The sequence below is a fragment of the Haematobia irritans genome, chromosome 5 (assembly GCF_050003625.1).
Source record: "Haematobia irritans isolate KBUSLIRL chromosome 5, ASM5000362v1, whole genome shotgun sequence".
NCBI lineage: Eukaryota > Metazoa > Arthropoda > Insecta > Diptera > Muscidae > Haematobia > Haematobia irritans.
Window position 1 is genome coordinate 61,808,143 of NC_134401.1, and position 112,153 is coordinate 61,920,295.

At 33.1% G+C, this 112,153-nt stretch overlaps 6 protein-coding genes and 3 long non-coding RNA genes across 10 annotated transcripts; 6 read left to right on the forward strand and 3 right to left on the reverse strand.

Moving 5' to 3' along the window:
- The first annotated feature begins 260 nt into the window (after positions 1–260).
- Lis-1 (LisH and WD40 domain-containing Lis-1) lies at positions 261–13,375 on the forward strand. Of its 2 annotated transcripts, none has more exons than XM_075313098.1 (9): positions 261–410; positions 8,079–8,243; positions 8,300–8,600; positions 8,658–8,814; positions 8,881–9,058; positions 9,120–9,255; positions 9,320–9,475; positions 11,902–12,097; positions 12,185–13,375. In XM_075313098.1, exons 2-9 carry the CDS (start codon positions 8,206–8,208, stop codon positions 12,256–12,258), a joined length of 1,236 nt encoding a protein of 411 aa, XP_075169213.1. In that variant the 5' UTR covers positions 261–410; positions 8,079–8,205; the 3' UTR covers positions 12,259–13,375. The 2 variants fall into 2 exon arrangements, with proteins under 2 accessions (XP_075169213.1, XP_075169214.1); XM_075313099.1 differs by lacking the exon at positions 261–410 and adding an exon at positions 2,886–2,992.
- Positions 13,376–15,852: 2,477 nt separating this feature from the next.
- On the reverse strand, positions 15,853–17,766 carry LOC142241342 (PRKR-interacting protein 1 homolog). Its single transcript, XM_075313100.1, has 2 exons — positions 17,524–17,766; positions 15,853–17,250 (listed from the first exon to the last, which is right to left on the reverse strand). The coding sequence occupies exons 1-2, from the start codon at positions 17,659–17,661 to the stop codon at positions 16,735–16,737; spliced, it is 654 nt and encodes a 217-aa protein (XP_075169215.1). The 5' UTR covers positions 17,662–17,766; the 3' UTR covers positions 15,853–16,734.
- Positions 17,767–31,147: 13,381 nt separating this feature from the next.
- LOC142241390 (uncharacterized) lies at positions 31,148–31,673 on the forward strand. The gene is made up of 2 exons (XR_012723609.1): positions 31,148–31,403; positions 31,471–31,673. It is a non-coding gene; the product is annotated as an uncharacterized LOC142241390 (long non-coding RNA).
- Positions 31,674–37,821: 6,148 nt separating this feature from the next.
- LOC142237417 (uncharacterized) lies at positions 37,822–38,312 on the forward strand. The gene is made up of 2 exons (XR_012722482.1): positions 37,822–38,060; positions 38,129–38,312. It is a non-coding gene; the product is annotated as an uncharacterized LOC142237417 (long non-coding RNA).
- A 1,928-nt stretch (positions 38,313–40,240) lies between these two features.
- On the forward strand, positions 40,241–40,576 carry LOC142239738 (uncharacterized). Its single transcript, XM_075311517.1, has one exon. It carries the CDS (start codon positions 40,241–40,243, stop codon positions 40,574–40,576), a length of 336 nt encoding a protein of 111 aa, XP_075167632.1.
- Positions 40,577–42,995: 2,419 nt separating this feature from the next.
- LOC142241791 (uncharacterized) lies at positions 42,996–43,471 on the reverse strand. The gene is made up of 2 exons (XR_012723810.1): positions 43,267–43,471; positions 42,996–43,209 (listed from the first exon to the last, which is right to left on the reverse strand). It is a non-coding gene; the product is annotated as an uncharacterized LOC142241791 (long non-coding RNA).
- A 531-nt stretch (positions 43,472–44,002) lies between these two features.
- On the forward strand, positions 44,003–65,410 carry clu (clustered mitochondria protein homolog). The gene is made up of 7 exons (XM_075313161.1): positions 44,003–44,428; positions 60,121–61,222; positions 61,276–63,529; positions 63,593–63,718; positions 63,789–64,004; positions 64,068–64,279; positions 64,355–65,410. The coding sequence occupies exons 1-7, from the start codon at positions 44,302–44,304 to the stop codon at positions 64,548–64,550; spliced, it is 4,233 nt and encodes a 1,410-aa protein (XP_075169276.1). The 5' UTR covers positions 44,003–44,301; the 3' UTR covers positions 64,551–65,410.
- Positions 65,411–70,487: 5,077 nt separating this feature from the next.
- On the forward strand, positions 70,488–76,789 carry LOC142241164 (uncharacterized). Its single transcript, XM_075312913.1, has 4 exons — positions 70,488–70,647; positions 73,439–73,795; positions 73,858–74,021; positions 76,452–76,789. Exons 1-4 carry the CDS (start codon positions 70,576–70,578, stop codon positions 76,657–76,659), a joined length of 801 nt encoding a protein of 266 aa, XP_075169028.1. The 5' UTR covers positions 70,488–70,575; the 3' UTR covers positions 76,660–76,789.
- A 7,638-nt stretch (positions 76,790–84,427) lies between these two features.
- LOC142241064 (uncharacterized) lies at positions 84,428–89,324 on the reverse strand. The gene is made up of 4 exons (XM_075312804.1): positions 89,165–89,324; positions 87,262–87,618; positions 87,035–87,198; positions 84,428–84,770 (listed from the first exon to the last, which is right to left on the reverse strand). Exons 1-4 carry the CDS (start codon positions 89,234–89,236, stop codon positions 84,563–84,565), a joined length of 801 nt encoding a protein of 266 aa, XP_075168919.1. The 5' UTR covers positions 89,237–89,324; the 3' UTR covers positions 84,428–84,562.
- Positions 89,325–112,153: the final 22,829 nt, after the last annotated feature.

Here is a 112,153-nt window from a genome sequence, read left to right on the forward strand (position 1 = left end):
TTCGTCAACTTTATGCGTCATATGCATACGTTACTTTTGTCGTGTGACTCAAACAATTGTAGTTATAACATTTTAACTTTTTTGACAAAAGCATATAACGTACGCACGCATGACCGCATGGTATGTAATTCCACCTTAACTCAACCTTAACTGATAATATGTAAGGCGCATTAAAACGATATTTTTAATTAATTGGCTGCTAAATATTGATTCTACCTTTTATGTGTACCCTGGAATATTAGTTAGGGATGTTTTCGGTGCGCTTTTGAATATGGTTTATTTTCTGTAGACATAAGATAGTACGAAATTATACAACCGTGTATAACTGGTAGGTCTGTGAAAAAATCAATTGAGAAAATTTGCGTAGTTTTAAAAACTCGATTTTATCACAAGTATTCTTTCAAAATCATGTAAGTATATGTTATATGGAGAATATACGTGATAAGTATCTGTGCTTCACAAAATATATAAAAGAAAATCATCTTTAACGCTAGAAAGTATCAAAAATTATGACAGTGTATATGTGTGTGTGTGTATTCAAAGTTAAACATCTAGAGCCTCAAGGAAATCGAAAAAAATATATATTTGCTCGTTTACTCGAAAGTGTTTGCGAAAACTAATCTCAATACCAAGGGTATTACACATAAACTATTATTCTGTTAAAGACTGTCCCCAATATATTTTGTTTTGTGAATTTAACCCTGCACTGGTGCAAGTTTTGGCCATCATTTGATTATTAGTTTTTGTGTTGCGTTTTTCTCGTTTATTCTTCCAAGATGGCCGTTCGTAACAGTTCAGTTTTTGTGTCTCCTATGTGTGTTTGAATAGTGGTGGTGTTGTTATGATTTCTTCAACGATTCCCCAACTGAGCTTAGAGTTCTCCGGAAAAATTTTGTAGAATGATAAGCCATGAGTGACACAGTCATACATTAAGTATGGCATATTGACATCAAATCAATGTCCAAGAAGTTATTTTATTTTGTTATTGTTCCTCCCTCATTCATATCGGATTTTGGGATTTCGATTTCTTGTTTGCTTTTTTTCTGTCGTAACGATGACACATCGCTCACGTCAAGTATTGTATACTCCTCTCTATCATATAATACTTTTTGCTATGTATGTATATATGTGTATAGTTCGTCCGTACGTTTGTGTATACCCTGAAATGGGAGATTATTTACTGAAAGGTACTACCATTTAGCCATCAATTTAACAAATATAAACAATCCTCAGCTTGCAACTATTTAGAAAAGATTTTTAACTTGTTTGCCTCCCAAACTGGTATTGCGCCCCAATCCGTTACAATTGTGTATTGCTTTTATTTTCATCTTAACTGTTATCGATTTTCCAAGTTTTTGTGTTTATGTTTATACACAATAATTCTCCGCTCTTATGTCGTTACGATGAATCTCTTCTGTATGATATTCCAATCGGCATTTGTGACAAACAAAAGCATTTTGTTAAATATTCCTGGTTGGAATTTAATTTAAAGATTTTATTCGAGTAAAGTAGTTTTGAGATTTTTTTATTGATTTGTAAAGCACATCTAAAGGATGCGAAGTGGCCGATAGAGTTCGACCCAAGAATCGGCTATACGTCCAAAAATAGATAAGTGGTCTTCAGCGTCAAGAGACCTATTAACCAAAGACGAAGCTTTTGAAAGTACAAAAAAAAAAACAATTAGCTTTAAATCCTCCATATTGGAAAACCTTGGCCCTTTAAAGGCTTTGAATTGATTAAATAAAATAAAAACATGACTCAATGTCCAACAAAATGGAGAAGAGTGAAAAAATAAAAATTTAATATTGGAAGAGTTCTCCTTTTCAACATTTAAGATCATCGGCAACTAAATATTAAATCTAGCCAGCAAACAATTGGTCAGTACAGTAATATCAAAGTACTGAATTTTTAATACATACTAAAAAGTTCTAAAAGAATATTATACGATATGGACTCAATACCTTTTATTGTTGTTTTTTGTCTTTGTTCAATAAAATATGCTAATATTGATCTAATGCACTCCAAACTTTTTAATTACGCATGTAAGGTGGTTGCATTGTATGCTGTTTCAAGGCACCGTTTACTATGAGCAATCTAAAAAATCATATACCCCTTATTTTGCTCCAGAATACCCATGTTTAAAAATTGGACTAACCAATTTTAAGTCTTTGTCATATTAGTTTTCACCTTTCAATATGACATTATCTTAGAAGAAAACCAGGAGAACAGACATTAAATACCATTTGAATAAACTATCGTCAGAATGCAAATTAATTGGCATCTATCGAATTGGACAGGCTCTGTATGGGCGAACTTAAATGCATAAACACCACTCTTGGTTTGTACCTGATGGGACCCAGTCTCTTGGTACGTTCTTTATCTATGATCACTTTTGAGTTTTCTGTTTTTCATAGTACCCAATTTTAAGAGTTCAATGCGCAATGAGCCATAAGGATAGTAAGCGTTCTTTTTTTGGGATAAATAATCTTTCGCAAAAAATTTTAATTTATCGATTAATTTAGAACGTGTTGTTTTATATGCATATAACTAAAAATATATTTTTTCTAAATTGAATTGTCCTACAACAATAAAGTAATAAAAAAATCATAAAAAACTTCGACTTGGGCTAATCGGTCTCATCACGCCAAGGGCCGATTATCAATTTTTTCAATGCCGAAATTGGTTTATTACATTTTGGTAATGGGTTACTGTAATATCTCTCATGTATTGAGTAGCGTATTCAGTAAACGGCGCAGCCCTAACGATATGCTACATATGCAGAGACATACGTCCGCAATGCAAAATTTGTTTTATGCTTTACTTCTCACTCTCTTTTGAACTCTTGGGCTTCAGTTATCGTTAAAACACAGTAGTCGTTGGTAGTATTTTACACGCATACCGTATACTCTCAATTTTCGATGTTTTTCATCACATGCAATTCATCTATTATTCGCGAAAATATGTAAAAAAATATTTGTGAAAAGTTTTCTAGGTACAAAAAATTTAAAAGAAATATGTGGCATAATAATTATGTGAATATTTTCGATGGAATTATGCAGAACTAGATATCATTCATATGCTATGTTACAACTATAACAGCAAACCATCATGTAAAACAATTAACACTCCCACCCCATTTTATTCCGTTGGTGTGTTTGACTGTAATCAAAGTGTTTTTCTAATATTCAATACAACTAAAACAAGTCCTAATCTTATCATTGTCTATTCCTAGACGTAGATATAAAATTCGGTTTGTTTAATTTCCATTTGTTTATGTGTTTGTCAAGCGTTTTACTAAAAATCTTACGTACAGGGGTAATAGCCGAATTGTTATTATTGGTGATTAAATGGCATGTACATTCTTCAAGAAATATTACTATCGCAGGCCATATGTTTTATGAATACGCTACCATGATGGCACACTTCTAGACCAACGGCATTTTGTCGATTTGTAGTTATGACTCATTCATTAATAGTCAACTGACTCTGACATTAATTCGCCTGTAAAGACATTGCAATAATCAAACACATACCTTTATGCATTTTCGAATGATTGTGCCAATGTTCATGCTTCCCTGCGTCAGCGTTTGTTTTTTTTTTTTTTTCAAAACGGTTGACTGTTTTTGTATTTTTGGTGATTTATTTTAAAAATTACCAATGTTTTCTATTAATATTGTCTTATATTAAATATGTGTAGCTGACATCACCTGGTTAATAGTTTGATTCACCGCTTAGCAAGTTTCGTCAATCAAATATTAAAATCTTAAATAAAAACAAAAGACTAAACAAGTAATTAAAATTTACAAAAACAAAGTCTAAATAATGTGTTCATCGTTATTGATATGTTTTTGTTCAATGTCGTATTGTTGAAAGTTATCGTTTCTTTCGAATGTGAATTAAAACAATTGTTTACAAAATTTGTTTTTAATATTTGAATTAGTATTCTGCGCACAGTTCTTCGTCTGTTTGCAAAGGAATTTAATTTTTTCAAATTATTCAGTATTCTCTTAACTTTAACTACTTAAATTTAAAAGAAAATTTTCAAATTGGAAGTGAAGTTATATTAAAAATTAACCTAAACTACTCTAAGTAAACATGAACGTGTATATTTCTAAATTGAAAAATATTCTTCTAAATCAAATTCATCCTATTCAAAGTAATATTCCATATTCTCCTAACTATTTAAATTAAAAAAAAAGAATTCAAATTGAAAGTGAAGTTATATTAAAAATTAACCTCTACTACTCTGTGTAAACAGGAACGTGTATGTTCCTAAATTGAAAAATATTCTAAATCAATTTCATCCTATTCAAAGGTAAACGCATTAGCAAAAATGTTGCGATTTGGGGTTTTGGCGTATTTCGGCCATCCGAATACGCAAAATTTTGTCGAATTGAAATCGCTCGTGTTTGAGCTTGCGAATTCAATATTTTGTCCAAAAGTAAAGTTATATAATACACAATACGCTTAAGAGTTGATTTGTACCAATCAAACCCACATCCGAAGTTTATTTCTTGGTAAAATTAATCATTTTCTAATACTATGTCAAGATTGATTCAACCCACTACAATAATTACGCCTTTGGCAATCCCTAAAACTACCCTATCAGAGAGAATAAAAACACAAGAGAACGAAACTGTGAAGCTTCAGTAGGTGGCAGTCATTACGAAAATTTCTCTAATATCATGCAGTTTTTGTCGACGCTTCTCTCAAATATCATACAGTTTACGTCGGCGTCACCCTGTTCAGTTCACTGCCGACGTTACAAAACGTAAAGAAAATAGGATTTAAAACCTACTTTGTAATGACAAATGTTCTTTTTTATACCCTGCGCCACACTGTGGAACGGGGTATTATAAGTTAGGTGTCTTTAACAAAAATGCTCAGGGTGGGCTGCTGAGTCGATATAGCCATGTTCGTCTGTCTGTGAACACATTTTTGTGATCAAAGTCTAGGTGGCAGTTTTAGTCCAATCGACTTCAAATTTGGCACAAGTATATGTTTTAGCTCGGAATAGAACACTATTGATCGGTTCAGATTTAGATATAGCTCCCATATACATCTTTCACCCGATATGGACTTATATGGCCCCAGAAGCCAGAGTTTTACCCTAATTTGCTTAAAATTTTGCTCTAGGAGTACAATTAGTAGTGTAGTCAAGTGTGCCAAATTTTATTGAAATCGGTTCAGATTTAGATATAGCTCCCATATATATCGTTAGCCCGATTTACACTCATATGACCACAGTGGCCAATCTTTTACTCCGATTTAGTTGAAATTTTGCATAGGGAGTAGAATTAGCTATGCGTGCCACATATCGTTGAAATCGGTTCAGATTTAGATATAGCTCCCATATATATTTTTTCCTGATTTCGTCAAAAATGGTCAAAATACAAACAATTTCCTCGTAAAATCGCCACTGCTTAGTCGAAAATTGAAAAATTATTCTAATTTTTAATTAATAAACTTTAGCGAAGTTTCCTTAAAATTGCTTTAGATTTAAATGTTTCCCATATTTTTTACTAAGGGCGTTTTCCTTTCGCAAAAAATATGTTGCCCTGGTGTTACACTACTTTTTCCCTCATTGTATTTTCGCTCAAATAATAGTGTCATTACAAAGTTATTGTTAATTCATAATATTGTGAGGGATACAGGATCCAAAATCTATGGCAGTGTCCTTTATATTTGGCAATCAATTTCGAGAATGTTGCACCTTTTTTCCCAATCGAAATAGCCATAACATTGTGTTCCACCCTAGTGCATTAGCCGACAGATTTTGTAGAAGTCTATCAAATTATGTACAGATCGAGTGATGTTTAAATGTATGTATTTGGGACAAACCTTTATATATAGCACCCAACACATTTGACAGATGTGATATGATATCGAAAATTTAGATCTACCAAGTGGTGCAGGGTATAATATAGTCGGCCCCTCCCGACTTTAGACTTTCCTTACTAGTTATAAATGTTTTGGCAGACAATATGACATAACTGCCGATGCCTTTATAAACAATTTACCAAAACAGCGCTTCGACCGCAACGTCGGTATTACCAAAGCTGCAGGCATTGTGCGACTTCTATACGGTTGACTTCAGAGAACTGCATCCGGTGGCTTTTTTTGTATTGCAATCTTACCCTCAAAATGTCGGTGGCAGTGAGTAAGACACCAATTACCATGCGATCTTTTACATTGATACAAATGTGAGAATAAAAACACCATTAGTATATAACAATTTTCGTATGCAGTGTCTTGCAATCTTAAACCAATCGACATCGTAACAACGCTCGGTAAACAAAAAACGCGTGTGGCACTTAAGTGTGATTGAACTCAACAATTACCAGCAGTTGGCATTAGCTCAAGAGTGTTTTCGAGAGATTAACACTCATACTAACAAACACCGACAGTCATCGGTTGCATTGGATATTGGTGGTTGAAATTTTTTTTACCAATTGGTGTTTGAAGATTGCAAATATTGGTGTTTACTAAATACACTGGTCGGTTGCGGTAGATCGCAGCCGTTCTCTGGTTAACATTTGTTGTTTTTGTAGAATAGAAATGTTCGTCCCCTTGTGTTTTTCTTCTCTCTTACTCTGTATGCAAAATAAACCCAACACCTGCCATACTGTGAATATAATGTTCATTTGAAATCTTGCGAATATGTGAACACACAAATCTAATACACACGATCATTTCAATTACGCGACAATATGTCAAAACAAGAACAGGACTGATAATATCACCAACACTGTAAAATATTCAGGCCTGTTCTGGCAAACGCATTCGCAAAAATTTTGCGAATTGGCTTTTTGGGGTGTTTAGGCCATCCGTATACGCTAAAGATTGCCAAATTGAAATCGCTCTTGTTTGAGCTTGCTGATTCAATATTTTACGGACTTTTTCATGCGACCAACCAACCAAAAGCATATAATAAACAATACGCTTAGGAGTTGTTTTGTACTAATCAAGCCCACATCCAAAGTTTTTTCTTGGTAAAATTAATGATTTTATTATAATATTATGTTAAGATTGATTCTACCCACTAAAGTAATGAAGCGCTTGAAATCCAGAACAGGCCTGAACATATCCTCAATGAGCCCTTATATCGTTACAAAACCTACATTTTAATACACCTTAATATTACTTAAAAAAATAATAATTATTAGCAACTACTAAATGTAAATAATAAAAAAATAATAAAATAATAAAAAAACAATGAATATTTTGATTAAGACACCAAAACTAAAAAAATAACAAACCATCTACTAAAATAAATAAAGAAATAACAAAGCAAATAAAAAATAATACATGAATGAGTGAAAACTAAATTAATAATATTACTATAAAAACTACAATTTTAAAATAGAAACTTATCATGTGGAATTATGAGTTAAAATGCTTATTGAAAAATTTAAACAAAAATATTCCCACGGTAATTCAAAAAGGGATTCAGTTATTTGGTATTATAATCAGAACTTGACATTTCGATTTTTGGACATTGTTTTTTTACAAATTTGGAAAAGTTGATCTTAAGTCTTTTCAACCATTTTTAATTAAGAAAAAGAGCACTTTCGACTTATTTCCGTATTTTGTCGTCGCCACTGTCGATCTTTTGAATATTTTTCAGCGTAAAACAAGCTATTTTTTTGCTAACTACTTTGACCATTTTGAAGTTTTTGAACATGCGCTATAAATTTTCCTCCATTAATAAAACTATAGTTTTTCTTGCTTTTCCAATACATTTTCTATTCGAAAATGCGTAAGGAAAAAAATTAAGCAATTTATAATAACGCAAATCACTATGCTGCATGCATCGCATTATCTAAGTTGAACAAATTCTTCAGATATATTAGATTTTAATGAATTTATCCGTATGTTTGAACATACCAGCAAAACTCTCATTACCAATAACCTTGGAGTTAGATTAGATCAAAATTGGCCACCAATTACTCTTAAATAGAAATCTTGTTTACTTTTTCAAGGAAATGTCCTATGAGGAAAATAACTGCAGTATTACGTTATCTAAGCTTCATCATTAAAATCAAATATAAAATTTATCGTTTTATTCTCTTTTTCAGATTTCTTAGCAGTGCTGTGCACTAAGGAATATAATTTAAGGGATTATTGGAATTATTTTAGCTATCAGCACAAATTTAACATTTATCTGTGAAGTATAACACAAAGCCGGTCCCAATTGAGAACAGCATGAAAATGGTGTTGTCGCAACGGCAGCGCGAGGAGCTGTAAGTGTTTTAAATTAATAATATTTATATTCGATATCAAATCAATTATTTTTCAGTAACCAAGCGATTGCCGACTATTTGGGCAGTAACGGATATTCAGAATCATTGGAAGCATTTCGTAAGGAAGCCGATCTCAATGGAGAAACAGAAAAGAAATTCGGAGGTCTACTTGAAAAGAAATGGACGTCCGTTATTCGTCTACAAAAAAAAGTTATGGAACTAGAGGCTAAATTATCGGAAGCTGAAAAGGAAGTTATTGAAGGTGCTCCATCAAAAGCTAAACGCAGTCCCGGTGAATGGATACCAAGGCCACCTGAGAAATTTTCACTGACTGGCCATAGAGCTAGCATAACGAGAGTAAGTTTACAATACATTTTCCAAATGATAGAGTTTAACTTTTGTTTCGTTGCGTAGGTTATATTTCATCCTATATTCAGTCTAATGGTGTCTGCTTCCGAAGACGCGGTCATCAAAATCTGGGATTTTGAAACTGGGGAGTACGAACGAAGTCTTAAAGGTCACACAAATTCCGTGCAAGACATAGCTTTTGATGCTCAAGGCAAACTATTAGGTTCGTAAAATACGAGAACCCACTTTTGCGATAATACCTAAAATATAATTATATCATCCTTTCCAGCATCGTGCAGTGCTGACTTGTCTATAAAACTATGGGATTTCCAGCAGAGTTACGAATGTGTTAAAACAATGCACGGACATGATCACAATGTGTCGTCCGTAGCTTTTGTGCCAGCTGGTGATTACGTGCTTTCAGCATCACGTGACAAAACCATTAAAATGTGGGAAGTAGCCACAGGGTAAGAAAGTGAATTTCAAAGTTCGTTAAGCATTTATTTAGTTTTACCGTTAACTTTTTAGATATTGCGTCAAAACATTCGTTGGTCATAGGGAATGGGTACGTATGGTACGTGTACACACAGAAGGAAATATTTTTGCATCATGCTCAATTGATCACTCAGTACGGGTTTGGTCTATAAATTCAAAAGACTGCAAAGTGAGTTTCTTAAGAGAACAAGAAAGAGAACTTTCAGATGTTATTGGCATTTTCTTTAACACAGGTTGAATTGCGCGACCATGATCACACAGTTGAATGCATTGCCTGGGCACCAGAAGCTGCATCTTCTGCTATAAATGAAGCAGCTGGGGCAGATAACAAAAAGGGCCACCATCAAGGTCCATTCTTAGCTTCTGGGTCAAGAGATAAAACCATTCGTGTAAGTATGAAAATTGCTTCCATAGGCACATATTGGGTTTATAACTTTTTTAAGTGGATACGTTTTTCAATTTTTTACAATCATACATACACTAGGTATTGTAATCAGTATCAAAAAGTTTACTTTTCGACTTTTTAAACATATGGAAAAGTTTTCGAATTGTTAGTAACACGAATAATTAAAAAAAAATTATATCTACAGATACACTCCTAAGAGTTACCATAAATAATTTGCATCATATTCCCCATTTGATCCAATGTACTCTTTTCAACTCTTTCGGTAAAAGTCGATTTTCAAAAATATCAAATGTCGATTAGTCGAATTTTAACATTTTAAAAGTTCAAAAGTCGAGTTTTTTTACTTTTTCAACATATGAGAAAAGTCGATTTTGCAATGTTTTCGATTTTTTGAAAACGTTAAGCTGCTGGTAACCCAATTAAAAGAAGTTATATCGTCTACAGATACACATCTGAAAGTTAAGATATACATATTTTCATCATATCATTCCCCATTTGATCCGACTCTATCGGAAAGAGACGATTTTCAAAAATATCAAATGTCGATTAGTCGAATTTAAAAATTATAAATATTCAAAAGTCGATTTTCGTCTTTATCCCATGCATGCACATATATATTGTGTTCCTTGTCTTCGCTGAAAGTATGGTTTTCTAATACAAAAAAAGGAACAGTCCGAGGACACTTACAATAAGAAGATATTTTCATTCGAAAGCTCTCGCATGTACTAAAGATTGACACCTACAGTGGAATTCTCTATTCGTTCAAATGCTTTAATACCGGCAAAGCATTAAATGTTATCAAAGGATGTAGATTTAGCCTATTTTACAGGCCTCGTATTTTCCGTATTTTCAGATGGTTAAAAAAGTAAAATCATGGTTTGGCCAAGGGTATTGAGTTAAAAGGAGCTATTTTCATTGTTCCAAAATATTTATTCTTGTTTTGTTATAACGGGTCGCTGCCTGATAGGCGAATTTGCAAAAACTATAGGTGCGAAGTATAATGACTATTGTATAAGCTGTCATGATGTGGAGGAAAAGGAATCAATTAAACACCTCTTGTGTGAGTGTCCTGCTTTTTGTGTAAGGCGTAAGCGAATTTTAGGAGCATATAGCTTTAGATTACAGGCTGACCTGGAAAACGTTAACTTAAGCAGTTTGTTAATGTTTTTGGAGCAATCTGGTTGGTTCCACAAAAGTAAATAATAAAGAAAGTTCATTGGTTAAGACTAGAAGTGCACATATGTAATAGATACTTTTAGTTAAATGTGGTATCACAATGGACTGAATAGTCTAAGTGAGCCTGAAATTTAATCGGGCTGCCACTTTAACCTAACCTAACCTAACCTAACCTTTGTAGTCAATGCAATAATCGGAAGATATGTTGATATTTCGATATACATAGTCGGAGAAGATGCCACGTTCTTTTAGTTCATTGCTATACTATACTTCAGTTATTGTATTAACTTCTTATTTATTATTCCTAAAGCTAATGCTTAGTACTAAGTACGTTTCTGCGAAAAACGAATATCTTCATCTACCTCTGTAAATAGGGTCTCAAACCCAGGGATGTTAACTTATTAATGCGAAATAATATGCCTATCTATTTTTTCGTGCGAAAAATCCAGGGTTGTGTCTGAAAATACTCAAAACAAAGATTTCGCATTTATTCCGCGCTAAAATTTTTTATATGGAGTTGGTTAGGTTAGGTCAGGTTCACTTAGGCTATTCAGTCCATTGTGATACCACATTGGTGAACTTCTCTCTTATCACTGAGTGCTGCCCGATTCCATGTTAAGCTCAATGACAAGGGACCTCCTTTTTATAGCCGAGTCCGAACGGCGTTCCACATTGCAGTGAAACCACTTGGAGAAGCTTTGAAAACCCTCAGAAATGTCACCAGCATTACTGAGATGGGATAATCCACCGCTGAAAAACTTTTTTGGTGTTCGGTCGAAGCAGGAATCGAACCCATGACCTTGTGTATGCAAGACGGTCATGCTAACATTGCACCACGGTGGCTCCCTTATATGGAGTATAACAGTTTTGCGAAAACGTGATCTTAGTACTAGGCTTAAAGAAAAACTAACCCGTATTTCTTACGGTACGGTCACACTAGGAAAATATTTGACACAAATCAAAATTAATTCGTAGGCACAGTCAAATCAACAACCATTTCCAGCTCATTTTAGATATATAAGATTATGGTAGGAGTATTTACTGAAAGCGATTTATTCCGAAAATGTTTCTGACACTCAGTTTGGTCCAGGGTGACTTTACTCACTCTTAGTTATGTACCCAATAGATATTTTGTTTTATAAAATGCATTTATCATTCTTTTTAGTTTTAATTTTGTTTTATGAAATCGGAAATTAATAAAAAAATAAATAAATTAATAATGAAAATTTTAAGGTATGGGACGTAAGTGTTGGTATTTGTTTGTTCGTCCTTGCTGGCCATGACAACTGGGTACGCGAATTGGCTTTCCATCCTGGAGGTAAATACTTGATATCAGCCAGTGACGACAAGACCATAAGGGTTTGGGATTTACGTAACAAACGATGCATGAAGACGCTTTATGCCCATCAACATTTCTGCACTTCAATTGGTATGTAATCTGAAAAGTATTTATTTATATTTTATTTTATTAATATTTACATTTACCAATTGTATACTACTACTTGTATTTTTCCAGATTTCCACAAAACACATCCATATGTCATTTCGGGTAGCGTAGATACAACGGTTAAGGTATGGGAGTGTCGTTAAGCCAATAGTAATTATATAAAGTGGGGAGGCGATACATATTGCATTGGTCGATTTGTTGGCTCCCTCGTCAGGAGATAAAAATAAAATAATATATTGTTTAAGAGCTACAATTTACTTCAATTAATGCATATAAAATACACACACACAACATATACATAAATATATATTTATTGATTATAATTTAATTTGATAAATCAAACCAACAATCTAAGAATCTTGTGATTCAACTCTAATATAAATTACATAAAAAATTAAGCTTAAAAGAAAAATGGCAAATGGCTATTGCTAGAAAGTGCAAGAATTCTCAAATTTTTTCCTTTAGGCGTAATGAAGTTCGTGAGTCGTTGTAAAAGAGAAAGGGGAGTTTGCTTTTAATGCCACGAGAAAAATATCGCAAAATATTATTTATCAGCAAACTTTTCATTTTTTCTATTCTCTTATTTTTTAAGTATTGAGTAGAACTCAAATCGAATGTTATATGTACGCCTTATATTAATTGTAAACATTTTTTAAGTTCTTTCGCTTGCTGGATTTTTTATTGTTTCTATACATATATCATTATTAGAAATAATTATGATTTTATACGAAACAAAAAGAAAAAAACCTATGAAACCGTGACCCTTTAATTTCAAGTTCAAGTAGAAAATTTAAGTTAATTTTAATTCATACTGTAGGGCTTTTTAAGGCGAGATATAATTACACTAAAATAATGCTAAAAAAATATGAAAACCATTAATAATAAACCGCAACAGGCAACATTATTGTATGCATACATATAAGTAAAGGATAGAAGGAGATACAGTTACTGTAATATCAGCCTAAAATATTCTTGAATACAATTAAATGCATCTTAAAATTGTCAACGTCCATCCCGTCAACAGTACACAAACAAAAGCTGTATTATTTAACAAAATATTTTTATTGAAAATGCAATAGCGAAATTTCTCCACAAAACAAAATAAAAAATAATAAAACGTATATACATACATGTATTTCTCTTGGAGTATTGTAAAACTAAATGTCGTATTTAGAAGTTAAAGAATACAAACCAAATTAATTTTGATTGGAACAGTATCATAATTGTGAAAATACAAACACAAATGGCTAAAAACAAGAAGCAAGTTTGTTTTATTGACGATTCCATATATACTATCTCCGATACAAATGATTTTAGGCATTCATTGAATCTTGTAAATTCAAATTGTAACCATGTAGGCTGATTACAAGAAGCCCTACCCAAAAAGACGCTTTTCTTTAGTTGCTTAGATCTGTTATTGTTATAATTAAAAAATGCATATATATATATAAATAAAAGCAGCACATACATTTTAGAAAAAGCTTAAGAAACATTTATTACATCTTAATTAAAGTAAACGACGTTAATATCCATTAATTCCGAAATATCACTTAAAAATTTAAATAGTACACCCGTCGAATAAAAGGAAAATGATGAAACATATTTTTCCCCGGGAATGCTACCTAACTATGACAAAATTATCTTAACTGTATATTAATTTCTCGAAATCTATGTAACGATTATGTACGAATAAATATATTTTCCCATTCTAAAAGAATTTACAACCAAACCAAAACAATGTTTAAATTCCGATTCAAAGGTCCATAATAAACATTTAAAGACGGCTAAAGCAACATCATATATCTACTCTCACAATGTGTAATAATGTTTGTATTATTAATAAACACACATCAAAGCATACATACATAAACACAATTATAATTGTTTCAATTCAAAAATAATTGACGTAATAAAATATAAAAAACTAAGCGGATTGTCGCGCATATTTAGTGTTAAATGTGTGTGTGTGATCAGACGGAGCTGGGCCATTAAGCTTCCATGTATTTCTTATGGGAAATAACATTTCTTAGCAAACAAACAAAACGTTTGGTCACGGAAAAATTTTATAGGTTCCAGTAGGTTGGAAAATACCATTATCGTTCTGAGATAACCTAGAACAGACATATATGTTCTAGGTCTGGCCGCAATATAGACCACACAATACACATCTCCAAAACTTAGTTTTTCCGACTCGCATGAAAAAAATTAACTCTTTTTTGTAGGCAGTTGATACTATAAGGAAGAGGGCATTTTATTTTATTTCTCAAACGCATGTTTTGATTTTGGTTTTCGAAGTCAAATTTACAAATAAAGAAATAATTGTCGTGCAATTTCTTTATTTGTTTTGACGATGCGAAAGGTTTTTTTTTTTTATTTTGTTACACATTTTTTATAGCCGGACATTCAATAATATTTAGGTATAAAGGTGGGTATTTAGTTAGAATTTAAGCGCTAAAATAAAAAAAAAACAGCAACAGAATGAAATTATAATTTTTTTGTAAATTTTATTTTAACTTGATAGAGTGTTTTATTTATTTATTTAATCAACCAACGCCCTTCTGGACAACATGTTGATCAAATTCAATCAATAGATCTCTAGTATTCCAAATAAAAACTTAACATTATTCAATCCTAATTCACGATTTTTTTATTTTTATTATACCTTGATCCAAAGCAACGCTTGGAAAAGTTATTTTCTTTAAAATTAATTATTAAAGGAAAGTAACCTAAAAATTACTATTATAGCGCGATAAAGTGTGTATTAAGTTCGAGTTTAATACCGGCCTATAATGCGAGCTTAATACCGGCCTTAATGATCAAAATGTAATAATAATATTGCAAACAATTTTTGATAGCGACGGTCCACTTGCATAGAAGGATATTGGCGGCGTTAGATTTATTCATTACAAAACTTTGCAGAAGTGAAGATGCCATGTTTTTCATTCAATACGTCTTGTAAAATTCACTTATTAGCCAATTGATTTTGTAGAAGTGATAGATGAAGTACACTCTATTTTCAATAAGAACTAGGATTTGTTGGAGAAAGCGGACAGTTTTTACAAAAATCAATAGCAAGCACAACTCTTATGAATTTGCATGCCGTGCGTGAGCGTTAGTGAAATTCAAATCGGTTCGTGTGTATATGTTAGAGATGGGCATGGCATGGGCTCATGGCAACGGCGTGAGTGTGCGTGATTAACAAACCCAAATGTCGTGCGTGAGTCACGAAAATAATATCTTCGTGAGTGTGCGTGAGTAAAGATTTACGCTCACGAAAAAATTCAACTCACCAACATAAAACGCTTAAGAGTTAAATTCATTTGCAATTTTAGTGACACCTTGGATGTGAAGAGTGTAATAACGCTCTCGATTTTAATAATGCTCATGTTTTCAGACATGTCGCCAAGGCAAATTACTCCAAAAATTGTTCGTGAGCACGATATTTTTCGTGAGTCATGGACATTTTCGTGCGTGAGTGTGCGCGAGTACAAATTTTCGTTTCGTGAGTGTGCGTGAGTCCGACCAAACAATATCGTGCGTGTGTGTCCGTAACATTTTTCCGTCGTGAGTGTGCGTGTATAAATTATTACTCACGTGCATGTCCTCAGTCGCGACAATTATTTGGAATCGTTAGTGAAGCTGAGTCTTTAAAAGTAGGTCGTGCCTGATTACGGCTTTTCAATTCGTGAATGTGCGTGAGTATGAGTCCCTACTACACATAGCATTCGGAAAAATAATTTTGGCGCAAAAAACGATTTATTGAAACATAACATAAACAAAATAAACTTTTCATCGCAATGGTACTTTTTATCAAAGATTATAGAAGAGGAAGATGGGAGATGGGAGATTGGCTACTGAGCACATCAAACCATTTACCACATTAGTTTAATACTCGAACCAAACGCGTATACGACAATTATTGACATAGCATTAAAATGCAAATAAAAAGAAATTAAGTGCACGAAATAAATTTCCATAAAGGGGAAAATGTAATTTATTTTGTTGTTGGCTAAAATTTAGCATTGTTTCATTAAGAAAATTAAATTTTTCATTTAAAAAATAAAAACGAAAAACAACTAAAAGATTACAAACATGTATTGAACTAACATGGTAAATGCAACATTTGGTATGACGCATGCCAATTTCATATCTTCCTCAAGTTTATTGTCTTTGCTTTTTATTTCGTTAGGAACAAATCTACTTTAGCACAAGTTGTTAAAAATAAACCAAATTTTGTTTGAGTGTAGGAGAAGGAATTTCAAATCGAATATGTCAATTAAAAAATTCGGCGGAAAAGCCTAGTTTTCGGATATCGACATCTGAAAATCGGTATTTTCCTTTATATTTTTCTTAATTCTGACAGCAATTTTTCATGAAATGAATAAAATTCCGTTTTTTTTTGCGTATTTGGTAAAAATAGTACATTTTAAGCAGAAAATATTAAGAAAAATTTTGTCGGAAGAGCGTAGTTTTCGAGATACCGGCCCTTAAAAATTAATATAGGTCTTTCCGCCAAAAAGTGGTATATAACATTTTGTGTTTAGAATCGAAAAGTATACACGCTGGCCAAAAATTGGAGCAATCGGACCACTTGTACTAAAGTAGATTTAAGCCTTTCGTTAATCTGATTTCACATCTTCCTCCTTTGTATTATCTGTATTATTTGATTCTGTGGTGTCAGATTCCTTAGGTGATTCCACTTGTTGATTTAAATCAGGTACGATGTCTGTTGAATCAGTTTTTGATGTAGTCGATATTATTTCATCTTCGCACTCACTGGACGATTCATCATCATTATTGACCTCTTTGATTTCCTCTGATAGTTTTCGTTGTTTAGGTTGTTTTGCTTTTAGTTTCTTTTTTAGTCGCTTTGCTCTCTTTTTTGCTGTTTTTTCTTCAGCTTGTCTTCGATTTTCTTCCAATTTCAGTTGGTACTCTTCATCGAGTTGTTCTTGTACGCTTTTGTTTTGTATCATTTTTTGTCTGGCATATTCCTTACGACGTAGGTGCCTATAAACGTGAAATTCTCCAGAACCCGCCCCGGCACTTGAACCCATTACATTTCGTACAAACGATGGGACACTTTGCATGTAATCCTTTTCTTTCCGTTGATCTGGTATGATTATAGGTTTTTCCTAGAAAAGGAGGGAAGGATATTTGCTAAGCAATATTCTATCACATAATTAGAATTATTTTATAAAATATTGTAAATGCCAATGAACCCTGAAACAAAAATCAATTTTGAAATTTTGCTAGCTCTAGTTTTCTTCGCTTCGATGGTATTAGCTCATGTCAGTACTTGTACTTTATTTATTGTGCTCGGAAGCTGTTAACAATCCAGAGTTTCAGATACTAGTTGAGAAACAACCTAAAGCAAAATCGGGTTTGTACATTTAATCATTACTTACAGGATTCTTCATAAGCTTTTCTAGTTTCAACCTTTGCAAATCTATTGCAGATTTTACTATTGGTCTTGGCTTTTCTCCACTTTTGTCTTCGCTGTCCTTTTTTTCAGGCTCTTTAACCAAATTTTTGATGAGAGACATTTCCCAGTAGTATTTGTTGTTACCCAGTTACTTCCGTAAAAGAATTGCTTGTATTTTTAAATTTGTATCTGCTTGGTATTTTCTTTATTTGTTTATTTTCCTTAGGGAGAGTGTTGCCATATCGGGATTTCCCTAAATCCAGGGATTTTTCATTGACATGGAGAATTTTTAAGGTTAAACTCTACCCAACCCAATAAACACAAACGTTTGAAAAATGCTAAATTTCAACAATTTTTCAAACTTTTTTTCAAAGGATTACGGTAATATTCAAGTTGAGAAATCGTTGAGAAAATCGCGTTCTCAACAAAAAACAGACATTACCCTCAACAGTGAAATTCAACACATTAGCAATTATATCAAGTGTTATCCTCAAATTGAAATGCATCGCTACTCAATAATTTGTCAAACAATTTTCGATGCGAGTTCAAATTCAAAATTAACATCGTTGCAAATACTTTTCAACCTAAATTTGTATGAATGATATCCCCACTTCAAATAGAAAGTCAAAGCCAAAATTCTATGAATTTTGTATAATTTATTCATTTTCATCAAAATAAAATATATAATAATACACTACACTACATAATACACTACAATACCAATTGATAAATAATAATCTTATTAAACATATCAACAAATAAGAACAAAAAAAAAACAAACAAACAACAAAACTTTAAATATCTTAAACATTATTAGTAAACACTTTTGCATTGATAATTCGATTTCCTTCCTTTTGGTTCCTTCCTTTTATTAACATGCGAGCAATTTGAAATTAGGAACGTACTGGACCGCGTGTGAGAATTGATTTTCAGCAGAAGGAATTCACAAACTATCCATTTTAAACTGATAATAGCATATGAATTAAACTGACGATGTGATGCACATTTTCATCCAGAAGTTGTTGATTTCAACAATTTGTTGTTTTTAACCATTTTAATTGGTTGCACTTGTAATGTTTCTGGGAACTTTTTCTTGTCGATAAGCCACTCAATTTTCATTGGTCAGCTTCTTATTGTTTGCAAGAATGTAGCATCCAAAGATTTTAGTTTTCTGCAAAGAGATTTAAATTTAGTGACTTCTTTAAAGTGTTGATTTAATTTTTCGTATTGACGTACCAATTATTATAAACTATTTGAAGCAGTTCCAGTTAATTGTCCACCATTTTTTCATTGGTCAGCTTTTTAATGTTTTCAAGAACGTAGAATCCATAATTTTAGTTTTCTGCAAAGAGATATACATTTAGTGACTTCCTTAAAGTTTTATTTCATTTTTTATTTTCACTTACCTATTTTTATAAACTATTTGGTTATTTGTCTAAAATTTTCCATTTTTTTATTTCTTGCAATTGACCACGAACTTCGTTGCACAAATAAGTATTGAAAACCACATGGGTTTTTCGTTGCATTTTAGGGTAGTGTTTTGTCAAAGTTTTCTCATATCATCTTCAACACCTTTTCAAAGATTTCGTCAACATTTTGGCAAATTGGAAGTAATTCGCAAACAATTTGAAGATGTATTGAAGATGAGCTATTTCAAGTCAAGTTGAATTTATGTTGAAAATTATATTTACCCTCAAACTGAAAAGTTGTTGCATTTGAAAAACGCTCATTCTGTGTTTATTGGGAATAAACACAGGGTGAGCGTTTTTCAAATGGAATAACTTTTCAGTTTGAGGGTAAATGTAATTTTCAATATAAATTCAACTTGACTTGAAACAGCTCATCTTCAATACATCTTCAAATTGGTTGCGAATTACATTCAATTTGCCAAAATGTTGACGAAATCATTGAAAAGGCGTTGAAGATAATATGAGAAAACTTTGACAAAACACTACCCTAAAAATGCAACGCAAAACCATGTGGTTTTTAATACTTCTTTGTGCAACGGAGTTCGTGGTCAAGTGGAAGAAATAAAAAAAAAAGAAAATTTTAGACAAATAACTTAATTTGCTCCAAGTAGTTTATAATAATAGGTAAGTGAAAATAAAAAATGAAATAAAATTTTAAGGAAGTTACTAAATGTATATCTCTTTGCCGAAAACTAAAATAATGGATTCTACGTTCTTGAAAACATTAAAAAGCTGACCGATGAAAAAATGTTGGACAATTAACTGGAACTGTTTCAAATAGTTTATAATAATTGGTAAGTCAATATGAAAAATTAAATCAACATTTTAGTGAAGTCAATAATTTAAATATTTTTGCAGAAAACTAAAATCTTTGGATGCTACATTCTTGCAAACATTATGAAGCTGGCTGATGAAAAATGAATGGCTTATCAGAAAAAGTTTCCAGAAAGATTTCAAAGTGCAACCAATTAAAATTGTTAAAAACTTGATATTATTCCATATCATTAACTTCTGGATGAAAATGTGCATCACATCGTCAGTTTAATTTGCATCCTATTATCAGCTTATAATGGATATTATGTGAATTCCTTCTGCTGGAAGTTTATGCTAACATGCGGTCCATCACGTTCCTAATTTCAAATTGCCCGCATATTAATTAATTTCAATGCAGTTTTATGACACAAATCGAATCATCTATGCAAAAGTGTTCACAAATAATGTTTAAGATATTTAAAGTTTTGTTCTTATTTGTTGATATGTTTAATAATATATTTATTTTTCAATTAGTTTTAGGGCTGTTTTCTTTTAGCACTGGATATCCTAAGCAGTCACGGACTAAAAGAAAACACAGTACACGTTTATCCAGGACATCTCGAATAATATGCAACACTGTCATCAGCTGTTTAAAAACAATCACAGAAAATAAGTGAAATGTTGCGTTTTTAATGTATGAAATGCTTTAAGGCCGGTACTATGTTCATTCTTGCGAAAAATTTTTATGGAAACCATTTTTTCGCACATAGAAAGCGGCGTTTTTTTAGGTAGCTTGGAGCGCTATTTTACAGGGAGCGATATTGGATTAAGTTGGTGGTTGTTGCTTGTTTTTACAAAATAACATTTTATTTTTCCTTGGGCAATTGATCTGCTATTCCTTTGATCCTTTGTATAGTTTCGGAACAAAAATATGGTCCGCGTTTGATTTATAAACACGCACAAATAGTTTTTAATAAATAAATTATTTCTTAATTCACATTGCAAATGGCGCCGTGCTATAAACGTCAGTTTTTCAACACGAAAAAACAAAGTATCACAAATGGAAAAAATTTCGCAAATTTTTCGCATTTTTTGATTTTGTATGGAGTTTCAACGCGAAAACCGAACAGAGTACCGGCCTTTAGTAATAAATATTTACTGCTGCGATTATTTATGCCACTGTATCATTTAAAATTGTTATTTTTCGATAAATTAGTCACAATAAAGTGCTATTGTGAATCGAAGAAGCGTCACTTTATCAAAATACAATCTGGCAACATCGGCGCGACTTGCACTGATGAGATGTTCTCGATAGAACTCCAGTGCAACGATGTTCTGGATAGCCCATACAAATGTTGCATCCAGTGCTAAAAGAAAACAGCCCTATTGTAGTGCATTGTGTAGTGTAGTGTATTATAATATATTTTATTTTGACGAAAATGAGTAAATTATACAAAGTTCATAGAATTTTGGCTTTGACTTTCAATTAGAAGTGGCGATATCATTTATACAAATTTTGGTTGAAAAGTATTTGGAACAATGTTAATTTTTAATTTGACTCGCATCGAAAATTGTTTGAGAAATTGTTGAGTAGCGATGCATTTCAATTTGAGGATAACACTTGAGAAATTATTGCTATTGTATCGAATTTTACTGTTGATGGTAATGTCTGTTTTTTGTTGAGAACACGATTTTCTCAACAATTTCTCAACTTGAATATTACCGTAATCCTTTGAAAAAATGGTTGAAAAATTGTTGAAATTTAGCATTTTTCAAACGTTTGTGTTTATTGGGTATTTAATGCGCTTTACAGACTATCAGTTCAGCGTTGCCATAACGAAAATTTATTTTGGACCAAATTTTTTCCAAAATCTGACCAAAATTTTCTCCAGCGGAACAAATTTCCAATTTCGAAGAAAATACTTTAAAAAGTATTATATTATTGTACATAGTGCTTTTATTAAAAAAGTTAAGTAAACCAGAAAGGAATGATATAGTTTAGCGGTTGTTATAGGCATAAGCGTAGGAAGGCTTCTGGGGAGGGGGCTTAGACCCCCCCCCCAGAAAAATTTTAGCCCCCCCCAGAATTTGAAAACATATTTACGATTTTACATTTTTCTAAAAATTAAACAAGTAAATACAACCGCACAAAGTTCCGCTAAAGACTTTCATGCACAATCGAATTACTTTGGTTGTGGTAGAAGTTGCCGATGGCAATGTTTGAAATCTGATATTTATAAAATAAATCTGTGGTTGAACTTTTGATTTAGTTGAATAACTAAAGCTCCTTTATTATTTTGTTTAGTCTGGTTTACTCAATTTAATTAAAAAAATAGTAAATCATAAATTAATATCTTAATAATGCTGCAAAAAAGCGTAGTCAAAAAAGAAGTGAAAATGTTCTTTTTGGGTCCGGAAGTGGTGCAAAATTGGCGGAGAAGCGATGAATGTAATATGAAATTGTCATAGAACGAATGTCCACCGTTTCAACAGCCGTTGCAATGAATTTGCATCACTTCTTAATGTGTTATCCGAATTCAGTGTTTTGAATGTGAATTAAAAAATTTTGTTATATTTTCCCAAATAATTCATTTTTACATTTTTTATGATTTTTAATGCATTCTAACGCTTGTTTGAAACGTTTTCCCTCGAATATTTTCAAAAATTCTATAAAAATTTCTATAATGAATTTAGCATTTTTGTGGCAAAATTTGAATAATTTGTTATCCGAATTCAGTGTTTTGAATGTGAATTAAAAAATTTTGTTATATTTTTCCAAATAATTCATTTTTATATTTTTTATGGTTTTTAATGCATTCTAACGCTTGTTTGAAACGTTTTCCCTCGAATATTTTCAAAAATTCAAAAAAAAAAATCTATAATGAATTTAGCATTTTTGTGGCAAAATTTGAATAATTTGTACCATTTTATTTATTCTTACTTTTTTTTAAAGAGAACAAAAAATTACGCATTAAAATATGAAAAAAATGAAGTAAAAAACTTCCTGTGTAGTTAAAATAATTAACTTCTTTGTGAGGACATTTTTGGAAGAGCTTTTAAAGTTGTGCCTTTAGAACAACTCCCAATTTTTTTGCTGGGAAAAGTGTGGAACTACTTTTGGTTGTTTTATTATAAATTAATTGTCGAGTTATTTTGATGCCTATATTGTTATTCATTTTTATGAAATAAAACATTAATTGAACCTATAAGTTCAGTCTATAAATTTTCAGCTAGGGGGCTATAGCCCCCCCTAGGAAAATTGTCTAGCTACGCTAATGGTTATAGGAATCATGGTTGTCGAAATTCAATATTACAAAAAGTTGACTTAAACTTTTGACTTAAGCGGACCTTAGACGGTCGGATAAACACTCCGACAGAGGTTCGTCTATTTGTTGTGTGTTCGTTCAAGTTTTGCCCTTACACTGCACGAACAAATGTTATGACAACATGAAAAAATAAGAAGAAGCATAAACAAACAATGAAGTTGTACGAAGATTTATGGGTGAAACCATTTTTTACTGAAAAAATGGAAGAAAATAATAAAAAAAATCCTGGTATATGTGTCAAAACAATGATTCCTGAAGTAATCCACATTTAATATATTACTAAATTACTTGATGAATTTCAAAATACTTGTCGCCTGGTTTCCCATTGATTGGAAGTGGAATTTTTCCACGTTTTTGCCACAATACTGGTTTATATTTATATATTTCTTTAATTTTCAACCAGAATTGGCGATCCATCATTAATTTCATTTCAGAAATGCCTGTTTTTAATGTAAAAATAAATTTGTCTTTGATAATGTTTGTCGAATATCCCCTTACACTCAATGATTTGTACCACCCAACCAGAAAAAATCAAAGTTGTTTTGATTTTATGCCAACACGTTCCCGCGACAGCCGAACACGACCTTATACTATCGGATTTGTCGCCGCAACATGTTGTGTCGCAGGGTTTATCCGACCGTATAAGGTGCCCTTTAGAGATGGTTAAAGACAACAACAGTCACGATTTTACTTCTAGGGAGATTATAATAGTTTTCCGAATTTTCATCCAATTTGCTGTTGTGTTTGCATCCATAATTTCATGCGGTCCATATTCTCATATAAAGGGTGATTTGTTAAGAGCTTGATAACTTTTTTAAAAAAAAAACGCATAAAATTTGCAAAATCTCATCGGTTCTTTATTTGAAACGTTAGATTGGCCCATGACATTTACTTTTTGAAGATAATTTCATTTAAATGTTGACCGCGGCTGCGTCTTAGGTGGTCCATTCGGAAAGTCCAATTTTGGGCAACTTTTTCGAGCATTTCGGCCGGAATAGCCCGAATTTCTTCGGAAATGTTGTCTTCCAAAGCTGGAATAGTTGCTGGCTTATTTCTGTAGACTTTAGACTTGACGTAGCCCCACAAAAAATAGTCTAAAGGCGTCAAATCGCATGATCTTGGTGGCCAACTTACCGGTCCATTTCTTGAGATGAATTGTTCTCCGAAGTTGTCCCTCAAAATGGCCATAGAATCGCGAGCTGTGTGGCATGTAGCGCCATCTTGTTGAAACCACATGTCAACCAAGTTCAGTTCTTCCATTTTTGGCAACAAAAAGTTTGTTAGCATCGAACGATAGCGATCGCCATTCACCGTAACGTTGCGTCCAACAGCATCTTTAAAAAAATACGGTCCAATGATTCCACCAGCGTACAAACCACACCAAACAGTGCATTTTTCGGGATGCATGGGCAGTTCTTGAACGGCTTCTGGTTGCTCTTCACTCCAAATGCGGCAATTTTGCTTATTTACGTAGCCATTCAACCAGAAATGAGCCTCATCGCTGAACAAAATTTGTCGATAAAAAAGCGGATTTTCTGCCAACTTTTCTAGGGCCCATTCACTGAAAATTCGACGTTGTGGCTCGTTAGTAAGTCTATTCATGATGAAATGTCAAAGCATACTGAGCATCTTTCTCTTTGACACCATGTCTGAAATCCCACGTGATCTGTCAAATACTAATGCATGAAAATCCTAACCTCAAAAGAATCACCCTTTAGCTCAATCGTACTATTCTTTTTTTTTGCGCACATTCGAGTATAGGGCTAAAATTGTCCAAAAAGATGTAAAACCTGTCCCAAGACCTAAAACACGAAATTTTCATTCGATTTTCTGTGATTGAAATAGTATCTAATCGCACACTGAAAAAAACATTGATGATTGGTTCCAAAGATTTTGTCTGTACTATAATGATTTTAGTATTGATTATCAGCCAAAGAAGCGGAGAATTGAAGTAACATAAGGACACATTTACGTTACAATACACTTGTAAATTTGAGATTTGCGTACTTGATTCTAGGAAACAAATTTTATTAATTATTCCAGCTGTTTGCTTCATGTGCTATTATGTCTATTAAAAACGTCTGAACCACTACTTAAATTTTCAAATTAAGACTCGACTACAAGTGAAAATTGTTTTATGTTTCAAGTAAGAAACGACTTAAATTAAAGTGTTAAAAATATCTCCGACTTTTGGACTAGGAAACAAACTTTATATCAGAAAAATGAGTCTTCAGCCGCACGTCAATATTTTTTTCAGTGCATAGATACTATAGGCTACGTGACAAAAATTTTAAATACTTCAAAAAATTTATAAATTTGACCAAATGAAAATGGGCTAAATTCCGTTTGGCCCGACCATCGGACCAAATCTAAAAATTAGAAATCTTTTGGACCAATTTTGGTCTGATCGGCCCAAAATGGCAACGCTGTATCAGTTATTCCGGACGGAATGTCGGTGTTTGTAAAGAATCTTACAGTGTGTCGGGTCGATACGACTTGTCGGCGATGACTAAATAATCGGTAAATGTGTTATCGATCCCATAAACATGTAGCAGTATCGATTATGCCTTCGGACTTAACTTATAATGTGCACAGTATAGATATGTTCGACACGAGCACTGTCGTCCGGAATAACTGATAATCTGTAAGGGCCATTTTCATGTAGCTCCGTTAGGCTTTAACTGCCAGTTAACAGAAAGTAAATTGCAAATATTTTCTCTCCGATTAACTTTAACTGAAAAATTTTCGTCAGTTAAGTTCCTAACTGGCCTATGGAATATAAAGGCAAGATGACAGCTTCGTCTATAATACGGTTTAAAAGTTGGTTAGTTCAAGCAACACTAACGGAGCTTTATGAAAATGGGGGTAAAGCGCATAAGTTAACGTTTTCCAGGTCCGCCAGTAATCTAAAGGTTGAATTAAGGTGGAATTACATACCATGCGATCATGCGTGCGTACGTTGTACTCGAATGCGTTGACGAATACGATTCTTCAATTGAATTACACAGCATGCGTCGGAATACCAATGAATTTGCTGATTACATTCCTTGCCTCTGCGCTTCTTGTTATGTTTTTGGATTCCACACACTTTTTAATGTATAGGACTTTATGTATTTTAAATTCAATCAATAATTTTTAGTCAATATTTTAAATTGTTTTTCGTTTCTTGATTTGTTTACATGTTGTTTAATGTTGTCAGCGCACCCGACGCATTGAAAAGTTAAAAGTTCGTCAACTTTATGCGTCATATGCATACGTTACTTTTGTCGTGTGACTCAAACAATTGTAGTTATAACATTTTAACTTTTTTTGACAAAAGCATATAACGTACGCACGCATGACCGCATGGTATGTAATTCCACCTTTACACACCATGCGTCAATCCGTGCGTTGATGGAAGGGTTGATATTTTCTGTTTGTGGCAGACTATTCGAGCTTTTGATTTCAAAGAGAAATTTCAACTCTTCAATCATCGGACGAATTTAACGCATTGAACGAATGGTATGTCATTTTACCTTAAAGCTATGTGCTCCTAAAATTCGCTTACGCCTTAAGGCCGGTACTCTGTTCGGTTTTCGCGTTGAAACTCCATACAAAACCAAAAAATGCGAAAAACTAGCGAAATTTTTTCCATTTGTGGTACTTTGTTTTTTCGAGTTGAAAAAATGAAGTTTATAGCATGGCGCCATTTGCAATGTGAATTAAGAAATAATTTATTTATTAAAACTATTTGTGTTTGTTTATAACGCAAACACGGATCATATTTTTGTTCCGAAAATATACAAAGGATCAAAGGAGTAGCAGATCAATTGCCCAAGGAAAAATAAAATGTTTATTTTTTAATAGCAAGCAGCAACCACCAACATAATTGAATATCGCTTCCTGTTAAAAAGCGCTCCCTGCTACCTAAATAAACACCGCTTTCTATGTGCGAAATAATGGTTTCTATAATTTTTTTTCGCAAGAATGAACATAAAAAGCAGGACACTCACACAAGAGGTGTTTATTGATTCCTGTTCCTCCACATCATGACAGCTTATACAATAGTCATTATACTTCGCACCTATAGTTTTTGCAAATTCTCCTATCAGGCAGCGACCCGTTATAGCAGATATCAGGAGTGCTATCTGACGCCTTGAGAACACTATCATATCTAGTGTACGGTTTAAGTTTAAATGGGGCCATATTTGCTTGGTGTCGTTACAACCCTTGCAATTCTCCCATGGAATATTGGCCATCATAACAGCCTTCTCACGCAGTAAGAGCTTGCAGGTCGCCAGAGGCATATCAACAGATTCTAGTTCCCCTGGAATATGTAAGGTAGTTCCTAGCCTTGCTAACTCATCTGCTTTGCAGTTCCCCGGTATGTTCCTATGGCCAGGCAGCCATATTAGGTGAATATTCTACTGCTCAGCCATCTCATTGAGAGATTAGAGTTTCAAACTTTTTGTCGAAAAGTGGTTTTGCCAGGATGTAATCCACTACGTTAGGCACATCTGGCATTACTTTGAAGACCGAAATGTGACCGTACATTTTTTCCGACCACAGCGATATCTCGCGCAACCGCACAGCCGTTGTTGCAGCTGACTGTTTGGCCAAAATGTCTAAAGGCAATAGATGCAGCATGACATTAAGGGAGTCTGTTCCTGTCTTACTAAATGCGCCATACGCTGAACTTAATCTAAAAAAGTCGGTTTCTGAAGTGCCGGCCACCAGACTACTACACCATATAGCATTATAGGTCTAACTACTGCCGTGTATAGCCAATGCACAATTTTTGGTTTTAGTCCCCACTTTTCCCCTATTGCCTTTTTGCACGAGTACAAAGCTACCGTGGCTTTTCTCGCCCTTTCTTCAATATTAAGCCTAAAATGGAGCTTCCTGTCCAAAATAACGCCAAGGTATTTTGCACACTCCCAAAGGGAATTTCAATACCCCCTAAGGAAATGGGCTTAACCGTGGGAGTTTTGCGATCTTTGCAGTACATGACTAGTTCTGTCTTTGCATGATTTACCCCAAGACCATTATCTTTCGCCCATTTCTCAGTCATCCGAACAGCTCTCTGTATAATATCTCTGATTGTGGATGGGAATTTCCCCTGACTGCTAGCGCCACATCATCTGCGTATGTCACCACTTGTATCCTTTCTTTTTCTAGGGAAACCAGAAGGTTGTTTATAGCAAAATTCCAAAGAAGAGGTGATAGAACTCCTCCTTGGGGAGTGCCTCTGTTCACATACATTTGTATGTTTGCTTGTCCTAGTGTGACTGAAATACGTCTCTTCATTAGAAGTTCGTCTAATGCGCTTTACAGATTATCAGTTATTCCGGACGGAATGTCGGTGTTTGTAAAGAATCTTACAGTGTGTCGGATCGATACGACTTGTCGGCGATTACTAAATAATCGGTAAATGTGTTATCGATCCCATAAACATGCAGCGGTATCGATTATGCCTTCGGACTTAACTTATAATGTGCACAATATATGCGATATGTTCGACACGAGCACTGTCGTCCGGAATAACTGATAGTCTGTAAAGCGCATAACAGCCTAAGTCTACATGGATCAAAATTCAGAGTTGTCAGTCCATTTAATATCGAGCTCGGGTGGACATTATTGAACGCCCCTTCGATGTCTAGAAACGCCACGATTGTGTATTCTTTGACAGATAGTGAGCTTTCAATAAAGCTCACTAGTTCATGTAGTGCGGTCTCAGTAGACCTGCCCTTCGAGTATGCATGCTGTCATTTCAAGAACAAACTAGAATCGATGCTAGTTCTAAGATAAATATCTATCATCCTCTCCAGAGTCTTAAGTAGGAATTATGATAAGCTGATTGGTCGGAAATCCTTCGCATTCGAGTGAGAGGCTTTTCCCGCTTTAAGGCCGGTACTATGTTCATTCTTGCGAAAAAATTTTATGGAAACCATTATTTCGCACATAGAAAGCGGTGTTTTTTTAGGTAGCTTGGAGCGCTATTTTACAGGGAGCGATATTGGATTAAGTTGGTGGTTGTTGCTTGTTTTTACAAAATAACATTTTATTTTTCCTTGGGCAATTGATCTGCTATTCCTTTGATCCTTTGTATAGTTTCGGAACAAAAATATGGTCCGCGTTTGATTTATAAACCCGCACAAATAGTTTTTAATAAATAAATTATTTCTTAATTCACATTGCAAATGGCGCCGTGCTATAAACGTCAGTTTTTCAACACGAAAAAACAAAGTATTACAAATGGAAAAAATTTCGCAAATTTTTCGCATTTTTTGATTTTGTATGGAGTTTCAACGCGAAAACCGAACAGAGTACCGGCCTTTAGGTATGAAAACGACTTTTGATTCCCTCCACTTTCGTGGAATATATGCTAAGTTGATACATCCTATATATATCGCCGACAACCAGGGGATAATTCTTTCAGCCACTGCTTGTAATTCCATCAGGTCCGGGGGATTTGAATGGTCCAAAGCTATTTAAAGCCCATTTTATTCTAGATTCCGATACAATTGCCTCGATAGGAAACGACCGCTGAGCCACTGTGGCATCGCCAGAACCTGGTTCAACCGTCTGATTTCCAGGAAAATGTGTGTCCAATGTTTTAATGAAACCTGGAGCGGAGTTGGTGGATGCTAGCACCTTCCGTAGTATGGAAGCCTCCGACGTATTCTCAATACTGCTACAGTAATCATCCCAAGAGTTTTGTTGAGACCTTCTCAGTTCTCGTTTATATGCTCTCAGATTCATCTTGTATGTGTCCCAATCCTCCGGAGCTCTTGTGGACTTTGCTTTGTTAAAGAGCTTCATGCAGGATTTCCCCATATTACTTAACTCCTTGGCTTTCCTCTAGGGCAAGCAACTTTCATTTCCGGGATCATCAAATTGAACGATTCCCTATACCTATTCCAATCAACTTTCCTAACATTTGGCAGAAATATGGTCTTTGAAGTACGAACAGCCAATCTGAAACTGATGTAGCGATGATCTGAGAAGCTATGTTCCCTCAAAACTTGCCACTCATTCAGTTCCGGAGAGGTCAACATGACGTCCAAAACCTCTTGCCTGTTTCTGGTGACGAAGGTTGGTGCATCTCCCTTATTGCAAACTACCAGGTTAGTACGCAAAATAAACTATATTAGCGACTCTCCCCTTGCATTAGTATCACTACTTCCCCAAATACTATGATTTGCATCGCATCCCATAATGGGTTTTGTCTTTGTTTTTAGTAACTCCTCAACTAAGGTCTTAACGGCACAGGGTGGCATCTCCCTGTGCCGTAGCCAGTCTAGAGATATCCATGCATTTGGATATCTCTAGACTGGCTACGACAGTGTCTGCAATGCTCAATGAAGGAAGCAGAAACAAGTTTAGTTCGTTTTTAGCAAATATACATGCTCGATTTATATCGTTACCGGTATTATGCAAAAGTTTGAAACCCGGAGTGCTTAATTCACAGGTCTTGTTTTTATATATGTATGGTTCTTGAATAATGCGCTTTACAGACTATCAGTTATTCCGGACGACAGTGCTCGTGTCGAACATATCCCATATGTTGTGCACATCATAAGTTAAGTCCGAAGGCATAATCGATACTGCTGCATGTTTATGGGATCGACAACACATTTACCGATTATTTAGTCATCGCCGACAAGTCGCATCGAGCCGACACACTGCAAGATTCCTTACAAACACCGACATTCCGTCCGTAATAACTGATAGTCTGTAAAGCGCATAAGAACTATATCTATGTCTCCTTTCATCAGGATAACTTTTAAGGCAGCACAAGTGGCCTTACAATGGTGAAGATTTATCTGGAGGAACCGTAGAACCATCCAAATTTTCAATCACCGTCACATCAGCCGCTTCAATTGAGTCATCAAGGGCTTCCTCTTCACAGATCTCATAAGATTTTCGCTATAGTCTGCAGTTTTTATGTCTCCTTCGGCTTCGCTAGGATATTTTTTCACTGCTGACTCTACCGGAGGCTTGTCCGTTTCGGAATCCTTTGGCTGATCGCTTTTGTATACCTTCATATGGATATCATGAAAGTCATAACATACCCTGCCAGCATTTCAAAGTTCCATTTCATCCTCATCGCTACCACAGACTCGTAAATGTCACCACAACCATCGCGAACTGTGATGGGGGAAGCATATCAAAAAGTACAAAATGTACATGAAAGTATTTTGCCATCACTACTTTTACAAAAGCCATTTTATTTTTTGTGAAACGCCAAGCGCAACCAGCTTGTTATACTTTATTTAAATAAAAACGAAAATAAAGTTCTGAAAACATAGATTTTATGCTTAAAATTGTGAAAGGTATATTGGTGAACAATTTTTGATTTTCCAAATGGAATAAAGTGATTGTTTTTCAAATATTTTACAGACACGCTGCCTCCATCGAATAAAAACACTGGCTGATAGACGCTGCAACATGTAACTCGCTACTTGTAACTCTACATCATCATTAATGCAAAAAATTATGTTAAATGTGATGTGATAGTGGTATAAATGTTATATTTTTAAGAATTTGTAAATGATTAATCAAATTAATAAATATCTAAACAAACGTGTTTTACTCGACCACAATGATTCTTTTACCACTATCTTAAAATGTGCTTTTTCTGATTGTTTGGAGGGTCTCTTATTGGCGTCGTTCTAAATTGATCTATAAAGGCACCTAATAAGTGCACTCATGCGAAACCTTTTTGTAGTAACTCGGCGTGGTACAACTTCTCAATAGTGACGGCGCTTTTCCGACGAGTTTTTGATATCGTATATGATTGTTCTCGACGTACTGGGGATTCTCAGAAGCGCCCCCAAATTCAAAAAATGTTGGCAGGGTACACGTCCTTGGGTCTGGCCTAGATGTGGCAACGATTCTATGTTTAATATAAACACCGCATGTCGGCGCTTGGAAGATCTGGGTTACATTCTTTTATTCTCTCAAGTATTGACACAGGATCATGAGGGTTTGCCGGTATCCATGCATGTGCTCTAGGTTTAGCCGGTATGTCTTTTTTATCGACTAAAGGCCTGGTTATGCATCCAAAAACGGAACGTAAGCGTAGCGTGGCGTGTCAGCGGTTTGTTTTTGCTATTATTGTACGACACCCGTACAAACGATTACCCAACTTTTCCACAACGTAGACGTGTCGTATGATTCAGAAAAAACAAAAGTTGGCGTGTCGTTGTCATATCAGCTGATCGAAAAAAAACTAGCGTCATCAATTGAAAGAAGAGGGAAAAAGTTATTTAGTGAAAATAAAGTTAATTAAAACATAAAACTGGGCTGTGTTCGTTTAAAATGGATGAAGAGAAGTAATATTATGCGTGCAATCGCATGAATGTATTTATAATAAATTCTGTGCAGAATACCGACTTCCCGAAAAAAAGCAACTGCCTGGAAAAGAATTGCGGAAGACATGCAACTTCCTGGTAAGAATTTTTTTCATTTGCACCATTTGTCTTTAAGCTATGGTATGTGTTGCAGAGGACGTTTGCATAAAGAGGTGGACAAGCCTTCCAGGGAAAAGCGCCAATCGAATATTCCATCTGGCAGTGGCGCCGTTCGAAAAACACAGTGGCATTTAATGGATGCCATGGAATTTATTGGACCCCATATTGCACCACGACCGTAAGTATATGTAATTTTTAAGAAACCGTACACTATAAGGTGTATTTTTGTTTTTTATTATGCAGGATACGTTACTCCAGCAACATTTGTCGAACTCCTAACTAACTAATATCATTTTTCATACTTTAAAGTATGTTTCGTTATGTGATTTAGTTTTGTGAATCCAATGTACAAAGTAGTATAAAGCTATGTTCGCTTTATTAAGTCTGAAATCTTCAGTGATATTTTTTTTCAATTTCTTACTTATATCTACATGTATAGACAAATAAGAATGAATTAACGCAATAAAAAGAATAAACCATTTGTTTCCAATAAAATTGTATCAATCAAATTACTTTTTTTGAAAAACAGGTATCTAACCTTTTGCGCCTCTTTTTGATAGTTTGTTTATAAGCTATCTGATCAATAGCTACGTTTTTTCAATTAGGCTAATGGCCAAAAAATCATACGTTGCCGTTACGCTACGGCTACGCTACATTTTTAGATGCATAACCAGGCCTTAACTCCAAAGCGGCTCATTCCCAAACTTCACCAATTAGCACCAATGCAGCTTTAAAGCAATCCATAGACCTCTGGTCTGCAAAAGCTATTAACTTATATCGTCCTTGATACCATCCAGCATCTTGCCGTCGAGGACTTGGTCCGGGAAACTTTTTTCGCACCTCTGAGTAGACACCAGACATCGCGTTCTCAACTTCCCCCCCCATTTTTGCCTTGGAATCATACCGTCCAATGCTCCTTTATTAATGATAGCCATCACAAAGCTGTCTTTTGCAACTGATGCGATTTACAGACTATCAGTTATTCCGGACGACAGAGCTCGTGTCGAACATATCCCATATATTGTGCACATTATAAGTTAAGTCCGAAGGCATAATCGATACTGTTGCATGTTTATGGGATCGATAACACATTTACCGATTATTTAGTCATCGCCGACAAGTCGTATCGATCCGACACACTGTAAGATTCTTTACAAACACCGACATTCCGTCCGGAATAACTGATAGTCTGTAAAGCGCATGAGGGAAACGATCTTTGATCCCGTTTAGAGGATGGCAGCTCACCTGGTGATCGTTCCCTTTTTCCATCTTCAAGAATTCCTTGAGCCCATTTTAAGGAATCGATTTTCTTAGTCGACAACGTGCTTGGGTCGACTGATCCTAATTTCTTTAGGATAAACAAAGCATTTTTTCGTTCCTTGAATCTCTTTCGAGAGGGATTGCCTCCTTTTGGCAAAATTTATAAGTTCAGTCGTTACCCGTCCACTGGGCCCTGAAGTTAGCAACCCAGTGGATGACTTTGAATTTCGCTGCATGGTGGTTTATTATTTCCACCACACGTGAAATTCGTAATAAGTTCTTATTACGATGAAATACTCCTCTACTAGAAAACACGTCCATTCAGTTCGACGGTTGAATAATAACATTTTGTTTTGATGCCCAGTACAAATGAAACAATTGTAAAATATAATTCACCAAATAAAGCTTTTAGTTTGTTAACATTTGTTCAGTTTTCGAGCTGAAAACCAGCTTGTTTTCACGGTTATTTTTTTATTTAATTAATTTAGAAATATAAAATTATTTGCAATCAATTCCTCGGATCTTTTCCATCCATTATTTGGCAAGACTTGATCAAAATATAATCATCTTCATAAATATATTTGTACTTTTAATTTAGAGTTTTTTGTGAAAAACCCGAGCATAGTACACACCTTTATTTATGTTCTACAATATAGTAGCGAGCGGCTAGATGTTGGTTGCTTGTTTATTACGGAAATACAACTCCATGTTATACTTTGTTTTATCAAGAAAAACGGATATATATTGAGGTGCATTACAAGCTGCCATGGATTTTTCAAAGACCTTAAAGCCGTTACAAAAGGAAGCGGACTGGCCGATGTGGAAAAGAAAAATTCGAGATATTCTCGACTACCACGAAGGAGCTTTAAGGCCGGTACTCTGTTCGGTTTTCGCGTTGAAACTCCATACAAAACCAAAAAATGCGAAAAATTTGCGAAATTTTTTCCATTTGTGATACTTTGTTTTTTCGTGTTGAAAAACTGACGTTTATAGCACGGCGCCATTTGCAATGTGAATTAAGAAATAATTTATTTATTAAAAACTATTTGTGCGGGTTTATAAATCAAACACGGACCATATTTTTGTTCCGAAACTATACAAGGGATCAAAGGAATAGCAGATCAATTGCCCAAGGAAAAATAAAATGTTATTTTGTAAAAACAAGCAACAACCACCAACTTAATCCAATATCGCTCCCTGTAAAATAGCGCTCCAAGCTACCTAAAAAAACGCCGCTTTCTATGTGCGAAATAATGGTTTCCATAAAAATTTTTCGCAAGAATGAACATAGTACCGGCCTTTAGATGTAATAGATCGAAAGTTATTGAAGCCTATGCCGTTGGCAGAGGATGCAACAGCGGAGCAGAAAAGAATTTTTAAATCCGCATCGGATACGTATAGAAAAGCTAATAGCTACGCAAAATCGTTATTGTTGAGTGCAGTAAGTGATGAGATTTATGAGAAAATTATGGATCAAGAATCTGCAGCTGACACTTGGGATGCGTTGAAGCTACAGTTTGAAGCTCAATCCAAAGATCAGGTATTTAAAATTTGCATAGATTTTTTCCAATTTAATTGGAACCCAAGCCAGGATGTTTCAACGCATATTGCAAAGTTGAAGACATTATGGATGGAGCTGAATAACGGCTTGAGGGCTAGAGAACAAAATGTTTTGCCAGATTTGCTCCTTATATGTAAAATTTTGCAAATTTTGTCCAGCTAATTCGAAACATTTAAATCCAGCTGGATGATGTCAACGAATGAAGAAAAATCCGTTGATGAAATTACTACACAACTATGTATGTTCCAACGTAATTTTGGAAAACACGAAGAAAAGAAGGTGAGTGAAGAAGCTTTAGTAGCAAGATATTCAAAGTTCAAGAAGCCAGAAGACTCTTGTAATTCAACCAAGAAATCGGATACGTGTAACTATTGCAAAAAGAAAGGTCACTGGGTTCGTGATTGTCGCAAATGGTTACGTGAAAAATCAAGAAATGGGGAAGCTAAATCAATGGTGCACGATACTTTGCAAATACTTTGTGATGAAGTTAATGCGGTTCATGGTGATAGTACAGATGATTGGTGGATAGATAATGGTGCCACGCGTCATGTCTGTAACAACCCAACATTTTTCAAGAATATTGACAAGTTCAAGAATCCATGTTTTATAAGAGCAGCAGGAAAAGAAGTTTTGGAGGCAGTTGGTAAAGGAACTATCGTTGTACAGTCCTATAGCAACAACAGAAATATGACAATAGATTTAGAAGATGTCTGGTACGTACCCAATATTTCTCGAAATTTATTTTCAGTACTAGCCGCGCATGACAAACGAAGAAACAGCGAGTTTATGCCCACTCCAACGAAATGCAGTTTTTTGGTAAACAAGAAAGTCTTACTGAATGGTGTCAGAGAAATTGGAGGCTCCTTATACAAAGCAAATATTAAAGCAATATGTGAAAATAAAGATAATGAAGTCAATAGTACAGATGCTGATGACTCTTTATTGCAGCTATATCACCAACGTTGGGGACATCTGGATAAGCGGCATGTACAAAAGTTAATGAAATCCGAACTAAAGATCGAAGTGAAAATGGACAACCATTTATGTGAGCCATGCATTTTTGGCAAGGCACATAGATTACCTTTTGGAAGAAGGGCTGAAGCAACAACACCTGGTGAGTTGATGTCAGCTGATGTATGTAGGCCTTTTGTGGAATCATTTGGCAAAAAGAAATATTTGGTAATATATAAAGATGCATTTACAAAATATCGTTTCGGTTACCTACTAAAACACAAATCAGAAGTGAAGGATACACTTAAGATAGTTCTTAACATAGCAAAGACCCAAGGACACCCCATTAAAGAGTTTCTTACTGACAACGGTGGAGAATTCGACAATCATGATATTCGGAGTATATTGGATCAATATGGTGTTATGCACAGACTCACGGCACCATACACTCCACAACAAAATGGGGGAAGTGAACGAGAAAATCGGACTGTGGTAGAAATTTATCTATTTATATTTTAAATCGTACTGGAAAATCCTCAGTGGATGGTAAAAGTCCTTACGAATTGTGGTTAAAGGCCGGTACTCTATTCGGTTTTCGCGTTGAAACTCCATACAAAACCAAAAAATGCGAAACATTTGCGAAATTTTTTCCATTTGTGATACTTTGTTTTTTCGTGTTGAAAAACTGACGTTTATAGCACGGCGCCATTTGCAATGTGAATTAAGAAATAATTTATTTATTAAAAACTATTTGTGCGGGTTTATAAATCAAACACGGACCATATTTTTGTTCCGAAACTATACAAAGGATCAAAGGAATAGCAGATCAATTGCCCAAGGAAAAATAAAATGTTATTTTGTAAAAACAAGCAACAACCACCAACTTAATCCAATATCGCTCCCTGTAAAATAGCGCTCCAAGCTACCTAAAAAAACGCCGCTTTCTATGTGCGAAATAATGGTTTCTATAAAAATTTTTCGCAAGAATGAACATAGTACCGGCCTTAAATAAGAAACCAAGAATCAAACATTTAAGGATTATAGGATGTGAATGTTTTGTACATATTCCTAATCAAAGAAGGAGTAAAATGGATTGTAAGGTAGTGAAAGGTTACTTAGTTGGATATGATGAAGATGAGCGTTATCGCATATACGTAAAAAACTAAAAACATATTATCAAGAGATGTAAAATTTAATGAAAGTTTATCCAATTGGGAAAACGAAACTGAGAAAAATCAAGATGGCACTGGGAACACACAAATAAAAGAAAATCTTATTAACATAAGATCCGAGAATGGTAATATAGAAAATGAAGATACTTTAGAAGAAAGACTTATAGAAAATGAAGAGTCGGCACAAGAATTTGGAAATATTGATCGTAATCGCATCATAGAGGAAATTCAAAGAGAAGAACGTTGTATTGAAGATACCTTAGGTGAGAATCATACAGAAGATGAAGAAGATGATCCTATATATAACCAAGATGATCCTACCCTGCCAGCATTTCAAAGTTCCATTTCATCCTCATCGCTACCACAGACTCGTTAGTGACACTGCAACAATCGCACACTGTGATAGTATTTTGCCATCACTATTCGCATGAAAGTATGTTGCCATCACTATTGTTACAAGAGCCATTTTATATTTTGTGAAACACCAAGCATAACTAGCTTCTTATAATTTATTTAAATAAAAACGATAATGAAGTGCTGAAAACATAGTTATTTCGCTTAAAATTGTAAAAGGTATATTGGTGAACAATTTTTGACTTTCCAAATGGAATAAAGTGATAGTTTTTTAAATACTTTCCCAGGCACGCTGCCTCCATTGGGAATAAAAGCACTGGCTGATATACAACATGTAACTTGCAACTTGTAACTCAACATCAATCTTTTATTAATGCATAAAAATATGTTAAATGTGATGTGATAGTCGTATAAATGTTATATTTATGAGATTTTATAAATGTTTAATAAAATTAATAAACATCTAAACAATAGTGTATTACTTGACCACAATATTCTTTTACAACTATCTTAAAATGCACTTTGTCTGATTATTTGAAGGGGCTCTTATTGGCGTCCTTCTAAATGTATCCAGAAGGGCACCTAATAATTGCACTCATGCGATACTTTTTTATAGTAACTTGGCGTGGTACAACTTCTCAATAGTGACGGCGCTTTTCCGAGGAGTTTTTGATATCGTATACGACTGTTTTCGACGTAGTGGTGATTCTCAGAAGCGCCCCCAAATTCAAAAAATGTTGGCAGGGTATATATAAAGAACTACAAAATTCCGAACGCGATGGACGAAAGCGCGAATCTAACAAAAGGAATAGAGATCCTAAGGACTATTCTGATGATGAAGAACATATTTTGAAACGTCTAAGAGATCGAACAATAATATCGAACTCAAAATATGCAGATTTCGTTATGATTTCTCAAAAAAATAGAAAGTAATGTAGAAACTCCTCTTACATTTTCTGAAGCAATAAACAGCAAGCAAAGTGCGCAATGGAAATATGCAATGGACTCTGAAATTCAATCTCTTCAAGATAATAAAACATGGGTTTTAGAAAATCTCCCTAAGGGTGCCTATGATGAAACGTTTAGTCCAGTGGCAAAAATTGGAACCATAAGAGCTATTTTAAGTATAGCTGCAACGCAGAACATGCATCTCTCGCAGTTTGATGTCTCAACTGCATTTTTATACGGAGAATTAGAAGAAACCATCTATATGAGACAGCCAGAAGGATATGAAGACGAAAGTAATCGAGTGTGCAAACTTAAGCGAAGCCTCTATGGATTGAAACAGGCACCTAGATGTTGCAATCGCAAATTTGGAAATTATCTCGTAAAACTCGGTTTTAAAGCATGTGAGTCAGATCCTTGTTTGTATATTCGCGAGAAAAACGGGAAGAAAGTTATACTTGTTCTGTATGTAGATGATGGACTGGTAGCTGCTACCCTGCCAACATTTTTTGAATTTGGGGACTCTTTTGAGAATCCCCACTACGTCGAAAACAATCATATACGACATCAAAAACTCGTCGGAAAAGCGCCGTCACTATTGAGAAGTTGTACCACGCCAAGTTACTACAAAAATGTTTCGCATGAGTGTAATTATTAGGTGCCTTTATAGATCAATTTAGAACGACGCCAATAAGGGACCCTCCAAACAATCAGAAAAAGTGCATTTTAAGATAGTTGTAAAAGAATCATTGTGGTCGAGTAAAACACGTTTGTTTAGATATTTATTAATTTGATTAAACATTTATAAATTCTTAAAAATATAACATTTATACCACTATCACATTACATTTAACATAATTTTTGGCATTAACGATGATGTTGAGTTGCAAGTAGCGAGTTACTTGTTGCTGCGTCTATCAACCAGTGTTTTTATTCCATGGAGGCAGCGTGTCTGTAAAATATCTGAAAAACAATCACTTTATTCCATTTGGAAAATCACCAAATTGTTCACCAATATACCTTTCACAATTTTAAGCGTATAATCTATGTTTTCAGAACTTTATTTTCGTTTTTATTTAATTAAAATATAACAAGCTGGTTGCGCTTGGCGTTTCACAAAAAAATGGCTTTTTTAACAGTAGGGATGGCAAATTACTTGCATGTACTTTTTGATGTACCTTTTCATGATGGTTGAAGTGACATTTACGAGTCTGTGGTAACGATGAGGTTGAAATGGAACTTTGAAATGCTGGCAGGGTACTGACTCGAAAGATCTGAATATATTCTTAAATGAATTGAAAAGAGAATTCAAAATTGTTTGCAAAGAAGCAAACTACTTTTTGGGACTTGAGATTAAAAGAACTAAAGAAAAGATAACGATAACTCAAGAAGCTTATGCGAAAAGACTGTTAGAAAGATTCAATTTTCAAGATTGTAAAAGTGTTACAACACCAATGGTTAAAAGTTCTGAAATTTCAAAAGCAGGGGAAGAAAAAGTACGTGAATCTAAATTTCCATATAGACAAGCTGTTGGTGGTCTTATGTACTTAATGCTGGGTAGTAGACCTGACTTGGCATACAGCATCGGATTTTTATCAAGAACTTTGGAAAACCCATCCTCTGAAGATGTAATGCGTGTGAAAAGAGTTTTTAGATATATCGCTGGTACGTTGAGCTACGGTATCGCATATGACGCCAAAAACAATCCAAAGCTGGAATGTTTCAGTGATGCTGATTTCGGCGGATGTATGAAAACTGGTAGATCAACCTCTGGAGTGGTAATTAAATAAATGAAAAAAGCTGGCGTATGCTTTAGCTTTTTTTTATGCTTTAAAGAGGCTTTATTTTTTCCAACACACATAGAAAGCGCAATGCTCGCTTCATAAACAAATTTGTATTTTCAATTACAAACCTGGAAGCAACAAATATTTTTAATGTGTCTACCAAAGTCCAAAAAGTTAAAATAATTTAAACTTTTTGAAGCTTCGGCGCCAAGCTTATATTTATTGTGTGCAGGCTCATATAATTACGTGTGCTTCAACTTTTTTCAAAGCAAAGAATTTAGCGAAGAATTAAGCGGCGTGTTTATTGTGTGTCGGCCTTTATTGTCGTCGTTCTAAATTTATTAAAAAAGGCACCTAATAATTGCACTCATGCGATACTTTTTTGTAGTGACTTGGAGTGGTACAACTTCTCAATAGTGACGGCGCTTTTCCGACGAGTTTTGGATGTCGTATACGATTGTTTTCGACGTGGTGGGGATTCTCAGAAGCACCGTCAAATTCAAAAATATTGGCAGGGTATACCTTTCACAATTTTTTCAGCACTTCATTTTCCTTTTTATTTAAATAAATTATAGTAAGCTAGATGCGCTTGGCGTTTCACAAAATATAAAATGGGTCTTATAACAATAGTGATGGCAAAATACTTTCACGTACACTTTTTACATTTTGATACGCCTCCCCCATCACAGTTGGCGATTGTTGTAGTGTCATTTACGAGTCTGTGTTAGCGATAAAGGTGAGTATTAAGTTCGAGTTTAGCCGCTAATTTTCACTAAAGGTGGGTATTAAGTTCGAGTTTAGCCGCTAAAATTGTCATTTTTTCACGATTACTTTTCTTTAATAATCCATTTTAAGGAATACAAACTTTGTGAAAATTTGCTTTGGGCTATTCGCCATCAAGTTATAATAAAATTTGCAACCAATATGTATAATTGTATGCCTTTTTTTACTGATTTAGTTTTCACTTTAGCGCCTAAACTCGAACTTAATACTCACCTTAAAGGTGAGTATTAAGTTCGAGTTTAGCCGCTAAAATCGCTAAAGTGAAAACTAAATCAGTAAGAAAAATGCATGAAATTATCCATATTTGTTGCAAATTTTATTATAACTTGATGGGGAAAAGCACAAAGCAAATTTTCACAAAGTTTGTATTCCTTAAAATGGATTATTAAAGAAAAGTAATCGTGAAAAAATGACGTTTTTAGCGGCTAAACTCGAACTTAATACCCACCTTAAGGTGAGTATTAAGTTCGAGTTTAGCCGCTAAAATCGCCATTTTTTCACGATTACTTTTCTTTAATAATACTTTTTAAGGAATACAAACTTTGTGAAAACTTGCTTTGGGCTATTCCCCATCAAGTTATAGTAAAATCTGCAACAAATATGTATAATTTTATTCCTTTTTGTATTGATTTAGTTTTCACTTTAGTGAAAAAACTCGAACTTAATACCCACCTTTAAAGTGAAAACTAAATCAGTAAAAAAAAAGTCATAAAATTATACATATTTGTTGCAGATTTCATTATAACTTGATGGGGAATATCCCAAAGCAAATTTTCACAAAGTTTGTATTCCTTAAAATGGATTATTAAAGAAAAGTAATCGTGAAAAAATTACGATTTTAGCGGCTAAACTCGAACTTAATACCCACCTTAAGGCCGGTACACTGTTCGGTTGGTACTCTGTTCGCGTTGAAACTCCATAAAAGACCAAAAAAATGCGAAAAACTAGCGAAATTTTTTCCATTTGTGGGACTAGCAACCACCATCTAGCCGCTCCCTTCTATATGGAAATATAAATAATGTATATAACATGGAATTTAAACACAAATGTTAATAACATAAAACCTTTATTTGGTGAATTACATTTTACAATCGTTTCTTTTGTACTGGGCATCGGGATAGTTAACACAAAACAAACTGTAAACAAAAGGAGGCACTGCAATTGATGTTGGAAAACAAGCATTAGCACTTCAACCAACGTGAATAGTACGTGGTAGCAACGAATGAAATCACCAGAATTAATTGCTTTGTTCCAAAAAATAAAATACAGCATTGTAAATTTATTTTTATTTTTAATCCAAAGTTATTTGCAAAATTGTGGTCATGCTTCTTCTTTTTCAAATCAATTATCATGTGTCCGTGTGTGTGTGTAAACAATCGAGCCACTACCCTGCCAACATTTTTTGAATTTGGGGGCGCTTCTGAGAATCCCCAGTACGTTGAAAACAATCATATACGATATCAAAAACTCGTCGGAAAAGCGCCGTCACTATTGAGAAGTTGTACCACGCCAAGTTACTACAAAACGGTTTCGCATGAGTGCAATTATTAGGTACCTTTATAGATCAATTTAGAACGACGCCAATAAGAGACCCTCCAAACAATCAGAAAAAGCACATTTTAAGATAGTGGTAAAAGAATCATTGTGGTCGAGTAAAACACGTTTGTTTAGATATTTATTAATTTGATTAAACATTTACAAATTCTTAAAAATATAACATTTATACCACTATCACATTACATTTAATATAATTTTTGGCATTAATGATGATGTTGAGTTACAAGTAGCGAGTTACATGTTGCTGCGTCTATCAACCAGTGTTTTTATTCCATGGAGGCAGCGTGTCTGTAAAATATCTGAAAAACAATCACTTTATTCCATTTGGAAAATCACCAAATTGTTCACCAATATACCTTTCACAATTTTAAGCGTATAATCTATGTTTTCAGAACTTTATTTTCGTTTTTATTTAATTAAAATATAACAAGCTGGTTGCGCTTGGCGTTTCACAAAAAAAATGGCTTTTTTAACAGTAGGGATGGCAAAATACATGTATGAAGTACATTTTGTACTTTATGATATGCTGCCCCCCATCACAGTAGGATGGTTGTAGTGACATTTACGAGTCTGTGGTAGCGATGAAGATGAAATGGAACTTTGAAATGGTGGCAGGGTAGTTGCGTATGGATATGTAATCATTTTTTTACATTTTGCGATGTTGTCAAAAATATTTCCCAGAAATAAACGCAAAAAAGTGCCAAAATGGCTGTTTTTTCCTTCAAATTATATTGTCAACACTATCATTTTTCAACGCGAAAGAATGATTTAGGGGAACTTTTTTTGCGCCAACAAACATAGTACCGGCCTTTAAGTATGAAATGGAACTTTGAAATGCTGGCAGGGATGATGTACATTTTGTATTTTTTGATACGCTTCCCCCCATTACAGTTTGCTATTGTTGTAGTGTCTGTGGTGGCGATGAGGATGAAATGGAACTTTAAAATGCTGGCAGGGACGGCGTATTATGTTCACTGAAATTGAAAATGAAATTTTCTGAGATAGGGACACTGTCCGTTGCTGTTTTTTAGAAACAAACTGAACATGTCTTCTTGACATGAGTATTCGGTAACCACTCAAATTAAATTCATCGGGAAAATAGGAGTCGGTGTTCAATCGCAGGAACACATGAGTTAGTTAATAAATACTTAACAAAAAACGTGCCGAATAAGAAAAAATAAAATATATAAATTTAAGTTTTGTGCCGATTAGTGGAAAGTGTGTAACACGAATTAAAAAGTGTTGGATTTACGCACGGAATCCCTTTTAATTATCCGTATTGGCATATTCATTTTCACTGACAAGAAACTCTGCGAGTTACACAACATCCAGCCTCAATTGCAACGGCAAAATACATTAGCTACGATAATAGATTGAAAAAGTCGGTACAAATGGCATTGGAAAATGATAATAAGAACAAAAACAAATCGGATTCCAATGGTGCTTCGGAAACAGATGCATCTCAATCACCTGTCCTGGAAAGCTTAAAGGGAGAATCAAATGGATCCAAGAAAAAAGGTTTGTACAACACACTGTTGGTTACCTCCCTCCCCCTATACATACACATCCATTCACCCAAATATACATTCAAAGCGCGAGTGGTAGTATTGAATTAAGCTATGCTGTTAACTATAATTATTGTGCATAGAAATTCTGCGATTACTTACATGCTGGGCTAAAAGTGGAAAACAACAATCACATAACATCAATTACGTAATATTTTTAGTTATCTGTTTTTCCTGCTGAAGAGCAAACTCAGTTTCTAGAAATCGGTTTATGAGCTGCGAACTTGCTCTTCGTCCATCCGTGTAAACGTTACCGGCAATTCAGAACATAAGAGATAAATATTGTTGCATTAACCTACAATTAGCACGTGCATTTAAAATACAATGTATCCATGTTCTATGTCTATAAAATAAATGCTTATAATTGCAAAAAATGGTTTTAACCCATAGACTTTTGTTTTGAACTATTGTTCTTGTTATTTTTTGACAATCTAACATATAATTTCTTGTATCATGTGTGAATATCGTACTTTTAATAACTCTTATTTTCTATTTTTTTTTTTTTTTGAGTAATGCAATCTTTATTACCAATTTTATATATGTTCATTCGACTGTCGAAAATTCCTACTAATGGCAATTAGTAAATAGAATCACTAATCGAATCTGTAGATTGATTATTGGTGGTTCCCAATGATAACTTTTTTCCTTAATTTTGTTTTATTTTAATATTTTGTCATATATGGAATCCATTAATGTATAAAGTAGCGGATTTATGTAACTTCAACTCTTATTTATGGATATTTTAAAATTACATTATCAACCAAATATGGGTTATCGTGTATTTTGGTTTACATCTGCTGCCGGCAACAAAGAGCAACGTACCATGACTTATCTCTATTCTCTTCATATATTCACTCTCTCTCCCTTAGCTACACTAGATATATATATATAGTACTTTCATACATACTATACACGTGACTTGAAGGGGGCATGCTTATTGAAATCTGAGTATACGTTTTTTTTGTCTATTGACACATCCTGTGGCGCCGATCTAGCTGGACGAAACATAAACTATAAATAAAAAATCTATTCTGTAATTTTGTTTGTGGTAGTCATTACGAATTGTGCACATATTTTGTAAAGACATCAATTTGAATGAAAATTTGAACAGTCCCGGCATTTAAACAAAGCCCTAATATTTATTTGCTTTAAATCGTAGAAAAGTTAACGTGAAATATAGATTCGCCTCAATTGTTTCAGGGCAATCAATAAGCGAATAAAACAGATTCATATTATAATGAGTAGTGCAGCCAGACTTAATCGAAAGTCGATATATTTTGAAAAATCTATTCCAAGTGCATCCTATCGATTTGTAATGCAGTAAACATTTTAGTTTGGGAAGCCATAAAATATGTGAACTTCTCAATTAATCTACCCATTATTTCCGCCCGACAGCGGCAATTTAAAAACCAGTAAGCAATGGTAGTTTATGCCCTTTTAATACATGTGTATGAAGATAAATTTTAAAATTTAACTTTAACAGAGCAATTTTAACATGTTAACAGAGCTATGTTAACGGTTAACATAACCCTGAGAGTAGTAATCAATTCCTAAATTTTTGTATTTATATATCAAATTGTTTTTGTAACGTAGTCTACATATAGTAGTAAGATATATACTTAGTATTAAGGTGTAATTATATGTCAAGTTTTTGCAGTCCTTGATTGTAGTCCTAATTATTTTTATAATTTTTTTTAAGTAAATTTAATGTAATTCTTTATTTTGAGTATCACTGTAACCGTATATGGCCATTTCGGCTTGGTTGTAAAATGAGTTAAATAAATAAATAAAAAATGGGCTTTAAATAGACTTAAAAAAATATAGCACATTTGAATTTAATTTTAGATTAAAACCTAAAAATACCATTGCTTGTGCATTACAATTAAAAAAAAAAAAAAACAAATAAAAATAATAGGAAACACAATGAGTAAAAGCTAAAGGAAAAAAAATAAAAATTAGACATTTTCCTTTTGAATTTTTCCTCCGTGACTGCTTAGCAAAATATGTTAAACTTCGCTGTTATTAAAATAACAACATACTTTTCTCTGAGAGTCGCTCTCTTGCTTTGTTTCAGTGTTGCCAGGTAATTTTTGATTCTTCCCCCCAAATCTTAAGAAGAAAACCCCTAAATTGGTCTAGACTTTTTTCAAAAACCCCCAAAAATTTTAAGTATGTAAAAAGTACAAAAAGAGACCCAAAATTTCGTTAAAAATCCTGTGTGATACACTATAAAAATTAAATTTAACACAAATATATAAACTGAAAGAAGATTTTTTCTGAGGAGCAAAATTTCAGACAAAATAAGCTTTTTAATGCTAAAAATTTTCCTTTGAAGTAAAAAAAATCATTAGATAAATTCATTACACATCTTGTCACAAATTCGGGTTCGATTCCTGCTTCAACAGAACACCAAAAAGTAACACCTCAGTAATGCTGGTGACATTTCTGAGGGTTTCAACGCTTCTCTAAGTGGTTGCACTGCAATGTGGAACGCCGTTCGTACTCGGCTATAAAAAGGAGGTCCCTAAGTGAGTCTAAGGAGGTCCCTAAGAGAGCCTGATAACTCGGGCCGCCACCTAACCTAACTTTGTTTTTAATTGTATCAAATATTAAAAATGCCCCTTCAACAGATGCGTTTAAAAAAGAATGTCATTGCATACTTGCTTGTATTTAAGAATATGGGTTGACTTCCCTTATTTTTTTCTCAAAATTCTTGCCAGAATTGTTCCAGATTTTGTTGAGAATTGCTCCACTTTATAAGATCGAAGATATTTTCTTTTACCCCCAAAAATCCCCCCAAATAAATGTTACCCCTAAAAATCCCCCTAAACGTGTAAAAAACCCCTAAATTTGGGGGGAAACCCCCAACCTGGCAACACTGCTTTGTTTACAGATCCGACTCTCAACAGATGTTGTGAAAATAACGTAGCAGTGTCTCAAACACCGCATGTATTTTTGAAGTTAAATTTTAAAATATAAGTCAATTTTTTCAAAATCGGTAAAAGATACGCGAATGAAATTAACGTCAATAATAGCTCTTATCTAGATCTATCAGAATGTGTAGCATTATATCCCGAATCCATTTCAAATTCGAGAAATTTTGAATTTAAAGTTAAATTTTAAAAAACTCAAATGACCCACTGTGGTGGACACGAAAAAGATAGGTTAATGAAACTTGTACCACATAAACCCTCGTCGAGAGCTATTTGAATATGCAAGCATTATATTATGGCCCACTATGGTGGAATGGAGAAAGTTAGGTTAATGAAACTTGTACCACATATAGCCCTCGTCGAGTGATAGCCCATTCATTTTCCCAATTAGAATTTGGAAATACCACTCTATAACGATTATTTTTTAAGTGGAAGCGAAACAATAAAGTTATTATGATGACAGATATATCAAGATTAAGTTCATGGTAGTTGCAAATGTTTTGCACAGCACTGTATATGTTCTGATATATCCTGACGAGGGCTATATGTGGTACCAGTTTCATTAACCCATCTTTTTCTATTCCAGCACAGTGGGCTATTTCAGATTTTTAAAATTTTACTTTTGAATCAAATTTTCTCTTAGGAATATAACTCTTGTACTTTCTGATAGAACTCGACGAGAGCTATATGTGGTACCAGTTTTATTCACATATCCATCTCCAATTTCATTCTATAAACAAATCAATTTAGTACCTTTTATTTTTGCATTTCTTTAACAGTTCTGTGATATATATTCCTAATATTCCTTTAAGTTAGTTTTTACTCATTGTGTTTTCTATTATTATTGATTTGTTTTTTTAATTCAATGCACATACAACGGCAGTTTTTACGTCTTAATCTAAAATTAAATTCAAATGTGCTATTTTTTTACTTAACAGAGTTCTGTTAACCGCTAACATAGCTCTGTTAACCTGTTAAAATTGCTCTGTTAAAGTAAAATTTTAAAATTTATCTTCAAACACATAACCATAACCTAACCTTCACACACATTTTTAACACTCGCATCAAAAATTCAAAACGTTTTGTTGTCTACCCGATTTAAACAAATAAACATTCTTTGTTTCTTACTTTTATTTATTTTTTTTAACTCATTTTACAACCAAGCCGAAATGGCCATATACGGTTACAGGGATACTCAAAATAAAGAATTACATTAAATTTACTTAAAAAAAATTATAAAAATAATTAGTACTACAATCAAGGACTGCAAAAACTTGACATTATTACACCTTATTACTAAGTATATATCTTACTACCATATGTAGACTACGTTACAAAAACAATTTGATATATAAATATAAAAATTTAGGAATTGATTACTACTCTCAAATGCCTACTAATGTAGGTTATTTGATTCTAATTTTTGATTTGATTTCTAATTTTTGTTTTTTATTTAATAAAAACTAACTAGGACTGCATAAACTTGACATATAGTTGCACCTTAATACTAAGTATATATCTTAGGTTAAACAGCGTTGGGAACTACAATATGTAGACTACGTTACAAAAACAATTTGACATATGTATATAAAAAAGCAACATCATGTAAACATGTGCAATTAATGCTGCTGATTTGAACTATAATAATCAAAAATTCTTTTGCGAAATGTATTCAAGGATAAATGAAAGGATTTTTAGGAAACTAGCAAAACATTGAATGCACGGGCTACCCTAACCTGAAACGATCGCTCTTGGATAGGAGTAAGCAATGGTAAACGAAGTTGTGGGTTTCTGACCGATCTACAAAATTGGAATAATTCAATCAAAAAAAGCAGGTTCCTGACTTATAAAGACTTTGTAGAAGAAGAGCAGATACCTAATATTTAAAAATTCTAAAAATGTACATCCAAGAAATTCGATAACATATTGAGTAACATGCTGCCTTAAATTCACGTTATATATAAATTGAATAACTCTGTTAAAAAGAAGTCTAAGTTTCTTTAAAATATAAGTAAAAGTACACGAGTAAACCTCAACACAATAAAGAAAATGAGGCATTACTATTTTCTTCTTCATAGATTGAGGGAGACATAGCTCGATATTGTACAGTTTCCTATCAACAACCACACCAAGACATATACCAATGCCCTGTCCTCATGAAATATAAATCCCTCTATATAGTGGGAAGTGGTGATTGATAATTCGTCCAAGCTTTAAAAACAAGGCCAAAGAATTCCGAAAACTACCTAATAAGATCACATAATGTAATTTAATATGTTGTTGCGTATAAAACTTCGTAAAAATAAAAAGAAAAAGAAGAGAAAAGCGTACCGACAAAATCTTCATTATTTTCTTTTATCGGACGCACAAAATTTGTAACTATGCCTTTTATGTGAACCTGATAAAATATTTTTGACGGCCATATATTATGCTATCTTTGTAAATAGAAGTCACCAATACATAAATTTAAAATTTTAAAAATAATTATACATGCTATTGTAGACCCTGCCGAGGCAATGCAAGTTCTTCTTAAAGAGCTTATTCTAATGTTGTCTTTGTATTTTTCGAATTTGTGTTGACAAACTACACAATTTTTAATAACATTGTTGTGATTGTAGCTAGGTATATTTAATGTTACATTCGCAACATTTGTTGTTGCATCCAATCGAAGTTATGCAAGCAACCTATAGATTGAAAGTTTTAGCTTGAAGTAGTTGGTATATTTTTCGTTGAAACTTTCCTAACAATCATTTTCAGCTAACAGGGATGTACTAAACTAAATGTAAAACTATGTTAGCAAAAGTGAACATTGAAATGACTCATATTTTAGCGCTAAGAAAAATTTACAATTTTCCTTATAATAGAAGGCTTTCTTACATAAAGTTGTTTTTGTTAACTTAATATATTCTTGAATCGGTTTAATCTTTATGATATAGCCGGAATTGGCCCGCGTGGCTGGACCAAAATTTTTCCTTTATTTTAGTTTTATTATAGGAACAAATGTTTATACAAAAATAAAAAAATCCAAATAGTAATAACAGATTGTTATTTTTTTATATTTTATGTATTTTAAAATTAAAATTTTTGTTCAATTTTCTTGGTTGGCCTTTGGGTTTTTTACAATTTTGGGATTTTTATTTGGCTTGAGGTTATGAACTAATGGAACAACTCGTGTTGTAGTTTTTCATTATTTTATTCTCGAAAAATTTTTTCTCGGATATTTCGATACACCTTATTTTTAAAAAGCTACAAACTTCCTTCTTACAAAGTCAGTTATGAGCATTGAATCGTCGTGGATGCTCACCTACTGGTGTTTTATAAGCTTGTATAACTATTTTGTGATTATCGGATGGTATTCGGTAGAATCGTTGCAAAGTTTTTTTTTCCATCAGCATAAAGAATCGAATCGTCCTATAGCAATTGCACAAGTGGTGGTGACTTCTGTTACGCGAAAACGGAGTTTAAAACTAGTGATTTTTATTTACATTATTTTTTCATGAAAATATGTTAGGTATGAGTTGGTATCGGGCTAATTAAAGTCATTACACGCTGATTAACGATTCTACGCCTACAACTAAACATAGCATTGTCTTATCGCGCAAATAAAGATTGAAATTTATAGATATTTATTCACTTTTTTTTAAACTTTATCCATATATTATTTTCAAGAAAATATTTTAGGTATGATGCAGTATTAGGCTAATTAATGCCGCTACGCACACAACGCTTTCTGTGAAACAGAGCATAGGGCCATCGCGCTGATCGATCGATCAAAAAACTATATATTGCGTTACGGTTCAAAAACACAAAAAATTAAAAAAAAGTATTGCGCCTTCTGTCAGACGAACTGCACAAAACATTCCTCACAGACCACAGAGTATACGCATACAGTTTGGTCAAAATGGTTCTAGAAGTTCCTTAGTTACGCCCCCAAAAGACATAAAAGCTAAATATTACGCCGAACTTTAAACTAAACAGAAACACTCCTCACGGCCCATATTAGGCTAATTAATACCGCTACCCACCAATTAAGCACCCAACGCTTTCGGCGAAATAGAGCATAGTGTCATCGCGCTGATGATCGATCGATCAAAAAAACTATATATTGCATTACGGTTCAAAAGCACAAAAAATTAAAAAAAATATTGCGCCTTCTGTCAGACGAACTGCACAGAAACACTCCTTTCAAGGTTTTCAAGGTATCTCAATATGCAAATATATTATCACCATCGCATTTAGACAATCGGTCCATCAAAACATTCTATTCGCCAAAGAGTAAGCTTTTCCAAAGAAACTATTGGCATTTCTCGTTCTCTTAAGTCGGCATTTCAAGTTTTATTCACTGAGGGCATATTATGGTTTCTGTTGCTTATGGAACATCTGATATCATTTTGGAAAGGGCTGACTAGAACACTCGTAGATTAAAATTGTTTTCTTCTTTGGGCCAAAAATCTCACTGTCGTTCTAATTTTATAATTTTGGATGTTGTTGCTTATGTATGTGTCCATATCTTTCTCCCCGTCAAACTTAATATCATTTCTTGATTTTCAGATTCGAAATTGTATTAGAAATGAAAAACATTTTATACGTAAATAATTATAATATATTTTTTTTTGTATCTAGAGATTTAGGCTATTCGTTATCGACTAGCGACATGCGTTAAAAAGTGATGGCGAAAGCGACATCAGGGAAAAGGGCGATTTTGTGTCATTTTTCTTTCAATCCGCCACTAGTTTGTACTTGCTTGTCGGTATTTTATTACTATAATTTTTTTTTTTATTTATTTGGGTAGAATAATTGTGACTTTAGTGTTGGGAGAGTAACGAGTATTTGATTAAAAGTACTCGTTACTACTAATTTTTTAGTACTCGTTAGTAGTAAATGAGTACTCAATATCTTTTTATTTCTTCTTCTGGCGCTAAGTAAGTTAGTGGATTAAAAGCAAAATTTTCGAGTTTTTGGAAAATATTAATTAAAGCTTTGGAATATTGGTTTTACCAATTAAAATGACAAAAAAGCAAATTTTGGCTTCACCTCAAAGAAAATGAAAAATGAGTTACATTTACTTATTTCTTATAAAAGTTTTCATTTGTCAGTTGGTAAGAGCGATTGTAATAGTGATAGATGATACTGGTGTAGGTGGGAGCGTTTCGAACAAAACCTTCCTTCTACGAGAAATTTCATGGGGCATTCGTCTTCAAAGATAAATATATAGTCAGAAATTTTTTTAAATACTTTGTATAATTCACTACAAAATACATCATGAGCTTTGTACACAGAAAAAAATATCACCAAAATATTTCCAATTAAAAAGTTAATTGAAGTTGAAAATTTTTTCAATTAATAAATTAATTGATACAATTAACTTTTTAATCATGATAGAAACATTAAGTTAAAAGTCAATGATCGAACATTTTAAAATTTTTAATTAAAAAATTAATTAAAACAATTAACTTTTTAATCAAATTCGGAAGACTAAGTCAGTTAAAAAAGTGATGAACATTTTTTTAAATTTTTAATTAATTTTTTTTTTTCAAACAATCAATTGTTAATCCATATAAAAATTCTAAGCCAATTCAAAATGTAATTGAAAATAGTTACCTTTTTTAATTAATAAATTAATTGAGTTTTGCAATCAACATCAATTAAATTTTTAATTGAATCAATTAAAAAAATTAATTGAAATTTGGTAATGAAATCAATTAATTTTTTAATGAAGAATTTTTTCTATGCTCAATTAAAACTCTGATTGATGCTATCATTTTTGTGATTGAAGACATTTCAATTAAAAAATTAATTGGATCAATTAATTTCGTGATTGAATCAGAAAAAAATTTTTTTGTGTGTAAGTATTTGTAAAATATAACCAGCACAAAAAATACGCGACTTAGCAAGTATTCATGACCATGCGTGCTTGGTTTTGAGCACTTTGTGTAAGCTTGCTCTCAAACCAAAATTTATTGGTAAAAAAGTTTTTATTTTTCCTATAAGCCAAGAAGAGTTTATGGTTTTTTGGGTACCCTGCTAACATTTTTTGAATTTGGGGGCGCTTCAGAGAATCCCCACTACGTCGAAAACAGTCGTATACGATATCCAAAACTCCTCGGAACAGCGACGTCACTATTGAGAAGTTCTACCACGCCAAGTTACTACAAAAAAGTATCGCATGAGTGCAATTATTAGGAGCCCTTCTGGATACATTTAGAAGGACGCCAATAAGAGCCCCTTCAAACAATCAGACAAAGTGCATTTTAAGATAGTTGTAAAAGAATCATTGTGGTCAAGTAAAACACGATTGTTTAGATGTTTATTAATTTTATGAAACATTTATAAATTGTCATAAATATAACATTTATACAGCTATCACACACATTTTTATGCATTAATAAGAGATTGATGTTGAGTTACAAGTTGTAAGTTAAATGTTGTAGCGTCTATCAGCCAGTACTTTTATTCCCAATGGAGGCAGCGTGTCTGGAAAAATATTTGAAAAACTATCACTTTATTCCATTTGGAAAGTCAAAAATTGTTCACCTATTTACTTTTCACAATTTTAAGCGTAATAACTATGTTTTCAGCACTTTATTTTCGTTTTCATTGAAATAAATTATAATAAGCCAATTGCGCTTGGTGTTTCACAAAATATAAAATGGCTCTTGTAACAATAGTGATGGCAAAATACTTTCATGCGAATAGTGATGGCAAAATACTATCACAGTTGGCGATTGTTGCAGTGTCACTTACGAGTCTGTGGTAGCGATGAGGATGAAATGGAACATTGAAATGCTGGCAGGGTAGTAATATAATGAGTATCCATACATTCCCCACATTGTGTTGGTCATTTGTCTTAACCTAGACAATGAATGGGACACAAAACTACCCTGCCAACATTTTCTGAATTTGATGGCGCTTTTGAGAATCCCTACTACGTCGAAAACAATCGTATACAACATCAAAAACTCGTCGGAAAAGCGCCGTCACTATTGAGAAGTTGTACCACGCCAAGTTACTACAAAAAAGTATCGCATGAGTGCAATTATTAGGTGCTTTTTTAATAAATTTAGAACGACGCCAATAGAATGATGTTGATTTACAAGTGGCAAGTTACATGTTGCAGCGTCTATCAGCCAGTGTTTTTATTCTAGATGGAGGCAGCGTGTCTGTAAAATATCTGAAAAACAATCACTTTTTTCCATTTGGAAAGTCAAAAATTGTTCACCAATATATGTACCTTTTACAATTTTAAGCGAAATAACTATGTTTTCAGCACTTTATTATCAATCTTATTTAAATAAATTATAAGAAGTTAGTTGCGCTTAGTGTTTCACAAAATATGAAATGGCTCTTGTAACAATAGTGATGGCAAAATACATTCATGTACATTTCATACTTTTTCATACTCCTCCCCCATCACAGTTGGCGATTGTTGCAGTGTCACTTACGAGTCTGTGGTAGCGATGAGGATGAAATGGAACTTTGAAATGCTGGCAGGGTATGTAGCAGAATTGGTTCATTTAATCCCGATAGGGGATGAGTTAATACATATTATACGTCGATAGTATCTTTTTGAAAATTGGTTGATAAATATAGATTTTACAACGGAAATACGAAATGGGACATATATGCCCCATTCGTCATTAAAGGGTCAATTAATCTTTTCGAAATGTAATTATTATAAATAGTTACTACAAGTCGGAGATGTTTTAGCATTTATAATCCTGCACTTTTATTATAAGATTTTAGTCTTGTGTATGTACTCAATAAAATCAAATTAAATATTAAACGCAAATAAATAAAATTTATTTTCACAATCTAGTGATATAGTCTATTTGTTATCGAATGTACCTATTACAGATCCTTCTCTGAGAAAAAATATAGATTCAAAGTTGTTTCCAGTTTTGAATTTGAGTTCATTATATGACTTAAAACATTTCTTAAAATGCAGATAGAAAGTGGAATGAGAGGGAAATAGATTATATGCCTCGCATTTACTCCGAATTCAGGATTAACTGAGAAATACTGAAAAAGTTTTTCTGCAAAATAAAAACTTCAAATTCAAAATTCAAGCAAAATTTTGTTGAAGTATAATTAATTTTTAAAATGAATTAGATTAATTTTATTTCCACGAAAGGTTTAGAGCGAAGGTAGCACAATCAAGGGTTATCCAATGACATTTAAACACCGTAGCACCAAACCTATACCGAGTAAATGTCAGTGTTTTGCAATATTCATAATGCATTGTCTACCTAAATATCTTTTGGAGAAATTAACGAAAATGTACCGCGAGAGCCAACGTTGTGCAATGGCAAGCATGTCCGCCTTGTATACAAAGGGTTATGGGTTCAGTCCCAGTTTCGACCAAACACCAAAAAGTTTTTCAGTTTTTTATAATCATTGAGCTAAACATAGAACACTCAGAGATATGAAAGAAGTCCACTACAGTGGTATAACAGGGGACTAAATAGTCTAAGTGAGCCAAAAATATCATATACGAGGGCGGTTCGGAAACTTCTTAGCCTATCAATGAAAGAGAATAGTTAGTTTTTCAAAAATATTTTTATTTTTCAATATAATCTCCTGAAACTTCAATACAATTAGTCCAATGCTTTTCTAGCAATTCTATCCCATGATTAAAATAGTTTTCCTCAATGTCTTCAAAATAGTGGTTTACAACTGTAATTGCATCTTCATTTGATGTAAACGCTTGCCAGCAAGGATTTTTTTAGATTTGGGAACAAGTAAAAGTCACTGGGAGCTAAATCAGGAGAATAAGGTGGGTGATCACGAAACTCGTACTTTAATTCGTTGATTTTAGCCATTGTTAAAACACTCTTATGCGCTGGTGCGTTGTCTTGATGAAAAATTATTTTTTTGTGTTGTAAGCCAGGACGTTTTTCTCGAATTTGTATATTTATTTGATCCAAAAGGTTGTAATAGTACTCTGAATTTATTGTTTTACCTTTTTGCAGATAGCCAATCATTAAAATACCTTTGAAGTCCCAAAAAACCGTTGTCATAACCTTACCAGCCGATTGAATTGTTTTTGCCTTCTTTGGAGCACTTCCTCCAGCTTCAGTCCTTTGTTTGGATTGTTCTTTTGTCTCTGGAGTATAGTGGTGGACCATGTCTCATCAACAGTTATGAAACGACGCTTAAAATCCATTTTATTTCGCTTAAAACGATCCAAACAAGCTTGAGAAATGTTCATTCTTATGCGTTTTTGATCGACTGTTAACAAATGCGGCACCCATCTTGCATTGAGATGCCCATGATATTAGCAATTTCACACACTTTTATTCGTCGATCATGTAATACCATCCCAGCAAAAACTAGGTAACCACATCTCATTACAATTTACATTACCAGGAGTAAAGCTGTCATTACACATTGCATTACATTGCGGTGAGTTATAATGACTAACTTGTAATGACAATAATAAATACTACTCGGTAATTTTCGAGTTGATATTCTCAAAATGTATTGCATTTGGCTGTTAATGACTTAATAAAATAGAGTAAATGATGGTACCATTAAGTATAATTATTCACATAATTGAGCATTTAAAAAACTCAAAAAGAATATGTTATGTAACGGTAATTCTGAAGATTTTTCAGTTAAGGGATATTCTTCACGAATATTTCATAATAATTGTGTTTTTAATTAATGACATCACCATACTATGTTTTAAATAAATGCTTTATTATACCTCATTCACAGTACACTTTCAAAATCGACTTCACTAGATTTCAACGGTCACTTGCCTTATAAAAAGGGATATATAAATCCACTTTTAGTAGGTTTCGAACATAATGTGAATCTAACTCCCTTAAACGACATTTATTTCAATTTTAACTGTGAAATTAATTTGCCTGTAATCTTATTTATTTTTATTTTATTTAACTCATTTTACAGCCAAGCCGAAATGGCCATATACGGTTACAGGGATACTCAAAATAAAGAATTACATTAAATTTACTTAGAAAAAATTATAAAAATAATTAGGACTACAATCAAGGACTGCAAAAACTTGACTTTATTACACCTTATTACTAAGTATATATCTTACTACTATATGTAGACTACGTTACAAAAACCATTTGATATATAAATATAAAAATTTAGGAATTGATTACTACTCTCAAATGCCTACTAACGCAGGTTATTAACCAATAAGTTTAATTATTTGCAACTAATTTGGATGATTAGTTACATTTTTGTTTGTTTCTACAATATTCGTTTCTATTCAAGTAATGTTCACATTACAGCATTACTCGCCATATTTTGATCCATTGTAATCGGCTAGAGAAGTCAATATTTTCGAGATTTGGTTGTCTGAGACAATAAGTGGCTATTTTGCAAAATTTGGTATATCTGCGAATAAGTGATTACATATTAGATGATTATATGCTTTAAAAGCACTAATTATTTCATGGCCAAAGATATGCCTGGGGAGAAGTACTTGCCTCCTAGGACATGCGTATGTAAATGTAATCCGGAGCGATGCCAATTAATAAGTGATTATTAATTTTTAAACAGGCTTACCTACAAGATTACCGGGTAATGATAGTTTTGCTGGGATATCATGCACTTTGGCTACAATTTCTGTTGTTGTTGCTGTTTTTGGACGTCCACTACGTGGTTTATCTTCAATGCTTGTACGACCACGTTTAAATTCAGCAACCCAATTTTTTTACTGTTGCATATGAAGGAGCACTTTCACCATATCATTATGAATTTCTTGTCCTGATAAACATTTTTATGCAAATATTTAATGACAGCAGGCATTTCTAATTTTTCCATTGTAAAAAATTGCGGATGCGTCTTTTTTTAACACCTCCCAATAAACACAAACGTTTGAAAAATGCTAAATTTCAATAATTTTTCAAACATTTTTTCAAAGGATTAGGGTAATATTCAAGTTGAGAAATTGTTGAGAGAATCGCGTTCTCAACAAAAAACAGACATTACCCTCAACAGTGAAATTCAACACATTAGCAATAATATCTCAAGTGTTATCCTCAAACTGAAATGCATCGTTACTTAATAATTGGTCAAACAATTTTCGATGCGAGTCAAATTCAAAATTAACATCGTTGCAAATACTTTTCAACCTAAATTTGTATGAATGATATACCCACTTCAAATTGAAAGTCAAAGCCAAAATTCTATGAATTTTGTATAATTTATTCATTTTCATCAAAATAATATATATAATACACTACATAATACACTACAATACCAATTGATAAATAATAATCTTATTAAACATATCAACAAATAAGAACAAAAAAAAAAAAACAAACAACAAAACTTTAAATATCTTAAACATTATTAGTAAACACTTTTGCAATGATAATTCGATTTCCTTCCTTTTGGTGTCATAAAACAGCATTAAAATTTATTAACATGCGGGCAATTTGAAATTAGGAACGTACTGGACCGCGTGTTAGAATTGATTTCCAGCAGAAGGAATTCACAAAATATCCATTTTAAACTGATAATAGCATATGAATTAAACTGACGATGTGATGCACATTTTCATCCAGAAGTTGTTGATTTCAACAATTTGTTATTTTTAACAATTTTAATAGGTTGCACTTGTAATGTTTCTGGAAACTTTTTCTTGTCGATAAGCCACTCATTTTTCATTGGTCAGCTTCTTAATGTTTGCAAGAATGTAGCATCCAAAGATGTTAGTTTTCAGCAAAGAGATTTAAATTTAGTGACTTCTCTAAAGTGTTGATTTAATTTTTCATATTGACGTACCAATTATTATAAACTATTTGAAGCAGTTCCAGTTAATTGTCCACCATTTTTTCATCGGTCAGCTTTTTAATGTTTTCAAGAACGTAGAATCCATAATTTTAGTTTTCTGCAAACAGATATACATTTAGTGACTTCCTTAAAGTTTTATTTCATTTTTTATTTTCACTTACCTATTTTTATAAACTATTTGGTTATTTGTCTAAAATTTTCCATTTTTTTATTTCTTGCAATTAACCACGAACTTCGTTGCACAAATAAGTATTAAAAACCACATGGTTTTTTCGTTGCATTTTAGGGTAGTGTTTTGTCAAAGTTTTCTCATATTATCTTCAACACCTTTTCAAAGATTTCGTCAACATTTTGGCAAATTGGAAGTAATTCGCAAACAATTTGAAGATATATTGAAGATGAGCTATTTCAAGTCAAGTTGAATTTATGTTGAAAATTATATTTACCCTCAAACTGAAAAGTTGTTGCATTTGAAAAACGCTCATCCTGTGTTTATTGGGCTGTATCTATATGAAGGAGTTGCCAGATCGAAACAAAATTTAACATGTGTTCATAACAGAGATGGGAGTTTCCAAAACACTTAACTTTTTTCTGTTTATACCGCGCTTTTTGTGCTAGGCTAAGGACTGCCCTCGTATTACCTAAAAGATGGGTACTAAGTTCGAGTTAGCCGCTAAAGTCAAAAATGAATCAGTAAAAAATGTATAAAATTATACCTCTTTGATGCAAATTTTGATATAACTTGATGGGGAATAGCCCATCAAGTTTATATTCTTTAAAATGGATTATTAAACAAAAGTAATCGTGAAAAATGGCGATTTTAGCGGCTAAACTCGATCTTAATACTGACCTAAAGGTAGTATATGAATGTCGTGCTATTCTCAAATTGTATATGACGAAACAAAAGATTATTAAACTTATCGTATTATGTTTATAGGTAAAGTTGGAAAAAATACTGCAAAATCAGAAGAAGTTGCTAATGGACATAACCAAGCCAATAAAACTACTGGTACATTGAACGGTAATACAGATCCAAATGCCAACGACATCGGAACAGAAACAGAAAATGGATCCAAAAATAAAGAAGCGTCCACCGAAGGAGGCGATGAGAACTATGAAGGAAATATCGATTTGGATATTTTGCACGATAGCGGCATCACGGTTCACATACAAAGCCCAGGCACAGATATGTGGTCAGTGCAGTTATCTAGCATGGAGCTCGTTCAAGAAATTCATCAATTGTTAATGGATAGAGAAGATACGTGTCACCGTACCTGTTTTACCCTTCAATTAGACGGTGTTACTTTGGACAATTTCGCTGAGTTGAAGACAATTGAAGGCTTAAAACATGGGTCTACCATTAAGGTAGTTGAAGAACCGTACACAATGAGGGAAGCTCGCATTCATGTACGCCATGTACGTGATTTGTTAAAAAGTATGGATCTAGCCGACGCCTATAACGGAGTAGAGTGTAACTCGCTTACATTCTTACATACAATTACTCAAGGTGATTTACTAGAGAAAAAGAAAACACGGCCCGATTCGGTTGATTGTACGCCCCCAGAATATATTATGCCCGGAGTAAAAGAGGCTCCATTGCAACCCCTCCAGCCTGGGGTCAACAAAAATTCCAAGGGTCCACAAGCTTTGAAAGTGCTCACAACCTCTGCATGGAATCCCCCACCTGGGCCACGCAAACTACATGGAGATCTCATGTATTTATATGTTGTAACTATGGAGGATAAACGCTTTCATATCTCCGCCTGTCCAAAAGGTTTTTATATTAACCAATCAACTGACGATGTTTTCAATCCGAAGCCCGACAATCCTTGTCACCTAAGCCATTCATTAATCGATTTGTTATCCCACATTTCTCCATCTTTCAAACGTGCCTTCCAGCAAATGCAGAAAAAGCGAACTTTACGTCATGCATTTGAACGAGTTGCCACACCTTACCAAGTGTATCAGTGGACGGCTCCGCAGCTTGAACACACAATAGATGCCATTCGTGCAGAAGATGCATTCTCTTCTAAGCTTGGGTAAGAATATAATTAATTCCACGATCCCAATAATTTACCACCTTTATCTCTAGATACGAAGAACATATTCCTGGCCAAACACGCGATTGGAATGAGGAGCTTCAAACCACCCGGGAATTGCCGAGGAAAACGCTGCCAGAACGATTGTTAAGAGAACGGGCAATTTTCAAGGTCCATGGGGATTTTGTAATAGCTGCCACAAGAGGTGCCATGGCTGTTATTGATGGCAATGTTCTTGCCATAAATCCAGGAGAAGATCCAAAAATGCAGATGTTTATATGGAATAATATTTTCTTCTCCCTTGGGTTCGATGTACGCGACCATTACAAGGAATTAGGCGGCGATGTGGCAGCGTTTGTTGCTCCTCGTAATGATTTACATGGCGTACGTGTATATAGCGCGGTAGATATTGAAGGACTTTATACATTGGGCACTGTTGTCGTAGACTATCGTGGATATCGTGTTACTGCTCAATCCATAATACCCGGTATATTAGAAAGAGATCAAGAACAGTCAGTTGTCTATGGTAGCATTGACTTTGGGAAAACCGTCCTGTCGCATCCCAAATATTTAGAGCTGTTGCGTAAAGCTGGAAAACATTTGAAAATACTACCTCATTCTGTCCTAAATGAGCGAGATGAGCCGGTAGAATTGTGCTCGTCGGTAGAGTGTAAAGGCATTATAGGAAACGACGGTCGCCATTACATTCTAGATCTACTGCGAACTTTTCCACCAGATGTAAATTTTTTGAAATTAGACATCGAGTTAAGCCCAGAACTGAAAGCTATGGGTTTTCCTATCGAACATAAACACAAATTATCCTGCTTACGTCAGGAATTGCTTGAAGCTTTCATCGAAGACCGTTATGTGAGTTTTATACGCAATGCAGCCCAACATTTGCAACAACTTAATGCTAATAAGAAGTCCGAAGAAAATTCGTCATCTGCTATAACAGAAAAGGGCGAAGAGGCCAAAGAAAGCGTACACGCTGGAGGAGAACCAAAGAATGAATCCGCAAAGGAAACAACTCAAAACGTTAACGAGAAAAAACAAACGGATAGTGACAAAAAAGCAAATGATGCAATTGAAAGTGCATATGATGCCATCAAGGAAGCTCAATCAAATGTTGCTACTTCTGATGAAACTCAGGCTTCAGAAGTTGTTAAACGCGCATGTGCTGCAGTTGGATCCCTTAAGGAGAAAGAGTTCGATTTCCGTTTCAATCCTGATGTGTTCTCGCCAGGCATACGTCACGTTGATGATCCCAATGGAAATAATCCATTGAATAAGCAAAAGAAATTGGTACAAGAGGCAGCCGAGTTTTTAGTCTTGAAGCAAATTCCTGCCTTTATTAAAGAACACATGAGTCATACTTCGCCTCCTATGGATGGCACTTCGGTTACGGAAGCTCTGCATAGCCATGGCATTAATATACGTTATTTGGGCAAAGTTATTACAATGTTGACCCAAGTACCACGCATGGAATACCTATATCGCATATCCGTCATGGAACTGATTATCCGCTCTACCAAACATATTTATTACGCATACATGCAAAATACAGATGCCATGCATCTTTCTGCTGCCATTAGCCACTTTTTAAATTGCTTTCTTTCATCTGGACCTGTGTCAGCTAATGCCTCCTCCGATGAATTAAATAAATCCAACAATAACAATAACAACAATAATAAGCGTGGAAAGAACAAAAATAAGAATAGCGGGAAAAGTAATCAAAAGAATGGTCAAGTAACTAACGAGAACAACGACTGGGCCTTAATGACACCAAAGTCTTTGTGGCAACAAATCAAGAAAGAATCGAAATCCTATTGGGATTACGATATTGGTTGCGAGTCTATTGAGGCAGCCATTGAAAAATTCTCGCTACAACGAGTAAGCATTTTACGTGCCTTCTGTCTTAAGGTTGGAATTCAAATTTTTCTGAGAGAATACAACTTCGAATCGCGCAATAAGCAAACTTTTAACGAAGAAGATGTTCTCAATGTTTTCCCAATTGTTAAACATATAAGCCCTCGAGCGTCAGATGCTTACAATTTCTATACATCAGGGCAATCAAAAATACAACAAGGACTATTTAAAGAGGGCTATGAGCTAATTAGTGAGGCCCTAAACCTTCTGAATAATGTGTTCGGTGCAATGCATTCAGAAAATGGTTCTTGCCTTCGTATGTTGGCTCGCCTTAGTTACTTGCTTGGAGATGCCCAAGAAGCTTTGGCTATACAGCAAAGGGCTGTTATTATGAGCGAACGTGTTAATGGTGTTGATCACCCTTGCACAATCCTGGAATATGTAAGCAATGATGATGATTCAACGTTATTGTAAATGACTAATCGTTTTTTCCTTTCGTTTCAGACCCATTTGTCGTTATACTGTTTTGCCAATGGTCAGATTAGTACATCTTTGAAGTTGCTATATAGAGCTAGGTATTTGTTGGTTCTAATTTGCGGCGAAGATCATCCAGAAGTAGCGCTTATTGACGTGAGTTACTAGAATCCGAATAACAACTATAACAAGTACTCATTTACTGTTTTCTCTCTCATAAATTCAGAGTAACATCAGCTTGATTTTACATGCTGTAGGACAATATGAGCTTTCTTTGCGTTTTATTGAACATGCCTTACAACTAAATTTGAAGTACTTTGGTAATAAATCAATGCATGTTGCCGTCAGTTATCACTTAGTGGCAAGGACCCAATCATGCATGGGAGAGTTCCGCTCTGCCTTGAATAATGAAAAGGAAACGTATGCCATTTACAAGTCGCAGGTATCTCATCTCGTGGAGCTTACATACGTAAACATATAATTTTTGTTTGTTTTCAACTTATAGTTGGGCGAAAACCATGAAAAAACTCGCGAATCTGCTGAATGTCTCCGACTTCTTACGCAACAAGCTGTGCTTTTGCAGCGTAAAATGAATGACATCTATTCGAATGGCAAACTAACCACTGGATTGCCTCCAATACACATACAACCTCCCACCATGGGATCGGTACTTGACATGTTGAATACAATCAATGGCATTTTATTTGTCCAAATCAGGTAATGCAACATTTACAATCCATCGATCATACATAATTCAGTGCAATATTTTTTCTCTCTCCCTTATTTCAACAGTCAGAAAGATATTGCTCAAGTGAAAAATGAAATTGAAAAGCATTTAAAAACAACAAATGAAGTCAATGAGACAACGGAAACTCTTAAAAAAATGGCTGTATCATCTGATACTGATAATAATGCCAGTTCTAAGTTGGATCAACCACTAACAAATGGCAACGATGTTAGTCCAACTCTCGAACCCGCTTCTAGCTGAATTTAATTGTAATTAAATTCATAACCCTAATTGTAACCTTTTATAATTATAATGATATCCTCTCAATATTTGGACTGTTTTACAGTACGCAGCTTAATATACAAAAGTGGGGGTTTTTCGTAGAATTACTCGCACACATTGAAAACACCAAAATGAAAATATACAACAAATACTACATACATATAGTGTTAGTTTAGTTGATATTTGGAACTAATGCAAAGAATTGGTGACATTTTCTTAATGAAAATAGTCTTAAGGAACCCAGTTACTATTCATAAGCACTATTCATTAGCTACTACAAGGTAGTAAAGAGACCACGTTTTGATGGCTTCGTACGAGAGTGTACTCTCATACTTGGGCTCTAACTGAAAGAAATTTCTTCAATCTGTTTTTTTTATCATTGTTAATTTTAGCCTTTTTAGATTTAATCACAATAAACATTTATACATCGCTATTTGTTAAATAATAATTGAAACCATTACAATGAACGCACTGGCCACATTGTTTTCTACAATGTATATGAACAATTATAACAATTTTTATACATGCATTGAAATTTATATAAACAGTAAAGCAAAATTAGCCATAGTTTATCGTAATTGAAAAATTTATAAATTTTGATGAACTGATCGATCAAAATATAGAAGAAAAAAGTACACGTGTAATTTTAATTGCAATTATAAATTACTATATATTTCATATCTATCATCGTAACTAGGAGAAGGCTACAAGTGTGTTCAAAAAATCTTTTGTTGAGAATGAAGAAAATGTAAAAACTTAAAATAAAAAACTTGTTAAGTTGAATTCATACTATCTTCTATATATATATATATGCAAATATATGATTAATAATAAACGAACCATTTTAATATTTTATTTAATAAACATATTTTGGAGAGGATCATATCCGATATAAATCTTTTTTGGTCTCCTAATTTCTGATATCCGAAAGCAGCAACGCTTAAGAAAATTCCAATTGTATCTAAGTAGAATTAGGAATTTGTGATTTAACTAAAAGCTGTCGGCGCACATTATGTAGATTCTATGGGGCCTATTCTGGTTTTCTGTTAGAGGTTAGGTTAGGTTAAAGTGGCAGCCGTTTCAGGCTCATTAGGCGATTAAGTTTCAGACTCACTTAAGGCCGACACACAATGAACATGCAGCTTTATTCTTCGCTTTTTTCTTTGCTTCGAAAAAAGTTGAAACGTTCATAATTATATGAGAATGCGCACAATAAATATAAGCTTGGTGCCGAAGCGTGAAAATAAGTTAAATGAATTTTAACTTTTTCGGCTTCTATAGGCTGCTTTGCTTTTGACGTTAAAAACATTTGTTGCTTCCAGGTTTGTATAGGGAAATATAAGTTTGTTTATGTTTATGAAGCGACAAATATGATTTTCAATGTGTGTTGGAAAAAAGGAAGCAGCTTTAAAGCAAAGAAAAAAGCTAAAGCAAACGCCTGCTTTTTTCATTGAGTTTCGGCCTTTAGACTATTCAGTCCATTGCAGGGATGGAAAATACAATTTTTAAGAAAGTACAAAAAAGGTATTTTTTTGAGCGAAAAGGTAAATTTCAAATAAAATTCTATTGGAAACTTATTGTCAAGGGCTCCTTTAGAAATAAATTTTTGACCAAATTTTCAACAGAAATAAAATTTTCATAAAATTTACTATGAAAATAAAATTTTTACAAAATTTTCTATAGAAATAAAATTTTGACAAAGTTGTCTATAGAAATAAAATTTGGACATAATTTTCTATGAAAATAAAATTTTGACAAATTTTTTCAAAATTTTCTATAGAAATAAAATGTTGACAAAAAAGAAAAAAAATTTTTTTGACAAAATTTTCCAAAAGAAAACATTTTGACAATATTTTCTGTAGAAATAAAACTTTGACAAAACTTTCTGAAGAAATTAATGTTAGCAAAATAATATTTTTTGATAGTTTTTGGTAAGATTTTCTCCAAATGTTGGTAGATTATTTTTCTCCCAAGTTTCGACCGTGACTGTAATGGCTTTTATAAAAATCGAGATTTTCTTCCCACATGAACTTGTCTGCTTTGCCAGATTTGAAAAAGACTATTAGCAAATAAGTTTGTTAAAGACTGTCTCAAAATATTAAAATATTATGTCAAAACCATTGTACCATACATTTGATATCGGCTCAAAAATGTCTACACAAAAGGTACTAAATCATTCGCGGGGGTACTACGGTACTGACCAAGGTGAAAAAGTATTGAAAAAAGTACTATAGTACTGCATTTTCCATCCCTGGTCCATTGTGATACCACATTTAACTAAAAGTACTTATTACATATGGGCACTTCTAGTTTTAACACTGAGCCTTCTCTAATCATTTTCCAGAGAGAATAAAAAGACAAGAGGACGAAGCTGTGAAGCGAAACTGCGTCAGTAGGTGGCAGTCATGAGGAAAATTTCTCTAATATCATGCAGTTTTTGTCGGCACTTCTCTCAAATATCATACAGTTTGCGTCGGCGTCACCCAGTGCAGTTCTCTGCCGGCATTACGAAACGTAAGGAAAATAGGATTTAGAACCTACTTTGTAATAACAAATGTTCTTTTATATAAATTTTTTCATTCCATTAAATTTTTTCGCAGACAATTTGAAATTATAACTGCCGATGCCTTAATAAAGAATTTATCAAAACAGCGCATCGACCGCAACGTCGGTTATACCAAAGCTACAGGCATTGTGCGACATCTATACGGTTGACATTTGTTGTTTTTGTAGAAGAGAAATTTTCGTACTCTTGTTATCTTAATACTCTCTGCATTTTCTTTTGTTGAAGTAACCAGATTGTTCCAAAAACATTAACAGACTGCTTAATTTAACGGTTTCCCGGTCCACCGGTAATCTAAAGCTATATGCCCCTAAAATTCGCTTACGCCTTACACAAAATGCATTATTATTCAACCGTCGAACTGAACGGAACGTGTTTTTCAATAGCGGAGTATTTCATCGTAATAAGTACTTATTACGAATTTCACGTGTGGTGGAAATAATAAACCACCATGCAGCGAAATTCAAAGTCATCCACTGGGTTGCTAACTTCAGGGCCCAGTGGACGGGTAACGACTGAAGTTATAAATTTGGACAGCGACCAAGAGTCAGGCCCAATTAGTCGACCTGTAGACGGGTCGACTGGCGGTGACACTTTGGAAAGACGAACCTTTTCTAAAGTGACGACATCAAAAGAAGGCAATCCCTCTCGAAAGAGATTCAAGGAACGAAGAAATGCTTTGTTTATCCTAAAGAAATTAGGATCAATCGACCCAAGCACGTTGTCGGCTAAGCAAAGCGATTCCTTAAAATGGGCTCAAGGAATTCTTGAAGCTGGAAAAAGGGAACTATCACCGGATGAGCTGCCATCCTCTAAACGGGATCAAAGATCGTTTGCCTCAGTTGCAAAAGACAGCCTTGTGATGGCTATTATTAATAAAGGAGCATTGGACGGTATGATTCCAAGGCACAAATGGGGGGAAATTGAGAACGCGATGTCTGGTGTCTACTCAGAGGTGCGAAAAAAGTTTCCCGGACCAAGTCCTCGACGGCAAGATGCTGGATGGTATCAAGGACGATATAAGCTAATAGCTTTTGCAGACCAGGGGCCAAATCACCGCAGTCGAAATCGAGTACTTCGTCGTCGTCGTAGTTTACACGGATCACCGCAGTCGTTATCGAATGGTTTATACTCGAAGTTGAACACGATAGGTAGCATGCTATCGAAAACGAAGTATGTAGTGATTTTTGAGCAGAAAAAAGGTAAACAAAAAGAAACAAGTAGTTGGTGAAAATGGAAGTATTATTTATATATTTTTGCAAAATACATTTAAGAAAATATAATATTACTTGCATTTAGGGAAACGGAACAAAGAAGGTAATGCTCAGTAGCCGCTTCAAAAAAAAACTCCTTTTTTCAAGAACATATTTAAAAGCTTCTTTTGACAGACAAAAGCGTCTTTTAAATCTATGGATGTTAAAAACACAGTTAAAAGCACTCACTTCAAAATAGAATCACTTACAGGCAATGCACTTCAGGCAATGCTAAACGACTGATTTTGTCTCGAATATTTTTCCTTATTAATGCCACTTTGTACTCGACCTCTGAATCCGAAGACGAGGAAAACAAAAACACATGGATTCATAATAATTTTTACACATATACATATTTTGATCACAAAAATTTATTTTGAAATCATCTTTTGCTTCCAATTTCTTATTACCATATGTTTACAGCAATGTAAAAAAAAGTAGTAGACAAAATAAATTACGATCGAATGCCAAAATTTTACAGCGATCAAATGTTTCTCGATACGAAACAGAACTCGTTGACGAATGCGGTGATTTGGCCCCAGAGGTCTATGGATTGCTTTAAAGCTGCATTGATGCTAATTGGTGAAGTTTGGGAATGAGCCGCTTTGGCACCTGCAAGCTCATGCTGCGTGAGAAGGCTGTTATGATGGCAAATGTTCGATGGGAGAATTGCACACACAAGAGGTGTTTAATTGATTCCTTTTCCTCCGCATCATGAAAGCTCATACAGTAGTCATTACACTTCGCACCAATAGTTTTCGCAAATTCGCCTATCAGCCAGTGACCCGTTATATCAGATATCAGGAGTGATATCTGAGGTCTTGCGAACCCTAGCATATCTAGTGTGCGGTTTCAGTTTAAATGGGGCCATATTTGCTTGGTGTCGTTACAACCCTTGTAATTCTCCCATCGGACATTGGCCATCATAACAGCCTTCTTACGCAGTAAAAGGTTAGGTTAAGTTATGTGGCAGCCCGATGTATCAGGCTCACTTAGACTATTCAGTCCTCCTTTTTATAGCCCAGTCCGAACGGCCTTCCACATTCTAGAGAAACCACTTAGAGAAGCTTTGAAACCCTCAGAAATGTCACCAGCATTACTGAGGTGGGATAGTCCACCGCTGAAAAACTTTTTGGTGTTCGGTCGTAGCAGGGATCGAACCCACGACCTTGTGTATGCAAGGCGGGCATGCTAACCATTGCACCACGGTGGCTCCCAGTAAAAGCTTGCATACCAACAGATTCTAGTTCCCCTGGAATATGTAAGGTAGTTCCTAGCCTTGCTAACTCATCTGCTTCGCAGGTCCCCGGTATGTTCCTATGGCCAGGCACCCATTTTAGGTGAATATTGTACTGCTCAGCCATCTCGTTGAGAGATTTGCGGCAGTCGATGACCGTTTTCGAGTTAAGGAACACAGAGTGCAAGTATAGTATTTATAAATAAAAAACACGTAATTAGATTTTGATGCACTCTCTAGTGCAGTCTCCTCTTTATTAATTAACCAAAAAACAATTTACTTTTACTATCCCTAAGTTATAGTTAGAGGTGCACACCTGTGAATATGCCTTGTCAGCATATTCACACGGTTGCACATAGCGAGTGTGCATATGCGTGAATCGAGTTACACTCGTAGACGTCTGGCATATGCACACTTATTGCAGGTTGACTCTCTGAGTATATATTAATGCCAATATTTATTGGAACATTACTTCTCAGCCAATTCACCACCTCTATTTTAGTGTTTTTCAGCCTGATTGGGTAATCGTGCTTGCACATAAAAAATTGAATCCCAAGAACATATTTTTTGGTCAAAACATACAAATGCTGTTTTTGGGTCGTGTTGAAGGAATTTAATTTGTTTCATTTGAAAGGGATACAAATATTTTTTCTGCGTGTATCTTAGCCTTTTCGTAGACACAAATAATAGTAGCTAAATATGTATATAGGGTATAACGATTGATCGAATGATATCGTAAATACAAGTGAGCATATTTGTATGCCCATATCCAATATCTATACGGCATGCATATCGTGTTTTATTAGAAGTTGATAAGGTCCACAAATTTCATATCAAAATGGATAAAAGCAGAGAAGAAACTAGTGTATTCAGTATTAAGAAATTGTAATCGCTACAGCTAAGAACGATTTCCGTATTTGGAATAATACCAGGATACCAGAGACTGCAAAAATGAGTATCCTAGTTCGCTGGTTATTAACTGCTATTGCTTGTGGATTGTTGGGAGTATATTCAGTCAATTCGGTATGTGTATTCATTTTCTTTGGTGTTATCTGTTATTTGCTAACATTTGAATCCATTGAATTAAAAATTGAATGAGGTTTTCCACGGAAATAGCCTTTTTACACTAAATTGAATTTATTGGGAACAAATGGAACATATGAAAAAATGGTGTTTATATGTTCAACATCTAACATTTTACATCTTTCAATTTGACGTTTCTGCTATAAAGCAAAATTTGTTTCCCTTTAATAATTTAAAAAAATGAAATAAAATTAGCGAAAATAATGAAAACTTTTCGATTCATCTATTTGAGAAGCAAAACCAATTATTTATATAAAAACTGGCGCAAAATGTTATGTTTTGTTGTTTATTTACTATTACACACAAGAAATTTTAAAATTTTAGTGTATTAGTTATTTATGCGCAATATTTCCAAAAGCTCAATATGAGAATTTGTAGTTTGTTGGGCGTTTTCATCTATACGTTTTAGCATCTTTGTAGCTTGCTGTCCACGTTCTTGTAATAACACATTCCTTTTCACTCCTATTGAAACCATTAAAAGATATATCTTTACTCATGATACATATTAAATTTCGTCCGCATGTCTGTCCTTGATGGACATGAGAATTCTTTCTAGTTCCGCATGTATAACAGAACATTCTCCTCCGCTGATGAACACACGTTGAGAAATTCTTGTTCTTGCTAAAATTATGAGTTATTTATTGACAAAGAATAGAAATAAAATTACAACATACTTACATGAAACGTCAACTTCCATATTTTCAAATAAAAATGTTGAAATCTATATTAGTGATGACACTTTTCTAGTGAAACCACCTAAAATGTGTTAAACATTTTGAGATGCACGACATCAAAAATATTAGGACGGATGAATTAAAAATAATAAAAACAAATAGATCTAAAGCTTGGCAAAATAAAGAATTTTATTTAAACTGAAAAAGATCGAACAAGAAACAAAATAAATCAAGTATGGACAAATGTTAAGATCTTTGCCAATTTTTTTTAGATATGTGTAGTGTAAAAAGGCTATAAGAGTGTTAGTGTCTATTCTACGGTTGCACCGGGATTATTCATAATTTCGAATTTTTAAATTGAAGTTCATCATAAAATTTGTTGTACATTGTTCGAACATTGCACTGCTTATACAATATTCTTGAAAATGCGGACAAACACTATGTTTGTAGAATAATTTATTTATTATTACATCAGTGACATTTCTGAGAATTTCAAAGTTTCTCGGCTGTAAAAAATAAGTTCCCTGTCAGTTTCACTGTGCCCACAACAACAGACCACAACCATCTCTTACCTATAAAATGTTACCACACCCAGAAAAAAGTGCCTTCGAAACTAAAGGAAAAAATGTTCATCAATATAGTTTATCCATTTTATTTCCATTAAGGTAAATTTTTGTGAAAAATAATAAAATTTACTCGTTTCAGTAAAAAAATCCTAAACTGTAAGCAGTTAGGAATAGTTCATTAACTAGAATAAGGCATGAAATTTTACTCATACTATTTTCTTCGCTGGGTATAAGAATTTACTACTGAAAAAGAAAATTTTATTCACCGATAACAAAGCATTCGTAAAAATAAACAAAAACCGAACTAAAACCAAGTTTCCTCAAAATTAGTAAAATTTCTTATAAAATGATAATTGCGACTTCCTTTATAATAGAAAGTTTTTCATACATACGAACAACACTTGGCATAGAAAAATATTTTAGTTCATTCGTACTAAGAAGTTGCAATCCTTTCAAAACTTAAGGAAACACCCTTGTTAGAATATAGGAAATTTTCCTAAATTTCTATTGTCTACCTGTAATCGATACCTTTCATCGTAATCGATGTGTTTGCGCGTGGGTGTAATCGATATATTTGCGCGTCGGTTGTTTTTTTAGTTGGAATCGCGTTGTTTTGGTATACGGAGAGATTGTTAAAAAATAATATGGTAAAATAATATAATAAATAACAAATAAAATATATAAAATATTTGTTATTTTAAATTAGTGAGAAAAATTTTCGTTTTTTTAAATAAATCTATCAATGTTCGTGATAGTGTATAAAGAAAGAAAACACCAGCAGAATAACAACCCTTTCATTTGTCTTCATTTTGGAATCTTCAATTATCAGGTAATATTCAGTGACACTAACCTTTTGCAACAAATATGTTTTATGATTTTTTATATTTGTAGGTATTGAAATTGTAAAAGGAGGACAAAATCGTTAGGCAGCAACTTATTAAAAGTGAAAAGTACAAGAAGAAGAAAAAGTGCGTTTTACAGTTGATAATATCACAATTGGAAATAGTGGAATAATAAACTAATATTTCAAAGAGATTCGATGCTGTTGATTCTTAATAAATATATTCAATATATTAATAAAACATGTCCTTTATTGAAGATAAAATTGCTTATAGAAATAAATAAAATTGTATTTAAAACCGAAGGTAGGCAGTTCTAATTATGAAGTAAAAGTTTTACCACAAATGTGTAAGATTTGTCGAAATGAATGAAAAAATTTCAATAAAATCATTCCATATATGAATTCAAATTAGTTATATGTTTTCATTCTGTAGTATAGTGGTATATAAATATAGGAAAATGTTAACTAATATATGGAATGCATTATTCCTAATTTCTACGAAAATCACATCGTTCAAACAAATAAAAATGTCTTTGGCGCTATACGAAGTTCAACTTTCTTCACAATGAGTTCATTTTAACTTAAAGAAGGGGTCACCTTTTTCTGGGTGCACGGATCGTATTCATACTAATTCTCTTTTGTAACTACAGACATGTCAAGAGTGTATGGCAAACGATGCCTATTGCATTGACGAAACATCCTACTATTTGTGCCTGAATGGAAATACTCCTTCAAAGTCAAACATATATACTTGTAAAGATGGAGAAGTTTGCACCGATGATGAAAAGATTTGTGTACCGAAAACAGTTGCAAGTTCTGTGTGTTCTGGTAGCTGCAGTCAATGTTCTGCCGGTAACCGTTACACTTGTACAAGTAGAACCAATTTTGGGCGTTGTATTGATGGGAAAATCGCCATTTCCAGTCCATGTGAAAAGGACTACGTTTGCAGTACTGATATTTATGCCACCGCAGGGACAGTATGTGTCCCTGAGTGTGTCGCAGAGTTCGTAAGTTGTATACATATTTTACTTTTACTCGACATTTTTTGACTTGGAATCTACTCACATAGCATGGGGTAACACCAACATGTGCCAATGAGGAAACAACAACCACAACTACAACGGCAGCTCCATTTGATCCGGCTGTATACAAGACAATGTGCGAAAATGATCTTCCCAATCACAGCGAAAATCCTTTTTACATTCTCAATGCTTTAGATAACACATGCCAATCGTAAGTACAAACAACTCATATCAAATATGTGTGCGGATGTTATTTAAGATATGGCGATATTCTGGAATTTTAAAATTTTTCTTATGTTTCGGTGGAAAAATAATATGTTTGGATCTCAAATTTTAACACTTTATTTTCAAGTGCAAGCATATAATGTACATAAACTAGTATAACGTGCTTGGGACATATATCTTAAGATGTTAGATTTTGAAACGTCAAATAGAGCGAAAGAGAATAGAGAAAACAGATGAAGATGGCTATGGAGATTTAAATGAAAGACATCAACATAACACAGCAAGAGATTGAAATGAGAGCAAATGGTGCTCGAGAGAAATATTTTTTGTGTATTAACGTGCTTCATTCATTTCGGAATTACCACATTCCTCATCAGCATCCTCTACTTGCACCAAAACTATCAACCAATTATCAGAATAAATTCAGGCAGTTCACAAAACCCAAAGTGAACCACACTTGAACCCTCCGGAAAACGGTTTATGATAGCTGGCTTATGCCGAAATAAATTCATACAAACATCTCTCTTTCCCTTTGCCACCATCAAATCATCGATTTGAGTGCAGTTGGATGGGTTTATTTTAAGCGTGCTTTCTCTTACTTCATTCGTGTTTTGTTTTTTATTGTTGGTTTGTACTTCAATCATATTTGTTGTTTTGATCTCAGCTTTAAAACCATTGTGTTGACTAAACTACAAGAGTAGCTTAACCAACAGAGGAAAAGAATGTTTGTCAAATTTATTTGGGCAAAGCCCTATAGACTGCAAGATGGTTGGATGGACGCACGTTTCGGAATTACCCCATTCCTCATCAGCATCCTCTACTTTTATATATTTTTCATAAAAAGCAATGCTGTGGAGTCGAATTCGTAAAACCAAAGTTTGTTGGAACATACAATAAAAAGCACAAACCCGCTCACAACCTGCATTCACTGACTTCTACCAATCAACTGATCGACGATTGTGTTTGTTTTTCTGTTGATAGTTACTTCGTGTCGCATACAAAGTTTCGTCTTTGCTAAAGCAAAATATTCTATCTTCACTAAAAATGCTATGTTTTACTCGTATCGTGACGATTACAACAAAATCAAAATATTTAAAAGAACTGCACAACGAATCCTCTTGAATGTGATGGCTCTACAATGTTTTATAGCTTGTACAATTTAAATTCCATTAAAGTCTTCAATCAAACAACAAAAACGAAGTCGTGGAATAAAGCATTTGCTACTTCCAATATCGAAAATAGGTTTAAGACCATACAAACTATAGATAACGAAAGATATGTAAAACTGCAAGTTTAATTACAACAACTTAATGTGTAGGTTTTGTGTAGTCGATAAGCAATACTCGAATAATACATATTTAAAACAGTTTGTTGAAAACAACCAAATGTTAAGAAACTGGAATTAATAATTTGGGGCTTTAAAAAAATATGCTTAGGGTAGGAGTCTAGAACAATTCTATATTTTAAACTAAACTAAAATAGAACAAAAGTCTATTTAGAGGTCCGATCAAACTACGATGGTGGGCAATAAAATGATCAATTCAGTCCATGTTCTAGTCTAACCATCATCATTGGAAGCGCGATTACAGTCATCTCATCATTTTTATAACACCGTGAAATTTTGCCCAGATTCATCTATATCTGGGCAAAATTTCATAATTTCAATTAAAGAAGATTTAATGTCGCAAACATTTTATACTAGTTTATGAACATTATATGCTTGCACTTAAAAATAATGTGCTAAAAATCCAGATATATAATTTTTACACCGAAACATATGAAAACCGTCCGTGTAAATACATATGCCGAACAAGAATAATTATATCGGTCCATTTTTGGAGTTCTATTAAAAAAGAGTTCAAAATACATTACCCGCAGTCGGTGTCAGAACAGGAAATTTTCTTAAACAATCATCTTACAATCAATCCTCAAACTTATCATGCTGCAAATAGTAAAGTATTTTATTTAATATTCTGTAAAATGAACCTAAGTTTTCTTTCATGATGGGTTCACAGTTTTGTGTGTATACTGACGACGATTATATTTTTATAAAACCTCGTAAAATCAAGGATGGAAAACATTGAGCGCATTGATTGAAACTGTCATATTTCTCAACTCATATTTCCAGAAAGTAATTATTCCTAAAAAATATATAATTTTCTTCAAAGCAGGAAATTTTATTATTTATTTCTTGAACTTTTACACCGATAGTACTAAAAAATTTGTTATTAAAATTAAACCAACGAAACAATTTACAATAACTGCAATGAGACTTTTTGATACGATTTCTTAATTACACACGGATACATTTCATATTATTAACTAACATTTTCGTAATCCCAATGAGAAATATTTGTTCATATCCCAATTAAAATAAAGCTTTTATTACCTTTCAAATATCTTTTTCTATAAAAAGCTACATATATTGCGAAAGCTTTAATGCTGTCATGGAAGCCCTCCTTATGAAGTGTAAAACTGGATACTACCACCCACAAGAAAATAAATGCAAGAATGATATGCCATCTGATTGTATGATCGAATCATCATCGGAGTCTTCAAGCGTATCCTCATCGGACCCGCCTTCAACCGACCACACACAGGAAAGCGTTGCTTCATTAAAATAATTTAGTTAAAAAAATCAATGTTTTCTACGTTCAAAACACCAAAAAAGTAACAAAGCAATTTACGTATTATATTTATTGGAATAATTAATTTTTTATACAATAAAAAACTAAAATATATAAAAAACTAAAATATATACAAAAAAAAGCCATTAGTGTAGAAATCTATACATCGTTTATTCCCCGGTGTCCTTGTACACCACGCCTCACTGTTGGGAATTAGAGTCTCAAACTTTTTGTCGAAAAGTGGTTTCGCCAGAGTGTAATCCACTACGTTAGGCACATCTGGCATTATTTTGAGGACCGAACTGTGACCGCCAACTGTTTGGCCAAAATGTCTAAAGGCAATAGATGCAGCATGACATTAAGGGAATCTGTTCCTATCTTACTGAATGCGCCTGACATACACAATTAAAGTTCAGCTTCCTCTCCAAAATAATGCCAAGGTATTTTGCACACTCACCAAATGGAATTTCAATACCCCCTAAGGATATGGGCTTAACCGTGGGAGTTTTGCGATCTTTGCAGTACATGACTAATTCTGTCTTTGCATGATTTACTCCAAGACCATTCTCTTCCGCTCATTTCTCAGTCATTCGGAGGGCTCTCTGTATAACATCTCTGATTGTGAATGGGAATTTTCCCTGACTGATAGAGCCACATCCTTTCTTTTTCTAGGGAAACCGGAAGGTTGTTTATAGCAACATTCCAAAGAAGAGGTGATATAACTCCTCCTTGGGGAGTGCCTGTGGTCACATACTTTTGTATGTTTGCTTGTCCTAGTGTGGCTGAAATACGCCTCCTCATTAGCAGTTCGTCTAACAGCCAACATTCAAAGTTGTCAGTCGATATAATATGGAGCTCGGATGGACGTTATTGAATGCCCTTTCAATGTCTAGAAACGCCACGCTTGTGTTTTCATTGACAGATAGTGCTCTTAGGTTAGGTCTTAAGTAGGAATGAGGGTAAGCTGATTGGTCGGAAATCCGCACATATATTATCGTCCTTGGTACCATCTAGCATCTTGCCGTCGAGGACTTGATTTTCTGTTAGAACGCATTCAAATCGCTTGTGTTCGTGAAACATGCATTTAGGAAGAGTACAATGTCCACAAATCAACTTCGTCTCGAGTTATAAACAAAGGATGCACAAAAACTGTGCACTGAGGTAGGTTAGGTTAGGTTAGGTATAGTGTCAGCCCGATATTTCAGGCTAACTTAGACTATTCAGTCCATTGTGATACCACAGTGGTGCACTTCTGTCTTACCGGTTTCTATGTTAAGCTCAATGATAAGGGACCTCCTTTTAGAGCCGAGTCCGAACGGCATTCCACATTGCAGTGAAACCACTTAGAGAAGCTTTGAAACACTCAGAAATGCCACCAGCATTACTGGGGTGGTATAATCCACCGCTGAAAAACTTGTTAGTGTTTGGTCGAAACTGGGTTTGACCCACGACACTGTGTATGCCCCCGAGGCATGCTAAGCATTGCACCACGGTGGCTCCCTGAGGGAGAAGAAAACCTAAGGCTAAGCCAAAAGACGATCATATAAACAAATGAATTATGCAACAATTCACTCAAATATCTAAAAAAGTAAAAAAATAAAATTCAACTGAATATATCAGCCATAACGATCAGATGTAGAGCTTTAGAAGTCCGAGTGAAATTATACATAAATGTCAAAATCCACTTATTTCCAAGAAATATTTGTTAGAGCGCTTTCAATTTCCACAAAAATACCTTAAATTGCCTGAGGAGAATTGCAAATGTCTTATATTTTCCTACAATTCAATGTTTAACTTGCATGGCTCGGATGGTAGACTTTCCGAAAAGAAAGTTTTATTTCAAGAAATACAAAAAGTTTTGTCAATCATTGTGGGGGCTATATTATGGTCTGGGCTGTTTTTCTGGCCAATTCATTGGACCGATTTCTAGAGTCGAGGGTATTATCCTGTCGGAAGTCTATAATCTTGCGTTCACTCAACAATCTGCGCACTGTTCATTTTCAGTCCTAATTCACTTATCAGAGACTCTTGTAGTTTTTCAAAGTTGTGATTCCCCTTTCGCTAGAGATAAAAAGTTTAGCGAATCCTTTCAGCGATTTCTTACCAAAAACATATTTCTGGAAGTCTTCCCAGCCCATTAATGGACAAAACTCCACTATCATCAAATGGTCTGATTGACTCCTCTATGTCATACAATTCGTTGCATAGCACTGTGCCATCGAACTTTGATTGTTTTGTGTTTTGTTTACATACTGATTTTTTTTATTTGTATGCGTTTGCTTATTTATTTGCTCATTGATGGTTTGTTTTCCTCCTTATGTTGAAACTTTGTTTCATATCTTCCAGCGTCCAAGCAAACATCATCACCACTTTGAAAAACTTCAGTGAGAACATGTTGGAGATACTTTTGGACACACATTTTCGCGGAAATCAGACGGTTGAACGATATTCTGGCGGTGCAACGGAGGCTCAGCGGTCATTTCCTATCGAGGAAATTGTATCTGAATCTAGAATAAAATGGGCTTTACATATTTTTGAGGATGATAGATATTAATCTTAGAACTAGCGTCGATTCATGTTTGCTCTCGAAACGACAGCATGCATACTCGAAGGGCAGGTCTACTGCAGTGTTGCCAGGTGATTTTTGATTCTTCCCCCCAAATCTTAAGAAAAAAAAAACCCTAAATTGGTCTAAGCTTTTTTCAAACACCCCCAAAAAATTTCAGAGTATAAAAGTACAAAAAGTGGTCCCAAAATTACATGAAAAAAAAAATCCTGTAGTGATACACTTTAAAAATTAAATTTAACACAAATATATATCCTTAAAGAAGAGTTCTTTCCTGAGAAACGACATTTTAGAAAAACTAAGTTTTCTTTTGATTCTAAAATTTTTTTTCGTTTGAAGTAAATAAAAAATATAATTTGCTATTTAAGAAACAGATTTTCGTTTGTTTAAAATTTCATCCCTGAGGAAATTATTTTTTTTATGGATGTAATAATACAATATGTATATCAATTTAAAAAGCGGGTTTACCCTTAAAAAGCTTTCTGCTGCTAAGTTAAAATACGATTGTTTTTAATTTTGTCAAATATTAAAAATGCCCTTTCAACAGAAGAATTTAAAAAAGATAACGAAAATAATGCTATTGGATACTTGTTTGTATTTAGGATCTTCTTTTTGACTTTCCGCATCTTTTTCTCGTAACTCATGCTAGAATTGTTCCGAATTTGCTTGAGAATTGCTCCACTTTATAAGGTCTGAAATAATTTTTTACCCCCAAAAATCCCCCAAATAAATGTTACCCCTAAAAATCCCCCTAAACGTGAAAAAATCCCCTAAATTTGGGGGGAAAACCCCTAACCTGGCAACACTGGTCTACTGAGACCGCATTGCATGAACTAGTCAGCTTTATTGAAAGCTTACTATCGTTCAATGACATTTCTAGTCATCGAAGGTGGCTCCCGTGGTGCAATGGCTGATATTTTGCGTATTTTTACAGCCAAACCATTTGGCTGTACAAAATTTTAAGAAAATAAAGGGTGGTTAAATTGTAAGGGCCGACGTTGAATGTGAACCACACCTAATTGCCAAGTTTTTTTTCCGAATTTTATTTGACATTTCTCTATTTCAGACTTACTCAATTTGAACCATGGAGAGATACACAATTCAACAACGTGTTAAATGGTTCCACGAAATGGCAACAGTGGATGATCAATTTTCGAAGAAACTCATCTTCAGTGATGAGGCACATTTTCACCTCAGTGGATTCGTCAATAAACAGAATTGCCGCATTTGGCCGAAGGATAATCCAAGAGTGATTGTCGAAAAACCAATGCACCCACAAAGAGTGACTGTTTGGTGCGGTTTATGGGCTGGCGGCATCATCGGGCCGTATTTTTTCCAAAATGAGGCCGGTCAGCCAGTTACTGTGAATGGTGTTCGCTATCGTGAGATGATAACGAACTTTTTATGGCCCGAATTGGAAGATATGGATGTGGACGATATGTGGTTTCAGCAGGACGGTGCCACTTGCCACACAGCTAACGAAACAATGGCTCTTTTGCGCAACAAATGCAATGGCCGTGTTATCTCACGTAATGGCGATGTCAATTGGCCGCCAAGATCATGTGATTTGACACCATTGGACTTTTTTCTTTGGGGTTATTTAAAAGAACAACCCAGCAACAATTCAAGAGCTAAAGGATGAGATAATTCGGCACATTAACGGCATAGAACCTCCATTATGCCTCAACGTCAACGAAAATTTGGACCATCGGATGAAGGTGTGCCACCGAGGTCGCTGCGCCCATTTGGCCGATATTTTGTTCCATACATAATTGAGTAATACCAATATATCATAATAAAATAAAATTACAATAATTTCCTAAATAGTTTGTGTTTTATTCAAAATCAACATCGGCCCTTGAAATTTTAACCACCCTTTACGTTAATAAATACGTCAATTATGACCAGATCGGTGAAAAATATATATGGCAGCTATATCTAAATCTGAACCGATTTTTTTTTTTCAAAATCAATAGCGATCGTCCTTGATCCAAAGCAAAACTCTGTGCCAAATTTGAGGATCGGACTTAAACTGCGAGCTGTACTTTGCACACAAAGTTACATATACAGTCAGACAGACAGACGGACATCGCCAAATCGACTCAGAATTTAATTCTAAGGCTATGGTCACTCTAGGCAAATAACCATTTTGGAAAATATTCCTTCAATGATGATAGATATCCAATATGAGCTAAAAATGTCTGTTGGTTTGGCTGTTGCGACGGATTCTTTTTTGATTTCTGTCAAATATTTGCCCAGTGTGACCATAGCATAAGACGATCGGTAAATAAAAGATGGGTCTCAGATTTTTCCTTCTTGGCGTTACATACAAATGCACAAACTTATTATACCCTATACCACAGTAGTGGTGAAGGGTATAAAAAGTGAAGACTAAAATCGAAAATTGTGCATTGGCTATACACGACAGTGGTTAGACCTATAATGCTATATGGTGTTGTAGTCTGGTATAGATAAAGTTCAACGTATGGCTTGGTTGTGTATCTTAGGCGCATTCAGCAAGACAGGAACAGATTCCCTTAATGTCATGCTGTATCTATTGCCTTCAGACATTTTGGCCAAACAGTCAGTTGCAACAACGGCTGTTCGGTTGCGCGAGCAATCGCTGTGGTCGGAAAAAAGGTACGGTCACAGTTCGGTCCTCAAAATAACGCCTGATGTGCCAAACGTAGTGAATTACACTCTGTCGAAACTACTTTTCGACAAAAAGTTTGAAACTCCAATTCTCAGCAGTCAGGCGTGGTTCACACAGACCCCAGGGAATAAACGTCATATAGATTTCTACACTAATGGCTCCAAATTGGATGGAGAAGTGGGTTTCGGAATATATTCTAAAGACCTGGAACTTCGAATAGCGAAAAGATTACCTAATCATTGCAGTGCTTTTCAGGCTGAAATATTAGCAATAAGAGAAGTGGCGAATTGGCTGAGAAGTAATGTTCCAACAAATGTTGGCATATGAGTTAGCAAGGCTAGGAACTACCTTACATACTCCTGGGGAACTATAATCTGTTGGTATGCCTCTGCGTGAGAAGGCTTTTATGATGGCAAATGTTCGATGGGAGAATTGCAAGGGTTGTAACGACACCAAGGTTAGGTTAGGTTAGGTGGCAGCCCGATGTATCAGGCTCACTTAGACTATTCAGTCCATTGTGATACCACATTGGTGAACTTCTCTCTTATCACTGAGTGCTGCCCGGTTCTATGTTAAGCTCAATGACAAGGGACCTCTTTTTTATAGCCGAGTCCACATAGAAGTGAAACCACTTAGAGAAGCTTTGTAACCCTCAGAAATGTTACCAGCATTACTGAGGTAGGATAATCCACCGCTGAAAAACTTTTTGTGTTCGGTCGAAGCAGGAATCGAACCCACGACCTTGTGTATGCAAGGCGGGAATGCTAACCACTGCACCACGGTGGCTCCCAAGCAAATATGGCTCCATTTAAACTTAAACCGTACACTAGATATGCTAGTGTTCTCAAGACGTCAGATTTCACCCTGATATCTGCTATAACGGGCCGCTGCCTGATAGGCGATTTTGAAAAACTATTGGCAAGAATTATTATAATGCGGAGGAAAAGGATTCAATTAAACACCACTTGTGTGAGTGTCCTGCATTTTGTGTAAGGCGTAAGCGAATTTTAGGGGCATATAGCTTTAGAGTACTGGCGGACCTGGAAAACGTTAACTTAAGCAGTCTGCTAACGTTTTTGGAACAATCTGGTTGGTTCAACAGAAGAAAATAATGAGAAGGTTCAGCGGTGCCCATATGTAATAGGTACTTTTAGTTAATGTGGTTCACAATGGACTGAATAGTCTACGTGAGCCTGAAACTTAATCGGGCTGCCACTTTATCCTAACCTTGTCGTACAAAACACCATCAAACTATCGCAATCGTTATCTATTTCCACGATCTCCTTCACAAGCGAAAACAAATGTATGCATTGTAGCAATATGTCCTTTGGCGGTTGCCAAATTCTTTCGAATTTCCACAAAATCACCGAGCACTGCCATTTCGGTGTTCTTTTTTTCTGCTTTTTTGCACATATACTCTTACACGGTGTTTTTTTTTGGTAAAATCTGTCTCTAAACTTCTTTTTTGAATCGACAGTTTCTGATACTCGTTATTCACTCTCCTTTATTTACCCTTAAAATACGCTCTCGCACTACCACATACAAAAAATTGTATTTGTTCGGTCAGTCACTCGTTGCGTTTTCTTGAAGAGTTTTTCGTGTGAAACAATTTATTGTTGAAGTTCGATATATGTAAATTAATGATATCATTAAATTGCCCATCAAATAAGGAATACCAACCAGAAACACACGTATCTTTGAACAATCCAATCAATTCCATTAATAATTTCATTCATTAAATCAAAATTAGCAAGAGAGAGAGAGAGTAATTAAATATATCAACTAAATTTTGTTACAACTTACAGAAACTGGTTTCATACACACAAAAAAAAATTTTTCTGATTCAATCACCAAATTAATTGATCCAATTAATTTTTTAATTGAAATGTCTTCAATCACTTAAATGATAGTATCAATCACAGTTTTAATTGGGCATAGAAAAAATTCTTGATTAAAAAATTAATTGATTTTTCAGAAAAATTCAATTAATTTTTTAATTGATTCAATTAAAAATTTAATTGATGTTGATTGCAAAACTCAATTAATTTATTAATTAAAAAAGGTAACTATTTTTAATTACTTTCTGAATTGACTTAGAGTTTTTATTTGGATTAACAAATGATTGTTTGAAATACATTTTTAATTAAAAATTAAAAAGTTAATTGTATCAATTAATTTTTTAATTAAAAATTTTAAAATTTTCAATCATTGACTTAATTAACTTAATGTTTCTATCATGATTAAAAAGTTAATTGTATCAATTAATTTATTAATTGAAAAAAATTTCAACTTCAATTAACTTTTTAATTGGAAATATTTTGGTGATATTTTTTCTGTGTAGAGACAATAAGAATTTTTGATTTCTATTCAAATTAATTATTATACGAGCTTTATGGACATCTTATCATTGTTATCATATGATTTTTACATGTTTATTTCTTTCTCTATGCTCTCTCTCCCTCTCTCTTAGATAAGATTTTTTTTTAAATTGAGCCCCAAACACGTATTTTGTGTACCGGAACTTATGAAAACTTTTTTTGTATATATTTTAGTTTTTTTTTTATATATTTTAGTTTTTTATTGTATAAAAAATTAATTATTCCAATAAATATAATACGTAAATTGCTTTGTTACTTTTTTTGGTGTTTTGAACGTAGAAAACATTGATTTTTTTAACTAAATTATTTTAATGAAGCAACGCTTTCCTGTGTGTGGTCGGTTGAAGGCGGGTCCGATGAGGATACGCTTGAAGACTCCGATGATGATTCGATCATACAATCAGCTGGCATATCATTCTTGCATTTATTTTCTTGTGGGTGGTAGTATCCAGTTTTACACTTCATAAGGAGGGCTTCCATGACAGCATTAAAGCTTTCGCAATATATGTAGCTTTTTATAGAAAAAGATATTTGAAAGGTAATAAAAGCTTTATTTTAATTGGGATATGAACAAATATTTCTCATTGGGATTACGAAAATGTTAGTTAATAATATGAAATGTATCCGTGTGTAATTAAGAAATCGTATCAAAAAGTCTCATTGCAGTTATTGTAAATTGTTTCGTTGGTTTAATTTTAATAACAAATTTTTTAGTACTATCGGTGTAAAAGTTCAAGAAATAAATAATAAAATTTCCTGCTTTGAAGAAAATTATATATTTTTTAGGAATAATTACTTTCTGGAAATATGAGTTGAGAAATATGACAGTTTCAATCAATGCGCTCAATGTTTTCCATCCTTGATTTTACGAGGTTTTATAAAAATATAATCGTCGTCAGTATACACACAAAACTGTGAACCCATCATGAAAGAAAACTTAGGTTCATTTTACAGAATATTAAATAAAATACTTTACTATTTGCAGCATGATAAGTTTGAGGATTGATTGTAAGATGATTGTTTAAGAAAATTTCCTGTTCTGACACCGACTGCGGGTAATGTATTTTGAACTCTTTTTTAATAGAACTCCAAAAATGGACCGATATAATTATTCTTGTTCGGCATATGTATTTACACGGACGGTTTTCATATGTTTCGGTGTAAAAATTATATATCTGGATTTTTAGCACATTATTTTTAAGTGCAAGCATATAATGTTCATAAACTAGTATAAAATGTTTGCGACATTAAATCTTCTTTAATTGAAATTATGAAATTTTGCCCAGATATAGATGAATCTGGGCAAAATTTCACGGTGTTATAAAAATGATGAGATGACTGTAATCGCGCTTCCAATGATGATGGTTAGACTAGAACATGGGCTGAATTGATCATTTTATTGCCCACCATCGTAGTTTGATCGGACCTCTAAATAGACTTTTGTTCTATTTTAGTTTATTGACCTGACATTTAAAATATAGAATTGTTCTAGACTCCTACCCTAAGCATATTTTTTTAAAGCCCCAAATTATTAATTCCAGTTTCTTAACATTTGGTTGTTTTCAACAAACTTTTTTAAATATGTATTATTCATTACGAGTATTGCTTATCGACTACACAAAACCTACACATTAAGTTGTTGTAATTAAACTTGCAGTTTTACATATCTTTCGTTATCTATAGTTTGTATGGTAGCAAATGCTTTATTCCACGACTTCGTTTTTGTTGTTTGATTGAAGACTTTAATGGAATTTAAATTGTACAAGCTATAAAACATTGTAGAGCCATCACATTCAAGAGGATTCGTTGTGCAGTTCTTTTAAATATTTTGATTTTGTTGTAATCGTCACGATACGAGTAAAACATAGCATTTTTAGTGAATATAGAATATTTTGCTTTAGCAAAGACGAAACTTTGTATGCGACACGAAGTAACTATCAACAGAAAAACAAACACAATCGTCGATCAGTTGATTGGTAGAAGTCAGTGAATGCAGGTTGCAGTCTATAGGGCTTTGCCCAAATAAATTTGACAAACATTCTTTTCCTCTGTTGGTTAAGCTACTCTTGTAGTTTAGTCAACACAATGGTTTTAAAGCTGAGATCAAAACAACAAATATGATTGAAGTACAAACCAACAATAAAAAACAAAACACGAATGAAGTAAGAGAAAGCACGCTTAAAATAAACCCATCCAACTGCACTCAAATCGATGATTTGATGGTGGCAAAGGGAAAGAGAGATGTTTGTATGAATTTATTTCGGCATAAGCCAGCTATCATAAACCGTTTTCCGGAGGGTTCAAGTGTGGTTCACTTTGGGTTTTGTGAACTGCCTGAATTTATTCTGATAATTGGTTGATAGTTTTGGTGCAAGTAGAGGATGCTGATGAGGAATGTGGTAATTCCGAAATGAATGAAGCACGTTAATACACAAAAAATATTTCTCTCGAGCACCATTTGCTCTCATTTCAATCTCTTGCTGTGTTATGTTGATGTCTTTCATTTAAATCTCCATAGCCATCTTCATCTGTTTTCTCTATTCTCTTTCGCTCTATTTGACGTTTCAAAATCTAACATCTTAAGATATATGTCCCAACCACGTTATACTAGTTTATGTACATTATATGCCTGCACTTGAAAATAAAGTGTTAAAATTTGAGATCCAAACATATTATTTTTCCACCGAAACATAAGAAAAATTTTAAAATTCCAGAATATCGCCATATCTTAAATAACATCCGCACACATATTTGATATGAGTTGTTTGTACTTACGATTGGCATGTGTTATCTAAAGCATTGAGAATGTAAAAAGGATTTTCGCTGTGATTGGGAAGATCATTTTCGCACATTGTCTTGTATACAGCCGGATCAAATGGAGCTGCCGTTGTAGTTGTGGTTGTTGTTTCCTCATTGGCACATGTTGGTGTTACCCCATGCTATGTGAGTAGATTCCAAGTCAAAAAAATGTCGAGTAAAAGTAAAATATGTATACAACTTACGAACTCTGCGACACACTCAGGGACACATACTGTCCCTGCGGTGGCATAAATATCAGTACTGCATACGTAGTCCTTTTCACATGGACTGGAAATGGCGATTTTCCCATCAATACAACGCCCAAAATTGGTTCTACTTGTACAAGTGTAACGGTTACCGGCAGAACATTGACTGCAGCTACCAGAACACACAGAACTTGCAACTGTTTTCGGTACACAAATCTTTTCATCATCGGTGCAAACTTCTCCATCTTTACAAGTATATATGTTTGACTTTGAAGGAGTATTTCCATCCAGGCACAAATAGTAGGATGTTTCGTCAATGCAATAGGCATCGTTTGCCATACACTCTTGACATGTCTGTAGTTACAAAAGAGAATTAGTATGAATACGATCCGTGGTAACATTTTATAGGTAAGAGATGGTTGTGGTCAAAGACAATAAACTCTAGGAAGATAGGAGATTGGCTACTGAGGAGATCAAACCATTTACCGTGTTAGTTTCATACTCGAACCAAATGCGTATACGACAAGTATTGACATAGCATTAAAATGCAAATAAAAAGAAATTAAGTGCACGAAATAAATTTCCATAAAGGGGAAAATGTAATTTTTATGTTGTTGCCTAAAATGTAACATTGTTTCATTAAGAAAATTAAGTTTTTCATTTAAAAAAAAGGAAACGAAAAACAAATAAAAAATTACGAACATGTATGGAACTAACGTGGTAAATGCAACATTTGGTATGACGCAAGCCAATTTCCTATCTTCCTAGAGTTTATTGTCTTTGGTTGTGGTCTGTTGTTGTGGGCACAGTGAAACTGACAGGGAACTTATTTTTTACAGCCGAGAACCTTTGAAATTCTCAGAAATGTCACTGATGTAATAATAAATAAATTATTCTACAAACATAGTGTTTGTCCGCATTTTCAAGAATATTGTATAAGCAGTGCAATGTTCGAACAATGTACAACAAATTTTATGATGAACTTCAATTTAAAAATTCGAAATTATGAATAATCCCGGTGCAACCGTAGAATAGACACTAACACTCTTATAGCCTTTTTACACTACACATATCTAAAAAAAATTGGCAAAGATCTTAACATTTCTCCATACTTGATTTATTTTGTTTCTTGTTCGATCTTTTTCAGTTTAAATAAAATTCTTTATTTTGCCAAGCTTTAGATCTATTTGTTTTTATTATTTTTAATTCATCCGTCCTAATATTTTTGATGTCGTGCATCTCAAAATGTTTAACACATTTTAGGTGGTTTCACTAGAAAAGTGTCATCACTAATATACAGAACATTCAAGGACAGACATGCGGACGAAATTGAATATGTATCATGAGTAAAGATATATCTTTTAATGGTTTCAATAGGAGTGAAAAGGAATGTATTATTACAAGAACGTGGACAGCAAGCTACAAAGATGCTAAAACGTATAGATGAAAACGCCCAACAAACTACAAATTCTCATATTGAGCTTTTGGAAATATTGCGCATAAATAACTAATACCACTAAAATTTTAAAATTTCTTGTGTGTAATAGTAAATAAACAACAAAACATAACATTTTGCGCCAGTTTTTATATAAATAATTGGTTTTGCTTCTCAAATAGATGAATCGAAAAGTTTTCATTATTTTCGCTAATTTTATTTCATTTTTTTAAATTATTAAAGGGAAACAAATTTTGCTTTATAGCAGAAACGTCAAATTGAAAGATGTAAAATGTTAGATGTTGAACATATAAACGCCATTTTTTCGTATGTTCCATTTGTTCCCAATAAATTCAATTTAGTGTAAAAAGGCTATTTCCGTGGAAAACCTCATTCAATTTTTAATTCAATGGATTCAAATGTTAGCAAATAACAGATAACACCAAAGAAAATGAATACACATACCGAATTGACTGAATATACTCCCAACAATCCACAAGCAATAGCAGTTAATAACCAGCGAACTAGGATACTCATTTTTGCAGTCTCTGGTATCCTGGTATTATTCCAAATACGGAAATCGTTCTTAGCTGTAGCGATTACAATTTCTTAATACTGAATACACTAGTTTCTTCTCTGCTTTTATCCATTTTGATATGAAATTTGTGGACCTTATCAACTTCTAATAAAACACGATATGCATGCCGTATAGATATTGGATATGGGCATACAAATATGCTCACTTGTATTTACGATATCATTCGATCAATCGTTATACCCTATATACATATTTAGCTACTATTATTTGTGTCTACGAAAAGGCTAAGATACACGCAGAAAAAATATTTGTATCCCTTTCAAATGAAACAAATTAAATTCCCTCAACACGACCCAGAAACAGCATTTGTATGTTTTGACCAAAAAATATGTTCTTGGGATTCAATTTTTAACGCATTTTTATGTGCAAGCACGATTACCCAATCAGGCTGAAAAACACTAAAATAGAGGTGGTGAATTGGCTGAGAAGTGATGTTCCAATAAATATTGGCATTAATATATACTCAGACAGTCAACCTGCAATAAAACCCTTGGACTCTGTGTTCCTTAACTCGAAAACGGCCATCGACTGCCGCAAATCTCTCAACAAGATGGCTGAGCAGTACAATATTCACCTAATATGGGAGCCTGGAAGGCTAGGAACTACCTTACATATTCCAGGGGAACTAGAATCTGTTGGTATGCCTCTGGCTACCTGCAAGCTCTTAATGCGTAAGAAGGCTGTTATGATGGTAAATGTTCGATGGAAGAATTGCAAGGGTTGTAATGACACCAAGCAAATATGGCCCCATTTAAACTTAAACCGCACACTAGATATGCTAGGGTTCTCAAGACGTCAGATATCACTCCTGATATCTGCTATAACGGGTCGCTGCCTGATAGGCGATTTTGCAAAAACTATTGGTGCGAAGTATAATGACTACTGTATGAGCTGTCATGATGCGGTGGAAAACGAATCAATTAAAGACCTCTTGTGTGAGTGTCCTTCTTTTTGTGTAAGGTGTAAGCGAATTTTAGGGGCATATAGCTTTAGATTACTGGCGGACCTAGAAAACGTTAACTTAAGCAGTTTGTTAATGTTTTTGGGACAATCTGTTTGGTTAAACAGAAGGAAATAATCGAGAAGGTTCAGTGGTTAAAACTAGAAGTGCCCATATGTAATAGGTACTTTTAGTTAATGTGGTATCACAATGGACTGTATAGTCTAAGTGAGCATGAAACATAATCGGGCTGCCACTTTAACCTATCCTAACCCTAAGTTCAAGCATATAAAGTTCATAATCAAGTAAATGTTTTTTGGGAAATATATGTTAATTATTAACCCATTGACGGCTACGAATTAACCGCTCGCTAAAAGAAAGTTTTTCTTGCGGATTCATATTCAAAACACCTATTTACTTAGTTAAGGCCGGTACTTGTTCGGTTTTCGTTGAAAATCACTTCCCTGCCAGCATTTCAAAGATCCATTTCATCCACAAACTCGTAAGTAGAGGTGTGCACGTGAGTAATATTTTACTCACGCACGCTCACGACGGAGAAATCTTATTAACGCACGATATTTTTTAGTAGGACTCACGCACGCTCACGAAATGTCGTGACTCACGAATAAGTAATTTACCCATAGAACCTGACTCAAAATATGAGTATGATTAAAATCGAGAGCGTTATAAAACTTTTAACACTTAGGATGTCACTAAAATTATATATGAATTGAACTCGTAAGCATTTTATGTTTGTAAGCGGGATTATTTTCGTGAGCGTGTTTTTCCGAAGCGTTATAAAACTTTTAACACTTAGGATGTCACTAAAATTATATATGAATTGAACTCGTAAGCATTTTATGCTTGTAAGCGGGATTATTTTCGTGAGCGTGTTTTTCGAAATTCGTTACTCACGTGACTCACGCTCGACATTTGTTTGGTTAATCACGCTCACGCACACACACGCCGTTACCATCAGCGTGACTCACGCCAATTTCATGTCACGTGCACACCTCTACTCGTAAGTGACAATACAACAATCGTCAATTGTGATTCTTTTACATCTATCTTAAAATGCACTTTGTCTAACAGTTTGAAGGGGCTCCTTTTGGTTTCGTTCTAAATTTATCTAAAAAGACACCTAATAATTGCACTCATGCGATGCTTTTTTGTAGTAACTTGGCGTGGTATCACTTCTCAATAGTGACGGCACTTTTGCGACGAGTTTTAGATATCGTATACGATTGCTTTCGACGTGATGGGATGGTGATGAGGATTCTCAGTCAAATTCAAAAAATGTTGGCAGGGTTTATTTTCGCTAAAACTATTTTCTAAAACAATCAAAATTATAAATGATAACAAAAATATTTCTGTTAAATCTTCATCAAATGAATTGAGTTAAATTATCTTCTTTTAATAAAGTAACAACGGATATTTCAACTCGAAAACCGAATATTGTCTTTCTACGAGAAATTTCACGCGGCATTCATCTTCAAAAGGTAAACATATACACGGACGAAAAAGACTGTTTTTAATATGCTTGGGTGTAAAAATTATATGTTTGGAACTCAAAGCACGATATTTTTTGTTTATGAACATTATTTGCATATAATGTTCATAAACTAGTATATCACGTTTGGGTCATTATATTTTCGTAAATATAATGTGCCTGGATGCAAACACATATTAATTTAATAAAAAATTAATTTTAATTTATTTTAAAAAAGATATGCTCAGGGTGAAACATAATATTTTGCACAGTGCAAACAATTTTTTGTTAGAACACATTCTGAAAATATAAATGCTGGAGGGTGTACAAATGAGAAAAAAGTTGCATACGAATGCAGTACACAATTTTACTAAAAAATAAATTTGTTAATATTTTCCTAAAATGGGGAGAAATGAGTAAATTTTACTAAAATTGTTCCTGTGTTGAACTTCGCATATCGATAAAGGCATTTTAACAATTTTTAAATCCAAAATTTCCCCTTCAACATATGAAATTTTCTTAAACAGAAAAAATTGATTATTTTTAGTAAACTGCATCCAGTACTAAAAAACAAGTCAGTTGTAAAATACAACAAGCAAAATAAAATAATAATAATGATGAGTATCCATACATTCCACATGTTGTATTGGTCGACCACTTTTTTACCCTAGACGTTGAATGGGACTCATATGTCCTATCATATCGCAAAGAAAAAAACGTTTGGAAAACGTGTACCGAAAACGTTTTTATTTTGTTAAAATTTTTTTTTAAGTCCTTCGAAAATTTTAAACTTTTGTCACCAAAAAAATTCGTTTGTTACAAAATTTTTATTTTTTTAACAAAAAAAAATTATTTGTGAACCAACAACACAGTCCATTTCGTTTATATCAAGTACTGTTCTTTTCTGACTTTAAGTCTTTAATAAGACATATTTTACAGTTTCATAATAAAAAATTAATAACAGCTACGTAGCCGAGTGGATAGAGTGTTGGCTTACAAATTGCATGGTCCGTGGTTCGATTCCCCGTCCAGGCGAAAGGTAAAATTTGAAAAATTTATAAAATCGAATAATTTCTTTTTCATTGTTTGTATTACAGAAAAATGTGCTAAGAACTAAAAAACCTCGTGGAAGTGAGGGAAAATGTAATTAGCCAGAAAAAATTGTTTTTTAGTTAGTCTTTATGAAATGTTTTTACATCCTGAAAAAAAAATAAACATTTATCACAAAAAGTATATACTTTTCTTCCAAATAAACTTCCTTACAGCGAAAAGCAAATGAGAAATGATCTTTGTTTGTCTAAAATGTCGTTTGGGAGTAAATATTCGTGTACCTTACTAGAAAAAGTATAACATATACCCGAATCAATGCATTTAAACGATTATTATTAGAGAAGGCATTGTTGCACGTTATACTTAAAAACAGACACCTCAGACAAATAAATAAATAAAAATAATTAGAAAAACATAATTAATGCAAAAAACCACACTTGAACCTTGCGAAAAAAGGTCTATGATAGGTTTATGAAAGCCAGCTATCATAAATCTTTTTTCGGAAGGTTCAAGTGTGGTTCACTTTGGGTTTAGTGAACTGTCCGAATTTATTCTGATAATTGGTTGTTAGTTTTGCTGTAAGTAGACGATGCTGATGAGGAATTTGGTAATTCCGAAACGTGCGTCCATCCAATCATCTTGCAGTCTATAGGGCTTTGCCCAAATAAATTTGACAAATATTCTTTTCCTCTGTTGCTTAAGCTACTCTTGTAGTTTAGTCAACACAATGGTTTTTAAGCTGAGATCAAAACAACAAATATGATTGAAGTACAAATCAACAATAACAAAACAAAACGAAAATCATTGACGTACACCTAAAGATTTCTAAAATCAAGTTTTAAATTCCTGTTTTTAGCCTGAACACCCAGAAAAAAGGGGCTCTAATGCCAACTGAACTTTATATAGTGCACAATTTTACTAAAAAATAAAATAGTTCATATTTTCCTAAAATGGGAGAAGTTTGCTTAAATTGAGTTCATAAATCTCTCAAATGAGTAAATTTTACTAAAATTGTACCTTTCTCAAACTTCATACAGCGCTAAAGACATTTTAACAATTTTTAAATCCCATTATTTTTAAAAAATTTTCTTCAATTTGACAAAAAATATTATCTTATGTGTAACATGTTGCAATTAGAAAACTATTTTAGTTAAAATTTTGTAAAAAAAACCTACCTTTTCTTCCACGGTGGGTTCACTTTTTTTTGGGGTGAATTCGTACTTAAAATTTTAAGTACGCAAATACTAAGTTATACTCATTTTAAGTACACAATTTTTTTATACGGTGACGAATTTTTCGTCAAAAATGATGAATTTTCCCTCATGGCGATGAATTGTAATTCATCGCTGTGACGAACATATTGGCATCCCATAGACCACTATATTAAGTCCAGGTGATGAAAGTATTTCATCTATGCGATTATATTTTTCGTATCTGTGATTATTCTCTTTCGTCCATGCGATGATGAAATTCTTCAAAAGTACGATTCTCCTTCGTCATCGCTACAAACGCGATCGTCACAGCAATGAATGCGTTTACTAAATTTGACGTAATTCATTCATCAATATGATTTAATCGATTCATCAATATGGTGTAAACCGTTCACAAATTTGATGTAATATATTAATCAATATAAGTCAATTTTCTGGTAAGGGGGGGGGGTATGTTCCTACATAGACAAATTTATATTAATGAATGGAATGGAATGAATTTATATTAATCAATTCGTTTACTTTGCGAACATTTCCGTCCTTATCACAAATTTGACTTATATTGGTGAATAGATTACATCAAATTTATAAATGGATTATCAGAAATATTTTCTACGACACTTTTAATAAACAACCATATTGTTTTTGATTTAATTAAATTTAAATTTCATTAGTTGGAATAAAGTACAACTAACGAAATAAATACGTATATAAAATTTATCATACACATCTTCAAAAGCTGTTGATTTTGATAAATTAAATATACACACACATTATGTTTCCTTAACAGTGTTTAGACCACCAATAGCAAGGATAAACAGTTTTATGGGTTCAGCCTGTGGAGTAAAAAATTTATAAAGAAGAATTTAAAAATTGATATTTTGAATTATTGTAATATATTCGATCCTATTAGAATTTTGAACAAAATTTAACTTACCTTTTTTGTGCCTAAATGTTCCTTTTCCTTTTGAATTTTTGTTCATTCAATTCGTCTTTCTCCTTTAATTTCAGTTTAATAGCCGACAGTCTATGTGTTTAAGCTAATGATAACATTTTAAAAGCTTAAAAAATTTATTGCATATATAAAACTTCATGTCGTTTTGTTTTTACTCACTTTTTTGTTTTTCTTTGCACTTTCACAACTGTAATCAATTAACTCTTTATTTTCGACATGCGCGACCACCTTTACACTTTGAACTAAACTCATCAACTAAGAACCATTTGAGATATTCGTACCGCACAGAAAAAACAACATTTCTACCACACAACTACGTATGGATGTATTATTGCATTAGTATTTGAATACATATCAACGGAGTAGATGAAAATTGTCGTCTACTTGATTACTTTTTTCGTCAATTTGACGACTTTAATTGTTCTCATACATCTTGGAAGCTAATTTAAAAACAACCATGTGAACAAATGCGCATTTGGCTGTGTGTGTTTTTAGGTAGAGAAATAAATACACATTACAGAACGTATAAATTTAATCATCGCATTGAACACTGTTTTGTCACATTGACGATTGATTCGACGTTTAGGCGTTTCACTTTAGTACTAATGGAAAATGTAAATTACAATCATTCATACACTATATATACCTATATCGTTTTATGTTTTATTTAGAATTGAGATTCTTTCGACACATATTTCAAAGAAAAGTGTGATTCATCAATTTGAAGATTCTTTCATCGCATTGATGAAAACTAGCATCCTTGATACATCATGGAAATAAAACACTTAAAACTTTTGTCCAACTTATATTAAAATGTGGAATTCATATAATGGGACTTCATATAAACGAAATAAATTGAAATCAAATGTTAATTTTGGTTAACTTTCCCTGAATCGGGAAGAAAATAATTTCGTCTCGTAGACGAAACTAAATCGTTAATGTGACGAACAAGGAAAAGAACAAAAATTGATGATTGATTTCGTCACCGAAATGCTCACATGGACGAAACTTTACATAGCATAGACGAAAACGCATTGATGAAATTGAATTGTCAATGTAACGAACGTTTTTTCTTTCGGTGTGGAGAAAGTTTATTTTACTTTAATATTTTTTTGCGTACGTTAGTTAAATGAACTAAAAAACGGGAAAAAATTATACACAAATGAAGTAAAAAGTTTTACTAAACTTGTATTTCTCACATTTTACTTGAAATGCGTCCATCATGAACTTCGTATGTCACTAAAGACATTCTTGCAATTTTGAACTCCAACTTTTTCTTTCAAACTAAATTTTCTTTAACAAGTGAAAAAATTAATTATGTCTACCCGTGTAAAAATTGGAGGATCCAATCCTATCTAATAATATCAAATTGGGTCTAATTGGATCTGTTCAGATATTGGTTCAGACATAATTAGATATGCACAGATATGCTATATATGGTGCTAGTTCTGGTTAGTTATAATTGCAGATCTCATCATATATAGTATAATATCTAATTATATCTGGCATATCTAATAATATATGCTTGGATAGGACCATATATAGCACTATATCTAATAAGATATGGTAGATATAACATCATATCTGACTATATATGGGGTTAAATACGGTCCAAAATATAAAAAAAAATCATGAACAAGTTAAAAAGATTTTTGAAATACACGTCTAAACCTCAATGCCATTATGTCAAATGTCAACGCCGTCAGGGGCATCACTTCGAAACAAATTTAACGCCAGACTAGCTGAGAAAATTAAGAAATTTAATATAATTGTTTTAAATGTGTTCCTTTGATAAAGTGTATATCGTTTCCTTTATTGCGGAGATTATGTAGGTAAGTAGATTGTATTTGTTATTTCCTTAGTAGTCATTTTCATATTGTTTTACTATTTTCTAGATTTGGAAAAAAAGGAAACCTCAGTGGTGTACTGGTTAACATGCCCGCCTTGCATTCAAAAGGTCACGGGTTCAATCCCAGTTCCGACCAACACCAAAAATTATTTCGGCGGTGGATTATCTCCTCGCAGTAATGTTGGTGACATTTCTGCTTCAAAGATTCTCTAAGTTGTTTTAGCGCAACGTGAAATGCCGATAGGACTCGATTATAGCAAGGAGGTCCCATGTTATTGAGCTAATTATTGAATCGAGCAGCAGTCAGTGATAAGTGAGATGTTGATCACTGTGATGTCATGATGGTCTGAATAGTATGTATGAGCCTAAAATAACAGCCTATCGCTATACCTAACCTAATCCCGAATACACTTTAAATGTGAGTATTAAAACCAACATAAAATTATATGGCAATTTTTATTGCAACTTAAAGAAGAATGATCCAAAACAATACTAATACTTGCTTACATAGTTCAATATATTCCCATATTTGTTTATTCCTATATTTGTTTAATAATTGTTTTTTTACCTAATTTCATTGCAGATTGCCTTAACGCTGTAATACTTTAGTCGCGTGTCTAAGTCCAAAGCAGAAGAAACAAACGAAAAAACCCTTGGACAACACTCTAACTCAACTGTCAATACTCTTAAATAGCTTTGATGGATCAATTTAAATTAAACATTTTTATTATGCACATACTTTTTGTCTGTATTATTAAATAAAACAATTGATCTCATTTTATATACAAATTATGGGCTTTTATGTGTTGAGAGTTCTCGAAAGATACAATTGTATCAAATAATATACAATTATATCAAATTAGATCTGATTAGATGTGTCTCATTTTTGAGATCTGATCAGATCCAATTTCATAGTATTTAGATCTGACCAGATATAACCATTTTTCGGATCTGCTCAGATCTGACCATATCTTGGCTCAGATCTAACCATATCAAATCAGATCCCCCAATTTTTACACGGGTAATAAATTTTCTTGAAATTTTCGAAAAATATTTACTTATTTTTGTGATATCGGCGTGATGTAATACTGTTCAGTGAAAATTTTCTAAAAGTATTAAACATTTTCTAAAATTAACTAAAGATTTTCTTCGTGGTGGGGTTTTCAGTGTATTTGCGTGTTCATTTCATGGCAAAATCATTCAATCAATGTACTCCCGCGGCCTTGATTTTATAGCATTTCGTCCGGCGCGCCTTCGGGTTGTAAATTCAAAATTAAAGTCGGATTCTTTCTTAAAATATAATAAACAAATTTATGGACGCAAAATACACCATGTTGTAGAAGAACGGGAATCATAAACATAGTTATACTGGTTGTGTACGTAATCTAACACCGCACTTGTTGTGTGCGGTATTAGATATAATAAATAAAGATGTTAGTCATATTTTCCGTCTGACCGAACATATGATCACACACTCAAAACAAAGTGAACTCTCTATTTCACTAAAGCCAATTTAATTTTATTTTAGTTCATGGAATTTTTATGTTTCGAGAAAATTTCCTTTACTCTAAAAGTAGTTTGCGTACGTTAGTTAAATAAACTAAAAAACGGGAAAAAATTATACACAAATTAAGCAAAAAGATTTACAAAATTTGTACTTCTCACAAAATAGCTCATTATTTCTTTAAAGTTGTAAATTTTATCAAAAATGCGTCCATCATTAACTTAGTATGTCACTAAAGACATTTTTGCATTTTTGAACTCCAATTTTTTCCTTTAAAGGTGAGTATTAAGTTCGAGTTTAGCCGCTAAAAACGATATTTTTTCACGATTACTTTTCTTTAATAATCCATTTTAAGGAATACAAACTTCGTGAAAATTTGCTTTGGGCTTTTCCCCATCAAGTTATAATAAAATTTGCAACAAATATGTATAATTTCATGCATTTTTCTTACTGATTTAGTTTTCACTTTAGCGATTTTAGCGGCTAAACTCGAACTTAATACTCACCTTAAACTACAAAATTTTCTCTAACAAGTGAAAAAAATTAATTAATTAAATGTATTAATTAATTAAGTATAATAAATTTTCTTGAATTTGTCGAAAAATATTTATTTATTTTTGTGATATCGGCGTGATGCTAGCGACTGTAATACTGTTTAGTTAACATTTTCTAAAAATATTCAAAATTTTCTAAAATTAAAAAAAAAATATATTCCTGGTGGCTTCACTGTTTTTTCAGAGCATCTGCTACTTACACGCAAAGAAATGTCGTGCTTGAAAATCTTCAAATTTAGATAGGCTAATGCCCTGGGCCGAGCACAATGTGGGTAAACAAATATGGGAAACATAATTTTGAACAAAATTTAACTCACCTTTTTTGTGCATAAATGTTCCATTTCCTTTTGAATTTTGATTCATTCAATTCGTCTTTCTCCTCTAATTTCAGTTTAATCGTCGACTGTCTATGTCAGAGCTTCCCAAAAGGGGGGCGCGCCCCCCTAGTGTGGGGCACCACGAGGTTCCAAGGGGGGCAGCGTCATTTTTGGTTGATCAGGTTTTGTATCATTAAATTTGTTAAAACAACACTAATTGTTAAGTTCAACAAAACATAAATAATATACTACAAAAGAGCATACCGTTCGAACATTTCATATGTTCATTTATAACCACAGTGAGAAAAGAATAGAAGTTACATGCAATTCTATAATTTGTTGTAGGTTTCCCATTATTAGTCGTTCACTTTATTTGCAACGGCTACATTTCTTGCTAAAATATCAGAACCCCCAGCAAAAGAAGCGTCGCCAAAAAAGTAGTGAAAATGTTCTTTTTGGATCCGGAAGTGGTGCAAAATTAGCGCAGAAGCGATGATTTTAACATGGGTTTGTCATAGGACGGATGTCCACCATTTCAACAGCCGTTGCACTGACTTGCATCACTTCTTAAGGTGTGATGCGAATCCAGTGATTTGGATGTGAATTAAGAAATTGTGTGATATTTTGACGAATAAATAATCTGTTTAATCTGTTTTTAACCCATTTGAAATAATAAAACTTTAAATTTCCCATTAAAAATGTGAAAAAGGCGAGTTATAAAAAATTGACTCAAATGAACTTCCTGTGCGAAGCAAATTGGGTGGGAAGCTCTGGTCTATGTGTTTAAGCAAATGATAACATTTTAAATGCTTAAAATACTCGTCATTTTGCACTGTTAGAAAAATATGTTCCGATATAAACAAAATGTGTTTCGGACTCAATTTTTAAACACAATATATTTAAGTGCAAACATGTAATGTTCCTAAACTAACACCAATTGTTTGGGACACATATGTTAGAATATATTATGTTTGGGGCATGAATGTTTTACAAAAATAATGTGTGTCAATGTAAACATATATACATTTACAAATTTCGAGTAAACATATATATGTTGTGATATTTTATTCAGAGAGCGACAGAGAGAGAGAGAGTATAGAGAAAGAAATAGAGATGGAAACCGTGAGGGTTGACGAAAGATATCAACATAACACAGCGAGAGAATGAAAAGAGAGCAATTTCTGTGAAACCGCTTGTATGTTGTTTCGGAAAACTGTTTTATGATAAGACCAAAAATTGGATATGCTTAAGTCTAAATATTATTTAATTTGAATATTAGAATGAGGATTCGGAGTAAAGAGAATAGACATTCGGAACCAAGAGAATAGACATTTGAAAAAAAAACAGCATGTATTTTCGCCTTGAGAGCAGCATTTTATGTATGTGTGGACATGTGTTATGGGCACAATTTTTTTCTTGGTTCGTTAAAAGAAATCGGAACGTATGCTTACCACTGCTCTACTGGCCAACAAATGTATGTTTCTGTTAAATAATGTTATATTTGCATGGGCTCGTGGGCGCTGCAAACTATGCTAAAATTTAAAAAAAATATATAAAATTGAATAACATTATTTGTATTACAGAAATGGTGCCAAGAACTAAAAATTTCGTGGAAGTGAAAATTATGTGAGGGAATGAGAACAATCTTCTTGGGGAGAAAATTCTTCCAAGCATATAATATTTTTGGGCTCAAAATGCTTCCAAACATATAATATGTTCACATAAAACAAACATAATAATGTTTCGGAAATGTCCAATAATATATGTGCTTCCAGCAAAATAGGGTTGGAACATATGTTAGAGAAGCGATTTTTTTGGGGGTGCACCCAGAAAAAAGTGACCCCTTCTTTAAGTTAAAATGAGCTAATAATTGTGAAGAGAAATGAACTTCGTATAGCGCCAAAGACATTTTTTATTATTTTGAACGATGTGATTTTCGTTGAAATTAGGTAGAATGCATTTCATATATTAGTTAACATTTTCCTATATTTATGTACCACTTTACTACAGAATGAAAAAATTTAACTGAATTGAATTCATATAATTCATTGGGACAAATCTTAGATATTTGTGGCAAACCTTTTTACTTCAAATTTAGAACTGCTTACCTTCGTTTTTAAATACAATTTTATGTATTTATATAGGCATTTTTTCTTCAATAAAATACACGTTTTATTAATATATTAAATATATTTATTAAGAATCAACAGCATCGACTGGCCTTGAAATATTAGTTTATTATTCCACTATTTCCAATTTCCATGTAATGTCACCAACTGTAAAACGCAGTTTTCCTTCTTCTTGTACCTTTCACTTTTAATAAGTTGATGCGTAACGAGTTTGTCCTCCTTTTACAATTTCAATATCTACAAATAAAAAAAATCATAAACCAACTTTTTCACAAAAGGTTAGCGTCGCTGAATGTTACCTGTTAATTGAAGATTCCAAAATGAAGACGAATGAAGGGGTTGTTATTCTGTTTTCTTTCTTTATACACCATCACGAACATAATATTTTCTAACTAATTTAAAATAACAAATATTTTATATATTTTATTTGTTATTTATTATATTATTTTACTATATTATTTTTTAACAGTCCCTCCGTATACCATAACAACTCGATTCAAACTAAAAAACAACCCACGCGCAAACATATCGATGACTGGTATCGATTACAGGTAGACAAAAGAGATATAGGAAAATGTCCTATATTCTAACAAGTATGTTTCCTTAAGTTCTGAAAGGATTGAATACTTCTTAGTACGAATAAACTACAATATTTTTCTATGCCAAGTGTTATTCGTATGTATGATAAGCTTTCTATAATAAAGGAAGCCAAAATTATCATTTTGTAGGAAATTTTACTAAATTTGAGGACACTTGGTATATATGAAAAGAAAAACAAAAGAGTGTGTAAATATGCAATCAATTTTTTAACCACACACCAAGAAAAAAGTGCCTTCGGAACTAAAGGAAAAAATGTTCATCAAATTAGTTTAGCAATTTTATTTCCATTATATATATATATATATATATATATATATATATATATATATATATATATATATATATATATATATATATATATATATATATATATATATATATATATATATATATATATATATATATATATATATATATATATATATATATATATATATATATATATATATATATATATATATACAAGCGGTTTCACAGAAATTGCTCTCTTTTCATTCTCTCGCTGTGTTATGTTGATACCTTTCGTCAACCCTCACGGTTTCCATCTCTATTTCTTTCTCTATACTCTCTCTCTCTCTCTCTGTCGCTCTCTGAATAAAATATCACAACATATATATGTTTACTCGAAATTTGTAAATGTATATATGTTTACATTGACACACATTATTTTTGTAAAACTTTCATGTCCCAAACATAATATATTCTAACATATTAACATATGTGTCCCAAACAATTGGTGTTAGTTTAGGAACATTACATGTTTGCACTTAAATATATTGTGTTTAAAAATTGTGTCCGAAACACATTTTGTTTATATCGGAACATATGAAAAACATATTTTTCTAACAGTGCAAAATGACGAGTATTTTAAGCATTTAAAATGTTATCATTTGCTTAAACACATAGACCAGAGCTTCCCACCCAATTTGCTTCGCACAGGAAGTTCATTTGAGTCAATTTTTTATAACTCGCCTTTTTCACATTTTTAATGGGAAATTTAAAGTTTTATTATTTCAAATGGGTTAAAAACAGATTAAACAGATTATTTATTCGTCAAAATATCACACAATTTCTTAATTCACATCCAAATCACTGGATTCGCATCACACTTTAAGAAGTGATGCAAGTCAGTGCAACGGCTGTAGAAATGGTGGACATCCGTCCTATGACAAACCCATGTTAAAATCATCGCTTCTGCGCTAATTTTGAACCACTTCCGGATCCAAAAAGAACATTTTCACTACTTTTTTGGCGACGCTTCTTTTGCTGGGGGTTCTGATATTTTAGCAAGAAATGTAGCCGTTGCAAATAAAGTGAACGACTAATAATGGGAAACCTAAAACAAATTATAGAATTGCATGTAACTTCTATTCTTTTCTCACTGTGGTTATAAATGAACATATGAAATGTTCGAACGGTATGCTCTTTTGTAGTATATTATTTATGTTTTGTTGAACTTAACAATTAGTGTTGTTTTAACAAAGTTAATGATACAAAACCTGATCAAAATTTGAGGACACTTGGTATATATGAAAAGAAAAACAAAAGAGTGTGTAAATATGCAATAAATTTTTTAACCACACACCAAGAAAAAAAAATATATATATATATATATATATATATATATATATATATATATATATATATATATATATATATATATATATATATATATATATATATATATATATATATATATATATATATATATATATATATATATATATATATATATATATATATATATATATATATATATATATATATATATATATATATATATATATATATATATATAAGATATGGGATCGAATATCTTCAAATATTTTTGTATATTTTTTATTTGTCATTTTTGCTTCTTTGCATTCTTTGCCACACGCGCGACCCGAATTGTGGAATTGAAAAACAAAAGATTCATATTACACTATTCTGCAGACACTAAGTCAGCAGTGGAAAATATTAATTTAACATATTTAGATTTGTCAGCAGTTATGCTTGCTTTTTAAAAAAAGATAGCTTTAAGTTATACTAGGCAGTTGCAAGTTGCCAATGGGCAGTGACACTAGTTGTAAGTTGCCAATGGGCAGAGACAGTAGTTGTGAGAAAAATAAAATGAAAATAAAGAATATATTTTTTTAACGAAAAAGAAACCAAATGTATTAACTGGGGGCTCGTCCGGGATGTCCCATCGAAAAGTTATGTCCTGAAAAGAAAAAGTAAGGACTTCGGTGGTGCTTCAAAGCTCCAAAGTGACAAAAAAGTATCCTTGAAAAAAAGGAGAAAAAATTAAAAGTATTCTCAATAAGAGAAGAAAAAAACTATATGACTGTGCAGTGAATTATTTGCTACAAAGTGACAAAAAAGTATCCTTGAAAACAAGAGGAGAAAAAATTAAAAGTATTCTCAATAAGAGAAGAAAACAACTATATGACTGTGCAGTGAATTATTTGCTACAAGGTGATAAAAAAGTATCCTTAAAAAAAAAGGAGAAAAAATTAAAAGTATTCTCAATAAGAGAAGAAAAAAACTAAGACAATGTTTACGAATGACTGTGCCGTCAATCATTAACAAATAAAACAAAAAATCTCACGAAGAAATTAAACATTGAAAACTAAAATCTAAAATTGCAAGAGAAAAACCAACTAAATGCTACAAGAGAAGAAACAACAACCAAGACGACAAAATTATCATCATCAGAAACAGCAACCAAGACGACATCATTATCAACAACAGCAAATAAGACGACATCATCATCATTACCAGCAACAGCAACCACCTACAACTACAGCTAAGAATATTGTCATTTATATTAATATTATTTAGACTTTTAAAAATCTTTTATATACTATATAAAAATACAGATTTTGTTTGAAATTATTGAAAGATTTGAATATTAAACTATTGAACAAATATAGATTTTATTAAACCATATAATCTTTGAATGTCTTGAATGTGTGTGAAATTGTGTTACTGTGTTGATATAAAGGAAAAATAACTACAAAATATTAAATAATTGTTAAGCCATACTTTCGATAGAATATATTTGTGTTGAATTGCCTATAATACTTTCTGTTGATAAAATTACTGCGTATTAAAAAAAAAGATTGATTTGTTGTAACTAATACTGGAAAATTGTCAAAACTGGATTCAGAAATTAATAATTTGTCACAGTTGTTCAGTTCACTAAGCACCAACACCATGTCTACAACAGAGGAAGTAAAAGCTTTAATCATAGCACAGACAAGTCCGTTGTTGACCAAAATAGAGGAGTTAACTAGGAGCTTAGGGCGATTAACCTCTTCTGATGCGGTTACAGAATTTGAGAAAGAAGTCATTCAAATAGGCGTTCGATGTGACGAACCGCTAGACGTAGTTAAATCTATGCCGACGTTTGACGGCAAAAATTCGTATGTCAGCTGGCGTGAAGCTGCAACCCATACCATGAACTTGTATACCAGAGGTAGTATACAAGTTCATTCTGCGTAATAAAATTATAGACGAAGCTAATGACACATTAACTAACCATGGAACTGTTCTAAATTTTGACGCTATTATCAGTCGTTTAGATTTTGCGTATGCGGACAAAAGACCGCTACATCTTATCGAACAGGAACTCAGTGTAATGAGGCAGGGACCACAGTCAATAATGACCTATTATAATGAGGTAAATAAAAAACTAACCGATCTAATTAATAAAACAATAATGACACATGGAAATAATTCGAACCTGTCCAAGGAATTAAACAACCGCAATAGACACCCAGAAAAAAGTGCCTTCGAAACTAAAGGAAAAAATTTTCATCAATATAGTTTATCCATTTTATTTCCATTAAGGTAAATTTTTGTGAAAAATAATAAAATTTACTCGTTTCAGTAAAAAAATCCTAAACTGTAAGCAGTTAGGAATAGTTCATTAACTAGAATAAGGCATGGAATTTTACTCATACTATTTTCTTCGCTGGGTATAAGAATTTACTACTGAAAAAGAAAATTTTATTCACCGATAACAAAGCATTCGTAAAAATAAACAAAAACCGAACTAAAACCAAGTTTCCTCAAAATTAGTAAAATTTCTTATAAAATGATAATTGCGACTTCCTTTATAATAGAAAGTTTTTCATACATACGAACAACACTTGGCATAGAAAAATATTTTAGTTCATTCGTACTAAGAAGTATGCAATCCTTTCAAAACTTAAGGAAACACACTTGTTAGAATATAGGAAATTTTCCTAAATTTCTATTGTCTACCTGTAATCGATACCTGTCATCGTAATCGATGTGTTTGCGCGTGGGTGTAATCGATATATTTGCGCGTCGGTTGTTTTTTTAGTTGGAATCGCGTTGTTTTGGTATACGGAGAGATTGTTAAAAAATAATATGGTAAAATAATATAATAAATAACAAATAAAATATATAAAATATTTGTTATTTTAAATTAGTGAGAAAAATTTTCGTTTTTTAAATAAATCTATCAATGTTCGTGATAGTGTATAAAGAAAGAAAACACCAGCAGAATAACAACCCTTTCATTTGTCTTCATTTTGGAATCTTCAATTATCAGGTAATATTCAATGACGCTAACCTTTTGCAACAAAAATGTTTTATGATTTTTTATATTTGTAGGTATTGAAATTGTAAAAGGAGGACAAAATCGTTAGGCAGCAACTTATTAAAAGTGAAATGTACAAGAAGAAGAAAAAGTGCGTTTTACAGTTGATAATATCACACGGAAATTGGAAATAGTGGAATAATAAACTAATATTTCAAAGAGATTCGATGCTGTTGATTCTTAATAAATATATTCAATATATTAATAAAACATGTCTTTTATTGAAGATAAAATTGCTTATAGAAATAAATAAAATTGTATTTAAAAACGAAGGTAAGCAGTTCTAATTATGAAGTAAAAGTTTTACCACAAATGTGTAAGATTTGTCGAAATGAATGAAAAAATTTCAATAAAATCATTCCATATATGAATTCAAATTAGTTAAATTTTTTCATTCTGTAGTATAGTGGTATATAAATATAGGAAAATGTTAACTAATATATGGAATGCATTATTCCTAATTTCTACGAAAATCACATCGTTCAAACAAATAAAAATGTCTTTGGCGCTATACGAAGTTCAACTTTCTTCACAATGAGTTCATTTTAACTTAAAGAAGGGGTCACTTTTTTCTGGGTGGACAGTACGCTCTTAGAGTATTTATGACAGGATTAAATCCTCCATTGAACGATATATTGTTTTCCATATCACCAAGTAGTTTGCCAGATGCGTTAGCAAAGGCCCAAGAACTAGAATCCAACAAAATTCGAGCTAATTTTGCCTTTCATTTTAGTAGGCAGAATAGTCAAAATAATTTTAAATCCCCGAGTTATTTACGTTTTCCTAATCGTGGTCGAAAGGAATCACATTTTAACCAACATTTTAATAGACAGCCTGAACCACATTTTAACCAACAGTTTAACAGACAGCTTGAATCCAAACCAGAACCTATGGAATTAGGAAGTTCCCAAAATATCGTAACCAAGACACCCTTTTACCATAATAACCACTACAAACCGCAACACCATAGTAATCAGTACGGTGTTAAAAGACAGATTACAAGCAGTGACCAACTTAGCCACCAACCTAAACACAAGACACAAAGGATAAACAACTTACACGAGGAGTCTTTTTTAGGAGTAGGATCGGACTGCCCTACATCATCAGGACAGCATCTACAGGAAGACGACTCAGAATTTTGATAGACAGTGGCGCAACTAGCTGTTACTGTAGTCCGGGTGTTCTCACGAATAGAAAAGAATTAGAAATTAAAAAAGGGTAAGAACCATCAATGGTTTTACCATCATCAATTATTTTTATGAAGCAACGGTTTTTGGTTTCAAAGAGAGATTTTATGAAATTTCAAATTTAGAAGCGGACATTCTTATCGGGTATAACTTTATGAAGAAAGCTAATATAATATTGAATTTTAAGGAAGGTATTTTAACTTGTGGTAACCATTGTGAGAAAATTATAAACTGCGAACCGCTAAATATAATTCGTGAAAATGATAATTTAGTAGACAACGTTAAAAGCAATGTTTTTAGTGAAAGTGTGGTAAATAATGAGAATCTTTATGACGAAAGTAAAGATTCGATAAATATTTTGAAAAGGAATGTTGTACAGAATATAGAAAAGTTACATTCCGGCATAAATATGAATCTACCGTTTAGGACGGATGTTAGAGCAGAGATACGTACAATTGCTGAAGCCCCTATATGGAGCAAGCAATATCCCTATCCCCTCTCTGCCAACAGTTTTGTAAATCAAGAAGTAAAAAGGTTATTAGAGGACGGAATTATACGTCCTAGTAAAAGTCCCTACAATTCACCCATATGGGTTGTTCCAAAAAAGGGAACAAATGAGAATGGAACGCAAAAGATGCGAATGGTTATTGATTATAAAAAATTGAATGAACAGACAATTTCCGATAAATACCCAATACCCGACTGTAATGTAATATTGTCCAATTTGGGGACAGCAAAGTATTTTTCCACGATAGATTTGGAATCTGGATTTCATCAGATTCTTATGAAAGAACAAGACATAGAAAAAACGGCATTTTCCGTTAATAACGGAAAATATGAATTTATTAGATTACCCTTTGGGCTAAAAAATAGTCCAAGCATTTTTCAACGCGGTATGGATGATATCCTTCGCGAATTTATAGGAAAATTTTGTCACGTTTATATAGACGATATAATCGTCTACTCGTCCACTATAAAAGATCATTCTGAACATTTGAGTTTAATAATAAATAAACTAAAAGAGTCCAATATGAAAATATCTTTAGAAAAATCTAAATTCTATGAAAAGGAAGTAGAATTCCTGGGTTACGTTGTTGCTCAAAACGTAATTAAAACGGATCCAAAGAAAATGGTAACGATTAATGAATATCCATTGCCTAAAACTCTAAGACAACTCCGAAGTTTTCTCGGCATGATCGGATATTATAGAAAATTTATTAAAAACTACGCGGACATAGCAAAACCGTTAACTAGATACTTGTCTGGGGAAAATGGTAAAGTATCTCAACACCTTACGAAAAAAATTGAAATAAAAGTTGATGAAGAAGGAATCTTAACATTTGAGAAATTAAAAAAATTGCTTTTAGAACAAGTAGAATTAGTACAGCCTGATTTCAACAAAAAATTCGTATTAACTACTGATGCCTCTAATGACGCAATAGGAGCTGTGCTTAGTCAAGAGGGCAAACCCATCACTTTCATTTCCAAAACATTAAACTCGACAGAAAAGAACTACGCAACAAACGAAAAGGAACTCTATGCCATAGTTTGGGCTTTAAAAAATTTAAGGAACTATTTATACGGTAGCTCAAATATAGAAATCCATACAGATCACCAACCAATAACATTCGCTATTTCCACACGTAATCCTAATGCAAAAATTAAAAGATGGCGTTCTTTTATTGAGGAGTTTTCTCCCAAAATGATTTATAAACCAGGGGTCAGTAATGTTGTCGCAGATGCTCTTTCTCGACAGTATTTAAATAATATATCTGATGAAGATTCTTTGCGTGAAACCCAACATTCCACAGAAAGTAGTGATGATTTTCATATTACAAAAATTGCAAAACCTCTGAACGAGTTTAAACAACAGATTCTTTTAAGTAAATCTAATTTTTCATTGCACCAAACAATAGTGAACTTTGAAAGGACTAGACATATCATCGAATATGACACCAGGGAAAATTTAAAATCCATCCTTATTGAATTTCTTAGGCCAAATTTAGTAACTGCGATCCATTGCACTCAAGAGGATCTTTATGATTTTAAAGAGACGGTAAAAGGAGTTTTTACAAATAAATTTGTTTACACGCGTATTTTTCCAATAGACGTAACAAATGTTGATGACCAACAAAGTATAATACAGGACACACATTCTCGAGCTCATCGAAGTTGTAGAGAAAATCATAAACAGATTTATAAACAATACTATTGGCCAAAAATGGCAAAAGACTTTAAAGAATACATCAGACATTGTACTATATGCAACAGGCATAAATATAACAGACATCCTCAAAAAGTCCCAATCGGAGAGGCTCCGATTCCCAACAAGGAGGGGGAGTATCTAAATATAGACATTTTCTATGCAGAAGGTTTGAAATTTATAACTTGCATAGACTCTTATTCAAAATTTTTAGTTATAAAAGACATAGAAGATAAAACTAATTTAGGTGAAAAAATTTTAGATGTTTTACAATCCTTCCCAAATGCAAGAAAAATTACATTAGATAACGAACCAGGCTTTTGCACTGCACAATTTCAATCTCTTATGCAAAGATTAGGAATTGAACTGTATTTCTGTACCCCATGTCATAGCACAACGAATGGCCAAATCGAAAGAGTCCATTCTACCCTAACAGAGATAGCAAGGTGTATTAAAGACGAATTTCATTTAGTGGATGATAGAGAAACCTTTTATAGAGCGGCCCAACAATATAATCAGACAATACATTCCGTGAGACAAAGTAAACCAATAGATATATTTTTTAACAAAGTACAGCATAATTTAGTAGGAACTCTTAAGAAGGCGCAGGAGAAAATGTTATTAAAGAATAAGTCAAATCAAGTAAAAACATATGAAGAAGGCGACTTAGTTTACGAGAAAATCATTGGACAAATAAATAAATTATTACCACGTTTCAGGAAACAAAAAGTTAAGGAAGACTTAGGAAATAAGATTAGAATTTATTTTCGTAATAGGATAATCCACAAAGATAATATCAAAACCTAATTAGATATTTGAAATATTTTTTTTCAGAATATGATTCCTTTAATATTGTTTTTAACATTGTTCATCAATCGAACGAACGAATTGTGAAAAGTTATTAATTAAACCAGTAAACCAAGACAAAATAATTATAAAAATTAATAAAGAAAATATAATTAAATGTGAAAATAGATTTTTTGAAATTATGAATGAATGTAATCAATTTAATAAATTAACAATATGCAATACTGAACATTTAACTGATATAAGTAACACTAATTGTATACCTTCACTTTTGAAAAGCAAGAATCATAATTGCACGTTCACAAATAATCAACATGTCATTAAAATACAAGAATTACATCCGGGAATTATATTTTTGAACAAATTTAACGGTATCGTCGAAGTATCAGAAAATAAGACATACGAATTATCGGGATCGTACTTAATTCAATTCCACAATGAATCAATAAAAATAGAGAATCGAACATTCATTTAAAGAGAAATTTCGACTTTGAAACCCCTTCCGGCTTTGCTACAAATAACAACAAATAAATCATTAATTGAAGAAGTCCTATCGTTAGAAATGATGAAAAATTTGCAAAATAATAATATTGATTCAATAAATTCCATATCAACTAAAGGAAAATTAATGTTTTGTAGTAATATCGGATTATTTGTTATACTAGCGTTTGCAATTTGCTTACTTTTTCGCAAACATAAAAACAATTCGGATATTAACGTAATTAAAATAGTCAATGAAGAAACTATACCAAACGCTTCATCTTCTTTACCGGAAACTACGAGAAAATTCTGTAGTGCTAATGATCTCCCAACTTTTTAACAATCGGGACGATTGATTTTACGAGGGGAGGAGTTAAGATACGGGATCGAATATCTTCAAATACAAAAGATTCATATTACACTATTCTGCAGACACTAAGTCAGCAGTGGAAAATATTAATTTAACATATTTAGATTTGTCAGCAGTTATGCTTGCTTTTTAAAAAAAGATAGCTTTAAGTTATACTAGGCAGTTGCAAGTTGCCAATGGGCAGTGACACTAGTTGTAAGTTGCCAATGGGCAGAGACAGTAGTTGTGAGAAAAATAAAATGAAAATAAAGAATATATTTTTTAACGAAAAAGAAACCAAATGTATTAACATATATATATATATATATATATATATCTATATATATATATATATATATATATATATATATATATATATATATATATATATATATATATATATTATATATATATATATATATATATATATATAGTATATATATATATATATATATATATATATATATATATATATATATATATATATATATATATATATATATATATATATATATATATATATATATATATATATATATATATATATATATATATATATATATATATATATATATATATATATATATATATATATATATATATATATATATATATATATA

Coding starts and splice junctions, on each gene's coding strand:
- Lis-1 (XM_075313098.1), top strand. CDS start 8,206: ATGAAAATGGTGTTGTCGCAACGGCAGCGCGAGGAGCT. Junction 8,244..8,299: donor CAACGGCAGCGCGAGGAGCT/GTAAGTGTTTTA, acceptor ATTATTTTTCAG/TAACCAAGCGATTGCCGACT. Junction 8,815..8,880: donor TGCTCAAGGCAAACTATTAG/GTTCGTAAAATA, acceptor CATCCTTTCCAG/CATCGTGCAGTGCTGACTTG.
- LOC142241342 (XM_075313100.1), bottom strand. CDS start 17,661: ATGTCTCTCATCAAAAATTTGGTTAAAGAGCCTGAAAAAAAGGACAGC. Junction 17,251..17,523: donor AAAAGCTTATGAAGAATCCT/GTAAGTAATGAT, acceptor CTCCTTTTCTAG/GAAAAACCTATAATCATACC.
- LOC142239738 (XM_075311517.1), top strand. CDS start 40,241: ATGGTTAAAAGTTCTGAAATTTCAAAAGCAGGGGAAGAAAAAGTACGT.
- clu (XM_075313161.1), top strand. CDS start 44,302: ATGGCATTGGAAAATGATAATAAGAACAAAAACAAATCGGATTCCAAT. Junction 44,429..60,120: donor AAATGGATCCAAGAAAAAAG/GTTTGTACAACA, acceptor TTATGTTTATAG/GTAAAGTTGGAAAAAATACT. Junction 63,719..63,788: donor CAGAAGTAGCGCTTATTGAC/GTGAGTTACTAG, acceptor TCATAAATTCAG/AGTAACATCAGCTTGATTTT.
- LOC142241164 (XM_075312913.1), top strand. CDS start 70,576: ATGAGTATCCTAGTTCGCTGGTTATTAACTGCTATTGCTTGTGGATTG. Junction 73,796..73,857: donor CTGAGTGTGTCGCAGAGTTC/GTAAGTTGTATA, acceptor CTACTCACATAG/CATGGGGTAACACCAACATG. Junction 74,022..76,451: donor TTAGATAACACATGCCAATC/GTAAGTACAAAC, acceptor TTCTATAAAAAG/CTACATATATTGCGAAAGCT.
- LOC142241064 (XM_075312804.1), bottom strand. CDS start 89,236: ATGAGTATCCTAGTTCGCTGGTTATTAACTGCTATTGCTTGTGGATTG. Junction 87,199..87,261: donor CTGAGTGTGTCGCAGAGTTC/GTAAGTTGTATA, acceptor CTACTCACATAG/CATGGGGTAACACCAACATG. Junction 84,771..87,034: donor TTAGATAACACATGCCAATC/GTAAGTACAAAC, acceptor TTCTATAAAAAG/CTACATATATTGCGAAAGCT.